General features: G+C 54.5%; 3 protein-coding genes across 4 annotated transcripts; 1 reads left to right on the top strand and 2 right to left on the bottom strand.

Annotated features, from left to right (window-relative positions):
• Positions 1 to 13,146: 13,146 nt before the first annotated feature.
• On the top strand, positions 13,147 to 23,176 carry GSS (glutathione synthetase). The gene is made up of 12 exons (XM_083873286.1): positions 13,147 to 13,282; positions 14,411 to 14,556; positions 15,786 to 15,861; positions 16,635 to 16,774; positions 16,890 to 17,006; positions 17,132 to 17,212; positions 17,490 to 17,567; positions 19,120 to 19,186; positions 19,791 to 19,985; positions 20,362 to 20,443; positions 20,785 to 20,974; positions 21,609 to 23,176. The coding sequence occupies exons 1-12, from the start codon at positions 13,154 to 13,156 to the stop codon at positions 21,730 to 21,732; spliced, it is 1,425 nt and encodes a 474-aa protein (XP_083729412.1). The 5' UTR covers positions 13,147 to 13,153; the 3' UTR covers positions 21,733 to 23,176.
• A 366-nt stretch (positions 23,177 to 23,542) lies between these two features.
• On the bottom strand, positions 23,543 to 55,016 carry ACSS2 (acyl-CoA synthetase short chain family member 2). Of its 2 annotated transcripts, XM_083873284.1 has the most exons (19): positions 54,708 to 55,016; positions 54,258 to 54,453; positions 37,484 to 37,575; positions 36,860 to 36,963; positions 36,515 to 36,587; positions 35,651 to 35,726; positions 34,657 to 34,771; positions 33,122 to 33,160; positions 31,295 to 31,432; positions 30,883 to 31,053; positions 29,962 to 30,095; positions 29,594 to 29,726; positions 29,102 to 29,158; positions 28,757 to 28,837; positions 28,103 to 28,211; positions 27,893 to 27,961; positions 26,602 to 26,778; positions 25,817 to 25,891; positions 23,543 to 25,323 (listed from the first exon to the last, which is right to left on the bottom strand). In XM_083873284.1, exons 1-19 carry the CDS (start codon positions 54,829 to 54,831, stop codon positions 25,196 to 25,198), a joined length of 2,091 nt encoding a protein of 696 aa, XP_083729410.1. In that variant the 5' UTR covers positions 54,832 to 55,016; the 3' UTR covers positions 23,543 to 25,195. The 2 variants fall into 2 exon arrangements, with proteins under 2 accessions (XP_083729410.1, XP_083729411.1); XM_083873285.1 differs by lacking the exon at positions 33,122 to 33,160 and having other exon boundaries at positions 54,708 to 54,840.
• Positions 55,017 to 65,971: 10,955 nt separating this feature from the next.
• Positions 65,972 to 90,294, bottom strand: MTCL2 (microtubule crosslinking factor 2). The gene is made up of 16 exons (XM_083873340.1): positions 90,222 to 90,294; positions 82,192 to 82,416; positions 80,515 to 80,673; positions 77,974 to 78,036; positions 74,077 to 75,309; positions 72,987 to 73,106; positions 72,687 to 72,812; positions 72,100 to 72,330; positions 71,845 to 71,952; positions 71,394 to 71,561; positions 70,158 to 70,409; positions 69,962 to 70,033; positions 69,526 to 69,596; positions 67,814 to 69,260; positions 67,577 to 67,718; positions 65,972 to 66,396 (listed from the first exon to the last, which is right to left on the bottom strand). Exons 2-16 carry the CDS (start codon positions 82,387 to 82,389, stop codon positions 66,368 to 66,370), a joined length of 4,419 nt encoding a protein of 1,472 aa, XP_083729466.1. The 5' UTR covers positions 82,390 to 82,416; positions 90,222 to 90,294; the 3' UTR covers positions 65,972 to 66,367.
• Positions 90,295 to 107,062: the final 16,768 nt, after the last annotated feature.

Below are 107,062 nucleotides of genomic sequence, written 5' to 3'. Positions count from 1 at the left end.
AATGGAAGGACCCTGGGGCTTGATCCTCCAGGTTCTGCTGCCTAAACCCCTCACCTTGGCATGGGAGCTTGTTTTGTGGCTAGCCAAGTTCATACTGTCTCAAGAGAGGGATTGCTGGGTTTCCTGCACACCATTTTACCTAGACAGCACCCAAAGGTGCTGTCACAGCCTGATCACAGCCTGGGGCACACCTGGAGCACAGCCTGTGTACACCTGATCACAGCCTGGGGCACACTTCCATCCTGGCAGCACCACCATGGGCTGCCTGAGATGGGAACAGGACACCCTGGTGCCATGCCAGCTCAAGGAAAAGCCATTTAGCTGCTGGCACCCAAAGTGCAATGAGGTTTCTACCCTGGAGAACCAGGGCCCTTGGCTGCAGGGTGTGATATTCCCCATTCAGCACCTCTCACACCCCAAAGTAACTTGGGGCTGCTCTACCCTCCTGAGAGTGGGGTAAACTGAAGCAGGAGTGGTTCAGGATCAGCTGTGCAGTGCTGTGCCCAGGCTGGATGTGGCACAGGCTCTGTCACAGCCAGAATAGCAGCACTGGAGGCTGCTTTGGGTGTGTGGCTTCAGCCTGGGCACACAGCCGAGGCTGCAGAGAGATTTTTGCAGCCCCAGCACCTGCCCTGAACCTGAGACAGCCATGATCAGTCTTTCCATCCAGCACACAGGTTTCCTGCTACACCCCCCCCAGTCTGGGTTCCCAGTGCCATCATCTCTGCACCCTGTAGCAGAAAGGTTCCTGCCCTCCCACCTGCTCTGGAGAGAAGTCTGGGAGATTCATGGGTGTAGGAGGACTCCCGAGCCATCCCCTGTGGGCTGAGCCCCAGCAGGGAGGATGCCTGGGCTCGGGGATGGGTTGATGTTGTCTTCACTGGCAGCACAGTGCTTTGCATGGTGCCAAACTCCCCCAAGAACTGAAATGCTCGCATGGAGGGGAACCTGTAGCATGAACAAGGACTTTGGGTACATCAGGATAAAATGGGGTGCAGGGCCCCATGTCCCATGTGGGCACTCCTCAGCAGGTTAGTGTTCAGGAGTGCAGGTCCTCATCTGGATTTGTGAGCAGCTGGTGCAGAGCTGGACTCCACCAAAGTATCTGCTGCAAGCCCCCAGAGGAGACCACAGGGACACCATTCTTCTTGACCACAGCATGCTCAATCTTGCCAAGATGGCTGAGTTCCAGTGTCTTGAAGAGCCACAGGCTCTGGGGCACCACAGGTTCCTCTGAGGTTACCCTGGTGGTCTTCTGCCTCTCTGTCCTGGGCTCAGAGTCAGGTTTCCACCCACGCCCTGGAGGGACCCGAGGCTTTGGTGGGTCCTGTGCCAAGTACCTTTGCCACAAGCACCCCGGCAGTGGGATGAGCCCTTGGCCCAGACCCACCAGCTGGCCCAGCCTCACACATTCTTCTCAGGGCATGTACTCGCCCCGCACTCTGCTCACCCCCTCCCCTGCCTTATCTTTAAAGCGATTTTATTTTCGGAGATTCCTCCTGCAGTTCCTTCTGTTCGTCCCGGTTTCTCTCCCTCTTTGAAGAGGTTCCAGCAGGGTCCATCAAAGGCCAAGCAGATCTGTGGAAGGGGAAATGGGGATTGGTCACTCCAGCAGCTGCTGAAGGGTTCTTCCGCCAGGTTTGGGTGTTTTTGGCGCTGATGTTTGTGATGTGGTTTTTCTGGATGGTGGGAAGCTCATCCCTGTATGGCTGTGCCCTGCTCAGACAGGTGGGACAGGGCAGTAGGATCCTATGGACCTCCCACAAAATCCCATGGGCACAATGAGGAGCTCAGGGCTTCAGCCTGAGCAGAGGGAGTTTTCTTTAGGTGGCTCTTGCCCAGAGTGAACAGCCTGCCCAAACAATCCTCCAGCCCTGCATGGCCACTCTCAGCAGTGAAATATCTCCCCTGACCACTGAGACACCCCTGTTCTCCTCCCTGGGCTCTGTGCTTGGTTTTGGTGTCCCATGATATGATGAAAAAGGATGGGGCTCCTCAGCCAAGCCCCCGAGGCTGGACAAGCCTCTCCCTGTGGGACAGGGCACCACCAGCACCAGACAGCAGAGCTGCCCCTTCAGTGAACATTTTGTGGTCAGACCAGCTCCTACCCAGCCCTGGAGAGCCAGGAGGGTGCCAGGGGCTCAGCCACCCTCTCCAGAGAAATCCCCTGGCTGCTCCCTGACCCCCAGGAGGAATGTTTCCCATTAGCAGGCTCTGATAAGTGGCCGGAAGGAGAATTACACTCCGTGTCGGGCAGCTCGCTAGAGGTTTCCACACTTAACATATCCCCACTATCAGCTCCCTGAAATGCACTGGAGGGGGGTGCAAAGGCGGCTGATTAGATAAAGACAATCTGCAGAGGGGCTATTTCAGGCATATTTCCATGGAGTGGGAATGTCTGCCTGCAGGGAGGCAGGAGGTGACAGGCCAGTGCTGCCAGACCACTCACATCCCTCCAGCTCAGCCTGGCCCTGCAAGGCCCCCTCCAGGGCAAACCCCCCAGCCCTGTCACCAGGGTGACAGAGACAGCAGCCACCAGCCCAGCACAGCCCCTCTAAGTGAGCAGGAGATGGGGGCAGCAGCAGTGCTGGCATCCCACAGTTGAGGTGCTCCTGTGGGGTTTAGGATGGGGTTAGCACTGGATCCCCTCATCTCACTGCTCCCTGGGAACTTCCCACCATGGGTGCTGCCTGGATGTCCCACGCTGGGGACAGTGCTGTCCTTTGGCTGGCAGTGCTGCCTCTCTAGCCCTCTGTGAACACACACAAAGCTGCTGCTGCCATGAGCACCTTCCTGCAGTGGTTCCTGCTTCACCATGCATGAGCCCTGGGCAGCACAGGCATGTTGGGGGCTGACCCTGCACATAGGGAGCCTCCAAAATGAATATCAGGAATGAGAAAGTTCCTGGAAGAGACATGGCATGAGAAATTAGTGTATAGAGTTAACAAGCAAGGTCATCCGCAGGCATGGAGAGAGTGAGGTCACTGGAGACTGGGAAAATTAGAGAGGTTCTGTTTGTTCTCCTTGAATTTTCCAGCTTTGAGGTTCTGGGGGTTTTCTTCTGGGGGTTGCCATGATAAAGCATCTGTGGAGAAATTAAGGTTGTACTGAACACTGCAAAATTACAGGAGTGTGTGAGCCTTCAGTGGGGTTTTGGCAATGCACTTCAAAACAATGAGTGTAAAGAGAATCTTGCCCTGTTCACCTGAATACTTAATAGCACCTTAATTGCAGCTGGCCTGCCAGGACAGACCCAGGAACACGGTAGCCTTTGGAAATCATGACCAGCAGCTGCCTTGGAGGCTGCAAGAGAGGAGCAGAGGCTGATCAGAACCAGAGCTGGGCTGCAGTTCTCCCACTGTGTGGGCACAGTCTGCCCCTGCAGTGCCCCAGCTGCTCTGGTTTTGCACAAGTTTTCATCTGCTGTGAGATCTGGGAGCAGATTTGGGTGATTTTTGGAGGAGGCTGGGGGGGTGTTGTCCTGCACATACACACCAAGCCCACACAGCCTGTCCCTGGGAAAATCCCAGCCCAGCCCCTTGCCATCTACATCCCTCTTGCACCTTCTTCCTCACTCCTTGGGAAGCCTCCTCACTGCTCTGTGTCATCAACCCTCACAGGAGATCGAGCTCAGTCCATCTCATGGCAGGGGACAATTGTTCAAAGTGAAGTGGACACAGCCATGGGAACTCTTTATGTGATCTGCTCAGCTTGGACCTTTCTCAGGACCCAGGAGGGAGGAATATTCATGCATGTCCTCACATCACAACAGGAGAACTTCTCATCTCACTTTGGCACATCAGCCAAGACAGTCTTTTCTGTGTCAAAACTGCAGTGAATGTCTGGTTCCAGGTATCCAGTCTCTGGTCTGGACTGCAGACAACAGCTTTCCCCTGTAAACCATCCCCTGTCCCTAAACAAGGCTCTGTCCCATGGCTTTTTAGGCTCAAGATTTTCCTGAGCACCCCAGCACAGCAGCTGAGCTGGACACACACACAGAGTCTGTGCTCCCACCTGCTTGGTGGCTGGTGAGTGAAATAACCCCCCTTAGAAGTCTGTAACTCCCTCCTGAGGGGCAGCAGAGGGACAGGCACTGATCTTTGCTCTCTGTGACAGGGACAGGATCTGAGGGAATCGATGGAGCTGAGCCAGGGAGGGTCAGGCTGGATTTCAGGGAAAGGTTCTTCCCCCAGAGGGTGCTGGCACTGCCCAGGCTCCCCAGGGAATGGGCACAGCCCCGAGGCTGCCAGAGCTCCAGGAGCCTTTGGACAGCTCTGCCAGGGATGCCCAGGGTGGGGTTGTTGGGGTGTCTGTGCAGGGACAGGAGCTGGGCTTTGATGAGCCCAGTGTGTCCCAACTCAGGATATTATCAAAGCTCCCTGAGGAGTTTAAGTGCTGCTGTTGGTGGGGATCTGCTGCCAGGCCCAGCTGCTGTGGCCCTGCACATCCAGCACTGGGGACCTGCTCCCTGCCGGCAGAAGGGGATCCTCATCCCTGGCTGGCCCCACCCTGGTGTGCAGAGCTTGGGCACAGCTCAGGGAAGCAAAGGTGCAGCCTGGCAGCTCTGCTCTCCACCCCCGGTCCTGCTGCCCCTCTGGCAGGCTATTTATACCTCACTCCACGGCTACTGCACGGCACAGAAGGGTCTGGTGGAAAAGCCAAGGAAGTGAAATTACTTTGGGGAAGAAATGACACTACCCGCTTTTAATAAACCCGGGTTTCATTGATCTTTTAGATGCTCCCTTGGCAGAGTCCAGTGTCACCGCTCCAGCAATGCAGACAATACTCGGGCATTGTTTTATTCTCAGTTACAGGGAAAAGGACAGCACCAGCTGCCGTTCTATCTTTAGCCCATGAGAGCACCCTTCAATTGTTCTGCACTTCAAACAATAGCCACACGTGGGGGAGAGGAGGATTGCTGGCTCTACCAGAGCGTTTTGCATGGAAATGCAGTCTTAGAGACAATAGATTTCTGTCACCCTGGCTGAGGCTGGTGCTTTTACCGCAGGGAAGCCGGGGTTCCACAGCTGTCTTGTTTTTGCTTGTGGATGATGGGCCAGCAAGAGGTTTGGCTCCCTGAGCAGACCTCTGAACTCTCTTCCATGAAAAGAGCCCTATTGTTCTCTCTTTATGGGTCTGGTGCTGGGCATCACACCATCTCCTCCTGCCGTGGCTTTGGGGCTGCTCTGTGGCAAACACTGCGTTCTGTATTGATGCCCAGATATCCTGAGGTTAAACAGAGCTGCCCAAAACCTCAGACCGGGCTAAACTGGTTTCTCTGCAGCTGGAAATGCAAAGGAGAACCCCAAGAGGCTTTTTTTTCTTTCTTTCTTTCTTTTTTTTTCTTTTTCCCTCATTATAGGAATATCAGGAATGAGAAGGGAAGCGAGTGTGCGAGTGATGAGCAGCTCCTTGGAGGGGCGGGCAGCGCCCAGCTCTGCACCAGCGGCAGCTGCGGGAACTGAGGGCCCCTGCAAGGCTCGGCAGCGCTGTGGGCAAGCGAGCTGCTGCCTCTCGGTGCCCTCGGTGCCCCGTGCCCGGCTGGGGGGCCGGGGATGTGCCCTGGGCATCCCGGGCGGGGATGCGGCTCCCCGGGGGATGTACCTGCCGCAGAGCTCCCCGCTCGTGTCAGGCTGGGCTGAGGGAGGAGAGCAGGGTCACGGCACAAATATTCATTCCCCCCACCCCCTGTGCCTGATGTTGTCTCGAGTTTCAATTGTCTGAGCGCAGGGCAGCCTTTGAAAGGGGATGCGACAGCCCAAAGCCACAAAGCCCATCTTTGAAGGCTCTTTAACAGGGAGAGGAGAGGTTTACAAATACACGACGCTTTTCTTTATACTTTGCGGGACTCTATTTTTAGCAAATAAAGATAATGGCCCAGTTGCTGTTGTTCATCTTTTGTTGCACGGAACATGCCAAATACTTACCATGTCTGCCATATTTTTTTATGATTCAATCTCCTCTGAGCTCATTGCAGCTCTCTGACCCCGTAGCAGAGATTAGGAGCAATCTGCATGTACAAATCCTCCCCAGGCTACTGGATTACTCTGAAAAAAAAATCTCATTCCTGAGTGTGAATTGGGAAAACAGACAGAAAAGGAAAGTCACAGATCTCTATAAAATATTTCTATTTGGAGCAGGGTAAATTCATACCAGGAAATCCCAAGGAAAGGGCAGAGATTTTTTTTTCTCAGTTTTTTGCAATGAACTTGGACTATTTTTGCAATGTTTTGCTTAGGAACCAAAGCTTTTTATGCCCTTTCTCAGAGCAAACATGAGGTAGGGGAGATGCAGGACTCTGAACAGGACTGAGGATTGAGAAGGGAAATGCTTCTGTTTGAGAAAACTTTGTCCTTCTGCATCCTTATGAAAATTCATTCCTCACTTCTGATGGGGTCTGAGCTGGATCCTGGCCCAGGGATAAGACTGGATTACCAGTTGCCAAATTCACAGCCTGGATCCGTATTAATTAAGGTGTGAATCCACAGTTACTGACGGATGGTACAGCAGGGAGAAGAAAGAAAGAGTAGGAGTCCTGTGCCCAGAAAACAAACAGGGTGAGTGTTTATAGGATCACAGAACGGTTTGGATTGGGAGGCACCTTAAAGTTCATGTCATTCCATGTCCCTGTCACTTCCACATCCATGTCCATGTCCCTCCCACTGTCCCAGGTTGCTCCAAGCCCTGTCCAGTCTGGCCTTAGACCCTGCCAGGGATCCAGGGGCAGCCACAGCTTCTCTGGGCACCCTGTGCCAGGGCCTGCCCACCCTCACAGGGGAGAATTTCTTCCCAATATTCCATCTAACCCTGACCTCTGGCAGTGGGAAGCCCATTCCTCTGGTTTTGTCACTCCAGAACCTTGTCCAGAGTCCCTCTCCAGCTCTCCTGGAGCCCCTTTAGGCACTGGAATGGGCTCTGAGCTCTCCCCAGAGCTTCTCCTCTCCAGTCTGAACACCCCCAGCTCTCCCAGCCTGTCTCCAGAGCAGAGGGGCTCCAGCCCTTGGAGATCTTCATGGCTCTGCTCCAACCTCCCAGATGAGCTGCAACTACAGAGCTTCATTTCTTCATAAGAACAGAGCTAAAACCCTCAAAATGACCTGGACAACTCCTGGCACAGGTAGCAGGATAAAGAGCCCGTGATGAACTCTCTGTGGAGAGTGACCAAAGCAAATGTAACAACAGGCACTGTCCGGCTTGCTGGAGGCACATCCCAGGCTCAGGGCTGCCTTTTCATCCTCCTCTTTGTGCATCCCAGGTGCCCTGCTGGGATTTCCCCTTGCTGCCCCAGGGTGTTATCCTTAATCCACCCACAGCCTTTCTGCCGGTCAGGTGGGTCAGGACCCCTCCTGTACAGACAGGTTTGGGGCAAAGGGTTTTCTGTGGGGCTCAGCACTGTGGGGATTGGCACTAGTGCAGTGACAGACTTGGTGCTGCTTTTGCTGCGTCAGAACAGCAACTCTTAGCACAGCTGGGACACTGATGCAAAGGTTAAAGCCACTGGCCCAAGGTCACCAGCAAGTCAGTGGTCAAGTGAGGAAAGGACTCATAGGCAGGCAAGTGACACATCCTATAGCTTTGGGACAGGGTCACCCAGGCCATGGGGAGGTCTCCATTCTGGGAGATTCTCAAGGTGTGGATAAATAAAGCCATGGCTGCTCAGTGCTTGTTCTAGGGATGCTCCTGCTGGGAGCGGGAGGTTGGATTGGAGACCAGACACCTGGAAATGTCTGAGCTAATCCCTGCTGCTAGAGCAGACAGAAAAAAAAAAATATATCCAATGGCAGCACACTAGAGTCAATTAAATAATCTAAAATTTCTCAGTTTTGTGACTGCAGGATCTGAGCATTATACGTGGATTGACTCATCCCACTTCCAAAGCTGCATTGGTAAAAACTGGAGTCCAAAGATGCAGTTGCCAGGCTGGTGTCCAGCTGTTGCTCTGTTGGCTACACACAAGCATCACACACTCATCCCCTCAGCAGCCATCGATGGCTTTGGAATTCCAAAGGCTGTCACGGGCTGAGCACAGTCACTGAGGGTCCTGCTTACACTCTCTCGGTGGGGTACAGGGTGTTTGTGAAGTCTCGTTAACGAAACTGCAGACCCGCTGTGGAAGCTGCGGGCCGAGAGCTCGGCGGGCTGGGAGCGGAGCAGTGGGAGCAGGAGGGTTTTGGTGCTGGAGCAGCCGGGGCTGCAGGGCTGTCCCGGGTGTGGATCCCACGGCAGGGCGGGGCGGAGGCTGCGGAGCGGAGCGGGCAGAGCGCTGGGTGTTCATCCCTGAGCTCTGGCAGCCCAGGAGCGAATGTTGTGCGGGGCTGTTCGGGAGGGGAGCGGGGCAGGGCTGGCGCTGCCGCAGCCCCCGGAGCCTCCAGCGCCGGCCGAGCCGAGCCCCCGCTGCCCCCGGGTGCTGCCGGCCCTGCAGCGCGGCTGCTTCGGGCAGAGGCTGCTCCGTGCCTGCCCCAGGGATGCTCCGGGAGCGCGGGGCATTGGGGGACGCTTGGGAAGGGGCTGAGTTCGGGCACCTGTTGGGCCGTGGGCTTGTTGTGAGTGGCTTCGGCTCCTGTGGCAGCCCCGGCCCCTGCAGCCGGGATCCCGCTGCCCTGCCCCTGCCGGCATCGCGTCCCGCCGGGACTCTGTGCCAGCCCCCAGCGCTCCCACACCGACCCTGCAGCCGCCTGCGGGCACCGGCACCCCCGGGGCCCAAAACCCCTCGGGCCCTGCCCAGCACAGCCAGCGCTGCCCCCTCCAGGAGGCACCGAGTGGACACAGGAGCCGGTGGCGCTGCCAGCAGCAGGAATATGTGCAGGGCAACGATCCCCTCGCTTGGCCTTTGTCTCTTGGACAGGGCAATGCAAAGCAGGGCAGAAAGCAAAGGCTGGAGCCTTTGGGGGCTCCAAGACTTTAACATCGGCCCCTGCAGCTGTAAAAGCTGCTTCTCAGATCCTGGCTACAGCAATTCCCAAGGCTGTCATGGCCTTCAGAGCATGAAGGTGGATTTTATGTCCCTGTGGCCTGATGCTGGCTCTTGGCCCAGGAGTCCCTATGGCTCCAGCAGGATGGGTGGCAGAAGGTTTCCTGCCTGCTTTGGTGGCATCGCTGCAGGGGCTGCTGCTGTCAGAGCTCCCTCTCTGCTGGGGACAGCTTTGCTCTTGGGGACACGGCTCTGCAGCAGCCCAGGAACATGAGCAGTGCCCAGGGCCAGGAGCGGCGTCAGTGGGACCCCCCCGTGCACAGGGACCCCCAGCCCGGGGATGGCCGTGCCAGCACCCCCAGGGACCTCCAGCCCCAGGAGCCCTGAGCGAGTGGAAATGACGACTGTGCCAACACTGTCTCTGCTCAAAGCAAATGCAAAGAGAACTGGGATGTGACAAACAAGAACAATTTATTTACAGAACAGCAGTAAAAACAATAAACTTATTTACATTATAAGAATCATTATAACAACAATCTATAGAATGTATTTACAGAAGGGTCTAAGAAATAACAATCTTCAAAACATATTCACATAAGGCCCAATGAAATAACAACCCTTGAAACATATTAACATAGTACATAATAACACATAATATGTTACATAATAACAATGTTCATAACATATTGACAGAAAACTGTCAAAGAACAACCTATAAAACATATGTATAAAACGAAGATTTCTGCAGCCACCATCTCAGTCAGAAGAGAAGGAAGCAGCATGGCCACTCCAGCCCAGCCCTGAGCGCTGTTCCCTGTGCCCCTAGGCTGGCACACGCTGGCACAGCAGCACTCTGCCACCAGCACTGAGCCCAGCTGGGGCTGGGAGCCGGGCCCAGGTGCTGGGACAGGGCTTGCATGGCCCAAGGCAAGTGCAGGGCAGGCCGGGGGTGGTGCTTGTACCACCACAATCCAGGGCCCCCCTGGGGCACCGTGTACCTGAGCGGGACCACCCAGCCCAGCCCCAGCCTGGCCACAGGGAACTCACTCTGCCTGTGGGCAGGGCATGGCCAGCACCTGTCTGTCCTTCTGGTGGGTTGGTCTTCATCCCAGAATCACGTCTTCCACCTCATCCTCCTCATTCACTTCCATGTCCTCCATCTCTCCCTCCATATCAACCTCCAGATCTTTGACAAACTCTTCAACATCCACCTCCATAATTTCTTTGTTATCTATCACCATATCCACTTCCATCTCCTCCTCAGTGTCTCTGGCTGCCTGAATGAGGCAGCACAACCTCACAGTGCGGTCCCTGTCCCACACCAACCCCCACAGGGCTCCAGCCCGCCCAGGCAGTCGGGGGGTGCCCTGTCCCTGGAATGGCACTGTACCTTCACTGGGACAGGAGTGCACATCCTGCTGGGATTGGTGCTGAGATCCAGGCAGCAGGAACAATCCAGACAGCACGAACATCTCAGAACTGATGGGCATATCAGGGAGCAGGTGACAAGTGACCACTGGTAGCAGGTGAAGGGTGTGCTGTGCTCGTTTCCAGCTCCTGGCAGTGCCATCTGGAACACTCTGGGAGCCCTGATATCACCAGAATTCCAGGGCTGCTCCACAGTGTTGGATACGGATCACAGAATGATCAAATCCTTGAATTGTTTCACTTGGAAAGACCCTAAAGATCATCTCATTCCATCCTGAGCAACCTTCCACCAGACCAGGTTGCTCAAGGCCTCATTGAACCTGTCTTTGAATATTCCCAGGGATGGGGCATCCACAGCCTCCCTGCACAGCCTGTGCCAGGGCCCAACACCCTCACAGGAAACAATTTCCTCCCATCATCAAATCTAAACCTGCTCTCTTTCAGTATGAACCCATTCCCCCTTGTCCTGTCACCACAGTTCCTGACAGAGTCCTCTCCTGCTTCCCTGTAGCCCCTTCATACTCTGGGAAGGTGCTGGGAGGCCTCCACACAACCTTCCCCAGCCTCAAGAGCCCAAATTTCTCAGCCTTTCCCCATAGGGAAGTTTACCTCAGGAACTCTGTGGCCTCCTCTGGAGCTCCAACAGCTCCACGTCCTTCTCCTGTTGGATTCTCAGAGCTGCAGGCAGCCCTGGGTGTGCTAAGAGGGGAGGAGAGGCAGGGTCCCCTCACTGCCCTCACTGCTGTGGGGTGAGCCTGGCACACGAGGGGTTCGTGGGCTGCCAGTGCCCGGGGCTGGCTCCTGTTGGGATGCAGATGTCAGGCTGGAGTCCAGCTCTTACTCTCTTGGCTGCACATGAGCATCACAGCCCATCTCCTCAGCAGCATCCACAGCTTCCAATGTTCCTAGCACAGGTCACAAACCAACTCCAGCCCTGCTGCTTTTGTTGGAGCGTCCCAGTTCTGTCCTAAATGAGCTATGAAAATGCTCAAGTCACTGTTATTTCAGTGGATACACAAATGTTTGCCTTGTGATGACAACAAATCTTGTTTCTTTTTACACTGTTGTGCTGGAGGTACCAACACAGGGTTGTTCCATTTCATTGCACTTATTCAGAGGGCAGACAAAGTTAGGACTGACAGTTTCTTTGTATATTGCAACAAAAAAAGTAGAAAGGACCTGCTTGCGTTTGATTTAATTCTAAATTTTGCTTGTTCCTAATAGAAAATTAACCCTCTCTATTTCCTACCCTGTAATTTGGTGGGAAATGAATGTCCTATAAACACGTGAAAGTGTTTCTGGGAGCTGCTTTTTCCCAGGTGTGCCCAGGTGAGGAGGCCCAGAAGGGCCCCAGTTCTGGGTGTGTGTGACACAAGGGCGGGGAGCAGCCCTGTCCCCTGAGGAGCCGCGGCACAGGCAGCACAGATCCACAGCCACAGGGCTGGAAAAATCCCAGCTTGGGCTGTGCCCCAGGGCACCTGGACACTGCCGAGAGCCTGGGAGCCCCTCCGTGCCCCGGCACACGGCCAGGGCCATGCTAGGGACAGCCGGGAGCGCTGAGGGGACTCAGGGGACTCGGGGCTGGGCCGCACCCCGGTACCCGGGCAGCCCCGCCAGCCCTGCCGGCAGCAGGAAAGGCCGCGGCTGAGGGACAGGGTAAGGAACGGAGAACATAAAGATATTTTAAATTCCTTTCACTTCCTAAAGCAGGTCTGCATTTCCTCTCTCTCCCCCTGCCCGCCAAGGGTGAATTTCAGCTCTGGGGAGGGCGGCAGGTGAGGCAGGTGAGGCAGTCGGCAGGATGAAGGTGCTCGCACGGGCTGACAGGAGCGCTGAGGGCGGAAAGGCCTCTGCGAGCACTGCGCGTCCACTTCCATCGCTGTGAGCCCCGAGCAGCCCCTGCACGCAGCGGTGATTTCAGGAGCTGCAGCCCCACAGGCGGACAAGCAGCCACTGCCCCCGCAGCGGCCTTTGATGTCGCGACATGACGTCACACTCCGTGACACAGCCCGGCGCGTGCGCGCTGCGCGCTCCCGACGCGGCTCCTCCCCCTCCCGCCCCCGGTGCGCGGCATCGCACACGAGGGGCTCTTTCTCCGCGCTGATTGGTTCACTCAACTGCCAATCTGTGCGAGAGGCGGGGCGATGGGCGCGGCTCGTCCAATCACGGGGCGGTCCGCAGCGCCTGCAGCGGGTGGCTGGAGCGGGTCTGGGCGGCGGAACCGGGGGCGCCGGGACCGACCGGGGAACGGGGGTCAGTGAGGGGCCGGGGGCTGGGAGGGAACCGGGGCGCCTGAGGGGACCAGGGCGCCTGAGGGGACGAGTCAGTGGCGGTCTGGTGACAGCAGGGGGACGGGTAGCGTCGGAGAGGGCGAGGGATCTGAGACCGGGAATCGGGGAGGGCCCGGGGGTCGTGGGTCAGTGAGGGCCTGGGGGCCGGAGAGGGGCGGGGGGCTCGGGGGTCAGCGGACAGCGAGTGCCGAGGGCTGGGGCTCAGGAAGCGGGGAGCGGGAATTGGGAAGGGGGGTCGTGGAGCAGGGTTGGGAGTCGCAGAGCAGCGTCAGGGGTCGCGGAGCAGGGTCGGGGATCAGGGCGCACTGGCGGTCTGGGGACCGGGACCGGCGAGGGGACAGGGAGCGGGGATCAGGACACAGGGGCTGGTGCACAGCCCGGGGCTGGGGCTGAGGGCACAGGGGCTGAGGACAGCCGGGGAATGGGGGTCAGGACACAGGGTCCGGGCACAGCGGGGGCCGGGGCTGAGGGTGAGGGCCGTGCGGTGACCCTTGCCGTGCCGTGCCGTGCCCGCAGCGCTGCCATGGCCGCGGCCTGGCGGGACGTGGTGCGGGACGCGGCGGCCGTGCGGGAGGCGGCGGCGGTGGCGGTGGACGCGGCGCTGCTGGCGGGGGTGCTGATGCGGACCGGGGAGCAGCCGAACGCCTCGGAGGTGAGTGCTCAGCGTGGGGAGGAGCCGCCGCCGTGCCGGGGGTCCTTGAGCCTTGCCAAGGAGCGGCTCCCCAAGGGGCAGCCTTCGCTGTCCCTTCGCTGGGGCTGCAGCTCACAGCCCGTCCCGTGATGAGCGCAGCTCCCCAAGGGACAGCCCTGCCGTACTGATTCCCTTTTCCTAGGAGAGGGATAGACCCGGGAAGGCTTAGGAAGTTGTGAGTTGTGGTGCTGGGGGTTAATCCCTTTCCCAGCCTCTCACCACCCATATGAACCTTTGAACCAGAGGAGAGTCTCACGGAGGGGCCTCTGCTTTTGGCACATTCCCAGATACAGTCAGCCTTTGGCCCATACCTGGGTTGAGGTGACAGGGATAGAGGTGGCTCATATGTGGGATTTGCCTCTGGGCAGTCCTGGCAGGTGGCTGCGGTGAGAAGCTCAGCCTGTTGGAGCAGAATGCCATGAGGGGGTTCAGAGGAAGAAGTGTCCCTGTACAGGAGGGCTGGGGCACCGTTGGGGAAGGGTCCCTGAGGAGCCTGGGGGCAAGCAGGCAGCTGGCAGGGGTACAGGGAGGGAGGTCTTCACCACAGCACTGCTCCTTGAGGTCAGGTCAGGGCTCTGAGTGGTCTCAAAAGGTGAGAGGAAGAGGGAGCCTGGGAGGAGAGGCCAAACACACTGCCAGTGTCCCTTGTTTCATGTAAAAACCCAGGTGAATTGGAAAATTCTCTGTGGTGTAATATATAGACTTGGAGTAATATATGGACCCCCATTCCTGAGATGGGGGATGAGCCAGGATTCTGGAGTCACTGAGCAGGGATCAAGGGAAGTAACTGACAGCCAGAACCCAGGATTGGCAAATTAACCTTTTCTTTGCCCCTGAGAGGCTCTGGAGACAGTGCTGTGGTGGAGACAGGGGGAGGCAGTCAGCCCAGCCCAGGCAGTGGAGCAGCAGTGCCCTGGGGGTGGTTCACAAAGCAGAACCCTCAAAAGTTAGGAATCAGCAGGGTCAAGGCTGTGTGTCTGCCCAGCAGGGCTGGGCGTGGCTTCGGCCTTCAGACAAGCAAAGGTAGCACTTCCTTGGCTCCTCTTCAGCTGCCCAGACCTGACTGCTGTGCTGCATCCCTGCTTGCAGGTGGTGAATTACGCTCCCTTCACGCTGCTCCCCTCGGCAGTGCCACGGGCCTTGTTTGAACAGGCCTACGCTGTGCAGCAGGATTTCAACCTGCTGGTGGATGCCATCAGTCAAAACAAAGAATTCCTGGAGAAAACTCTGGCCAGGTAATGTTTTTGCCTGTTGATTTTTAATGAAATATTTTAAATGTAGAGCCTTTATCACCCTTCTGGCATCCCTACCTTTCTGAGGTCTTTTTGGGCCCCAGAAAATGGGACATCTGGCCAAGACCTGGTTCCCTGCTATGATCTTCAACTTTGTCACTTTTTCTGGCTTGTGAATTCATATTTGTGAGCTTTTTGACCCCTGGGCCTTAAATACAAGTAACTGGAATCTTTGAGTCCTGGGTTTAGGAGTCTCTTTTAGTCTTACTCTGGGTCTGCCTGTGTCTGTCCAGTAACCACCAGCTCTGCTGCAGCAGTGATGAAAAGGAGGTATCTATTCTGTTTCTACACCCTCCCTCAGCCACCCCCATCCCCTCTTTCCCCGCAAGCTCTGGGTGCAGGAGGACTGTCCAGCTCTGGGTTCTGCTGAGTTTATCTTTGGCTGTTTTCCTGGGCTGGGGTGACCATCCCTGACTTTGTTGCTCATAATTGTGGGGCTGATGCCTCCACAAATCCCTCTTCCCACTGCCTGTGCACGTGTTGCTGCCTCTGGCACTGGATCAGAGCAGAGGAAGCTGTTTTCCAGCATCCTTTTGTTTTGTTAAAGCCTGACCCCTTGGAGCTGTTCCAATGCTTGTGTCTGTTCCAGAGCTGGCTGCAGCCAGAGCTTGTGGGGACATGTTTGTACCTGTGCTTAAAGAATACAGCACCTGGGGCTTGTGTGTGCTCAGGTGCCTGCTCTGTGCCAGGGCAGCTCCCTGGAGGTGCTGCTCAGGGATTTGGGGCCCTGAGGAAAAGCCAGATCTACTCTAGCAGGGCCATAGTGTCTGGGGTTTGGAGCCTGACAGAACAGGGGGATTGGATGGAGCTTGTGAAGCTTCTCTGAACTGTGTGTGCAGGCACAGGAAGACCTGTGGTTTCTTCCCTGAACCTGCAGAATTCTGCTGCATTTCTTTGCCTTTACTTGTCCCATCTCTGCCCTGCCCGTGAGTCACCTCTGCACAGGAGGGCCTTTTGTGGAGTGGCTGTGCTTGGCAAACTGAGTTTGTGTTGTGATTTTGCACTGAGCATTCATGGGGAGGTGTTTCACAGTGTTACAGCATTTGGTTGAACCCCAGCCCTGCTCTTTGTGCTGGAGAATGCCCCTGCTCAGGGCTTTTTCTGCAGGAGAATTAATTTTCTTGTTCCTCTGTGCCACAGCAGGGGATGATGTGGTCTGTATTTCTCTCTAGCACCATCAAGGTAGACGACTTCACAGCTCGACTCTTCAGAATCTACATGCAGGTGTTGGAGGAAGGCTTGGCTCAGGTACCTGGGCAGGGGATCCCCGTGTTCTGTGCCCCTTGGATTGTGGTGGGGCTGCCTGGGCTCTGGCAGGAAGCTTTGGCACTGTGGACTCTGAGCTGTCCCAGGCTGGTCACTCCCTGCTCTGCAATGTCTTGTCACAGCCCGTGAGCTCAGGACCTTGCCCTCTTGAACAGCTGAGCTCTTTGGTTGGTGCTGCTGGAAACAGCCCAGCCTGGAGAGGGAGGATTTCATGTGGTTTGTCATCTGGGAGCCTCAGAGTGTGCAGGGACATGTGTCCTGTTGGGACCTGCACCAGCCAGGCCATCCTTCCAGAAGCTCCTTTACTCTCAGGAGTGTTTGGAACTCCTCTGGAGCCCTGGGCAGGGGGCGGAATGAGCAGGTGTGTGACCTGCAGTGGTTTGTATCAAACTGAGGGTGACAGGACAAGAGGGAATGGCTTCAAACTGACACTGAATAGGTTTAGATGAGCTATTAGGAAATTTACTGTGCAGGTGGTGAGGTGCTGGTAGAGGTTACCCAGAGAAGCTGTGGCTGTCCCATCCCTGAAAATATTCAAGGCCGTGTTGGACAGGGCTTGGAGCAACTTGGTCTAGTGGAAGGTGTCCCTGCCTACTGCAGAGGCTAGCATGAGGTGGTCTTTAAAGTCCCTTCCAACCCAAACCATTCTGGGATTCTCTGACTGGATCTGTCCCGGGAGGATTTTAAAGCAAGCTCATCAAAGGATTTGCAGTTAAAGCCAAGAGCAGACCCCAGCTCCCCTCCCTGTGTTGCAGACTGTGTTTTTGGGCATCAACCGCTCGGATTACATGTTTGACTGTGGGGTGGATGGCACAGCAGCTCTGAGGCAGATAGAAATAAATACCATTGCTGCCAGCTTTGGGGGCCTCACCTCCCGCACCGCCGACGTCCACAGGTAAGGAGCACCCCTGGCACTGCAGCAGCTGCACTGCATGGCCCCTGTGCTCTCCCTGTGCTCTCTTGGTCCAGCTGGGCATGGACATGGCATTTGCAGGATTTCTGTTCCACAGGTTGGTGTTGAAAGTGCTGGGAAAGACTGAGGAGGCGTCACGCCTGCTGCCCAACAACCCAGCGAAGGGGCTGGCCTTGGGAATCGCCAAAGCCTGGGAGCTCTACGGGTCCCAGAGGTAAGGACAGAGGAGGAGAACATGAACAGGAGCAGTGCAGAGAGCCTGAATCACAGAGATGGTGATCCAGCTAGGAGCATGTGGAGTGTTTATGGGTTTAATGATGTCTTTGGTATCTCTTCCAGGGCTGTGGTGATGTTTCTGGTGGAGGATGTCCAGAGGAACATTTTTGATCAGCGTTGTGTAGAAATTGAGCTTTGGAACAGGTAAAGTTTGAATTTTCCTGGGGTGGGAAAGGAGGGAGATGGTTCAGTTTCTGGTATGGAAAGCTGAGCAAACTGCTGACAGATCATAGGAAACATAGGATGGGTTCCTAAATGGGATTTTTTGGTCTGTAGGGTTTCTCTGGCTGCATAGCACAAAGCCTGAGGCTATTTGTGAAGGAACCTACAGTTCCTCTTTGCTGCAGGCACTGTTTCCACCCATGATTTACAGCTGAGGTAGCTGTGGGCAGCCTGGTGACTCTTGCACTGCTCTTGGCAGGAATATCCGTGTGGTGAGGAAGCGGTTCCGGGATGTGTTTGAGCAGGGCTCCCTGGATGCCAGCAGGAGGCTGTTCATGTGAGTATGAGCCAAGGTGTGCATCCCTGCCGCCCCTCAGGCACATGGGGCTGCCACTGGCAGCTTGCAGCCAAAGCTGAGTGTAAGGAGTGATGGAGAAAGCAGTTCTCTTCCATGCTCCAGGCTGCTGCTTTCCTTGGAGCTGAGATGGTTTTGTGTTCACAGTGGTGAGGTTTTGCAGGCACACATCAGTCCCTTACAGCTGCAATCATAATCTCCCTCCTTCAGCCTTCATTGCTCTGTGGGATCTTTACCTCCTCCACAAAGGTCTGCTCTGAACAGCCCTGGCTGTTTGAGAGGCTTCCAGAGCCATTTCCTGTTTACTGTTCACGTGCTGCTCTGCCCATGGGAGCTGGGCTGGGTTGTTAGTACTGCAGGAGGAAGCATTCCATGTCCCTTGGGGATCTCTTGGGTTTGAACTCACTCAGTGCCTTCCCGGCTCCCTGTGGAGACCAGGACGGGAGGATCACAGCCTCCCAGTTGGTCCCAAGTGTGACGTTTGTCCTATTTCCAGGTAATGTGCTGGGAGCTGTATGAACCACCTAAGGGAAGACGTGCTCTCAGGACTGTGATTTTTCTGTAGTGAGGCTGATTTTTCCATGATCCGACCTTTGGGGTCAGTGCTATGTTTAATTAATGAATGTGTTTGTCATGGCTGGATAGTTGAGGGGAAAGTGTATTCCTTGTGCTTCCTCCTGAGCATCCTCCCCTGTTGGATGCCTCCTGTCTGCCTGCCAGCACTCCCAGACCAAGTGCACAGTTTTGAGGCCAAAGTTTGGGTGTGTGGTGCTACAGCTGTGCTGCCAGCCCAGCCCTGGCAGAGTGGTTTGAGCCCAGCCCTCTCAGGTTGTTGAGTTGATGTCCGACCTTGAATTGCCACAGGAGAAGAGCCCTGTTCCCTCCAGCTTCAAGAATTGCAGAGTCACAGAGTTGTTAAGGTTGGAAAAGTCCTCCAAGACGAAGTCCAACCTGTAACCCAGCACCACTGAACATGTCCCCAAGTGCCACAGCCTCACATCTTCAAGTCCCTCTACTGCCGTCTGCCACCTGTCCTAGTGCTTGACCACCCTTTCAGTGAAGAGATTTTCCCTCTTCTCCAGTCTAAACCTCCTGTGGTGCTGTTTGAAGCCATTTCCTCTTTTCCTGTCCCTGTTCCCTGGGAGCAGAGCCTGACCCCTCCGGCTGTCCCCTCCTGGCAGGGACTTGTGCAGAGCCACAGGGTCCCTCCTGAGCTCCTTTTCTCCAGGCTCAGCCCCCCAGGCCAGCATGGCTTACAAGCTGTTAAAATGAGGTGTTTACCTCTCTGCTGAGCTGGATGTCAGAATTATTGAGCCTTTGGTTAGAGCAGAGGCCAGGTGTCAGCTCCCAGTGTTTTGGGACTGGCCAGGCTATGGTTCAGGGGAGAGGAGCCAGGCTTGCAGTGTTCAGCTTGCTCTGGCAGAGCCAGGCAGGAAGAGGAAGGCCAAGGGGAAGGGGCAGGGGGCTGTGAGCCCCCCTTGGTGCTGGGATGGGCCTGGGCTGGCTCTGTGAGCACTTCTGGTTTCCATTCCAGGGACGGCCAGGAGGTTGCAGTGGTGTATTACAGAGAGGGCTACGTGCCCCAGGTCTACGACCAGCAGGTCAGTACCCACCTCCCTGCCCCAGAAACCACCAGCTGGCCACTGCCCAGGGAGCTCCAAATAATCCCAGGGGCAGCTACCTTGGCTGGGGTGGGGTCAGTCCTGCCCGGTGTGACTGAGAGCATTGGGAAACTGTGACTCCAGAGAGCAGGTGGGTGGCCCTGCAGTAAGAAAAATGGGTGGCTTTCTTCTCCAGGGGTTGATCCCTTAGTGCAGCACTGAATTGCTTCTGTACAAGAGGGGTTAACACAGGTAAGCACCTGCTGAAAGGTTTCAGACTTGGTCTACAGATCACTCCGTGCTCTCTCAGCACGATCAGGGTGCAGGTAGTAGTAGCACAGAGCAGATCTTGCTGATGTCTCGAGGTGGCAGCACCGGACAAGCTGGAGAAGGAGCACACAGTGGAATAGTGTGACTGTGCTGCTCCCAGAGGTGGCGGGAAATTCATGCCTGCTTTTCTCCGGAGTGCTACTCCCACCCCCTGTCCCTGCCAGCAGGCAGGGAGGAGACAAACCATATGTCGATAACTGCACAGAAAAGAGCAGAGCAAACCTTTGGTGTGTTTTTTTTCCCTCCCGGGGTGGTTGCTCCTTTGCTGCCTCAGAACTGGGAGGCGCGGCTGCTGCTGGAGAGGTCCCGGGCAGTGAAGTGCCCCGACATTGCCACGCAGCTGGCAGGCACCAAGAAGGTGCAGCAGGAGCTCAGCAGGCCGGGGACACTGGAGAAGCTGCTGCCAGGACACCCCGAGGCCAGTGCTCGGATCAGAGCCACCTTTGCGGGACTCTACTCCCTGGATGAGGTGAGTGGGAGCGGGGCTGGAGCAGGGGTGGACATGCACACCTGTGGTCTTTGGTTGAGAAGAGAGAGCTTTGTTGTGGTCTCTGGGGAATTTGTTGTGCCTCTGCTCAGAGGGATCTGGTGAGGAGCTCCTGCTGCTCCCTGGTGCTTTGCTGTTCGCAGAATTATTTTGGTTGGAAAAGCCCTCCACGATCACCGAGTCCAGCCTTTGACCAAACACTGCATTATCAATTAGACCATGGCACTGAGTGCCACGTCCCATCATTCCTTGAAAACCTCCAGGGGTGGTGACTCCATCCAGCTCATTCTAGTGTGAGACCACCCTCTCCATGAAGAAATTATTCCTGATGTCCACCTGTTTCATCCTTTCCTGCCAGGGTGAAGAGGGTGACAGAATAGCTGCCACAGCCATTGCTGACCCCGACCGCTTTGTGCTGAAGCCTCAGCGTGAGGGTGGAGGTATGAGCTGGGCTGTGGAGGTGTGAGCTGGGCTGGGCCCCTGGGGATTCCCATTGTGGTTTGTGCTGTGTTTGGGACAGCCAGTAGCCCTGTGCCACCTCCTGGTCCTGTGTTGAGGGATAAAGGGTGCCTTGTGGCTACTCATAGCCATGGGGACTAGTCCTGCCACTAAGGCAGTGCTGCTGCTGGAGGAGCTCCCAAGGGCCTGGTGCTGGGTGTGGAGAGCCCAGGCAGCACCTGGGGAGACAAAGGCTGGGTTATTCATCTGCCAGGGCCACATAGTTGGGACCAGGGACTTCTGCTGTCCTGGAAGGGCTTGATGTGCTGGTTTTGTTTGCCAGGGAACAACCTCTATGGTGAAGAGCTCAAGGAGGTTCTGGAGAAGATCAAAGATAGCCCTGAGAGAACCTCCTACATCTTGATGGATAAGATCAAACCCCAGCCAGCACTGAATTACTTGCTGAGGGCTCACAGTCCCCTCCAAATGTCTGAATGCATCTCCGAGCTTGGGATCTTTGGTGTCTATGTCAGGTGAGGAATGTGCTTTTGTTCCAGGGCAGTTCCCTGCTCCTGACATGGAGCAGGAGCATTTTGCCCTCTGTGCTGCCCAGGCACAGCCACAGGACAGATGTCTGGGGATGTGCAGGGGACAGATGTGACCATTCAGTCTGTGCCCCTGGCAGCAGCTCTGAGCACGTGTGCACACACTGAGCTGCTGCTCTGAACCTGTTGGAAAACCACAGGGCTCGTGCTGGCAGTTACTGGTGTAATGGGATCTTGGGATTGATGTGTCTCATCCCGGCTTTCTGGGAGCACTTCTTGGGTTCTGGATGCAGTCACTGTGTGGCTTTTCTGAAGCCCTGGTGATCTCTGAAATACCTGAAAGGCTAATGCCAGTTCAACCCTGATAGGAGCTGCTTTTGTTTAAAACACTCCTAGGCCACATTTCCATAGGGTATAAATGAAAGTCCTTGTTACACAGCTTTGGGAACAAAGGTGCTCTGGCAGGTTCAGCCCCTGGCACTGCCCATTTGCAGAAGGCCCAGCGTTAGCCCTGGGGCTGTGCCCTGCCCTGTGTGCTGACAGGGAAGGTGCATCCTGCTGCCCTGCAGGAAATGCCATGAGGTCTGTGCTCTGCAGGGCTGAGTTTCCCTCTCCTCTGCAGGCAGGGCCGGGAGCTGGTGCTGAACCAGGCCGCGGGTCACCTCCTGCGCACCAAGGCCATCGAGCACGCGGATGGCGGCGTGGCCGCAGGGGTGGCCGTGCTGGACACGCCGTACCTGGTGTGAGGAGCCACAGCCCCACCTCCTCCTCTGCTGCCTGAAGAGCTGATCTGCGCCAGGGATTTCTCCTTAGGGGGTGCTTGCCAAGATCCGGTGTGCTGGAGGCTGTGAGGAGGGACAGTGTGATGCAGCTGCCCAAAGGTCCTGGGTGCCAGCTCCAGCTTCTTCTGATTTCCCCTCCAGGAAGGAGGGTTCCCTTGCTCTGCCTGCTCAGAGGCCCCTGCCCTGGGCACGGCCCAGCTGTGACTCCCAGGACTGCAGGGTTCTGGTTCCCTTGGGCCCTGGCCTGGGGGCAGGGGGACATAGAGCAAATGGTCAATGTGCCACAACAGGCCTTTGTGCTGCTCCCACTTCTGAGCTCCTTGATGCTGCATGATTTCTGGAGACATACACAGCCTAAGGAAGGAGAGGAGAAAGGTGGATGGGCAAGTACCAGCCTTTATCTTCATCCAGTGCCTCAGTGCTCTCCAGCTTAGAGGAGAGCCCAGATCCACTGCCCATGGCCCCTCAGCCCTCCTTCCCGTGCTGCTGCTGTCCCATTTTCTGTTTTCCCCTGTGCCTGAGGATCCTCAGGGTTCCTGCACCAGGCACAGCTGCCCTGGGTAATTTGCCCAAGGGCCTCTTGCTTGCTTTTGCTTTGCCCAACTCCTGTTTTATAGGACTGGGTGCAGATCCCAAACAGTGCCTCTGCTACACAGGGCAGGCTCCTGCTGCAGCCCAGTTGAACAGATCTCCACAGGCTGGTTAAGAGTCCCTCAGAGATGAAGGCAGCTCCCCAGGCAGCAGTAAACTGGAGTCTTGTGTGTGTTGATAAATTCCAAATCACCCTGGGTTTGTGCCAGTGCATCCCACTGCAAATCAACCACTGAGCATCTTCCTGTCAGGGAGCCCCAGCCTTGGGACTGGTCCTGCTGAGACTGGGAGCTCTGTGGTGAGGAAAAAAAGGAATTGCAGGGGAGGCTGGGCAGCACAGCCCCAGCTCCACCTTACTGTGGGACCAGCACCAGCAGGTGGGGAGACATGGCTCTCTCCAGCTTTTATGGATCAGTGGGAACAGCACAGCAGTGGAGTGTGGGCTCTCCTGCTCAAGGTCTTCTGCCTCTTCCTTCAGCCCCCTTTCCTCCTCAGCCCTAAAAGCTGCACCTTTCTGGCAGTGAAGAGCCCAGGCAGCCTCAGCCCAGCCCTGTCAGTTACACAGAACCAGCACAGAGGCAGAATTCCTGCACAATGGTTGTGCTGAGTGGCAGAAGCAGCACAAAGGCAGAATTCCTGCAGAATGGATGTGCTGAGTGACAGCCCTGCTGGCTCTTGGTTGCTGCAGCATCAATCACCAATCGGTCACTTGGGAAACTGCTCCATCCTTCAAGTGTGACTGAAACTGGGATTCCTGGGTGTTTTGTTGGGGGATTGATTACCCCAAGCCAGAGATTAAAAGGAATGTGCAATCTGACTGCTGTTTGTGCCAGGTTTGTCTGAGAGATCCATGGCAGGCCCAGGGTGGAGGTGAGGCAGCCCTGAGCCTCCTCCCAGCTCCCTGGCACTGGTGCTGCATGAGGGGGTTGGTGTCACAGGGGTGTCACACCATCCTGTGCTTTCCACGAGCCTTGAAGCAGCACTGGCTGGAGACCAGGGAGAAACTGAGACACGGGCTGAAGCCCTGGAGCCAGCAAAAACAGGCACAGTCCATGGAAAAACATGCTGGCAGGAACCTGCCCCATCCCAAAAGCCAATCCTAGTTTCTGGCACAGCCACTCCAACTGCACTGAGCATCGTGGACTCAACAGCACATGAGCACCTACCACCCACACACACCTTGAGCCTGTTTTCATTTTGTTTTGAATTTTATTCCACTTTGCATTAAATTCTTGCTGTTTTCCAGCCAAAATTACATAGCTGACAAAGAGTAACAGGAGGAAGGATGATGCAGGAATCCTTGTCACCAAGGTGGCACAATCCAGTGGTACAGAGCTGTGGGGGCACATGGGACACAGGCAGGCACCGAGGTTACAGGTGACACAGGTGCTGTGCCAGTGAGAGCAGCAGGTAACAAGTGAGATTTGGGACTTGGCCAACAGCCTGGCAGAGCACCCCAACATCTGCCCTGAGCATCCCAACCCAGAGGCAGCTGCTCCTCCTTTCCAGCCCCAAGTCAGCTCAGGTTGCAGGTAATCCCTGTCCTCTGGCACTCCCCAAAACAGCTGTTGCAGTAAGTTTTAAAGCCCATTTCTCCTTTGGTTTAAGTGCAAAATCAAACAGTTCACATGCAGGTTTCATAGAGACATTGCAAAGGAGGTATCAGCCCCAGCTCAGCCCTGGCTGGAGGTAAATGTCCTTCACTGGAGGAAGGATGGCTTTGGCAGGACCCTGGTGGTGGTCAGGCTCTTGGGGAAGAAGTTTGGGGACCTTTAGCTCTCATCATCCTTAAGCCATGTCGGATTTAAGCAAACACTGACTTTAAACATCTCCCACCCTTTTTTCCTGATGAGGAAATGTGTAGGACTCCCACAGCCCTGCCTGCCTTGCTTTCTCTGCTGTAGCAGTGGTCGTGGTGCCTTGGGAGAGGTGCCCCTGCCTGGCTCCATTTCCCCTCCATCCTTTGGTGTAACAACTCCCAGTCCTCCCCCAGGACACAAAAGGAGCATCTAGCTGCTCCAGCTCTGGTTCAGCTGGGAGCTGGTGGCAGCAGGGCTGGAGGAACTGGGGCTCCATGGAAAATGTCACACCAAGGCTTTTCCCTTCCTGGCTCCCCGTAGTGCCCATGGCCAGTGAAGGACCCTGGACTGGGGACAAGGAGTAGCTGGCACAGCACACTGAGGAAGCAGCAGATCTTGGTCTCAGATTGCCCCAAAAAACCTGTTTAAAGCCCAGAGCTCCGTAGAGCCTTGCCCCACTCTACTGGAGGCTCTGGGAAGCTGTGCTAGCAGCAGGACAGTGGATGCAGGATGAGCACAGCTGTGCAGTGATGATGTGGCTGCTGCAGTGCTCCTGCAGCTTGCAGCACTTTGAGAACAAAAGGAAGCTCAGCTGCTCTGTGGGCAGTGGTGGATGCACCTCCCAGGCCTGCCTGCATTGAGTAACTCCAGCATCACTTCCCCTCCAACCCCCAAAGCTCCTTCCCCCTGTGCACAAGATGCCAGGGCCCCTCCAGGACATAAAGTAAATTAACACCCTCTCCCCCACCCCCCCAATTAAATTAAAATCAAGAACGAGGTGCTGAAAAGGGAGGAGGATGAGTCCCTCTGTGCACCAGGCTGACCCTCAGATGTGTGACATCCATCCAGAGCAGGACAGACACCTCATCCAGGGCATGGACACGGCCTCTCCAGAGCCAGACTCTCCTCGTTCCTACGATTGGTACATTCAATTCAACAGGTGAAGGTTTCCTTCCCGGGTAGGCAGCAGCTGTTGGAGGGACCTGCTCATCAGGGTCCACTGCCACTGTTCTGCTCAGCAGGGGCAGGTCCTGCTGCTACTGCTTAGTTTCACATCTGCTGTTGAAAAGTTGTTGGATGATGCCCGGGTCTGCCAAGGTGGAGATGTCCCCCAGATCCTGGTCATTTTTGGCAATTTTCCTTAATATCCGTCTGGTGATCTTTCCTGCAATGACAGCCAAGAGAGGGCAGCAGGAGTCAGAATCCCAGAATGGTCTGGGTTCAAAGGGACCTTAAAGCTCATCTCTTTCCACCTTCCTGCCATGGGCAGGGACACCTTCCACTGTCCCAGGCTGCTCCAAGCCTTGTCCAACCTGGCCTTGGACACTGCCAGGGATCCAAGGGCAGCCACAGCTTCTCTGGGCGCCCTGTGCCATGACCTCATATCCCTCACAGGGAACACTTCCTTCCTTATGTCTGTTTAATCTACACCTGCCCTCCACCAGTTTAAAACCATCACCCCATGTCCTTCATTATCTGTCCATACAAAGGAGTCAGGATCTCTTAGCAGAAGTGGGAAGTACCAGACCCGCACATCCTGCTCACCCTGAGCTTGCACCTCCCCTGATCTGAGCAGCCCTGGACAAGCAGTGCAGGGCTGATCAACTTCCACTGGCAGGAAGTGTCCAGTTCTCCCCAGCACCATCTCTGGAACTCACCTGAGCGGGTTTTGGGCAGGCTGGGGGCGTACTGGATATAATCAGGTGTTGCTATGGGCCCGATTTTTTCTCTGACTGCAAAAAAGAGATTATCATTGTAGGGATGAGGAGAAGCCTCACATCCTTTCCAGTCAGGATAGAAGGTTAAGACCCAGTGCCCAGCTCCTGGGACACCTGGCAGGGCAGTGCCTGGGGCTGCTGCACCTGAACCTCCACAAGGTGGGAGGGGACAGCAAGACCTGCAATGCCAACAGAGCCATAAGCACATCTCCCCAGCAGTGAGAGCACTCATTCTTTCATTCCCTCTATCTTCCGGAGAGCTCCCTAATGGCTACAACCAACACCATGACCATTTTGATAGAGCAAGGATTGATTCACACTTTAGCTCTTCCAGAGAAGAAGCTGCCATAGGTCTGTTTCATGTATTCAATGCTGCAGTTTGCAGTGAAACTTGGCAGTGGAGCACAAACACACACCACACCACCCTAAAGAAACCCCGTGATCCTCCCAGGATGTCCCAGTCTGCCAGGGAGAGCCCTGCTGCAAACAAAAGCCCAGACCCTCCCAGGGCTGTCAGCTCCCACGAGGCAGACATGGCACCACATGAGCAGCCAAAGGCCAGGAGAACTAATTTTAGTCTTTGTCAGCCGTGCTCTGTAATCAAGAGGCACCTTGTGGCAGTTGTCCATGCTGCATTCCCCAGACCACAGGCAAGCACCCAAGCCCTTAACCCCTCCAGCACCTGTCCTCCCCCTGCCAGCTCCCCAATATTTGGCTGTTGCTACCTTGTTTTTTGAGCTCATCTGTGAGGTTCTTGGTGAACTCGTGTCCCTCTCTCAGGGTCACAAAGCAGTAGAGGCACTCGCCCTTCAGGGGGTGGGGGTGGCTGACCACTGCGGCCTCAGCCACCGCCCCATGCTCCACCAGGGCCGACTCCACCTCCGCTGTGCTCAGCAAGTGGCCTGGAAACAAGGGGGAGGAAGAGATTTACAGACCTGCAGGAACAGGCCTGAGACTGTAAAAGGCCCTGAACTACAGATTTGAGAGCATCAGTTTGATGTGCTTGGGAAAGAACAACAGCTGCAGAGTGAAACTCATTTCTGCAGTGCTCTGGAAGCTGCGAAGTGTCTCTCCTCTGGCTGTTTCCCTCCCACCTTTGGCTTCTTTCTGGAACAGATCATGAACAGTTCACAGTGATGCCCTTCCAAAGCACAGGCTGAGAGGAGCTGGATTTGGTAAGAGGAGACCTGCCCACAGGGTCAGCTGGAAGGTGCAGAAGAAGAGGTTGGATCTGCAGAGTCCAGGCTCCAGCCCAGTGCTGTGGGGAGGGGCAGTGACATTCCTCCTCTTGGGGCAGGGGCACAGCTCAGTCCTGCACACCTCTGCTCCTCTACCTGTGCTCTGATATTCCACCCCAGCACTGCTGTCACAGAAAGCCACAGGAAGGTGGTCAGCTCCCAGAATGATCAGTTGGTGGAGGATCAGGCACTGCTGGTCAGGTGAAAGGATCTAGTTTCATCCAGGGACAAATAAAGCAGCACCTCAGAGCCAGCAGGACATACCTGGAGGATACAGGCTCCAGGAAAGGAGAGAGGGAACTATTAAATAGAGTATATGGAAGATGATGGGCTGAGAAGCAGCTGAATCTCAAAGACTCAGTCAAGAGAGGTGGGAGAACCTTCAGAGCTCGGAGCAGCCTGATTCAGCTTTGAGGTGAGGCCTCCATGGAACACCAAGTTGGATTAGCAATCCCATGGTGCTGCCCAGACTGTGATGCCCTGTGGCCCTATATCCTTCAGCAGAGATGCCCTGGCTGGTTACAGAAGGTTCCTTCCCTCCAAGGCTTTGTCTTCAAGGAAAATGGTGCAGGAAGTTGCCAAGTCACAGGCTTGTGTGTCTCTGAAATAACCCTGACCCAGCAACTGGATCCACTTTGAGAACAGGTTGCTGGGCAGAATGACAGGTGCAGAACCATCCCCATAAAAGCACGTGGCTTTTGAAATGGATGCAGAAGTGTCACAAAGCAAGGTGTCAGAAAGCACATTGGTCCCGACTGAAGACAAAACTCCTTCTTACCAGAAACATTCAACATGTCATCAATTCTCCCTGTGATCCAGTAATAACCATCTTTATCTCTTCTGCAACCTAAAAATAGCCAGAAATGAGTGTGAGGCAACAGTACCAGCCTTCAGAGCAACTGATAAGGGATTCTGAGGGCAGGACAGGGCAAGATTCCCACTGCAGTCCCCAGGCCCCTGTGACCACAGCAGCCTGGACCCCACTTACCATCTCCTGTCACGTAGTACCCAGGGAACTTCTTGAAGTAAATGGTTTCAAACTGCTGGTGCTTTCCGTAGAGCGTGCGCATGATCCCTGGCCAGGGCTGCTTAAACACCTGGGGGGGACAAACACACAGCTGGGGCAGTGAGAGCCAAGCCAATAACCCAGGTCTGCACCACAGTGAGAGATGGCAGGGATAGCCAGGAGTAGCACTCAGACACTCGCTGCGAGCGCTGATCCACTAGGAACATCTCACCAGCTCTGGCCAGGGGGAAGGAGCTTGGCTGAGCACTTGTTCTCATCCTCCTGCTTTGCTCACATGTGCAAGTGCATTCAGTGATCAGCTGTGAAAGCTCCCACAAAGTTATGGCCTTGGAGGGAGTTCCCATCACCCAAGGGGGTTCCTTGTGTGGACCAGAGTTAGTGGAGGTAGAATCACAAATTTTTTAAGGTTGGAAAAGACCTTTAAGATCATCAAGTCCAACCATCAACCACTAAACCACGTCCTCAAGTGCCACCTCCACACATTTTTTGAACACTTCCAGGGATGGTGACTCTACCCCTGCCCTGGGCCAAAAAATGTGAGTATTCTACTAGGGATGTCCCAGAACACATAGGGAATAGACAAAGGGAAGATGGGGAAGATCAGCCCTTCCTTACCAGGTAACCTTCTGCTTCTCCTTCCAGTTCTTCCCCCGACTCACTCAGGATGGCAGGGGCCACACCAAAAAAGGGGAATGTCTGCCATGAGGAGCAGGGAGAAAGGAGAGATGGAGGTGAATCCCTGCATTAGACCCCCATTAACCAGAAAGAGTGGGAGGCAGGGCAAGGGCAGCTTTGGAGAGCTGTGGTACATGGCACCCATGAGCATGGCTGCACAGGGCCTGGGATTTTGGGTGGTGGTCACCTCCCCATGTGCATCAATGTCCCCCCAGCCTCTGGCAGGCTGCAACCCCCCAGCCATGGCACAGGCAGGGCCCTGGGGAGGAGAATACAAGTACTCACAGCAGAGCCTGGCTTCATGGGGGTGGCAGCAGGAAGGGGTGTCAGCATGTGGCCTCCCTGCAAAGAGAGGCAAAAACCAGTGAGTTTGGGCCACACCAGCCCATGCCACAGCTGTGCCATCAGCTCTGGGAACAGCACATTCCAGTCAGGGCTACCCAGGGCAGGTGTGGAGATGGGCCCTGGGAAGGATACAGCAGTGGATGGGGAATCTGGGCACAAAGCTTTGGAGCTGCTGGGGGAGAGCAATGTCCAGAGCAGAGTTTGGAAGAAGATTTCCTTTGGAGAAGAAGATTTCCTTTGGAGAAGAAGATTTCCCCTTGCAGCCTGTTTTGAGTTCCAGGATAGGTAGAGAAGGGACACATCAGAGTTTCCTGGGCAGGCCAAACAAGCAGCCCCCACAGCCCCCAAACCCCACTATGGGAACCCTGCAAAGAGGCCCTGCAGGGAGCACAAGGGACAGAGAGGTGCCAGGGCCACCCAGTGAGGACTCACCGTCTCAGTCTGCCAGAAAGTGTCCACAATGGGACACCTCTCCTCCCCCACCACACGGTAGTACCACAGCCAGGCCTCAGGGTTGATGGGCTCACCCACAGTCCCCATCACCTTCAGTGTCTTCCTGCTGTGCCTGCAGAGAGGAGGGGGCTGGCAGGGGCTCAGCACGCTATGGAGCTGTGAGCCTGCTGCACAGCAGAGCCTGCAGGAACCCCTGGGCTACCCAAAATTGGCTTTCCAGGTACAGTTCACAGCTTTCTCCACACTCTTCCACAGGGGAAGAGAGGAGTCTTGGGTCATTTTGGCACCTCCCACCCAACCCTGCTGTGCACAGCAAACATCTTCAAGGCACTGGGACTGGCACCTACTTTTTGACAGGCTCCTCGCCGTACTTCATCAGCAGCCGGATGGCCGTGGGTGCTGTGTAGAACTTGGTCACCTTGTACTTATCAATGACACTCCACATTCTGCCAACATCTGGGTAGGTGGGGACACCTTCAAACTGAGCAGGAGACAGAGCAGTGACACAGCTATTCCTCACTGCTCCCCACCTGCAGCACCTGCCCAAGCAGCAGGAGCCAAACAGCAGCTGGACCTCAGCATGCCCTTAGAGGGGTACCACACAGTGAAACCAGCCCAGGTCAAGGACCCCTCACTGGGCAGATGTCACCCCCCTCATCCTAGCAGATGTCCCCTGACACCCCCTGGCAGCACAGACACTTGAGTGGCCACCACAGTGATACAGTCCCATCAGCCCAAATGACCCTGCCCAGGTGGCAAAGGACAAGAAGTCCAAACACTGTGACAGAATCACAACCCAAAGTACCAAGAACTCCCTAAAGGCCTCCCCCAACATAACAGTGATTTTCCTGCTTGCATTTCCCTGGGGATTCCTGGGCACAGGAATCAGGCTGAGATCAGGCTCCCTGATCTGTTACACTGCCAAGGGAGATACAGGCACAGGAGTTAAACAAGTTGTCAAATCAGAATCAGCAGGGAAAGCATCACTCCCTGATTGAGTTTTTCCATTAAGTCAGAGCAGCCCTGACTTCACTGGTACACAAGGCTTGTACTTTTATGGGAAAGAAACAGGGGAGCATTTAAAAAAATTAACCAGCTGAAAGCCACACACAAACTTCTCCCCTAAGCAGTCACTGTGCCCTCCCTGGAGAAAACCACCCTTCCTCACAGAGCCCTGCACACCATCATGGAGCAATGCAGGGATGCAGCTCAGAACCACCATCTCCCTTTTCCTGGAATGAAAGGGCCCACAGGCACAGAGCACTCACCAACACACTGGTGGCCCCGTTTGCCAGGGGGCCGTAGGTGATGTAGGAATGGCCCGTTATCCACCCGATGTCGGCCGTGCACCAGTACACATCCTCAGGTTGATAATCAAACACGTATTTAAAGGAGGTGGCAGCAAAAATCATGTATCCACCCACAGTGTGCAGCACACCCTACAAGGAGAAGGCACAGGAATGTCAGGGTGAGCTCCCACCACCACCCTCATCCTGCCAGACCCAGCTGTGCATCACCGAGCTCCAACAGCAGCTGAGCAGGAACAACCAGCACAGCCCCTTTCTAAGACCTCTGTGGCTCCTCTTCCTGCTGGGGCCTCCCAACTCCCCCCTCACCAGTTCCTCCAGCTGAGGGGTTCCTGTGGCTCAGTCTGTCCTGTGCAGGGAGCTGGGAGCACACCTTGGGTTTTCCTGTGGAACCGCTGGTGTAGAGGATGAAGAGCTCGTCCTCGGCGTCGCACCACTCAGGCTCACACTCTGTGCTGGCACCGTGCACCAGCTCGTGCCACCACATGTCCATGGCTGGGTCCCAGGGGGTCTGAGGAAAGCACAAGTTTCAAAATAGACTTGTTCAAAAACAAGAGAGGGGGATGAGGAGCACAGCCCAAACCTCGCCCCCATCACGGGCCATTGAGGGGGATGTTCACAGCATAGCCTGCTGCAAACCATGCACCAGAGTTCAGCTCCCACTCCCAAAGCTCCTTTTCACAGCCCACAGCCACAAGGAAAACCTTTAAACACAGTCTGGCTGCAAGACCTGAAGCAGAGTGTCCAGACCACAGGTAACAGTGATTAATCCCATCATCAGGCTGGCAGCAGCTGCTCTGGGCTGTTCCCACAATCAGGCTCCTCCTGCCCTGTGGGGCTGCCCCGAGCTGCTGTCCCACAGCAAAGCAGCAAGCACAGCCACACACCCACAGCCACCTGTCCCACAGACCTTGTGGGGACACTGACTGCAGCACGGCCCAAGACAAACAGCAGCACTGTGGGCTCACACTGCTTGGCCTTGCAGCTGCCCCCCCGCCCCCGGCAAAATCTGTTCTCTGAGTTTTTAGGTTATAACTGCCCTGGTAAGAAGCGACCACACCACTGCAGAGCCATCCACCACTGGCTGACTGAAGATGCCAGCACTATGATAGAGCTACCAAGCCTGTGGCTGTTGGGCAGAGGTCACCCTGAGGGTTGTTCTGGCTGCCCACCTCTCCAGGGGGATGGCACAGTGCAGAACAAGACTTAACTTCGCCTGACCTTCTCACCTTTCCTCAGAGAAGCTTTGGGGAAGCTGGGCAGGGAACACGCCCCAGCCTCAGCTCAGACCTCCACTTCCCACATCTCTGTGAGGACAGGCACCCGACCCGGAGCCCTGCATTTCCTTCTCACAAAGCCAGAGTCTCCACAGCTCCCTCAGCTGGGGTGCACAGAGAGCAGCCACATGGTGACTCTGCTGCCCTAAAGATGTTCATGGGACATCTGGAGGCATCAGGACCCCACAGGCCAGCACACAGCTCCCTCACATGTGGTGCAGGGGACACCAGCTGCTTGACAGTTTGGCACAACTGAGCCCACTTGGAAAGCTTCCATGGACCCCCAGGGCTCCTGGTTTTACCTGGCAATTTCCACAATTCTGTCCCACCAGCAAGCTCCCAGCAAGGCACCAGGTAAACAAGTCCAAAGCTATCCAGCTGTTTCCTCTTGCATCCCTCCTTGAAGGATCCCTGATGTAGCACCCAGCCTCCAGTGCCCCAGGGAGGAGGTCAGACCCATGGCACTGTGTGTCTCGGGGGGTCCAGAGGCCACAGCTCCTTGGATGAGGCAGGCAGAGTCCACATGCTGGGTCTGGAGATCCAGGATTGCTGCAGGTGAGCCTTGCCAGCCTCCCCACAAAGGGAGGTGTATTGTGAGAGCTGCTTTTGAAAGGCAGAGAGCCAGAGCCTGACCTGGATGCTGACACTGCATGCCAGTGTCTCTGCACTGCCCCACAGCAGGCTGGCCTGTGCCCAGGGCTCACCAGGGTCTGTTTCTGGAAGCACTGGTGGCACTGCATTCACCCCACGCCGTGGGCAGCTCTGCCAAGCTGGGTGGGCTCTGCCACTGACATGCAGCTGCTGGCACCAGGTTAGGAGGACACGTGTGGCTGGGCAGCCAGAGCAGTTAAGGGAGGTGGGGAGCTGCATGGGAAGCACAGGGGAGGTGCCAAAAAGAGGAAGGCATTGCTGTGCGTAAATACCTTGGGATGGAGTCTCTGTGAGCTTTCAGTCTTTTTTTCCTGTTAAAAGTCCACAAAGAGGGTGTGAAATCTGGGAAGCAGAGGATGCACACCGGGCTTTGCAGGCTGGGAGCTGGAAACCCACAGGCCCAGATGCTGGGCAATCACCCTGACAGGTTGGAAAATGCTCAGGTCCAGGGCCAGGCCAGGAGATGCCCTCTGAGCAGAAGCCTGCCCATGTTGATCACCTTCCCTGGGTACCAGCTGCCTCCAGGGCAGGTCCCCAAGGCCACCCCCTGCACATGGCTGGCTGGGAACAGAGGCACAGAGCCAGCCCACAGACCATCCAACAGCTTCACACAAACCAATGGGACAGTAAAATGCATCCAAGAGGGAAAGAATTCTCAATAATGTCTCCAAACAAGTAGAGCAGAGAGAACCAAAGGGTAAGAGACACCCTCCAGCCTCCCCGCAGGACATTCTGCACAAAAACCTCTCCTCACCCACTGGAACCAGCACAGGGACAGGCTGCCCTGCAATCACCCTGCCAGGGAAACCTCACACAGGAGGGCTGGTCTGCTCCAGTTTTCCCAATCCTCTGCATCTACCCTGCCCTCACAAGAAAAGGGGCAGAGTAGGCCAGGCTGTCAAACAAAGAGCAACACCCCAATAAAATTAACACAGTTGAACAAAGGAAAATAACTCAAAGGTAGAGAATCTGCTGGACTTCTTGCTCCAGGGATGTGCACAGACCATTCTTCCTGAAAGCAGAGTCTAAAGCTCAAATACTCCCCAAACACAACCCATTCCTGAGCCAGCAGCAGTCTGGGGGTAATTCAGTGCAAATAATCACCCAACACAGAGGGACAGAAGACAATGTGGCAAGATTTGGAGCTATGGGGTAGCTGACAGTGGAGCAGGTAAGGGCTGGGCACAGCAGGGCTGCTCAGCAGCCTCAGGAGCTCAGCAGGCAGCCACAGCTTCATGACACTTTCTCCTCCTTCCACCCCATCTCACCACATGGCCCACATCCTTTCATCTGCTTTCAGTTGCGAAGGACAGCCCCACCCTGAGAGCTGAGAGTCCCTGTGCCAGCTGCACAGACCCTGCACTGCTCTCAGCAGAGGATTGCTGCCCTGTCACGGGGCTGCACTGAGCTCATGCCATGAGCACAAATCTCCTGGGTTTCCTCTCCTGCTGCCACTGTCACAGTTACAGAGCAGTTCAGCATTGGTGTTTGCAAAAAACGGGAGAGAGACAAAGGAAAAGCCTTGTACAGGGTGGAGGAAAATGGGTATCTTGTCCTTAGTGGCTTAGGAAGATGTACCCAGGGGTCCTGTGGGCTTGAAGGAAGCAGCAGGGAGAGGATCTTGGTAAGGAAAAGGAACCATTTTTCAGACCACTCGGATGGCAGCATCAGCAAGGAGGGGTGAAAACAGAAACAGGAGTCAGAACAGGAGCGTCCAGGGAATCACTGCAGTGGTTTTGCACTGATCAATTTGCTGGTCTCAGGCCCATGGTAATAAACCCCCTCCTCTTATCTCACCAGAACACACCTGCACTTCCTGGCACAGCCTTTTCAGAGGAGGAGACTTGCTGCAGGTCCCATCCACTGCTATCTCTTCCCTGCCCAGGTGCTTCACCACGATGCACTTTTTCAAAGAGGATCCCCTGTAAAAGGCAGGAGCTGTCATACTGGGCTGCTCAGGGGCTGGACCAGCCCTTCCTGGGATTCACAGGCAGCACTGGAGGCAGGGCAGGGGCCTGGAGCTACTTTTGTTGAGCTGGAGCATTTGCTGCCATGCAAACCACAGGTACACCATGAACCTCCAAGGACACAGGAACAGGAACAGCTCAGAGAGCAGCAACAGTCTGTGCACAGCTTACTGGGGATTTATCAGGTGTGATTCCTGGGGAGAAAGTGGGCGTCCCACTTGTGGACATTCCTTACAAATCCCAAATTTGCCTGCCTGTGACCAGGAACAAGCCCTCCTCCTACCAGGAGATGTTAGTGGCTGCTCCAACCCCTAGGCATGACTGACTGTCTCAGGAGGAGGAAAGGCTTCTGAAGGCTGATTATACATCAAGGAAAGGTGTAAGTGTTTGCCCCCTCATGAAGGCAAAGACAGCCTACAAAACACTGACAGAATGATCTTATTTCCCTTCAACCTTATTCAGGGTATCAACACAGTCTTCACCAGTTAATTCCCAGCTCCAGGATCACTTCTGTCCTCCCAGGTACCCATTTTTACAGACATAAAGACTTATGTTTTCTTAAAGAGTGTGAATTTCTAATGTGCAGACTATCTGCCCTGAATTTCCATGTTTGATCTAACACACAAACCCACATTCAGTCTCACACAAGCTACACAGATGCTGTGTCTGTAAGCTTGGCAAAGTCGTTTCACCAGGAATATCTCCCTCTCTGTAACATCTGATGACTGTTTGTGTCAGACCTGCTGCAGAGTCTGCCCACCTATGACAACTCCCATTTGTGCAGGAGCAGATTCTGGCAGCGATGCCCTTTCCTACAAGGGAATCCAAACTTACTTGTCTTTACATTTCCGGATGGCTTCGTCTGCAATCTGCTTCAAGTTGACCAGTTTGTCCCCTCGATAAAAAGCATCTGCAGAACAGTGAGGGAAACATCAGAGGGGCTTCCCACAGCCAAGGCAGCCTGGGACAGCTGGAGCAATAGGCAGCTTCAGGAGGGCAGAGCAGAGCTCATGCACTGGAGTGAGGGGAAGCAGACAAGCAGCTGATGGGAAAGCTTTCCTAACTTTCCTTTTACCCTAGAGAAACAGATGCCAAAAGACCTAGTAGAATTCCTTCTCTGGGAGAGGTCCCAGTTTGACCTGACAAATCTCTTGAGAATATTCTGAGAGAAATAATCCAATGCATCCAGGACATACATTGCAGTTAAGTCAGTCCTTTTCATGCCATGGGAATTGATAAAAACCCTATTTCTTGCACTTTTGGAAAAAACAGCTGGGGAAATGCAGTGGGCTTACATGCAACTACTGCCACATGTTTGATCCTTTCCTTTACAAGGCTGGGAGCTGCAGCAGAAATGTCCTTAAAACTGGAAGGGGTGGGAATTCTTACATTAGGCCTGCCTCATGATACATCTTGCAAACATCTGGCTGATTTTGAGGAGGAACATGGATGAGAAGTGTTTGGAAACATGCTATTAGCAGCTGGTGACATCAAGCTTTACAGGACAAACTGGAGGGCTGCTTGGAGGTTTCACCACATGTTTGGAGTGGGAAGAACATTTGGGCACAGCTACAGCCCTGTTCCTGCTTTGGGAGGCTCAGCTGAGGCACTGCCCCTCCCTGTGCCCCTTCCAGGCTTTTCAAACAAAGAGCTCTCAGGTAGGCAGCAGGGTGAGAGCTGCTCAGACGTGTGTCTTACCTGCCGTGATGAGGAGAGAGCAGCCGCAGTCCAGGATCCGCTCACAAAGGGAGTCTGCAGAGAAACCTGCAAACTGCCAGAGAGCACACAGCACAGTCAGCAAGGGCACACAGAAACCCAGCCCCAAACCCCCACAGCTGCTGTGCTGTTCCCCCAAGGCAAATGATTCACCACCAGGCACTGATGGAGAGAGCTACAGGAGCTCATTGCACAGTTAATGCAGGGAAACAGCAGCATCTTAATTGAGCTTTCATCCATCTCATGGTCAGCACTCATCTTTCCAGCTCCTCTCCCAAACCCAAGAGCTTCTCCCCTCAGAGCTCAGCACAAAGAGCTTGTTCCTACCACAATAGAGTGCAGAGCTCCAATCCTGGCACAGGCCAGCATGGCTATGACCAGCTCCAGGATCATGGGCAAGTAGATGGAAACCCGGTCTCCTTTTTTCACCCCTATGGAGGGAAAGCGAACATGGCATTTGTCAAAATGAACATGTTACGTGGCAAAAGAACAAGACATAGATATAAATAAATAATATAAAAAGATATAGAAATAAATCAATTATTTTAATTCCACATTTATATGCACACAATAAAGCCTCAGCTGGAGTTGAAGCTGAAGCAGCCTTGGGTTTTCCATTTCAAGCTCTGTGGCTCTTGAGAGATGATGACAATGAACAATCCACATTCTCATCTGCCTCCCTGAATGAAGCAGGAAAGTAACCAGAGCCCATTGCTTGCTGGAAAACCCCAGAGCATGAAGTTTTGAACACTGATTTCTTCCTTGTACAGCTGATATGACCAGCACTGATCAGTTTTCACAAACAGAGCCAGGAATAAATCTGTGCACTGCAGAGCAAATTGATGAGAATTACTCAACAGACTGGCAACCACACAAGCAATGACCCCAATCTCCAAACCCCTGGCCAAATGCCTCCCAGTATCCAGTGCTCCTGCTGCCCCAGCTGTGTACCTTGGCTGCGGAGGACATTGGCAAACTGGCAGACTTTGTGCAGCAGCTCACGGTAGGTGATTTTCATGGAATCCCCAGGTTCATTCCCTTCCCTGGAAAAGCAAGATAATTTTGTTACTGTGCAGCAAGTCCACGGTAAGAGTGACACTGAAAACTGCTCTAGCCAACAAATATGTCCTCACATGCTCTTCTGAGCATAGAGTAACCAAACCCCAGAAATCCAGTTCTGGACTAAAGTTCTCCAATAGTAGGAAAATTGAGTCCAAAGGGCCCACCCCTTGTGTAGATTACTACTGAAAGCAATTGAATGTGCAAAATGGAAATACTGGCAGAGAGGCAAGAAGAGTCCAACAGAACCAAAGCTAAGGGTGCACAGGCTCAGGAGCACTCTGGGATTTGTGGCATGGCTCCCTCACTCCTGGGTGCCTGCAGATATCTTCACATGAAACATGGGCCAACGTGCAGCAACATCCAGCCCCAAATACCTGACATCTGATGGGCTGCAATGGGATGCCAAGGCCTGTCTTGTTTTCCAAGGTCATATATAAATACACCCATGTATATTTGTTCAGTGTCATGCCTGCTCTGCCTCATTCTCCCTGTGCTCCTCTGTGAACCAACCCCAGGCTCCTGCAGCCCAGGCTCTGACAGGAAGAAGAGCCATGGGCTGCACCTGGAGAAGGGACAGGAATGTCACATCCCCAGGGAAATGGCTTGCTACTGAAGTAATAAACAGCTAATTTTAATGTGACTAAACACTTCAGCCATGCAAATGAGGTGGCACTCCCAAAATATCAGGAGATGTGACTTCACAGTGGAGAAACAGCAATCCCCTACACTCTGGAAGGACAAAGCCACTTTTCCAGGTCTCTCTGAAGCAGCCAGCACAGAAACTCCAGTGATCCATAGATGAAAAGGGGTATCACATCACACTCAGCTGGAAAAGTGTCCCCTTGGTGTGTGCAGCCAAATGAAAAGTACCACTGGTGCTGGGAAGAGGCCAGGAAGCACCTCCATGCCATGTGCTCCCTCAGGATCACAGCCAGGCTCTGCCTAGCTCTGAAACAGAAACTTCACCTCTTCAACACGTCAAACAAAGCACTCCAAAACTAAGTACAGAATTCTAGCTAAAATCAACCACTTCACTTCCCCCAGCAACACAAACAGCAGGAAGGCTTCTGGGATGCAGAAATTCATAAAGCAACACCCTAATTTCCCAAGTAATTCTGTAAATCATGCCATTCTGTGCCAGCATAACAGTGACCACATGCTCCAATGGCAGACATGGTCCTGGTGGAGAAACCACAAGAGCTGGGAGAGCCCCACTGATACAAGCTCTGCTCCTGCCACAGGTAGAACAAGGGTTCCAAAACTGGTGGATACACCTGGATCATCATTTGTGGATCTGCTGCTTGCACACTTGCCTTATCCCTCTTGATACCCAGTCACACTCCTGGCTTCCACAGTGCTCTGCAGCAACTGGGATCATGGATACCTGCACTGACACAGGACAGGGAATCTTCCCACCACTGGCTGCTGGAAGGGTGATCCCCTGCTTGATATTTTATGCAAGTTTGTCCCCCTCTAAGTGCAAAGGGAAGAGAGACAAGAATACAAAGTTAAAGCAAAGCGTGGGAACATGAGCCAGTGCCCAAGGCAGGTGGCTCAGCCTTGACATCCCAGCATTTTCCTCTCATTTTCCCATCACAGCCAGAAGCATCACTTTGAGCTAAATGACATATGAAACTATTAGTCAAGGTCCCTTACAGCATGACTCTCAGCTAGGAAAGGAAAACCAGGAAATCAGTTTCCTTTTTCATTCTGTTACTTGAGGTCAAAGATGCAAGAGCTGATTCCAGTGCTGGGATGAGCAGCTGTAACTGATCTGGCTGACAAGAACAGCATCTGCTTCTGCTGTGTCTCCCTGCACATTGTGTGCCTTCCCTTGCCATCCAGGTTTTCTTTGGTGCACCTACATCAAGGCTGGTGCTGTGCAAAGCTGCTTGTGCCCAGACGCACAGGATCACTGTGTGCAGCTCTCCTTGGCCACGAGCCTTGCTATGGAATAGCTCTGAAAAGACAATTATAATGCTTCCAAATGCAACCTGAAGTATTCCAGCCTACTAATCCCTCACCTGAAGGTCACTGGGGTCTGCTGGGCACCACAGGCTGGCCCTGTGCAAGCCAGCCCCCAGCACAGCACACAGGGCAGCAAGGAAGGATATTCCTTTGTCTGTGCTCTGGCCCAGCAAAGGATCTAATTACAGCCTTTACTAACAGAGGAACACATTGGGAGGAAAGTCCAGCACAGGCTGCCCAGGGCCCTGTGTGCTATTTGGGGGCTGAGCAGCCAAGGGGAGAGGCAGCCACGTCACCTAAGCTGTGGGTTCCCAAGGGAGCAGCCATGCACACAGTGCCCATGAGGGACACAGAGCTGCCCTGAGCCGCCTGGCACGAGGCACCGCTCAGACATTCCTGCTCTCCCTGCACGAGAGGCACACCTCAAACACTCCAGGTCCTCCTCCTTGGCAGGATTTTGGAGGGACATTCAGGCCAAGGAATGTACCCAGGCTCGTCCTGAAGGTCACAACTAAGGCACCTTGCATAAGGCACTGTAGGAAAAGCACAGAACAGAGTCAAAGAGAAGTTAAAAGTTTTGTGAGGATTTTCAGGAGGCTTTCAAAGTCCTTCCCATCCATTTGCGTGACTGCAAAACAGCTCCCCTACCACCAGCAGGGCAAACCTCAGGCTTCAGATTTTAAGAAGACCTTTTGTTCAATGGGAAACAAATAATATCCTTGTTTCTACAGGACAAGATGCCTCCTTTCAATGCATCTCCAGCCAACGCCTCGAGCAGTCTCCCACGAGCAGGCAATTGCTTTATGTCTCCCTGCCTCTGAAAATAGTCTGGAGTGCCCACAGCTGTACTCAGTGGGCTACAGCAGCACTCAGACTGCTCAGGCCTCTGCTCTGGCACAAAAGCTCAATTAATGATGGATTTTTAGACAGGGCACTTAAAGGAATGCCCACTTGCATGCCATTGAGTACTCTCTGCATCAAAACCGAGCCTGTAAACTCGTGGCATCCAAGTTCTGTCAGCAGCATCTTCCCAACAGCGCCCATCTGATATAAGCAAGAGCTGTCAGCCCTGAGCATCTCACATGGGCTCCCTTGTCCAGATTCAACTGAAAAAGAAATAAAACTGCAAAAAGAAACTTCACTCTTCTGAAAACAGCACTACAGAATTCACCTCTGCAGTTCTAACCCCACCAAATCCAGCACTCCCTAAATACGTATTTTTTTAACATCTATTGGTGAAAATAGTTGGCAGCAGCACTGCTGTGATTGTTCATGCGCAATCTGTGCTCTAACAGCAAGGCTTCTTCTGAAAGGAAAATCCAATTCTCAGCTCCCCAAACATCCCAGATACATAATTACATGAAATTCATGGTGAAGCACAGTGACTCTGACTTTTTTTCATCTTCAAACCAAGTCCTACATTTAGCAACTGTAATCCAAAATTTCACAGTATCATCTGGCTCATGGCAGGAATGCATTTCAGATTTTTAGCACTTGAGAAGCCTGTGTTTTACATATTACATGTTGTGTGAATGCTCAGCTGGAGAAAGGGAAATTTGGCCATATGGAATACATACAGAAAAAATTGTTCCCTGTGAGGTGCTGAGGCCCTGGCACAGGGTGCCCAGAGAAGCTGTGGCTGCCCCATCCCTGGAAATGTCTGAGGCCAAGCTGGACAGGGCTTGGAGCAACCTGGGATAGTGGAAGGTGTCCCTGCCCATGGCAGGGAGTAGAACTAGATGACCTCTAAGGTCCCTTCTAACCCAACCAGTTCTAAGACCCCCACTGAACCACCCACTGTCTCAGTAAATGCAAGTTCATCAACAAAACACACAGATGCACAATTGGAAGTTCTCTGAGGCAGGTCTTCTCCTAGAAATTGTGATTTGTTGAAGAAGTCAGGTTTCCTGCAAAGAGGAGAGTTTTGTACCTGCCTGCAGCCAACCCTTGCCAGGGCCAGACACCCCAAGGGCATGGGGGACCATCACCATTGCAGTGTGCAGGATGGCACTGCCCAGCCTGGCACAAAACAGACCCCTGTCAACATATGAAATCCAGCCCAGGCTCTGCAGAGCTCTTACCCTCCTGATCCCTTCTGCCAGCAGTTAAAACAAGGGGCTCCCCACTTCAGAGCAGAGGCTGTGACACACACAAAGCCCTGTGGCACAGACCCTGCCGGCATCCGAGCAAGGAACAATTACATGGAGAAGTCACACAGGCAGGAGAGGAAGAAAACATCAGGTGAGAAAGCCAAACACTTGTCACCTCTGTGGTACTGCCACACTTGACAGGGGGCTCACAGACTGCCTTCCCAGCTGGGAGTTTGACCTTGGAGCTGCAGAGGCACAGAGCTGTTTCACCTGATGCCCAGCTAATAGATCAAGGTTAAGCTCCCCGTTAGAGCCACCACACAGGTGAGCAAGTGATTTAGTGCTGTACATACACAGTGTAGTAGGGAAGGTGGTTTGTAGGAGCAGGAAAGCATTTCTGCAGAGCCCCATCAGCTCAAGCACTGACCCAGTGGAGCAGTCAGGGATGAGGAGCAGCAGGGTGGGAGGGGGATGCTGTGCTCAGATGCTCTCCTGGATATTTGCACCAAAGCAGGTTAAGAAGTTAACTGTGCTCTGCCAAGCTGACTACAGGACTTTCCAAAGCATGGTCTGCTTCACCTGACCAAGTGAGCTGAGCCTGTCTCAGCTGTGGGGTGACAAACACAAAGGAGGGACAGGAAACCAACTGCCACGGCAACACACTCTTCCCAGAGCACCCGAACACACCAAGCAAAGCTGACCTGAAAACTAATCACCAACACTGTTTGGTTCTTCTCTTTCACCACATTTCTAAAGAAAAGTTATTTGCATCACTTGTTTGAGTAACAGATGACTGTGACTTCCTAGACAAAGCAGCCCCAGCATTGGCAGAGAGCAGCAGGAAGTGCGGGTTGCATCAGCGGCAGTTACAGTTTTCAAAGGAATTATAATTGTGGTTTACAAGGGCTACAAAACCACTGAGAAGGTGATGTGCAGGAGGAGGAATTGAAGCCAAGCGAGTGAAGTGTTAGAAGTCTTCAAGATCTGCCAGACCATCTGCAGATCCACACAGTCAGAAACAGAAAATCACAGACCAAACCAAGTTAGGGACAATGCCAAAGCCTTTCTGATCCCTGAAATTGCTCCCACTGAGGACCAAAGGGGCTGCAGATCACTTAAATTTCTCCTCTAAGCTCCTGTGAACACATCACTCACTCCCTTTTTGCAAACAACAATGGCTTTAAACTGAAAGAGAGTGGGTTTAGATTGGATATTAGGAAGAAATTCTTCCCTGTGAGGTGCTGAGGCCCTGGCACAGGGTGCCCAGAGCAGCTGTGGCTGCCCCATCCCTGGGAGTGTCCAAAGCCAGGTTGGAGGGGGCTTGGAGCAACCTGGGACAGTGGAAGGTGTCCCTGCCCATGGCAGGGGGCTGGAATGAGATGAGCTTTAATGTCCCTCCCAACGCAAACCATCCTGTGATTAAGTAAAAGCAGTAACCCAAAGTTACCAAGCACAGGTGCAGGGGGCACTCGAAAGGTAAATTTTCAGAGCACAGCAAACCATCTCAAAGCTACCAGGTCTCATTTTCTGACTGGCAGAGATGTGATGGCAGCCCACAGAGCAATTTTCCTTAATGCAGGACAAAGGCTATGCATTTTACCTTCTGGAACTCACCCTTAAGAAAACATGGATTCCCAGTTTGGAAAAGGTCTTGTAAGAGGGAAAGAAGCCTTTACCAGATGATGCCATGTCACAGGAACAATGTGCACAGTGGGGAACCACAGAGTGACTCAATGATCTCAAAGATCTTTTCCAGACAAGTTAATTCTGTGATTCTGTAACTCCAGCAGAGCAGAGATGGGGACTGTGGGAATGTCTACCCTAGAACATCTCTGCTGCTATCTAAACTAAAACATGCTCAGAGCCCAAAATCCCTCCTAAACATGGAACCAAATGCAGCATGAGAGATCTCCAGCTCCTGCTTCACCAGCAGCCTGTCCCCAGAGCAGGGTACAAGGTAAAGGAAGGAATTCTCCTGCTGTGGTGACAGCTCTTCACGTGCAAGGTCACGGGGGGTGGCCAGGAGGGCTCCTGGATCCCTGATCCGTTCCACATCCAGAATTAGAGCAGCCAAAATGCCAGGCAGAGCTGGGCCAGGCAGGCTCCTGCCATGTGGGGAATGTGCTCATGTGTGAGCCGCATGGGCAGCGAGAGCCCCGGGCGTGCTCGGCCACCGTGGTGTCAGCTGCTCACACACCTCCTGCCACAACCTGGCCTCGCCTGTTCTTAGGACAGCCCCAAAAACTGCTGCCTGAAAAGGGTCTGCCTGCACACACCTTGGTTTCTCAGGAATAACAGCAGCTAAAATTGAAAAAAAATAGGATTTCTCCCTATGCCACAGCCTTGCTTATGCCATTGGAGAGAGGAACGGCACACAAGTAAAGACAGCCTTTTAAATCTGTTTTTGAAGAAAATAGATTACATTGAAATATGAAATTTGGGGAGAGCAGCTGTGCAAGATAATCAGAAAAAGACACCCTTTCATCAGAAAAAAAAAATAATCTGGTATTTGCACGGATTGTTCAATATGGAAATGCTCCTAAATGCACAAACAGATGGGTCTGCAGCAAGTCTGCAAAAAACCTCCATGAGAACATTTCATAATAACGGGGCAGACTGCCCAACCCTGACCATGCTGAATGTCATCACCTCCCACCACAGTAATGTAAAATTCCCAAAGGAGTTCTGGGAAGACTGAGGTTTCCTCAGCAACAGGTTTACCAGAAAGCTCAACCCCACCATCACCACGCTTACGTCCCCTTGCATCACAACACGGACCAAAAAAGAAGAAGTTGTGTAATCACAGAGCTCAGCTTGGGAGGGGCTGGGGAAAAGGTTTTCCCAGTGTGCTCAGAGATATTTGGCAGCACTGAGAGAACATCATTGAGAAAACCTGGGAACAGAAAGCCCAGGGAAAAGAAGAATCTTACCAGTTTAATACCATCACTTCCTAAATCCACACAGTTGACTCTGACAACTGCATTAAAACCATCCATCAGTTTTCCCCTCAGGTGTCCCCCATACACTTAGGTAGGGCCTAACAAAGCTCTGCTCCCAAATCCATCTCTGAGCCAAACCATCCCAACTTAAAGTTGATGTATCTAGCATGAATGGGCTCCTGTTGCTGTTAAGAAACCCAAAGCAGCTGTGTGAAAGCAGGAGCCCTGTGCTCTGCAAGGCACAATGTTCTGTGTCCAGGCCCATCCCCTCCAGCCCGACTGACTCCAATACAAATACTTTGTATTTTACAGAACAGTCAAAATGGAGCTTATTTCTACAGGGACACTGGATCACCATTGGTTCTTTGATCAAGGAATCAATCCTCTACTCACCTTTAGAAACAGCTATATGGACACTCGGCCTACAGAGCAAACAGCCAACACCCTGCATAGTTGTCACTGTCTCATAGGAAAACCACATCCATCTTTCTGTCCCTCCTTCTCATTAAATACATTCCCAGCTACTCTTTGTATCTGCAGCCTTTCAGAAGCTGAACAAACACCAGAGGCATCTAAAGAAATAATATTTATCTTATGCAGCCCAACAACTCTGCCATACCCTGAGCGATCTTACACCACAGAGCCCAGCTGGAGGTGGACACCGCTCCAAAACCAGTCTTTATTTATCAACCTACCAAAATTCCCTCCAGTTACCCCACTCACACCAGGCCATGCCCTAAAATCTACTTCAAGCCCTCTTCTTAAGGCAGTGGGATGCTCAGACATCCCTAAAGGATCAACAGCTCCCACAGCTGCTGGTTCATCAGCCAACATGGGCAAGTGAACTCAGTGCCATGGGATTTGTACACTGTGCTCACACCTGAGAGCCACAACACTCCAGGGGAACAGTTTGAGGGAATATAGGATCGACACCAGCCAGCAAATCCCCCCTCAAGGGAAATGTACCCTCACCCTGGCACATTTGACAAGATAAGTCATTTTACGAGTCATACAGACCACATGTAAATACCCTGGTGACGGTGTCAGCAGCCACTCTGTGCTGACGGGCTCAGCAAGGAGAATTTGCTCTCTGTGGCTTCACGATTTTCCTACTTGCTTGATACTGAGTAACCACCAAGTCAAGAGGAAAAGCACCAACTCTAACTCTTACTTTCTGAAGTACTTTAGAACATGAGAGAACAACCAGAGAGAGAGCTTTTTGCATATTTTATTTAGGGGAGAGGTTTTTAAAAGCAAATTTTAATTACTTTTTTTAAAAACAAAATATTCATACAGTGTTGCAACAGAGGTCACAGGCAAGACTCACCCAGCACGTCACAGAGTTTGGCTGCTCTCAGCCAGCACTTGTAGCCCCAGCAGCCAAACCCACTGAATGCTGCAGAAGACTGTGCCAGCTTGACATGAGAGGAAACATTTTAGATGTTTACCATCAGTGAGGTTTTCAAAGGAGCACGGACTATTTTTACCAGTCCAGTGGGAGCAGGGCTTATACTCAGTAAAAAACAGCTGATTGTTTGTTCAAACAATTTACAGTTGGGCTGTTGAACAGACCCTGGATGAAGCTTCTGTAAGTAAAATAATCAACGAGCTGCCTGCAGCTGGGAAATGCCCCATTTTGGGAAATAGCTGCGTCTCTGGCAGCAGCATTCTGCCAAATTTTGGAGAGCTTCTAGAAACACAGAAAGCCAGGCAAGGCAATTTCAATGGAAGCTCAAACAACATCCATAAAGGGCATGGCAGGAAATTAGGCTTTTAATCAGATTTTTGATGGACATTTCAATTTCATGCATCATAAACCTCCAGAGGTGAAGGCCAGGTGACACCTGCTGGAATGTCATTTAGGGAACATCTCTTAGAAGATGGTCAGTGGCAACAGGAGTGGAAAACATGCTTCACTATCACTGAGTGAATCATAAAACAAATGGTGTGGGTTGGAAGAGACCTTAAGACAATCTAGTTCCATGGGCAGGGACACTTTCCACTAGACCAGGTTGCTACAAGCTCCGTCCAACCTGGCCTTGACCATTCCCAGGGATGGGACAGCCACAGCTGCTCTGGGCACTATGAGGTAGCCAGGTGTGACAAAGCAACCAGGAAGGCCTCCAACTTCCTTGAGGAATTCCCCTGAAGAAGGGAGGTGACATCTATGAAAATGAATTAATGGCAAACTGCCAGGGCTCACGATTTCCTACCGCACCTCATTTCGACATTTCCAAGTGATGTGCAGAAATGCAAACAGAGAACTGAAACCCTGCACCAAAAGGGGGGAGGTGAGAGCTCTTGTGAAACCACTGGCCATTGACACCTCAGCCCAAGAGCTCTGGGCATCCAGAGTCCACCAGGCACAGCAAGTGCAGCAACCCACCAGAAAAATGCCACGCTTCCATCGAGCACCCACTCACACCTCTTTTGGCAAAGCCTGAGCACTTTGTCCCCTACTTGGAGCAAGTCTCACCCACGTGTAGCTGGAGTCCTTGTCCACTGCTGCTCCATTCACACCAGGGTGCCAAGTGAGAACACACAAGCCATTCACACAGCTAAAATAATCAGGTTTTCTAGTCCAATGAGCAAAATGAAGGCTCTGATCTTCCGTGTCCTGAATCCACACAGAAGTTCACCATCCTCTCTCTCCATGAGCTCCATTTATCCACCCCAAGTTTCAAATCTCCAGCCAATATTTGCAATATGCCATCACTGCACAACCATGGTGCCTCTCCCTAAGGCAATTGAGTATTCTTAAAACATATCCAGGTGCCTGCAATAGCTGCCAGCAGAACAAGACAAGAGTTTCACAGACATGAGAAAATCCAGACGCCCATGTCTGTGCACACCCACCTCCCACACTGCCCCAGGTAGTTATTGTAACAACCACACCCTCAGAACCATGCAGAAAGGCAGCACTGCACAGGGTATAAACCAACATTTTCAGGTAGGGGTGTAAGCAGAAATTTATAAACAGTTGTTAAATCCCTTGTGCTAAATCTAGAGAGCTATCAGAGCAATGAGGAGGATGATGAAAAAGTACCAAATAAGAACATAAAAACTGTCACTGGTGTCATTTACACAGCAGCATTGCACTTGTGCTCACGGTAGCTCAGCCAAGAGCCTCTTAGATAAACCAAAGTACCATGCTGGGTCAGAACCATGGCTGATGTTTGTGCTCCAGGAGCAACAGCAGCAGGAGATGCTGTTTCTGGAGCAGGTGAGCCTGGTCACCATCAGCAGTTCTGTTTCAATATTGCCCTTGGCAGTCCTGCTGATGACCCTGAAAAGTGTCCACTGAAAGTGAGGAAGCAAAGGCCAAGGCTAAACCAGCTCCATAAAACACTGCTCCTCTAGGCACACTTGAATCACTTCCTTGAACAACTTTCTGTGAGAAATCTCCCAAAGGTGGTCTGAAAAGAGCCATCTCTGTGGGCTCAGTGCCACCGGCCTCGTGCTCCGGCAGCTCTGCCAGCAGCTTCACCACCCCTCCCAGCTCCACTGCACCCCTGGGGACACAAATCATTTTTACTGGTTCCCAGGACCCTCTCCATTGCCCTCTCTGGGCAAAGGGGCACTGGCAACCTCCCAGCCCTTGGCACCGCAGCCTTTTGCAAATACCACCAGTGTACTCTGGCCAGGAGCTCTGCAATTCCCCATTCAATTTCCTGCCCCTATCTGGGGCACATGCCATCTAATCCTGGGCACTTACAGACATCCCACTTGTTTACCTGGTCCAATACTTCCTGGATATTCCCTTGTATTTATAGGGATGGATGCTGTATCCCTGCCAGTAGCAGCTACCAAAGGTTTCTGAGCAAAGGCTGGAAACAAACAGTTCCAACAAAACTCAAATAAAAGCTGCTCCCCTGATTTAAGGCAGCTGAGCTGCTCTGCCAGGCAGGAGAGGTCTAAATAACCCCTGTCCTCACTGCTCTGCCACAGAGCAACAACCCAAGTGCTACCAGAGTGCCTTCCCTCTTAACAGATTTGACTTAACAGAGAAGAAAAATCCCACTCTGTCTCCAGGAGCAAGATTACGTGTTATTTGAGCTCAGTAAAAACTACTCCCAGAGAAAATCTTCAATAATGTGGAGGCACAAGTCCAAGGGTGCTTCTGAATGGGCAAAACCACAGGAGACCACAGGCACCAGGTAACCAAGGAGTCACCAACCTTTAATACCTGTCCCTCTCCTTCCTCATGCTGCAGAGCAGAGAGAGCACTTGCCAGCTCCCTGCTCCTGCCCTGCCTGGCATCCTGGGATGAAAGAGGCTCTGCAGAGCAGGAATGCGGCTTGAGATCTCCAAAACATCAAACTAATCACCCTTCCCAGTAAACCAGCAAGTGTACCTGACAGGGATGAGTCAAGTTCTGCTTTCAAGTCAGTCCTTGGAATGGAATAACAACTTCCAGTGACTCTGAGCACACCAAGTGCATGAATACCACCGTGTTCAATCTGCTGACTCACAGCATCCAGGAAAGCACACCCTACATATGCCTGAAGGAGAGTTTGCCGTTCTCAGATATTTATTTCATCCCTTTGGCACAACTGCTCACCTGGGAACTACCTTGGAGATTTCACTAGTAGTGAACAGGATGGAGGATACAGCACAGGAGTACAACAGAAACACTTGGGGCAGAAGAACCTCAAGACATGACAGGAGAAAAATCCATCTCAGCACACACACACACAGAGCCCTTGGTAATAAGTTTTAGACCATGATCCCTGTTTTTTCCAGCCCCTCAGGCCAAACTGACAACCTCAAACCCTTTAAGCAGGCATCACCATGCTGCCCTGGAGCAGCAGCATCTTTGTATCTTATCTGCAACCTCAGCAGGGAATTCAGAGCAGTTACATGAAATCAGTTAATTTTAAACCCACCATGACCTTGCTCCAAACAGCCCACAGCCAAAGCTAGAGACTCCATCCACCTATGGAGAAAAGTCAGGGAGGACTCAGTTACACCTGAGGAGAAGCTATGGGTGCCTCCTGTCCCGGCCTGTACTCAATAGATGAGTGCCCAAACACAGTGGCTGCATGCACTACCACACAGCACTAACCACACTGCTTGGTGACTGCCCAGAACTGGGAGAGGAAAAATTCCAAGAAGCCAGGAAAGCACATGACTTGGACATGCCTGAGCTACTACACTACTCCCTGTAGTCCCTGTTTTAATACCATGTTGCTATTGATGCTCCCCCCACGCAGCTCAGTCATCCCCATGATGCAGGGATATTCCCCTGTGGAGGAATGACAAATGCTGTCTGAAGCTCCTAGTTTTGTCACCTTCTCCCACACTGGCAGATTTCACAAAGCCCACCAGAAAAGAGCTACACTTTCTATGATGGAATCTACAACTGTCATTGCCCTTGAAGAAGGTACAAGATTTACAACTTCATAAAACACTAATACATTCCATGTAATTCATTACCTATTTTAGGTGCACATAATGTGCCTGACTTCCAGAAGCAGAGCCTTGTGCTGTTCAGCAGTGCTTCCAAAATAATTAGTATCTGCCAAAACCAGTAATCTATCCCGCTGCACATACAACAGGGAGATGACACGGATTGCTGGGGAGGTGCCTCAGAAAGGGCTGAGGGGGCCATCCCTTTTCCCACAGAGAATCCCCATCAGGAAAGGAGCTGTGCTGAGCTGGGTGGTGCTGTGGGCATCAACCAAACCATGCACACACCTGCTAATGTGGGTCGGTAAAAGGAACCTTCCCGGGGTGAATTTTGTTCTTCAAACAAACTGTGATTTAGGGATGTGCTCTCATCACCAGAAGAGCACTGAAAGAGGCTGCATCACTGGAAGGATAAAGTCATCCAGGAAGTTACCAAAGAATTGAATGGTCATTTTGACACAGGATGCTCCAAAGTCCTGAAGTCAGTGGGAGCAGCAGAGCCAACTGTATCATGTAGAAGCTGGCTCCAATTAAGCACTTGGAAAGGCTGGATGTTAACAGCATCCTCTGCCACAGCATCTCTGCATATGACGGATGTGTGAGGCTGGTTTGTTATCTTTTATTTTTTTTAAACATGCTCTTATAGTTGTTCATTTTTTTCTTAAATAAAGTTTTATTGGAAGAAACCTCAAGGCTACGAGGTCCTAAATCCATAATTACATTCTAAAGTCAAATCATATAAAGAAACCCAAACCAAACAAACCACACCTTCAAAGCTTATATTTGCATGTCTTGTTTGTTCTAGGCCTGGAAGAGGAACCATAGGCACTCATTATTTTGTTAAACAAAGTTCCAATAAGCTCTGGCAGCCTTCACTATCTTTATTGCTCCTTTCTAGATGTGTATTATTATATTCAGAAAATGAATACAGTCTCCCAGAGATGGCAAAAGCCAGGAGCACCTGCTACAGGGGCTCTAAAAACAAAGCTTTACCTCCTGCTCCTGTCCCTGTCTTACCAGGCACCACCAGCACTCAGCTGGGGTAACTGGTTTGAGAAACAGAGGCACAGCTTACACACAGAACAGGCCTCATGCAAATACTTTCACGCCCCAGGGTCTAATTAGAGAGTTTTGCAATAGGTTGTGGGGTTTTCTTAATTCCCACATGGTTATATTTTTATCTCCACAGGCTGCCCAGGCTGAAGTTTATATGAGATTATTAACAAACACTTCAGCACAGAAATAAGGGCTGTCCAAGTGACTTAGGCATGTCTACAGCAGGGTGAGGGAATACAGTGCTCCTGCCCTAATTAACCACCCCTCACAAAGTCCTCAGCACTGCTGCAAGGCCCCTTAATGTCCCAGCAGCTGGTCCAGTCTGTTTCCCCTGCAAAACCCACAAGAGTTACCACAGGTACCCACCCACCTGCACAGCAACCACTGTTACTGATCTCAGCCCTTACACATCATTTTGAAAGAGATTCAACTTCTGAGAGCAACAGTTTATCAGAAGCATTTCCTGGAGCTTCTGTTCTGTTTTTTAGGCTACATCAGCAATACCAAGCAGAGAAAGAGGAATCAGAAGCAGTGAAACCAGAAATATTTGTAACGGTCACAAGCAGCCTGAGATGTCCTAGCGAAGCAGGAAACAGGGACAAATCCATGTTTCCTACACACTCAGGATGGTAATTTTGAACTACACAGCCCTAACAGCACCGTGAGGACATCACCACGACAGCAAACGTCACCTATGTACAAGTTGTGCAGCATTAGGCAATCCCAAGTACTGCCCTTTGTGCTGAAAATACAATTCCATGTGGCTTGGGATTATACCCTCTGAGTGGAGCCAATCTGGGCAGTGCTGGACTGCTGCTGGTGCAGGAACCTTTAGTGCAGCTTGGCCCTAACAAACCCAGACGAGCTGCTCGCTCCTTCCCATCCATGCAAGACTGGAGACAGCCACAGCCAGCAGTTCTGAGTTTTGTAAGGACATGTTGCTTCTCAGAGACTCAGCAATGCCTCAAAATATTGGTCAACTTTTCTCTAATTTCCTTCTCTCTGAAAGCAAAGACCATGGTCCTGTATCTTTTCAGAGCTGGGCAGTCAACCAAACCTTGGTGGAAGTTCAGCACCTTTCCCATCTAGCAGGCTACAGACTTTCTTAGACACAATCTAGTGGCTCAGGTGTTTAAAAATAAAAAAAGCCTCTTCACCTTTCAGAGGCTTTAATTTCTTTTTTGACCTTTCATACAATGTGACAAGTCTCAAGTGTTTTAGGGAGTCAGGTTCATTCCAGAGTGTTAAACACAAGATGTGAGAGGACAAGATGAGAGCAATTAATTATTGGTTTGTTTTGAAGAAAAACACGTGCCCAGAGAGGAGTTAATTTTATGAGTTGCAAACCTCAGCCCTAAGTCCTCAGTGCCACAGGTCTGTCACAGTGTGTCTTCCATCACTCCCACTGGCATTCCTAGCTGACAGCTGCACACTACAGTGCCTGGTCACCTGTGACAGAGCCATGTTATGAGAGTTTATCCCAAAACAGTCAGGGGAAACTCTCTAAGGAGGAAGAGAGATGTTATCTTTTAGCACTGTGAACACCACGACTGACAGCCACCCACTGTCTTCATATCCGCCCCAAGCTTTTCTCAGCATCACAAATACCCCCACAAAGGCTGCCAGAAAAACCAACAAGAAAAACCTTCACCAAGCCCAAATTAAAACTGTGGGTGGCTGCCTCACTGTCACACCAAGATTTACGTGCAGGAAGAACCCAGTCCCTCAACAAACCCCAGCACTGGCTGCCAAATGGTTCTGACTGCTGGCACACCTTCACCTGCAGGGTTTACAAAGGAGGTTTTCATCCAGAAGTTGCAGTCATTTTACATCAGAGTGAGATAGAGAACCTATTTAACTAGCAGGGAAGTAAACACTTTCTAGCATTTCACCTGTGCCTTATCAATATGATTATCAACTAGTGTGTGTAATTTTTTCACTGAAGCAGAAGGGCTATGGATAGAAACTAGTAACTCTGTGAAGCCAATTTTACAGCCACAGCCAGAGCCACACTGGTATAACCATGTTCCTTTCAGCAGCAGAGTGACTCCCCAGTCAACTTTACACCAGGTGACCCAGGGGGACCTTCAGCTGCACTATAAATCACGTGGAGCATCCGATATTTTTATTGCAATGACAGTAAGATTTCTCCATCTGCTCTGCTCAAGGGACTCACCATATCCCCACGAGTTACTGCATGCCTAACACCATGGGGGTACATTTAATTGTGCTTCTGCCCTGCCACACACAGTCATAGCCAGGCTACATGAATACAAGCTCAAGGGAAACAGCAAGATGCACAGGAAAGCCAGGCAGAGCTCTGTCTGAGGACACAGCTGTGCTGCCAGCTCAGTTAGTTCAGCAGGAGCACATTACTTCTGGAGCTTGGACATGACAAGTGAAACGTACTTTGCATAAACACAAAAATTAAGTTTTACATGGATTTTAACACTAGTAACTACTCCAGTAAAAAAAACAAAAAACAAAAAAAAAAACCAAAAAAAAACCAAAAAAAAAAACAAAAAAAAAAAAAAAAAAAAAAAAAAAAAAAAAAAAAAAAAAAAAAAAAAAAAAAAAAAAAAAAAAAAAAAAAAAAACAAAAAAAACAACACCAGAAACATAGTTCAAATAGGGTTAGAAGAAACTTTTCTTCCCAAAGGCAGAGAAGCCAGTCTTTCTGAAAGCACCTCACTCTCGAGTGCAAGGAATCCACATAATAAACTCAGGTATTAAGAGAACCTTTCTACCACAGGAGTGGAAACCTGCCAGACCCACAAAACATAAACGGGAGATAATGGAGCTTATTAGCTTTTAGCTGTCGGATGTTGGCTGCTCCTCATCCTGTGCCTCTGTCCACATCTACCTCCTTCACCGGGGAGTTGTGGCACCTGCCTCACTCCTGTCTGACCGCTCGGAGCTCCCAGCAGGTACAACTGCAGAGCAGGGGGAGCTCCCCACTGCTATGCCGGGCACTTCAGGGCATCCCAGGAAGGGCAGAGAAGCTTCCCGAGAAGGGCAGAGGAGCTTCCCGGCACAGCTCTTCCCAAGGACACTGCAAGCAAACACACGCTGAACCCATCTGAGGATCAGCCCCCTCTCAGGTTTTATGTTTTCATTCACCTCAATAGAAACTGGCACTGTTTGTACACTTTAGGCTGCTATTTACGCATCTCCTCTACCACAATAAAAATAGAAACTGACCAGTAAAAAGCAACTTTGTCCCCGAGCTTCTTCTCATTGACATTTCTGTCCAGGAGGTTGTAGCAGATGTTGGTGGTCGCTCCTTTCATCCACTCGATGAAGATCTTCCCCTTGGTCACATCGAAGTTGTACTTCAGGAAGGGTCCCGTGTGCTGACGCTTCCAGTAGAACTCTTTAGCGATGTCCCCCCAAAATTCTGCAAAGGTAACGGGCGCCGGAGCCCCGTGAGCGGGAAACGGGGATGAGGGGAACGGGGATGGGCGAAACAGGGATGAGGGCAAGGGGATGAGGGGAACGGGGACAGGGCAGGTGACAGCCGCGGGGCCAGGAGGGGCACCCCGGGCACCCCAGACCCGGGGCTCGGCCGAGGGCTCCCCGCGCCCCCCACAGCGCCGCGGGCACCCCCGGCGGGCCCGGGAGCCGCCGCCCCGCCGCGCCCGCCCCGCTCACCGTGCGGCTCCTCCAGGGAGCGCTGGTACAGGCGCTGGTAGTGCGGCAGCGAGGGGACGTGGGCCCCGGGCAGCAGCTCGGGCCGCGGGCGGTAGAGCCGGGCCTGCTCCCCCGGCAGCACCATGGCGAGGCCCCGGCACTGTGCGCGGGCGGGGGCCGCCCTATCCAGCCCCGCTCCCTCCGCTCCGCTCCCTCCGCCGCGCCAGGCGGGGGCGGGCACGGCGGGCACGGCCCGCCCTCACGGCGGAGCGGCCGGCGGCCATGTTCCAGCGGGCCCACGCCCGCGGGCGGGGCGGCCCGGGTTGGTGTTGTGTCTCTGCTGTCCCCGTGTCGGTGATGTCCCCCTCACAGCAGTGTGCCTGTGTCAGTGGTGTCCCCTTGTTTGCCTTGTCCCATCTGTCAGCGGTGTCCCCCTGTCAGCCGTGTCCTTGTTCTAGCGCTGTCCCGTGTCAGTGGCGGCGCCCTGTCTGTCAGCCGTGTCCCCTGTCTGTCAGCCGTGTCCCCTGTGTTAGCGGTGTCCCCGGTGTCTGTGGTGACCCCTACCAGCCAGGTCACCCTGCAGCCATGTACCCTGCCCTCCATGTCCCCCCTGTCAGCGGTGTGTCCCTCACCAGTGGTGTTACACTATATCATCAGTCATGGCCTTCTGTCAGTGCTGCCCCCCTGCCGGCCACGACCCGCGGTCAGCGGTGTCCCCTGTCAGCGGTGTCCCCTGCCATCAGCGGTGTCCCCCTGCTATCAGCAATGTCCCCTGCCATCAGTGGTGCCCCCTGCCATCAGTAGTGTCCCCCTGCCATCAGCGGTGTCCCCCGTCAGCAGTGCCCCGTCAGTGGTGTTTCCTGTTAGTGGTGTCCCCTGTCCCCCGCCATCAGCCCTGTCCCCCATGCCAGCAGTGTCCCCGTTTAACAGTGCTGCCCTGTCAGCCACCTCTCCCTCGTCAGCAGGAGCCGTGTCCCCTCCGTGCCAGGCCCTGCCACTTTGTCGGGCGGAGGGACCAGCCCAGGGCACTCACTGTCTGTGAGATCCCCCTTCACCAGCCCCAGCACAAGCCAGCAGGTGTGGCCACACTCTGTGCCTTATCCCCCTGCAGAAAACATCTTTCCTTTGGATCCATGACCCTCCACTTGCCCTCCACTGAGCTGTGTTCACACAGTGAGCTGTGGTAGTTCACTGAGCACCTTCCTCCTGCAAAAAACGTTATACAGATCTTTTGAGGTAGTAAGAAATTAAGCATTTTTTCACCAAGAAGGTAGTCAAATGCTGGAACAGGAGCCCAGAGTAGGAGCAGGGTCACAGTCCTTAGACACAGACAGAATTCATGAAGACAAGCCCATAGTAGCCATGCCCATTGGAGCAGGAGGCTGGAGCTGGGGTGTCCCCAGGACCAATGTGATTCCAAGAGTCTGTTCTCAGAGCAGGAGTTCCCTATGGAACTGTTGTACCTGTTGTACCTCCTGCAGCAGGTCCCTTGTCATCCCAATCCTTAACATTCCCTGCATTAGCCCAGCTGCCCCAACAGCATTGCCTGCCCCTATGACATTGCCTGCCAAGGAGGTATTTCTTAGGCAGGCTGCCAAAACCTCAAATTCCTTTTGTCCACTGGGGAATAGCACCCCTTGGAGCAAAGCACTGCTCTGCCCAGGCAGCCACCTGCCCTGGGAATTTTGTGCTGGTTTGGGCCAGGGCCAAGGAGCACTCAAAAGATTAAAGTCCATAAACTTGAAGTTGGCACAGTGTCAGTGAGCAGGTACAGCCTCCTCTGGTATCCTTGGGTTTTCCCTGCTTTTGTGCACTCCCTGAGAGTGTTGCCCTGCTGTAGCCTGGAGGAGACACAAAACTGTGGGCTGGTGAGCATTGTCTGCCACTCCAAGCAATGTTCTCATCAGCAAAGAGGCCAGAAGTTCTACAGACAAAAGGAGCAGCGCTGGTGTGCATTTTGCATTAAGGATGTTCCCTAGTTTGGAAGGGCACAGCTGTGCTGCAGCTCCCTGCCCTGGTGTCAGTTTGCTGCCTGCCCACATTGCTTCAGGGCAAAGATTCTTCTGTGACCCCATTTAGGAGGACACAGCTGGTTTACTCCAGGGTGAAACCCAAGAGTAGTTCAGGTGATACCTCCCTCCATGGGCTGTGTCCTATGGACAGTATCACTCCAGAGATATTCTTTACAGACCTCAAACATGAGTTTAGCAGGATTTACATCCCAAATCTGTCAGCCACCCTCACACCATGCTGCAGCCTGTGTAACAAAGCTTCCTCAGCTACGTGCTATAAAATCCCTGTCCTGAAAAGCTACTGTGTGGCCTCATATTATTTATTTCATTGTTTAAAAAAAAAAAAATCACAGGAAGATCAGTGTGCAGGGTCTCAGTCTCTATCACATGGATGAAGGTGAAGTCTCCAACATAAGTCCCATCCATCCAGATGCCCAGTTTTAGACTATTCCTTTTGGGACTTTCAGCCTGGGATCACCAGTTTCTGAACCCAGGCTTTCTCTGTGGGTAGACCAGCATGGCCAAATCCTGCAAGAAATTTCCCTTGACCAGCCAGCAGTATGAGTACATCCAAGTTCCCTATTACAAAAGGTGAGAGTTTTTTAAGAGGAAGTCCATTTGGCTCTGCAGCCTGGGCTCTCAGACAGGTGTATTTTGAAGCTCCTCAGGAGTTATGGGAATTGCACTCCAGCACTTCCCTTGCATCAATGATCTGGGCACAGCTCCATGAGTTTCTGAGTACACTTGGCACATCCTTTAACCCCAGCTGGAGACCACGCTGATCCTCTCCTGAGAAGTGGGGCAAACCCAGCACTTCTAATGTCCTTCACAAACCACCTCAAGCCGTTAATTTTCTATTACGAGTCGCCAACCTTCAGTTCCAGCAGCCTGTATCCAAGGATTTTGCATTTACCAGCAGGTAACAAAACCTCTGTCCCCCTAAGTGCCGGGAAGAGGGCTGTCATTCACCCCATTGCTGGGAAAGGGCTTTGTCACTCTCCTTGTCACAGGACAGTGTCCCATAGCCCATAGTGAAGAGGTGGTTTGCAGATCTGGGAGGTGCCCTCTGCTTCCATTCTCATTGGCTTTTTGCTTTCAGTGATTTGGCCAGCTGAAATTCCCCACCAGCCTCAGTGACAGCATGATTTCTGTCCAGCAACTGTTGCCTCTGTGTGTGTAGGACATTCCGAGCCATGAGGCTGGGGCAGCACCATGTCCCACGAACCCCACAGCTGTCCTTCATCCAACATTGTCCAGCTTTGGCTGCTGCAGACAGGGAGTTATGTTCTTGTGCTGCAGCTGTCCACAGCTGTGGCCCAGGAAGCTGCCTGATGGGAACAGGGTGCATCTCCTCTCAGAAAGCACCTGCAAAGCAGAAATAGCCTCCTTCTCTTTTCCCCAGCTCTCTCCTCTTCCAGTAACTCTCCAAGCTGCTGTGTACAGGATTGTGAACCACACGGGTGGTACCATCAGTCAGACCCCCATGGCACAAACACAGCCCTCCTCACATTTTCATTTCAATGTCTCACAGCTAAAAAAACACAGAATCACGGAATGATTTGGGTTGGAAGGGAACGTAAAGCTCATCTCATTCCAACTCCTTGCCATGTGCAGGGATACTTTCCACAAGGCCAGGTTGTTCCAAGCCCTGTCCAACCTGGCCTTGAACACTTTGTTGATGTGTCCAGGCTTCTCTTGGTGATTTTACAGGATCTAGGAAAGGGACTCCTGCTGTGTGGTCATGTTTTGCTGCTCCAGCTCCTCCACTCCAGGGCAGTTTGCATCCAGCTGGGCTCCTGCCCTGGGAGCTGGTGGGGCTGGATGCTGCAGGGCTTGCTCCCAGCTTGGCTCCCAGCTCTCCTAACTCACCAGCCAGTCCTGAAAAATCAGCTCATTATAGGCCCTTTATGTCCCTCTTCCTGTAAAGGAATAAAAGTACTTGAAGTGGATACATTAATGTATATTAAAGACTCTTGAAGTGACTCAGAGGATACAAAAAACAAAACAAAACAAAAAAAAAAAAAAAAAAAAAAAAAAAAAAAGATACTGGCCAAGATATGTGGTGTCTTGCTCACACTCTGCTTGGGATACTCTGGAAACTTGGGATACTCTGGAAACAGCCTCTTTAGTGCAGCACCCACAGCAGTACAGCAGCTGTGGTGGGACCCTTCACTGCATCTTCCCTGACATGAAAGATCTCAGTCCTGGAGGTGCTGGGGGTGGGGGTAGGAAACTGGAAAGTGTGAACTGGTTTGTACATCTTAGACCTTCTGATCGTGGTGGGGTGAGCAGGAGGCAGCCTCACATGGGAAACTTGTGCTAATTTGGGCAAAGCACTGCTCCAGGTGAGCAGGTGACTTACCTGGAGGTCCAAATGGGGTCACAAGGCATTGTTTTCTGACTGGCCTTATTGCCAATAAATGTAGGACTCATGTCCCCATTCATGCAAATCACTGAGAGTATCAGGCAGGAAGGATGCACCCCACAGCAGTGGAGGAAGGAGCCCAGGAAGGCACAGAGGTGTCTGAGCTACACCAAGGCACCAGTGTGATGGCTGAGGCTCATGGGCTTGTCTGCAGAAGGACAGCAAGCCACCTCCTCTCCCACTGCCTGTCTACTCCTCCCAGAGCTTCTCCTGGGCAGGGCAGCCTGGACCAGGCCCTGGTGAGGCAGATTCAGCAGCTTGGTGATGCAGCTCTCAGTGATGCTAATCAGAGAAGGTATCTTCTTATCATGGACCTTGCTCTTGGTGAACTTAGCACAGGAAAACAAGTTTGTGCCTTGCATGGCTGTGCCAGAGGCAGTGGGAGCCTTTATCAGAATACCCTGAAGTGGGGAGGGAAAGATTTCTTTAACCACAGGCAAGGGCACAGAATTGAGGGGCAGAACAAAAGAACAAAGGATCTGGAAGGAATCACAAGTGGCACCAGCAAAAACTCCTGGGACCTGCAGAGCAGGGGTGAGATGGAGTGGGAGGCACAGGAGATGGAGTGAGGGGATGTGACCAGGCTGTGGATCTTCCTGCTGGGCCTTTCTGAGCTAATTTTCAGCACATGGCCAGACTGGACAGCCCTTCACTTGTGCTGAATGAATCAGCACTCAGCAGCAACAGGGTTAAACACCGGGTTGTACTGTCTCCTCACTGAGGACACTCCCCCTCGTCGCTGGCTGCAGAGGAAATTTTAATCAGCACCGTGATAAGAGCCCTTCAGTCCTGCTGGGAGTTATCAGCTCCTTTGTTTGTAAATGTAACTGCTCAATACCAATACACTTGGCTCTGGGTTCTGGCACTTCCCTGCTCTATAGCCCTTTGGCTCAGGCTGCTCCCTCCCTCCAGCCACCCGCTTAATCAGGGTGTTAAAACAGGCCAGGTTGTGCTGAAAACAAGGAGCAACCCTGAGCTGTTTCCTTTCTACCCCTGCTGTCACTGGGAGAGAGAGATCTGAATTTGAGGGGGTTTTAAGCTTCAAGGAGTAGCTGATGAATATCAGAGTCTGGTAATTTAGCCCTCTGCAGAGTACAGACAATATATTCATAATCATTCTATATGGAGATGAGCTAGTAATGCAATCAGGCTTATAAATCAAACCCAGGAGACATATTAGTGCTGTTTGCCTGAGCTTCTTGAGCGATCTATCCACAGGAAAATGTCTGTCTGACTTTTAGATGGGGCCAATTAACTTACAAAGATGCTCTCTCCTCTCACAGCGGCTCATTTGTTTACTTGGGCTCTGCCAGCTGGTGCTATTTCCATTCTGGGAGAGGGGGCCAGGTCGGTAAGAGATTTGTTGGAAGCCTGGGCTGCAGAGGAAGGGAAACCGAGCTCAGGAGAGGCAGCGCCTTCATCAGCAGCACAGCGAGGAGATTGGGTTTGAATAAACAGCTTCCTTGTGTGAGCTGTCCCCAGGCTTCAGAGCGTGTCCTTTCACACCATAAATGTGGCTGCCTTCTTTTGTCCCTGTTTTATTGAGCAGGGAGGGATAGCTGGAGCTCTGGGTCAGGCTCAGTCATGCCCAGGGCGAGGCTGTGTGGACACAGGAGCACATCCCACACTCTGGCAGCTTGGGAAGCAGCACCAGTGCATGGTGGGGCTTTGAGGGTGATGCCAGCACCCAACAAAGCAGCTCTGCTCTTGCTTTGCTTCCTTCTGGCTTGGCCATATCCTGCCCCACGCCATGCGGGGATGTCCGTGTGCTGGGGGCAGGATGGGATGTGCTTTGACTGAGAGGGATTTAAGGAGATGCAAGGATGCACTGGCAGCCAGGCAGAGCTGGGAGCAAAGGGACACGGCTGGAGCAGGGCCAGCGCTGAGCTGAGGTCGGTGCTGACACCAGAGGGTGGTGTGGTCTCACGCTGGAAAGTCTCCGCTGGAGACACATCCCTGCTCTGGCACGTTTGTAAGGAGAGGACTTGGAGACAAGCTCACGTTTATTTTTTTCATAGAGATTTTTAATGTTTATTTTTTAACAGACTTGGTTTAAATTTTTGTTTTCTACAATAATTCAATGTAAAAATCCCAGTACAATATACAACAGTTTGAACATTTGGAATAAGAAATCCAGCTTGGGGAGACATGTAAGTTCAGCTAGTTCCTAACACAGGTAGCAAATTCCCTCCACCCTCCCCTAGATTTACCAGCCAGGAAGGCATATGGGCAGGAATGCTTTATAAATGTCACCCCCACCCTACAGACACTGTCCCTGTCCCTGCAGCCCCTCAGGCATATCCCTGTCCCCTCCATGGGATGGTTGGGAGCCCCCAACATGGCAAGGCAGAGTTTTGGGTGAAGCAAGGCTGGCTGGCCCTTGTGCGTGAGTGACATGGGATGCTCTGCAAGACCCTGCATGCAAGTCCTGCAGGGTTTGGTGCTCCCTTGGGATGGAGAGGACACCTGGCCTCCCCTTGGCAGCAGTGCCAGCAGCCTTGAGCCCTACTGCAGCCATGAGGCTGTTGGAAGGGGATGGCTGTGGTCCTGCAGGGCCCAGCCTGAGGGGAGGAAAACAAGGATCTGTTGGGTCTGAGGGGACATCTCAAGGATCACTCATTGGCCTGGGAGCTCTTTGGGATGGCCCATGGTACTCAAGCAGCCTGGGAATAGTTCTGCTGGAACAGCCTGGAGTGATCCTGCTCAAGCGACATGGAGTGGTCCTCCTTGGGCAACATGGGAAGGTTCTGCTCCAGCTATGTGGGATGATCCTGCCCAAACAGCCTGGAGAGGTCCTGCTTGGGCACTTTGGGGTCCTGCTGATCAACCAGGGTGGGATGGTCCTGCTCAATCAGCATGGGGTAGTCCTGCTGGTGTGGTCCTGCTCAGGCAGCATGGGATGGCCCTGCTTGAGCACAGTGGGATGGTCCTTGTGAGCGTGGGATGGTCCCTGTGGAGCATGGGATGGTCCTGCTGGAGCAGTGTGGATGGGTCTGCTTGAGCACCATGGAGCAGCTGCAAGTGGCAGGGATATAGTTCTTCCTGTCCTGCAGCATCCCAAGCAATGCATTCAAAGCCATTCCTGGCCTTTCTCGCCTCTCTTGGAAATCCTTCACTGCTTGAAGTGATCCAGGGGAATCTAGTCAAGCTCCATGTTGCACATTAGTTATTGCTAATGTTAGGTCAGGACATTGGTGACTTTATCTGGCTGAATTACTGAAACCTTCCAAGGGCAGAGGTCATCCCCTTTTCCCCCATGACCAGTTCCAGCTGCACTAGCCCTAGGGAGAAGTGTTTTCTGATGTCAGGAAGGGCCCTTCCTGTGTGCATTGGGGTGGCTGAGCCAAAGTGGCTTTCCTGGGTCAGTAATGGATGGGATATAAGGCAGGAGAAGTGGGAAGAGAAGCAGAAAATTGCAGCTGGAGTCAGATGTGCTGGGAGTAAAAGAGTGCAGGGACGAATGGGAGAGGTCAGGCTGGGGAAAGACTGGAAGTCAGCACAGGGGTAGGAGATGAAGGAGAGAGGGAGCTGTGAGGTAAGAAAGGATGGCTGGAGGTCAGAGAGGGCTGGAGAGAGAAATCTGAGAGGTTGGTGGGACACTAAAAGGAGGGATAGGAAAATGAGGAGAAGTGGAGGAGCATAAGGAGAAACAGGAAAATTGTGTGAGGCAAATAGGATGGTGAGATAGCCAGAAGTTGAGTGTGAGAGGGACAGGCAAGAGGTGAAACTGCAGGAAAAAGTATGGGGAACAATGGGAAGTGAAGGTTCATAGGAAGGACTGAGATGGAGGAAGAAGTATCAGATGGAGGGTGAAGGAGATGGAAGGTGGTGGAAAGGACAGTGAAGGCAAAAAGTGAGGTTGGGGAGGATGACATGACTGGGCAGATGGTAGGAAGTGGAGGGTGAGGAAGGACAGGCAAATAGTGGGTGGTGAGGGGCATGGGGAAGGATGGAGGACAGTGGGAAGTGGAGGATGAAGAAGGTGGACAAAATGGAAGAGGAAAACAAGGAGAGATTAGATGGCAGGTGGTGGAGGAAGGGACAGAGGGGAGATGAAGAGGAGGGATGAGGAAACAGCAGGAGATGGACATGGATGACAGGAGGAACAGAGAGACACTAAGGGGACAGAAGAGAACTGGAGGGAGTGGAGGAGGATGGATGAGGAGATGGGAAGTGGATAAGCACAAAGAGGGGATTGGAAATGTGGAGGTGGAGAAGGTAAATTTGGATGACAACAGCAGTTGAAAGGATGGTGAGATGGTGGGAAGTGAGGGTGGATTTTGGGATGGAGAAGTGAAGGAGGTTGAGAGAGGAGATAGGAAGAGAGAAGAGGATGAAAATGTGGAGAAGACGAGGAATGGAGGAGGTTGGGGTGAAGGTAGGAGCTAATGGAGGATAAGCAGGGATACACAGATGATAAGATGTAGAGGACAGTGGTGGAGCTGAAGAAGACCATGAGACGTTGATGTGAATATGAAGGGAAAAGCTGGAGGCAAAGCAAGGCAAGGATGGATGGGGCATAGTGAGGGTGAAGAAGGAAAAAACGTGAGAAGAAGGTGGTGAATGAAGGAGCAGGTTAGAGGGATGGGGTGAAAGTGTGGCTAGAAGACTGGAGGGTGGGAAGTGGAGAGCACAGGAGGGAGGGATGGGAGGTGGTGGGTAACAGGAGAACAAGGAGGGATAGGATGCAGTGTAGGATGCAGGAGCACAAGAGGGTGGGAGGGGACATAGTGGGTAATGGAGGAGCACAGCATGGCAGGGAGGGAGGGGACACAGCTGATGACAGCACACTGGAAGGAGAGTGGAAGGAGGGATGGGATGTGAAGGGTGTGGGGAGAACAGGGAGGGATTGGAGGTGGTGAGTGACAGTGGAGCACAAGAAAGGATAGGACATGATGGAGGACTCAGGAGGACAGGAAGGAGGGACAGGACATGTGGCTGATGGAGGAGCACAGAAAGGAAGGATGGGACCTGGTGGGTGTTGGAGGAGGGTGGCAGGGAAGGATGGAACACAGTAGATAACTGCAAGGGATGGATCAACAACAGAGGAGCAGTGGAAGGAGGGTTGGGACATAAAAGAAAATACAATAGGGTATGGTGGATGATGGAACATGGGAAGGAGGAATCGGATGAAAGAGCACAGTTAAGAGGGATGGAACATGGTGGATCAACGAGCAGGGATGAAAGGGATGGGACATGAAGGATGATGGAAGAGCAGAAGAAGGAAGGTGGATTTTGGTGGGTGATGGAGGACCTCAGGGTGGGAGAGTTTAATGGAGTGAACCTTAGGGGAGGCTGGGACCAGCAGGTGACCAGGGAATCACAGAATCATTAAAGTTGGAAATGATCTGTGGGATCATCAAGTCCAACTGAGGGGCACAAGGGCAGGAAGCCATGGGCAGCAGAGGAAGGGGGATGTGGGTGTGTGTGCAGGCTGGGATGGGACAGGGCAGCTGTGACAAACACCAGCATCACAAGGACAGTGCAGAGCTGAGGGGAACCTGGTGGGGGGTGACAGTGCTGGCAATCAGGACCCTTAAAAAGGAGCCCTGGTGGTGTGGCACAGCTGGGGTCAGCACATGGGGATGGTGTCAGGGACAGACAGGTGGGTGAGGAGAAGATGGGACACCATGTGTGGGCTGGGCAGCAGACAGGATGGCAGGAACAGAGGGACAGGATCGTGTCACCCCACACCTCCCTCTGCAGCAGCACTGCCCCAGACAGGACAGGCAGCAAAGTCCCCCCACCACAGCATGGGAAGGCAGCACCAAGGGTGGGGGTGAGGGGTTGCAGGGCCTTTATTCATCACACAACAAGCAGGCATGACACAGGGGTGCAGGATGGGGCGGGCAGAGAGCCTGTCATCAGGGCAGGAGGTGCCCTTCATGCGACCTTGGCATGGGCTGGTGAGAGGAAGCAGGAGGACAGGGCAGGGGCAAGCGTGGCTTTGCCCAGAACACCTTGGGTTTCACCCCAGGCTGGGCACTGGCATGTGGACAGGGGCAGAATCCACGGAGGGGCTGGAGTAGAATCAGCCACCTCCACACCTTAAGCAAATTTTCCCCACAATTTCCTTGCCAGCCTCATCTCAGCCCCCCTGGGAAATGCCCAGCACCATTATTTACAGAGTAAGACAGAACTGACCAATATTACAAATAATTAAAAGGCAGTTGTAAAAATGAGAAACCACATTCCAAAAAGTAGAGAGTTTTTTAAAAAAAACACAAACCAAACCAAAACCCCAATTATCCATGAAAATGCTAGAAACCACCCCAAAAGGATCTATGTACAGCAGGAGATTGCCCGTGGCAGTGCTGGACCCGACTCCTCCATGGCAGGCAGGGACACAGCCCGGCCCCAGCTGCTGGTGAGGGTGAGCAGCACCTGCCCTGAGTGTCCCCCACCCGGGTGACAAGGGGCCCCCAGGGGCCGGCCAGGCGCCGCAGGAGCAAAAGGCCATCGGTGCTGGGCCTGCTGGGCCCTGGCTGATGCTGGTGTGTCCGGAGACACAGGCAGTGAGTGGCTGTCGTGGAGATGCTGATGGAGGCTGCGACGTGGCAGTGATGCTGTGGGCAGCGAGCGGCTGGACAGGAGAGGGCAGCAGCCTCGGCAGCACCAGCAGTTCTTAAGAGAAACTTCGAGATGACAATGTGCAGAGGCCCTGGAAGCGGTGTACAAAGCTCCAGAGCAACGCACAGAGCCCTCAGAGTGTTGTACAGAGCTCCAGAGCAGTGCACATAGCCCTTGGAACTGTGTACGGAGCCCCTGGTGCACTGCACAGAGCCCCAGAGCAATGCAGAGCCCTTGGAGCAGTGGATGGAGCCCCTGGAGCAATGCAGAGCCCTTGGAGCAGTGTACGGAGCCCCAGAACAAGGCACACAGCCCCAGAGCAATGTGTTGAGCCCCAGGCACCTGCAGGCAGCTCCATCTGGGTGAATCCCTGCCTGGCCCCTGGCAGGCAGCTCGAAAATAGGTCAGGCAGCTGCCTCAGAAATCTCTGTTCCCTCCTGGAGCTGCACAGAGGCACCAAGGCCGCTCTGTGTGGGGTGGGTCACAGTCCCCCAGCCCCAGGAGCTCTGCAGTGCCGTGGGGCTGTGGCTGCTGCTCCCTCTCTCCCTGGGTAAGGCTTTTTCTGGTGGTGACAGAGGGACGGGCGGCGCAGACCGCGGGCCACGCTGCAGCCTCCCAACCCACAATCTCTTAATCCAATTGGTGCCTCTCCAATGTAGCTCATTTCGGTTTTTTTAAAATGCACTTGGTTTTACATTGCAGGCTGTCCGGAGTTGGGCAGAGCCAGAAGAGGAGGGAAAAAAAAAAAAAAAAAAGAAAAAAAAAAGAGAAATATGTATATTCAGCACTTGGAGGAGAAATAACTACAAGTGGCCCCAAGCAGGGAGGTGGGTGCGAGGCAGGGGCACCACAGCCCCTTGGGAGCAGGGTATGTGCACACACACACACAGAGGCACAGGCCACCTCTCCCCACGCTGTGCACCCAGCGATCCCAGCTCTGCAGCCGGAGGAGCCTGGGGACCACCTGCACCCTTCCCAGCAGCCAAGGGCCTCAGCAGCACCCCCAGAGCAGCAGGGTGGCCGGGGAGGGCCCCGCAGGCAACGCAGCCTGGGTGACCACAGGGAGCCTCCCGCCTCCTTCCTGCGGAGGGAAGCACACGCGGCCCGCGGCTGATGCAACCGCGCTGCAATGGGCCCGCGGGGAGATGCCGGCAGGATGTGCCCGAGCCCCGCAATGGGCCCGCGGGGAGATGCCGGCAGGATGTGCCCGAGCCCCGCAATGGGCCCGCGGGGAGATGCCGGCAGGATGTGCCCGAGCCCCGCAATGGGCCCGCGGGATGCTGCTGGCAGGATGTGCCCGAGCCCCGCAATGGGCCCGCGGGATGCTGCTGGCAGGATGCACCCGAGCCCCGCAATGGGCCCGCGGGATGCTGCTGGCAGGATGTGCCCGAGCCCCGGCAGGCGGGCAGCGCTGGCAGCAGCCAGAGCCGGCACTCTCCGTGCGCGGGGCCGGAGCGGCATCACCCCTCGGCCAGTCCTTCCCTAGAGCCGCCCCGCTGCGCCTCAGCCCAGCCCTCCCTGTCGACACCAGCAGCCTCCCCTGGCTGCTGTCCCTGTCTCAGCGCCCGCCAGCCCTGGGCACAGCGGGGTCTCGGCTGACATTCCCGGCGCGGTGGCACCGGCCGGGACCCCCCGGTGCCGGCTCTGCGTGGGCGGGAGGTGATGCAGCCACCCTGGCAGGGGGTCCCCACATCCCGGGGCTACCGGCAGCCTCCGGCTCCACATCTGCTTCGTAAGCGTCCCCGGGGCCGGGGGGACGTTTAGGAGACAGATGAGCCCGCGCCACCTCCGAGAGGGGCCCCGCGGGCTCAGCGCGGGCGCTCTTCCGGCAGGACAGTGGATGGCAGGCACGCTGCGTCCCCCGGCCCCCCGTCCTCACTCACTCGAGGCCCCCGGCTTCTCCTCCGCCCTGGGGGCGTCCGCGGGGTGCAGTTTGCACTTGGAGGGGGAGTGGCGGACCGCGGAGCGGGAAGGCCGGGCAAAGCACGAGGTGAGGGACTGGGAGCTGCAGTCACACGCCGTGTCCTGCAAAGATAGACAGGGCACAGCGGGGTTAGAGGGGTCAGGCACCGTGCCCGCCGCCACGGCGGGACACCCCGGGGGGCTCCGTGCCTCGTTACCTCGCTGGCTATGGCCGAGATGAGGTCGGGGTCCCGCAGGGCTGCGTCCTTACTGCCCTGGCCAGGGGACGAGGGCTTGGGGTCCTCGCAGCTGCCCTGCTTGAGGACCTTCTTGTTCAAGACGCGGGAGATGTTTTCGGCTGGGTGGTGGGTGGCGGGGCTGGGGTGCTCAGCTCTCTTGCTCTCCTCCCCAGTGGCCTCCTTCTTCTCCTGGGGGGCAGTGGGGCTCTGTGCCCGCCCGCAGACGTTCCTGAAGAACTCCTGCACGAGGCCATACTTGGGTGCTTCGGGCTTGGCACGGCTGCTCTCGGGGCAGCCCGGCTTCCAGATGGACTCAGTGCTGCCCGCGTGCTCCACCACACTGAACAGGCTGGACAGGCCATCGTTGATGTTGCTGAGGACGGGGCTGTCGCGGGTGGTGGTGGAGCGGGCCCAGGCAGAGCCATTCTGCTTGCTCTGGTGCAAGTTCCACAGGCTCCTGTCCTTGGAGGCGTCCAGCTTGGAGGAAGACCTCCTCTGGAGCTTTGGAGAGCCGTATTTTGGGGAGCAGCACGGCCGCTCGATCCTGGAGTGGACCTTATCCAGGGAGGAGGAGATCTGCTTGCTGCGCACGGACACGAGGGAGGAGCTGCGCGGGGACCAGCTCTTGCCGTGCACGCCGGCGCCGCGGGGCAGGTCGGTCTGGAGGCCCACGCTCACCGTCTGGATGGTCTGTGTGCCCACGTGGGCCAGCCCCACCGTCTGGCTGGAGGTGCTTTTCACCTTCCTCTCGAGCGAGCTGGAGCGGATGGCCTGGCGCACACAGTTGGTGATCTCCTTCATGTCGTCGCTCATGTTGCCGGAGATCTCCAGGTCGTGCAGCGAGGAGGGGAAGCGAGGCACCGGCGGCACCGCGCTCTCCCCGGCCCCGCCGTCCAGCAGCTCCTGCTGCTGCTTGGAGAAGTTGCACAGCCACTGGCTGTAGGTGCCCTCGGCGCTGGCCGACTCCTCCGGCTCCTTTGGCTTGGCCATGGTGAACAAGAACCCGGGCTCGATCATGATCTTGCCCTCCTTGTTGTGCACCAGAGGCGCCTCCAGCCGCCGCACCACGGGCGGGCTGTAGTAGATGCGGATCCCCGTCTTGTCGGGCGCCGTGTAGCTCCTCTGGATTTGTTTCTGAGCTGGGTCGTGCCCGGAGAGGCTGCTTGCCCGTGAGTAGTCCCAGGAGGAGATGCCCAGCTTCTCCTTGGCCAGGCTGTCAGGGGCAGGTTGTTCAATATTCACATATGTACAGTTTGAGGGAGGAAGGCTGGCGCTGTCCCGGATCCCATTGGGCAGCATCTGGGTGGTTGAGGATGCCTTTTTGCCCCGAGCATGGTCACCCAGCCCTGGCACGGTCTTTCCAGGGAGGTAGGGAGAACAGTCGAGCAAGCTTTCAAACTCTGACATGGAGGAAACAGACTTGGTCCTGCAGGAGATGAGAGGATGAGGATCAAAAGGAGGCAGGGCAGGGGGCTGGGGAACAGCTGAGGCACTCTGCTCCCACCCCAGTGGGACCTTCCTGGGCACCCAGTCCTGCTCCTCACAGGGAGCCCTTTGCTTCCAGGACTGTCCTGGAACATGGTTGCATCTCCCCATGACTCTCAGGGATGTCAAGCCCAGGGGCCCCTTCTGTGTTCCAGGGACCCCTTCTGTGTTCCAGGGACCGTGGAGATACCAGCACACTCACTCACCTTTTGAGGTTGGTTCCCTTGGCTTCTGCTTCAGAGATTGTCTCCTTGTCTGTGATTTTCTCATTGAGAGCCTAGGAGGGCACAGGAGAAAGCTCCAGGGTCAGCAAGCACAGGACCAGAGCACAGAGATGGGCTGGACCTCAGGGGCTGCATCCCGCTCCCCTCTGGCACCACCAGCTTCCCCACACACTGAGGCACAGCAGTCCCAGGGCTGCACAGGGCTGGCTGCAACCACATCTATTTTAAATCAGCTTTTTATAACCCCACAGAAGCTCCAGGGGTTCAGCCATGTCCTCTCATTCTCCTGGTGCTCTCCCTTGCAGCCTCATTGCTGTTTAAGGGGGTGTTAATTGGGGTTCACATATCCTCTCATCTAACCTTTAGCACAGACTTTAGCCCTAAGAGCATCCTGAGAGTTGCACCCTCTCTTACCCACCTCTTTCCAGTTGTTGCCATGCTTCTCCATTTCAGAGTGCTTCAATGCCCATGGACTGGATCCTTTCTGCAACTGGAGAATGTACTGGTCACTCAACAGGTGCAACATGAGCCATGCTGGGCAAGCAAAAGCATGAAACATTCTCGGGGCAAGCAGCAGAGGCTGGAGGACACATGCAGGATGGGGGACACCATACCTGGTTAAGTTTGTTCTGCAAGTCCTTCGCTCGCTGCTCTGCCTGCTGCTGCTCCTCCTTGAAGCGAGCCAGCAGCTCCACCTTCTCCTGGTTCCAGTTCTTCTCGCTGATCTGCAGCTGCTTGGTGAGGTCCATGACAGCACCGTAGGACTCGGCCAGGAGGTGCTGGTGTTCCTCACGCTCCCTCTTCAGTGCCACCTTCCAGTCTGGCAGCGCACGCTCCGCGATCCCTTTGCCTGCCTTTGACTCCAGCTGTGGGGACATGGTGGTGGCTGTGAGGGACCATGGCTCCAGTGTGGTGCTGGACACCTCCAGCAAACAGGCAAGGCATCCTGCTGACCAGTGCCAGTCCTACGCTGCCAGGCTGGGCAATAATCATGTCCCCAAGGATGTGACACACACAACATGGCTTGCCCATGGCACAGCCAAGCCATGGCCAGCCCTGGCTTGCAGCCACGTCATGCCAGCCGGCCCAGCAGATGGTCACTCAGCAGGACACAGGCTGAATGTCCTGCCTGCCCGGCTGTGCTCCTTGTTCTCCATGTCTCCTTGCAGGACATGGCTCCTGGAGAGGGGCACATCACCTGTAGTGCTGCCAGAGTGGATGGCACTGGGGTGCTTCCCCACAGCTGCTCTGCTTGCTTTTGAGAGGAGATATGGGAACTGGGGACTCAGGCTGTGCCAGGAGAAATCCTGCCTGGAAAGTGCTGGTGCCTGTGTTGGGGAGCAGAGCTGATGTACAGCCATGGGCTGCTGCCAACAGCATGAGTGCAAACCTCTCAGCACTGGGAGGACAGGGCTGAGGAACTTATGGGACTCATCTTACAGGCAGGAGCTTCCCCCAGTGCCCAGACTGCCTTCCCTCCACCTCCTGCCTTCCCTGCAGCCCTGAATCCCTTTTGCAGCATCCACAGGGATCCTGTGCTGTGACCCAGGCTGGGGGAGAGGTGGGCTCTGATGCTGCTCTCAGCTGCCTGGCCTCAGGGATGCTGAGCCCCTGTCCCATCCCACCCTCCCCACAGAGGAATAAAGAGCATCCTCTGCTGCTCCACAGTCAGATTTCCATGCCAGCCCCGTTGCCATGGAAACCCCCCTGCCTGAGTGGCTGCTAATTAAGATTCCCACAGTGCCACCCTGCTCCCAGCCCAGCACTTGGCACAGGGCACAGGCAGGCCCCCAGCCCCCCAGCAGGCATGGGGAAGCTCTGCCAGCCCACAGGGTGCCCAGGGCTCCCACCTGGGCGATGTGGCACTTGAGCTCAGCACGCTCCATCTCCCAGGCAGCCTTGGCCTTGGTGAACTGCTGCTGCAGCTCGCTGGCACCGCGCCGCTCCTCCCGCAGCTCCGTGCACAGCTCCTTCAGGGTCACCTTCATGTCTGCCAGAGTCTTGATGCACTCGTTGGGCTGCAGGAGAACAGGGGTGAGCACAGGCAGCAGGAGGGGACCCAGCAGGGTGGGACTCTGGGGGAGCTGCTCTCTCTGAATCCCAGCCCTGCAGGCTGCTGCCAAGGTGAGGGATGGGGGAAGCCATCAGAGCAGGGGACCATCCCCAGGGGTGATATGCTGGGGAGGAGCATCTCCACCCAGCCGCGCACTCTGAGAGGAGCCATCACCCTGTGCCACACAGCCACAGCAGGGGCTGATCCTACGCTGATCCACCCCCTGGGCTGGTGGGGACCCTGCTCACCGTGTTGGGGGTCCAGGTGTCCCCGGCACACATCTTGTTGTCTGCCTGTTGCTGCGGGGCTAGCTCCTCCTCTTCCAGCAGCAGGTACAGCTCCTTCATGCTGTTCACCTGTGGATGACATCATGGCTGGGGTGATATGGGCACCCACAGCCCCTGGGCAGGGATGGGGGACACCCAAACAGCTCTGGGCAGGGTAGAGGGCCATGAGGGACACACCAAACAGTGTGGTCTCCCCTCCATGGCAGCCCACTGTACCTCTAAAAAGTCCTCGCCCTCACTGTGCACCACCTTGCCCTGGCGCCAGCGCTTGAGGAACCACTTGAGCTTCATGAAGAGCAGGAGAAAGCTCTGCCTGAACTGCTGTGATTCCTTCACCAGCAGGTTCTTTTCCTGGCTCCAGAACTTCTGCTCCAGCCGCCTCTGCAGGTTCAGGCTCTGCAGCTCAAACTCCCGTCGCAGCAGTGCTTTCTGGTGGTCCTCCTTCAGCTGTGGAGAGACGAGTGGCTCCAGGACAGGCACTGGTGGCAGCCTGTGATGCCTCCCCACCAGGGTCTGGGCTGAGCCTAGTGCCAGCCCCATATCCCCATCTGGGGGACCTGCACAACCCTGGGAGCATGCTGGGGACAGCAGGGCCATTGAGGCAGTCCTGTGAGGGAAGCCCTGCATGGCTCCATGCCCATGTGCAAGGAGGAGTGTGCTCAGCTCTTGAAAACGGGACATGCTGTGTGTGCTCCCAGGTGACATCCAGGTCCCCAGGTGGGTCATAGGGCTCAGGCTGGAGGTGGCACTGCCATGGGCTGAGGACAGCTGTCTCCCAGGGGCAGAAGCTGTTACTTACTCACCTGGCAGATCTTCTGTGAGAAGTTGTCCACCTCGTCCTTCCTCAGCTGTCTCTCCTGTGAGAGCTGCTCCTGCAGCCCCCGCAGGCTCTCGTTGGCCTCTGACAGCACCAGCTGCAGCTCCTTCATCTGTAACAGCCCAGGAAGGGTATGGGAAAGCTGGGCTGCACTTCCCTGTGTCCCTCCCTGACCAAACTCTGCAGCTTCCCTTGTCTCCCCAGCTCTCAAAAGGGTCAACCCCGTCCCACAGCCCTGTCCCCAACCCCGCTGGCCAAGGGGACCTGGCTCCCAGCCTTGTCATACCTCGGTGGCGTAGGAATCGTTCTCCTCAGCCCGGCAGGTTTTGTAGCTCCGGGGATGGGCGGGGTCCGTGTCCTTGGTGAGGGGGATGCGGAAAGGGTCGGCGTCCCTAAAATCAGGCTGCTGCATGCGTGGGCAAGTTAATGAGAACAAACCAAAAGAGCGGGAAGAAAAAAAAGCCAGAAAACAAAACAATGGGTCTCTGAAACAGTAAAGGACTACAAGACAACAAAAAGGATGAGGAGGAGAAGGAGCTTCATCACCATGGCGGGAGACAATGCGGAAACCAAAAGGAAACACAGGATGAGGAGACACGTGGCCTGGATTGTTTGGGTAAAGGGGGAGAAAAGAGAGAAAGAGGGAAAAAATGTGCAAACACCAGTTACGGTGCCATGCAGTGGCTGGGGAGACTGGGACCTTGGGCTGGGGGGACCACATGCAGAACAATAGGACTCTGAACAAGGGAGTGTGCTCCAGAAAGGGGCTTGTGCCTGCAGCCCCGACCACCACTGACATCCCTGGACCCGGGCACGAACTGGAACCCCTGAGAACAGCAAGACAGCAGGGCATGAGCTGCTCTGCTCCAAAGGTGTTCTCCCTTGGATGCTGATCTGCCCTGAAGCCTTTGCTCTCCAAATTACCCTGCCTGGGTACCTCTGGGGATGGAGGATTCCTGCAAGTGGGGTCCCTGAAATTTGGGCTGCTTTTGGGGGCTGCAGGCTGCTCTCCTCCCACCCAGCTCATCCCCATCATGCAAAGAGCTTCTGAAACACAATGTTGGACTAAGCCAGGGAGAGCAGCCAAAACATTAGCCCCTGCTAAGGTGGGATTGCACCTGAGAGCCCCTGGCCACGGGCAGGGCAGCCTGTGCCAGGATGCCCACTGCCTCCTGCCCTGGGCACACTCTGTTGGAGCAGAGTCCTACCTCGTCCCCGGTGCCACTGGCATGCAGTGAGGTGTTAGTTTGGATTTTGCTCTGGAGAGGCAGGAGGGAGGTTACATTGGGGATCAGGGTTTGCTCCATTAAAGCAGGAGGAAACGTGGTGGCAAATAAAGCGGCAGCTGTTGAGAGGGATGTGGGAAGAAGCCGTACCTGGAAGTCAGAGGAATGCTCCTTCTGCAGCCCCTCTTTGGTGACGTCGTGGCTGCTGGGGCTGGAGAAGGGGAACGAGTCCATGTGCTCCTTGAAGCCGCTGGTGAGGTGGTCCACCTTCCTCACGAAGCAGCCCAGGTCCTGCTGGAGCACACCCAGCCGCATCAGCAGCACGTTCATCAGCTTGGCATCGCTGGGGCCATCACCACTGCTGCCCACCGCCTCGCCCAGCAGCACCCCTGCACACTCGTTGTCCAGGCAGGCCTTCAGCCCCAAGGTGAACCCGTTGGCATCCGAAATCAAGACATCGATCGCTTTACTGACCAGCGTTGCCTGGTCCCGGATGCCCAGCAAGGTCTCCAGGTCCTTGGGCTTGAGCAGTTTGGCAGGGCTATCGGGCACCTTCCCACTGCCCAGCCCCCTGTCCTGCCCGTCAGCCTCGCTGCCGCCCATGCTGTCCCTCCAGCCGGCGGTGGGGATGCACTGTGCCGAGTCCCCGGCCTCGGCGTCCGTCTCCAGCATGGGCCGGGTGGTCTGGCAGGAGGCCAGGTCGCAGCGCTGGAGGTTGGAGAGCAGCACCCTGTTCTCGTACTGCAGCTTCTTCACCTTGCCGCTGAGCTCGCTGATCTGCACCTTGGCTGTGGCCAGCTCCTCCTGCGAGGGCTCGCTGACCACCGAGCAGCTGTCCTCCGACAGTGTCACGTCCAGCTCGTGGTCCGACTTGTACTTGGTCAGCTCGTTGAGGAGCAGCTTGTTCTGGTCCTCCAGCTCCAGCAGCGAGCGCCTCAGCAGCTCGGCCTCCTCCTCCACGAACTGCAGGTGCCGGCGCAGCTCGGCCACCGTGTCCCCCGCGTCCCCACAGCTGGAGATGCCCGCCAGGAACCGCGTGTCCTGCCCCGGCAGGTCTCTGTCCCCCTGGCCCTTCATGTCATCCATCTCCGCCCGCAGCCCGCGGTTCTCCACCTCCAGCTCCACTATTCTCCGGCTGAGGATGTTGGCTTCCTCCTCCACCAGCTTGAGGTGGACCTTCAGCTCGGCCTCCCGGGAATGGGGAGAGTCAGCCAGCTCCTCCACGGAGAGGGAGCTGTCGAGGTCCCCATACAGGGACCTGTACTTCAGCAGCTCCTCCTTCATGCCATCGTTCTCCTTGGCCAGCTTGGTCAGCTTCTTGCACATCAGGGCTGACTCCTCCTTGGCAAAATGCAGCTGGCACTTCAGGTCTGCGCTGTCCTCCTGGGGACCCAGAGAGGATGGGTATCAGAAAAATGCTCCCAGGGGCCTTGGTGATTCCCAGAGAGCCCTGGGGACATGTCATCCTCCCACCCCAGTCATCCCAGGGAAGCTGCTGGCTCTGCTCCTGGAGGGGGAAGAGCTTTGAGATCCATCCTGGAAGCTTTCAGGGTGAACATGGAGACAGGACAGGAGGCCCTGGATGAGGGTGGGTCTTGCCCAAGGACACTGAGCCACCACCAGGGATGTGTGGACCAAGTCCAGCCTGATCCACAACAGGGCAGAGGGGAAGGGAAAGCTCTCAAGACTCCACAGGGTTATTGAGGTTTCCTCCCCAAAAATAGCACTGCAATGCCTTCGTTAAGGCTCTGCTCCTCTCACTCAGTCCCCCATTCTCATCACAGAGCAGAGAAGCAGCTGAAAACCTCTCAAAGTCCCAACCCCCAGTTTGCCAGGGCATTGAAAACCCAGGCAAAGCCTCAGCATCAGCTCAGTAGTCCCTTCCCAAGCTCCTCTGCTTCTCAGGACCGTTTTTCCATGTGTTCCTTTTTTATTTAGCAGTTAGGATCTTGGCTGTTTGCCCAGACAGACCGTTTCTCTGCTCTGTGAGCTTTTTGGATGGAGGACCAGGATTTCCTGACGTCCAGCTCACAGCTTCCCGTGCCCTGGGGTCACTCGAGTGCTCTGAGCTCTGGTGTGGTCAGTGCCAGGAAGGGACCTGCTGGTCCCTCTGTGACCCTCACCTCACTGCACCCACTGGAGCTGGGCACTGCTGGAGGTGGCCAAGCCCTTTGGCTGGGTGGCTGCTGACCCTGGCAGCTCTTTGCCTGGCTGAACTGACCCCCTTTTCCCTTACCTTGGCCGGAGAAAACAAACTGTCCCCTTCTATGGGTGCTCTGGACCCCCAGACCCCCCAGCCATGCCCATGCTCACCCCAAAGCCTGCAGCACTATTTACTCTGCAGGCTTCCTGGACTGCTCATAACAAGGCCAGGGGTGATGGAAAGGGGGTTCCCATGAATTTGGGATGCCATTTTATTCCCTAAATGTCCTGCTGTGACCACAGGAACCACCCTGCTGCACTTCCATGCTTGTGCACTGGGACACGACCTCACTAAGACGCATTAAAGCTGTGCCCCCTAATTAGGTGAGGAGATTAGGGGAGGGCCAGTGCGGGCAGGGCAGACATGACCTCAGTTCCTGTTTTTCCAGGGGGAGAAAAAAAAGAAAGCAGCAACCCAGTGTGTCCCTCTAGGCCTTGGCATCAGCAAAGAGACACACATGGTCCCCAAGCCCACCTGGAGTGCTCCTGGGGCCTGGGCAGACCTCAGTGTTGAGTCTGTCCCCCCCAGCTCCATTTTTGGGGAGTGCTGATGCTCACCCAGCACGGCCAGGCAGGAAAGGGGCCCAGGAAGCCACTGATGAGTCACAGCATCTGTGCCCACAGGGCCACCAGCCACAGCTGCGTGGGGACAGGGAGCTGAGGGGGGCACAGCCAGGGGCATCTGCACCTGGGGAAGCCCAGGGTTCCTGCAGCATTTGTCCCACCACACAACTGGGACCACCCTGCAAGCCCAAACTGAAGGGTCTTGGCTCCATGGGGGTGTGGGAAGTAGAGGGGGTTGGGGTTGTTTTCTCCTGCCTAGGAGGAGACAGATGAGGAGCTTTGGCCTCAGGAAGGGGGTGATGGGGGAGCCCCCTCAGCTCAGGGCAGAGCTGGCTGTAAGTGCTCTCTGGGGAAATGAGGGGAAGGATGCTGGAACCATCAGCTGGCCAGAAAGGACTCTCAAGAATGGAGTTAAAGGGAGGTGATAAATAAACACTGAAGGGGAAAGTGTTTGAGGGCCTGGGGGGTCTCTATCCTGTGGCTGCACAGAAGGGTCTGTGCCAAGAAGGACACAGGTCACCCAAACCCCTTGGGCTGCTCAGGGCTCCTGCCATGAGACACTCAGCAGCATGTCAGGAGTGTGTTTACTATATGATCTGCCTCTGTGTCCCAGCTTTGGGGGTGCAGATCCGTTCCCAAAAATAAACCCTTCAGGTCTTTTGCCTTTGAAAGAGGATTTTTCCTCTTGCCTTTCTATCCCTGCAACAGCAGCTCTTCCTCTCCGAGCCCTGGTAACAGCATTAGCGAGTCACAGCAGCTCAGCTCAACAGCAAGTGACAGCTGAAATCCTGCTGCCACCGGCAAATCCCCCTTCCCTGTGCAGCCTGGGAGGGGCAGGAGTGGTGTGGCCTCCAGCCACCCCTACAGGGACTCTCTGCTCCCCCAGACCCTGTGAAGCTCCCACACCACCCTCAAGCACAGCTGGTGGCACTGGCAGGAGGGGCACGGGCTGCAAGAGCCACAAGAGCAGAAGCAGCTTTGCAATGTAAAAGCCAAACTCCTTCAGCTCCTTACACAGGGAAAGGGTTAAAGCCGCTGCAGGCCACTGCTGCTCCATTGATAAATGAGACAAGGGAGCGGCTGAGGACAAAGAGGATGGCCCAGCACATCAATCCCTCTCTTATGCAGGGGCTCTGAGGGGCAGGAAAGCTCTGTAAAGCCCTGCAAGGAGGGGATGGCGCTGCCATGCCCGGATTTACTGCTGGTCTGGGCTCAGTCTCCAGCTGGCACTGTGACCTGGGGTTTTTGTGCTCACTGTGGTGTGTCCCCAGGTGCTGATACCTGCACTGACGGCTTCTTCTCAGTCTTGCCCAAGGAGCGAGAGCTTCGCTTCTTCAGGGAGTTCTGCAGGAGGAACAGAGTTATGAGTTATGGCACTGCACCCCAGCAGTGACAGACAGACAGACAGTCAGTGTGGATAGACATCAGTGCTGATGCTCATGGACCCCAGGAAAACACTCAAGCCCGGGTGGCTGAAGGAGCCCTTTGCTCTGAGGGAGCTGGAATGGCAAGTAACACATCATGAGGTTTGGCCAGAAATTCCCCCTGCAGGCAAATGAGCAGTGAAAGAGCAGGAGTGAGCAGGAAATGAGCCATGGAGAGCAGAGAGGCTGAGTCACTGTCCCTGTCAGGGCTGGATGGAGCAGGGAATCCAACCCCCAGGCCAAGGGACAGCTCTCAGGACATTTCAGTGTGAGAGCAGGAGATGATGACACTCCCCATCGCCTTTTCCCCAAGCAAGGGACATGTCCTGGTCCCTCAGCAGCATAGTGCTGACGCTGCTGTCAAGGTCACAGGGGGACACAAGGGACAATGTCCAGGCTAGCTGGGAGGTGGGGAAGGCAGACACAGCAATAAGGCAGACAAAAAGCACTGTAAAAATGCAGGTGCCCAGAGCACAGGCAGTTATCTGGGGAAGGGAGCAGGGGCAAGACCCTCAAGAACATCCATACAGCCTCCCATGAGTGCTGGCTGATCCATGCAGCTGCCCTGGACCTATTTCCAAGCTGGTGCTGAGGCCCAGCAGCCAAAGAAAGCAGCTGTGAAATGTAAGCTGCTGCCTGTGCCAAGGTGCCGGGCTCCAGGCTTTCCTATTAAGGCCACGACCATCCCTGGAGCTGCTGGAGCTGCAGAGCCTCTCCCAGGGGCTGGTTGTGCCACATCACATCCCACACCCCCACTGTGCTGGGGACTCTGGCTGGCAAAGGGCAGCCCCAGCCCCAAAGAGCCCCAGGCACAGGACCCTGGGGCACATGTGGCTGTCACTGCCCTACCCTGGCAGCAGCCTTGGGGTGGCCATGCCTGAGGGTCCCCATCAGGGCCAAGCTCAGTGTGGCAGGCTTGGAATGAGGCACCCAGACTGATCCCACTTTTTCCTACCCCTTTAGGAGAGAGAAGAGGGGAAAATGCCTGCGCCTTTGGGAATGATCCCCAGACAATTATCCAATTATGGGAGAAACCTCTTGGAAGGGAGGATAATCAGCCCCGAGGGGTGAGTGCAGCCCTGCACAGTCCCTGGCTCTGGCTGCTAACAAGCTCTGCCAGGCTCTGTGCCCTGCAGCAGCAGGGAGGGAGGAGGGCTTTTAGCTCACTTTGTCTAATGTTTGCCTAATTAGCACTCTGCAATCAGTGAGTAACTCCAACGCCCTTGCTAGCCTGGGGATGAGCCATCCTGAGCCCGGGGACCATCTCTGAGCCTATGCCAGGCAGCAGTGTCCCCAGAGCCCAGGCAGCTGCAGCCAGGAGCCACCCCATGCTCCTCAGCCAGGGCAAGGCAGTGCTGAGCTGACCACACAGCCATTTTCCCTGCCTGTTTTCCAAGCGGGAGAGCTCCAGCCCAGCTCCCACTGCTGCCATTTGTTATTCAGCCCGTGTTCCCGGCTGCAGGGAAACCCATTTCACGGCTGTTAACGGGGCTGCACAGCCCGGGGACAAGACACCCGTGTGGGGGACGCTGCTCCTGTCACCTGAGAGGGGATGGGAACAGCTGGGTCCTGCAGCTTCCCAGCAGCTGGGCTCAGCTTTAAGCAGGGATGGCCCCAGAGATCCCAAGCCTTGCACAGGAAGCACGGTGGGGGAAGTGAGAGCCTTCTCCTGGTCGTGTCTCCTCCCCCACACTGCCTTGATGGCTCAGCAGAGATGCATCCCGAGGCTCCCCCGGGACCAAAGGCATCCCGGGCAGTAGGGAAGTGGGTTACAAGGGCTGCAACGGATCTCAAGTCCATGCTGTCACCAGGATGCCTTTCCTGTCACCGAGGCTGACACAGATCCCAGCCAGAAGCTGGTCCCAAACACAGCATGACACGGAATGCCCTGACTTGTGCATATGGGTACATTTGTGGCTGCCCAGGACACAGAGGGGATTGTGCACCCACCCAGCTCCACAGCACTACTGGGACACCATTGGGACACTGCTGGGACATCTCAGTCCAGTTTGAAGCTGCAGGATGTGGTCAGGATACAGCCAGCACCAGGCTCTCTGCCAGGGACAGGGACCCCCCACATTATGTGGAGCTTTGGAGATGGAATTGGGCATGGCCCAGGGGGCTGGGCCGAGCAAGCGGCCAGGGACATATAAAGTGTCCCCAGTGCAGTGGGGAAGTCCTGTAGCCCCCCTGGGTGGGGCAGAGGCAGCCTGACCCTGCAGACTGGGATGAAGCGTGCCGAGGGCAGGAACTGCTCGGGTTTCACAAGCATCTGTAGCACGGTTTGTGTTTCAGTGACTCAGGCAGGGCTGGGGGATCCCATGATGCAGGGCCAGGACACCTGCTCTGAGCAGAGCCTTGGGGACACCTCCCAGTCCCCCTCCCATGTCCCCCTCACCTCTCGGAGCTTGTCCATCTCGTTCTGCACCACCTGCTTGGCCAGCTCGGTCTCGATGAGCCGCTGGCGCAGGTCCTCGTTCTCCTCCTCCAGCCTGATCCTCTTCTTCTCCACCACCTCCAGCTCATTGTGGAGCCGCACAGAGACGTCCTTGGCCACCTGGGGACACAGCAGGGCCCTCATCAGACTGGGCACAATGTGCAGGGGGCTGAGACTACAGCTCCTGGGCACCCACAGTCCTCATGCAGAGACCACCAGGTGGTTACTGAGACCCCCTGGTCCTTGTGTCTGTCCCCTCAGTCATGTGCTGTGACTGCTCTTGTTCCTTCACCAGCTGCAAGGCTGCCCAGCATCCCCATCCCCTGGCCAAATCCTGCCTTCCTCATCCCTAGCATGATGTTGGTAGATGTTCATCACCTTTTTCCCATAGTACAAAGCTGGCAAAGCCCCCAGAAGGCTGGAAGGGCTGGTAGGCAGCAGCAGAGCAGGCAGCCTGTCGCTGCAGGCAGCAGCTGTGCCAGTCAGGAGAAAGGCGAGCTGCTGCATCACATTACAGAAAAAACAGCAGCTGCCCAGGGATGAAGGGTGCCTACATCTACCCCAGAGCTCCCCCTCTTCAGACCCCTGCAGGGGAGCAATCCTCAGCATAAAGGGAGCTTAATAACACAAAACATTCTCTCCTGCATTTGCAGGACAGCAAAAATTGTCCTAAATGCCACTGGTCTCCTGCACAGCCTGGGATATCAGCACTGTGGAGGCAGCAGCAAACCCTGCTGCAGGGCTGGGGGATCTCAGGCCATTGGGTCGGGCTCCTGTTCCCCCGAGGATGGGCTGTGCTTTCTTTCCCAGAAAGGGAGAAGCTGGAGGGGGTGTTTTTTGGCAGCAGGCACCCAAGCTGGGGAGGGGACTGACGGGTGGTTTGGGGAGGGGATTGGGGCCCCAGCAGGGATGGGCAGCGAGGCAAGTTCACAGCCCCACACTTGTGGCATGTCTTGGCTCCAGGACTGGCTGTTTTCTGCTCAAAAAACAAAGTTAGTCCTTGAGCTGTTGCACATCCATCCTGAGCTGTCTCCGACTGCCACCGCACCCGCTCTTGGCAGCAGCCTCGTTGGTGAGAGCCCTCAGCAAACACTCACCAGGCTCCTTGAGGGTGAAGCAACGTCACCCCGCAGAAATCCTCTTGTCCCTGCCCCAGCCCCGCGTGCCACCATGCCTGGGGCTCTGCAAGGTTTTCCCGATGGCCGAGAGAAGCAGCTCCCAAGCCTGCAGGGTCCTGGTCCCCACACTCCCTCTCTGCACACTCCATCCTGCAGTGGTGGCCCCATCACATCCCCATAGGAGTAGGATAAGGGAGCTCAGCCAGGGGCACAGGGCTGGGCTGGGTTCCAGCCTGAACAGGATGAGCCTCACATATGGCACAGTCAGGCAGTGCTGTCCCTCTCCACCACCAGGACCTCCTCAGATCACCTGTGAGCTGAAAGCACTGCTCCCCACTTCCCACATCAACACTGCTAGCAGGGAATTATGATGTCTCCAACAAAACCGCACATCCCCACAAACTGCACATCCTCACAGAGCTCCCTGCACTCCGACACTCCCTGCCACCTCCATGCCCACAACTCATCAGAAACCCCCTCTGGGGGCTGCCTGGGTGGGGAGGTGCCATCCTGGGCTGACCTTGACGTCCTGCTCCAGGCTGTGGATGAGCTCTCCGTCCACCTGTCCGGTCTGTGCCACGCGCAGGCTGCGGCGCTCGGCCTTGCGCAGCCGGTACTGCAGGATGCGGCACGTCTTGCTGGCCTGGTCCAGCTGCTGCCTCAGCTCCTGCAGCTGGTACATGTCCTCCTCCATGTAGACATCCCGCATCTCCAGCATCTCGGCACGCAGCTCCTCGATCTCATCCTGTGGAGAGGTGTTGTGTTAGAGCCCACAGCTTGCTCTGCCTGCTTTTCCCCTCTGACACCTCCCCACCACTGCCATCCATCCATCCCTGCATCCATCCATCCATCATCATCCATCCATCCCTCCATCCCATGAGCCATTTTCACATTTTCACTTGGCCCTTGGGCCAAGCCCAGTCCTTGCAGGAAAAGGCTCAGAGCCAGCTGGGTGCTGTCAGACAGGGGTGAGCCAGTCACCCGGTGTGGGGGAACAGCAACAAAAGCGCCTGAGAGTATTTCTGGTAAAAGAAAGAGGAAGGTGGGGGAGGGAGAGGAGCTGCAGGAGCAGCTCAGGCAGCAGCCACGGGGAGAAAAATTAGGTTATCTTTGGAAAAGATGTGTCAGGGAGGCAGGCGAGGGAAGGAGGAGATGGCAGGCGAGGACAGCTGTTAGGAGAGGCAATGTGGGGACATGAACCACATGCCACCAGTGCTGGGGACCAGCAGTTGCCCCTTGTTTTGCCACCAAGCAGCAGTCTTTGGGCTGGGTCCTCTGTTCCACCTCTTCCAGTCTCATCAGCTCTCCCAATGACCTCCTCCAGCACAGCAGAGCCTCTGGCACAGTGCAATTGCATCACTGTCACAGCAGGCCAAGGGTGACATCCTGCTGGCACCAGCACTGACCCAAAGCCTCCTCCAGGGCTGTGGCACATGACTACTGTGGGGTCCCCAGGGCCACCTCCTCATGCAGAACAGGACTATGGTCACTGGGCATGGTCAAGGACTGTCCCCTCTGGTCCCTGGGGACTGACCAGGCTCTGTCCACGTCACCATGAATATGGTGTCAACCCAAACCTCCCAAGCAAACACTGCAGCCACCACACCAGCTGTTCTTCACAAGACCCAGTGGGACCAGTGATCCCTCCTGGGAAGGGATCAAGCATCTGCTTTCCTGCCAAAACCCCTGCCACTAAAGACCTCCTGACACTACCAAATGTGACTGCCACTGGAGAAGTGAGTGGCTCACCCTGCCAGCCTGCACCATGGCATGGTCAGGGAAGGAACAAAAGGATCTGGCACAGGCATTGGGGATGCTCAGCCCCGATTCACTCTGGGCAGAGGGGACAGGGGACTGCTCCCCACATTGCTATGACAGTGACCTAGAGCCTGAGATGGCAGCTCTGTGCTGGCTCTGCCAGGCTGGCACAGTGGCTGCCACACTCACCCGGCCTGACAAAGCCCCAGCTGCAAGAACTCCCCGAAAGGAGAAGCCAAGCCTGAGGAAAGGGCTGGCAGCTGCAGGGACAAGTCACAGTCGCTCACTGTTGGCTTTAAACACTTTGTGACAAAGAAGGAACATCAATTAGACAATCCCAGATTATCTCCTGGCCTGGGCTGCCAGCTCCATGGCCACCAGCGTCCTGTCACCCTCCACTGCTCTGCTTCTCCACAGGGGGTCCTGAGAACAGATCTGCTTCTGTTTTGTCTCACAACAGAAACAGCCCCGAGGCTTTGAGATGAGCACGGGGGTCCTGGGAACACTGGGCCAGGCTGTTCCAGGGACAGCCAGAGACTGTCCAGTGAAGGGGCATCACTGCAGACATGCTTGATAAAACCTCCTGGACATGTCAGGTGTGAAACCTCCCAGGGACAAACCACATGTCCTGGCAGACAGCCCAGCAAGGGCTGGGATGCACCCTGGGGTGACAAACTCAGCTGGAACCCCCCACCAGCACTGCCACCTCCCACCCAGTAGGGCCACAGCTTTGGGGTCACCAGGAAAACCCCCATAAACCAAAGCAGCCTGGAGAGCTGGTTTATGGCATCTATTCCTTGGGAGCTTTGATAGGAAAAAGAGGCATTATGGATTGCAGGTGAGCAGGTGCACTGCAGCAGGTGGGGGAGAACAGCCTTTCACCACCAAAGTCAGGCCAATCGTGGCTTGAATACAACTGCAATCCTCCTTCAGTGCTGACCAGCCCAGCTCTCACTTGCCATGCGGCTTTCCCAGGCAGCAGCTGAGCAGGGCAGGGAGCAGGGACCTTGGAAAAAACCCAACCACATCTTGAATTTGCTGGAAGGAAGCCTGGGCTTGCCCTGCTAAGAGCTCCTGCTTGTTTATGCTTTGGGTTGTAGCAACCGTTATTTTAGGGGGAGGCCGTGTCCAGCCTGGGCAAAGCCTGGATGTACAGCCATGGAGTGGGGCTGGGGGGATCTGCAGCACTGGGGGCTGGGAAAGCAGTGCCTGTCTTCATTCCAGCTGCAGGAATTCACCCACATCCCGTAACACAGATAAATCCTCTGAGTGGATGCAGCCTGGCAGGCGCACAGCCTGCCCCAGTTTGCCCCACGGAGGCAAGCCATGGTGCTAAACCACAGTAAAGGGATTAGGATTGGAGAGAGGAAAAATGTCAGCAAACTGGAAGAGAGCTTAGAGGACAGAACTGATCTGCAAAGGCAGCACATGGGGTGCACTGGGGTCACAGCTTCAGGGGTCTGCAATAGCCATGGAGGCTCACCCTTTGCACCTGCACATTTTCTGGAGTTGATGCCCAACTCAGCAAAAAATCCATTTGGATTTAGGTGAGAGCAGAACCAGGAGAGGGGAGGAACCCCACAGAAACACCCCAAATTCAGAGGTGGCATTGAGCATGGAGCACTGTAAGTGATGTTAAATGAAGTGTGGAACACCGGTGAACACAAGTGACCACCAGTGACACCAGTTACCACAAATAACACGAGTGAGACCAGTAACACTGGTGACCACCAGTGACACCAGTAACACCAGTGACAGGAGTGCAACACTGAGAAGGAGATAAATTACTTCTCTCCAACACAAATGCCCCTGGGGGCTGCCCTGCTGGGCCACTTGCCCTGTAAACAACAAGGTGCCCATCTCTGTGGAGTCACAGCCTCCCAGCCCCATGGGCTGCTCCCCTGCTTGTCCTCCAGGATCACCCACCACTGCATCCCGCTCATCCCATCTCTGCAGCAGCCAAGATTTCACAGTGTTTTTACACCAGAAATCCCCTGTCTCGGAAAGAACGCTGGGAATCTGCAGTCCAGAGAGACTCATTTGAATGCCCCAGGGATCGTGTGCAGAAGCAAACACCCCATTTCGTGGCTGCAGGAGCCAGGTTATGCTCAGTGGAGCAGCTCAAGAGACAACCTCCCTTCAACCTCCTCTGCACAAACCTCGGAGACACTGTCTCTCCCCGGGGAGATTATTAAGGAAACTAAGAAGCGGAAAGGTGGGATGCAAACTGCCTGTCTCCAGCTCAGGAAAAAGAAACCATGCGTTTTTACAGCAGGAGGAGGCAACAGCTGTGTCCACACATGCACTTGAAGGACATCAGCTCTTTCAGGAAGGGCTGAGCTTTAGGGTGATGACCCTGAGCAGTGACAGGGCAGCAGAGGTACCAGTGGAGACGGCAGAGCACACCTCAGAGTGCAGCCCAGCCCTGTTACAGGTGCAGAAGCCGAATTAAATCCTCGGATCCCCTGCCCAAAGGGAGTACATGCTGACTTTGGCACCTGCAAGAATGCAGCAAGCTCTGAGCAGAGTACACACACTGTGCAACCCCAGCAGGACCTGCTATCTCCAAGAGGCAGAAAACAGCAAGGGACACAAAACAGGCTCATGCAGTGCAGCAATGGCTGGCTGTGGTGCTGCAGGCAGCACAATCCCTTTGGGGCACAGCCAAGCAGCAGCAGCCTGCCTGTGGCGGGTGTGGGCATTATTTTGGGGGGCACAGCCCTGCCTGCACCCTCCAGCTTTCCCCCCAAAGCTCAGCAGAGGAGGAGGAAGGGTGGGGGCTGCCTGGATGTTTGGCAGAGGCGCCTTTGTGCGGCGCTGGCAGCGGGTGTGCCTGCGGCTCGCCGCGGTCCCCGTGCAGAGAGGGGATTACCGTGCAGGAGAGCAACAAGCACGCCTTCCTCCCAGATCACAGCACAAAAGCAGCAGCTTTCAATTAACTCTGAGCGCCCGTCAGGCAGCACGGGGAATTATGCCTGAATTTGCTAGGGGAAAAAAAAATGAAATCAGAGGGGATTTTTAAAGGAAACTGCCCAGGGTGCTCAGGCATGTCCCCTGCCAGCAAGGGGAACCCAGAAAACGTGATGCAGCACACCACAAGGCCATGCCAGGGTGCAGTGGGTGGAAGGATGGGCAAGGCACAGCCATGTCACACACAAGGGTTTCTCTGCGTGCATTAACAGCAGCCCTGGCCCAGCTCTGGCAGCAAACACCGGCCACACTGGAGCTCAGTGCAGCAGCCTGTGCGCTGATCCCTGCCCCTGGCTGGCATGGCAGCTCCCCCTTGGCAATGGGAGTGAGGGAAAAATCAACATTTCTCAGCTTTACACCTGCCCCCATAAATTACCAGGCAAACAGCTGGGGGCTCTCTGCAGCCCAACCCATGTTGTGCACAATCTGAAAAGGCAGGAGGCTTCAAAACCCCTTCAGGGTGGCTGCTTGACAGAGCTCTGTTCCCCAGCTCTGCAGGTGGTTTACTGGGACTCCCAGGCAGGGTCCCTGCCCCTGTGGCCAGGCAGGATCTGGGCAGCAGCAGAGCAGGGACTCGGTGCCAACCAGGCTGCCCAGACACAGCCCCCAATACCCCTGTGGGATGTTCTGAGAGCTCTTGCTGGTGGCATGACTACCTTGGGGGAAACAAGGCACCCAGCCACTCTGAATGTTTCTCCACAGAGCTGGGAAATGCATGTGAGCCCCAGGGGATGTGGGACACCTCAGGGCAGGCAGCAGGAGGGGGACAGGCAGCAGGAAAGGGCAGGCAGCACTGCTCTTGCCTCAAGCCCTTCCATCGGAGAGCAGAGAAAAGGGTTTGCAGGCATCCCCTCCCCTTGCTCCAAACCCTCCCGTGCCCACTCTTTGTCTGCCTGTCCCTCTGCAGCTGCTGCCGTATCACATCTCACATTTTCCAGCCTGCTGAGCAGGGCTGGGAGCTGCTCTCCATCGCACGGCTCAGCAACAGCCAGCCAGGGCAAGGACACCAAGCCACCTCCTCCCTCACCAGCCTGCCAGCCTGCCTGTGAAAACAGCCCTTTTTGGGGAAAGGCTTGGAATAGCCCCCTCAGGGGGATCACAGCAGGTGCACAGGCCTGAGAGCAGGGACAAGAGGAGATCCCAGCCCGCCCAGTGCACCCAGAGTGGGAGGAGAGCGGGGCCTTGCACAAATCTGGGCTGCAAAGAGAAATGGGTGAAGTGTGCCTAGAGAAGTCGGTTTTATTATGGCAGCCGAGGGAAGATGGGACGTGAGCTGGCACTGCTGGAGCTCTGCTGGGAAGCTCCCAAGCCCAGCGTGCATCACACGGGCGTAGTAGCACCACACACGCCTGGCTCGTGCCAGAACGTCACCAAAGCCCTCCCACCCCCAAAAATCCTCATCCCGCTCGAAATACGCACTAGGTTTTAGCTGGTGCTGATGAATACGTGAAAAAAATACTCATTTGCAGCTTTTTGGGTGAGTCCTAGGAAATAAGTCACCTGGGATCAGTCTGATTCATCCACACCCGAGCAGAGGAGAACTGCATGGCAAAATGGGCAGTGCCAATCCCTCAGGTTAGGGCTTTATTTTTGTTTTAAGTCCTGAAATGCCTGAATTTTTAGCACAGATGGCACAAGCCAGCACTCTGCTGCAGCCCAGCCCAGTTTCCTGCTCCTTGCTGGAGAATCTAGGGAAAATCTTCCAACATTTTTTGGAACACAAGAGGTGTGTGCTCTGGGCTTCTGCCCAGCTGGAGCCAGGGCAGCACCCCAACCACCTCCTGCTCCAGAGTGAGGAGAAGCCAGCTACAACACGGAAACACGGATATAAGCAGGATGCATATGTCAGGGAGGAGACACAAGTGCTGGCAAAGAAGGGACCATGCCACCAGCGTCCCCATGGCCGTTCTTGGTGCATGCCTCCAGCTGCTCTCCCCTCTCCCACTGCTCCTGGCCAGGGGATTTGAGCTGCCACCCCTCAGGGCAGGTAAATCACTGCCACCCTGCTGGCCTGCAGCTTGTCAGGAAGGAATTCACGGAAATGGAGGAAGCTCTGCTCTGTCTGCAGGAATGGCAGCACTCACACCGTGTTCTTGGAAACCCAGGGGCCTCATCTGTGTTTTTCCAGCTCCCAGTAAATCAAAGCCCTTAAGCTGTTGCTGCTAATTCTGGCAGGAGTTGGGACACCAGCTGTGAACTGGGGCTTTGCTAATGGACAAAGGGCCTGATTGAGCATCTTCCAGCGCATCACCCAGTGCCTACCTCGGGGCTGGAATCCTGACACTTTCACAAACTTGGGCAGCAGCAGAGGAGAGCTGGCCTGACTTCCCATCTGTAGGACCCAAAGAGCAGCTGGGGAGACTTGGTACCCAGCCCCGAGCTCACCAGGAGGTGACTGCCCAAGCAGCTCAGCCACAGCTCCACCCTGAAGGAGAGCAGAGGGCACAAAATCCCTGCAGCCCCCCAGGATGTGGCACCTGGTGGGTGCTGGTGCCCATCAGGCTGATGTGTGACCAGAGGTGGGACTGCTCTGTGTCCCTGTCCCCTCACAGCACATCTGCCCTGGCTCAACCACGCCTCTATGAACCAGTCAGACCCAGAAAAAGGCCCCAGGGAGCAGAGGAACCATTGGGAAGAAGAGAGCTGGAAAATGTCCCCAGGGTCTGGCAGCAGCAGCAGGCAGGGAGAGCAGCAGGGAGCCATGCCCAACTGCCAGGCCATGCCCAGCTACACGGGGTCAGGTTATGCCATAGTGTGTCCCAGGATACCCAGTAGGGCTGAGCACATCCACACCATGCTGAGCTGTGCCTTGCTAGGCTGTGCCAGCCCAGGCTGTGCCAAGCCTTGCCATGCCAAGCTGGGTCCATGCAAGGCTTGGTTGTGCTGCACCCAATGTGCTGTGCCAGGGCAAGCCATGCCCAGCCGGGTCATGCCTGGCTAACCTGGCCCATGCTGTGCCAAGCCATGAACACTGAGCTGAGCAGTGCCCAGCCACACCACACTGGACCATGCCCAGCTGGGCCATGCTGTGCCAAGCTGAGCTCTGCCCTAAGTTCAGCGTGGCCATGCCAGGCTTAGACAAACCAGGCCTTACATCAGCCATGCTGTGCTGTGCCAAGTCCAGCCCAGCCACGGCACTCCAGGCCGGCCCTGGCTGTGCCACGCTCAGGGATGCCATGCTGGGCTGAGCCAGGCCAAGCCCTTCACCCAGCCATGCTGTGCTGTGCTGTGCTGTGCTGCTCAACTGAGTCAGGCCAGGCTGAGCCAGGCCATCCTGAGCTGAGCTGTGCCCCGTGCCTTGCCCTGGGATGCTGAACTGCACCAGGCTGGACCTGAGGATGCTGTGCCCCACTGAGCTACACCTTGGGAGGCAGTGCCATGCCACGTCATGCCATTCCCAGGGATGCTGTGTCATGCTGAGCCATGCTTTGGCATGCCATGCCATGCTGTGCCATGCCATTGTGATGGCAGGGGTGCTGTGCCATGCTGCCCTGTGCACGGGGATGCCACACTGCGATGACAAGGGATTCTCTGTTGTGCCCAGGGATGCTAAGCCAGGCTGACCCCTGCCCTGGGATTCCACACCATGCCATGCTAAGGCCAGGGATGCTGCACCTCGCTGAGCCATGCCCTCAGATACCCTGCAAAGCTCTGGGACGTTAAACCACGCTAGAGCCAGGGATGCCGACCCTGACTGACCCACGCCCCGGGATGCCATGCGGTACCACTGCTGCCCAGGGACACCGTGCCACACCGAGCCGTGCCAGGGATGCCACTCCACACCGAGCCGTGCCAGGGATGCCACGCCACAACCGTGCCCACCTTGAGATAGTCGTTCTCGGAGCGCAGGTCCTCCAGCTCGCGGAGCAGCCCGTCCGTGCCGGCGTCCAGCAGCTCCTCGGTGAGGTCGGAGAAGGCGAGCGAGGTGCTGAGCTGCAGGCGGCTGCTGCCCACCGAGGCGGCCGAGGGCTCCTCGGGCAGCGGCGACGCCTCTCCGGCCGAGGGCGGCGGCGGCGGGGCGCTGCCCGGGGACTCGCCATCGCTGCCGCTCAGCCCCAGCTCCAGCGACAGCAGCTTCGCCTCCTCCGAGGCGCTGCAGTCCGACACCTCCGAGCTGCTGTCGGTCAGCCCGGCCCCCGGCCCGGGCCCGGGCACCGAGCGGGGTCCCGACGCCGCTCTCCTGGCCCCGGGGGCCGCCGTGTCGGCTCCGTGCCGCCGGCCCTTGGGCCGCACCGCCCCGCGCCCCGCCGGCCCCTTGCCGCCGGCCCGGGCCCCCGGCGGGCCCCGCTTGTCGGGCCGCCCGTCCTTGCCCCCGCCGGGCCGCCGCGGATGCGGGTGCGCGCCGCTCGCCGCCAGCCGCGGGGCCGCGCCCGGGTGTCCCCCGCCGCCCCCGCGCCGGCCCTTGGCCAGCGACCAGCCGGGCACCTCCTTGGGCCGGGCGGGCGACGGCGCCCGCTGCGCCTTCTTCTTCCTCTCCGGGAGCGGCGGCGGCGGCGGCGCGGGGGGCCCCGGCTCGGCCTCCATCTCCCGCTGCGCTGCGCTGGGCTCGGCCCCGGCCCCGGCCCCGGCTGCGGCTCCGGCCCGGCCCGGCCCCGGCTCCGCCCGCCGCCGCCGCCGGGCGGGGACGAGCGCGGGCGGCGAACAAAAGGCGGCGGAGGGAGAGTGGGGGGAGGCGGGGGGCGGCCGCGCTGGCGGCAACAGCGACCCCTCCGCCCGCCCGGAGCCGCACCAGCCCGCCCTGCCGCCGGGCCCCGCTATCCCCCACGGAGGGGAGCATTCCCGGTGGATGGAGCATCCCCGGGGTGAGGGGTCCCCTCCGGGTGTCTCCAGCAACGCGTGTCCTTTGGGAGCCGTGACACGGCAGCTCCCCCGCAGAGGGTCCCTGGAGCATCCCTGGGGACAGGGTCCCCTCGGGTGTCCCCGCAGACAGGTCTCTGGGGTGCTCCTGCGGAGGGGGGTTACACCGGGACATTTCAGTTCCTGGGACACCCCTGGGGTAAGTGTCCCTCAGGACAGGGCTGGGGAAGGAGGTCCCCTGGGTGTCCCTGTACGCGCCGGTCCTCCGGGGCAGCCTCAGGGGTGCCGGTCCCCGACGGGCGCTGGGGGTGACTGTCCCCGGGGCCACCACTGTCACTGCAGCGCATCCTCGGAGCTGGAGGTCCCCCATGTGCCCCGTGGGTGGCAGCTCCCTGGGGCCCCTCTTGGTGACTGACGGTCCCCCGAGACACCTCTGCTCCCCGCGGGGCCGCCCAGGGCCAGCCCCAGCCCCAGGGCCAGCCCCAGCCCCAGGGCCAGCCCCAGCCGCCTCCGCGGCCGCGGGACGCGCACAGTGCCTCTCCAGGGGAAGGCTGGAGCAGCGAGTGCCTGTTCAAGTCTGCTCCCACCCACCCGCCGCGTCTGTCGTACGTTACCAGCCGGCCCCAAACCCACTGCGGAGCATCCAAAGGCAGTTTGAAAAATGCTCTGGGCTGTATTTGTAAAATGCTCCTCTGTGCTTTCCCGCGCGGCAGCACGGCCTCGGCACGGGCAGCGATGCTCTGCTGCATCACACACCCCCGGGAGCCCCTCGCTGCCCGGATTCCATTTTTAATGCTGGGCACCGCAGCCCCAAGGCAGCGCCTTCCTTTGCCCGGGGCAAACCCCAGCCTGGCAGAGGGGCAGAGCCTCGGTCCTAGTCTGCCCAAAATAAACACAAGTGGGGTTTATTAGGACATTGCTCCATACCCCTCTCTGTTCAGCTCACAGCCCCCTGCCCTCCTCCCCAGCACTCTCTGGACACAGGCTGGGATTGCACTCCTGCTCTGCCCTAAGCCAGCCGTGCATCCAGCACGGAAAATCAGGATTGTACAACAAAGCCGGGATTTTGTTGCAGGCATCGCTCCTGCGGCTCGTGGCCTGAGCAAGCGCTACAAACCCGTGTGCGCCTCTGGCCACGGCCTGCTGACCCCCCGGGGCTCCGTGAATGCCAAGATGAGGTCTCCAGCCTGTCAGCAGCTTATGGGCCTGACAAGGGGGGTGTGGGTGGAACAAGAGACCCCAGGAACACTAGAGGGGCTCTGTGCCACAGCCCCACCCTGCAGCACAGCCCCGCACCGGGAAAGGAAGGTCCCCGGGCATCCTGCCCTTTCCAGGATGAACCGCAGCCACAGGTGCCGTTTCCCAGCCCCTGGCACGCTGCCCGGCACCACACCTGGCAGGGGAGCAGCCTGAGCTGTGCCACCTCCTGTCCCACAGCACGGGGGACGGGCGGAGGGTGGCCCTGCCCTTCTGTACGTGCCGCAGAGCAGCCCGTGCCCGGGGCTAGCGGGAAGGGCTCCCCACGGGGCTCGCAGCATCATTAGAGCGCCGTGACTCAGTCCTGCCGCATGACTGCACATGGCCCGAGCGGGCCGGCAGGCGCTGACCCACCAGTGCTGCGCTCGTTAGTGATCATCATTAGTTTTGCTCCGAGCGGTGGCTAATTGCGTAACGCCGGGCACACGGGGGGCTGAGCCGCACAGCTGCAGGGCAGCCAGGGATGAGGGCAGCATGTCGGCAGCCTGGCCCTTGGGAACAGCCCCCAGGGTGCCATGAGGAGGGACACGATGTGCCCCAAGCTCAGCACAGAGTGAAAAGGCTTTCCCGGAGAGCAGCCTCCCCCAGGGAAGGCCACCTCCCAGGCTCTGTCAGATCTCCTCAGTCACACCCGCTCGCTGGGACTCATCCCTGCCCTCCCAGCCTGGCTCTGGCTGTCCCCACTCCTGTCCAGGTGGTCTCAGATTGTTGTACCTCTCTTGAGTTCGTGGGAGGAGGGCTACGGGGGTGGCTTCTGTGAGAAGGTGCCAGAGCCTTCCCCCATGTCCAGCAGAGCCAACCCCTGGTGGCCCCAAGATGGATGTAGAGCCTGGCTGTAAACCCTGGCTGTAAACCTGGCCATACAAACCCCATGCAGCACCCAAAAGAGGATGTGAATCCCATCACAGCAGGATGTGCATGCAGTGGTACCTGTGCATCCCCACAGGCAGGTTGTGTCTCACCACCCTTGCAGAGCTGGCAACAGGCTTTGGAGGGCTGAGCCCCGTTCTGAGACTGCTGCCCGAGGGAAAAGGGATCAAAGGCAGGAGCAGGTTTGGGGTGGAAGTGGGAGGGATAGTAACAAACCTCAGAACACCCCCTGGGGCTGGAGGCAATGCAGGCAGCCAGGTTTAGAGCTGAGCCAGGCTGTCCCGGGCCAGGTGCCTGGCCCTGTGCTCACCATTCTCACCCTGGCACTGCCACGGGGCTGTGCTGGAGGGGACAGAGCCCTCCACGGCCAGGGCTGTGCCAACTGATCTCACTGATGGTCTGCTCTAGTGGTTGGTCCTGAACTAGTTGTTCCCAGGGGAATTATTCAATGAATTTGAATTAAATGTGGGCAGGCGGCTTTCTGAAGCCTCTGAAAGGAAAGCAATGAGCTTAAGCAGCCCCCTGGGCCCTCAGGAGGTCTGGCTGGCAGCCAGGCAGAGACAGGATCCGGCACATCCCTGAGCAGTGCAGAGGGAAAGGCCTCCTCAGCAGCATCGGGCAGTGCAGATGGGGCTGGGGCTGAGCAGGGCTTTCCCAGATACCCAGCCCATCCTCAGGCTCACCAGGGCCCAAAAAGGGGACACAGGAGAGGTGGCCACAGGCAACATCACCCCGTGCTGGCTCCTGGCAGAGACACCAGCCCTGCAGATCCCAGCTGTCACCTCCAGAGCCTCCAGCTCGGGGATTGCACTGGAGTCAATGGCACCACTGGAGACAAGGGCAGGAGCACCCCAGGGATTTGAGGGGACATCCAAAAACCTGTGTCCCCGGTGCAAAGGGCAGGGCCCAGGGGAGAGCCAGGAGCCAGCAGCAGGTGTCCACACCTGAACAACTTTCTGGATCAGGCCCTGGGCTCTGCACACTCCCTGCTCCTCTGGCTCGCAGTGGCAGTGCTGGCCCCTCTCCAGCCCTCTGGTGAGGCTGCCAGGTGCATTCCAGGTTAGGGTGCTAAAAGCCTTGTAGCAAAGTGCAGCAAGCCTTGAGGAGTGGCAGGAGGCAGGGCCTGAGCCCTCAGTCTCCAAGGGTGCAGATGGACCCTGTGAACCTGGCCCAGGCTGTGTGGAACAAAGCCAAACCCCCTCCTTTAAACTGATGACTCTACAGTTTCTTAGGGAAAAAGATGTAGAAATGGTTGTCATGCTCAGCCAACATCCCCTTTGTTCAATCAGCCTTTGCACCTGCTCTCCAGCACTTTGTATAGACACTCACACACTGAATGACAAATATCCCAAGTGCATTATTTTTAAACATCTACATGCATTGTTTACTGGCAGAGCTGTGCTCCTCCCTCCCCTGTGCTGCTTCCCCTGAGAGGGTTTTCCTGCCAGGGAGGGTCCTGAATAGGGACATGAAGCCAAGCACCCCAGGGGAGGCTGTGGGAGCACAGGGGACTCTGTGTGGCCTGCCATGCCATGCTCACAGCTGGGGAATCACTTTGCTTTCCAGCTGTGGCACATCTGCTTGCAGAGCTGCTTAACATGATGCTGCATCAGGATGGTCTGTGGCAACCATAGCAACGGGGCTGCCTTGGATTCCCACCTTCCCCAGCAGAAATGATACTGATTTCTCCCAAATTTGCTGTTGCCTGAGAGACACCAGCAAAAACCTCTGGCCAGGCAGGAGAGGAGTTCTGGGAAGGTGCCCAGGTTGAGGCTCTGCTGTGCCCTGTCAGGTGAGGACTCTGGAGCTGGGCCCAGCGAGCAGCTCCAGACCCTCCACAGAACCTGAGCTGCATCCCAAGCCCTGGCTCTCTCCTGCAGCATCAGCAGGGTGGGAAGCACTGCTTCTCTGCCCCTACAGCCTGGATTCCACAGGAGGAAGAACCAGACATCCCAACACCTCTGGGCTCAGCAGCAGCCTGTGGACAGACAATGCCAGCACAGTGCTGGACAACAGAGCACGAGGGCACTGCCCACTGAAATGGCTGCTGGGGTTTGGAGATGGAGGCTCTGGGCCCAGGAATGGTCATGGGGATTTAGGGAGTCAGAGAAGCCCTCCCAGATGCTGAGGAAAGCCTGGGATAAGGGCAGCACCCAGTTTCCACAGCACAAACTTCTCATTGACGAGGAGTAAAGGATTAAAAACCTGCAGGTGCAGGGAAAAAGCCACTCTGGGCTCCCCTCCCCTGGCCCTGAGCTGCACCCACTCCTGGGCCAGCCAGGCTGAGGCTGCTGCAGCACCCACAGCTGTGTCACCAGCCTCTCCCTGAGCCAATCCCACCTCCAGCACTTTGCACTTTGCAGCTCACACTTTCCTGTCATCACAACTCCCTCCACCTGCCCACAGAGCAAGCCCAAGGGCTTCACAGAGCCCCCCAGCCTGCTCTGCCCTCCCCTCCAGACATAGTCCAGGGGGGCTCTGGGCTGTTTTGCTGCTGCTCAGTGCTCCTGGGCCTGCTTTGGGGAGGAAGTGGGGGAGCTCTTTTTTTTGGGGTACAGGAGCACCACACTGAGGTTCATCCTGCCCTCCTCTGCTCTCCCCCACCCTGGGCAATGTGGCTCTGCAGGGACAGCAGTGCAGGACCCCTGGGCTGGCTGTCCCCAACGCCAGTGACACTGCAGTGTGACAGGATGAGGATGTTCATTCTGCTCCAGAAACTCAGCACAGCACTCAACACATCCCACTCGTGCGGGACCAGGGAAGTGCTGCCCTTCCAGGACCTTGGCAGGCAGCCTGGCTCTCCCGGGCTGGAGGTGGCTGCCCTGCTCCGGGAATGGCAGTGGGAATTTAGGGCATCAGGGTGATCCTAGAAATGCTGAGAGCTCCCCCAGCTCAGCATTCAGGGGCTGCTGCTTGGGACAAGGACAATGGCCATGGGCCAGGTGGGTCCTCTCACCCAGGAGTCCTCTCCTGACCCAAAACCCCAAAGCAAACTGAGGCCCGTAACAACAAAGTTCTGCAAAAACCCTCAAAATTTGCTTTTTCTGCCCCATTTCTGCCGGGCGGGAGCTGCGGGGCTGCAGCGCCACCTGGCGCCCACAGGGAATAGCGCAGCCTCCTGTGCGCTGCTGTCGGGAATGGGGGGAAAAAAAAAAAAAAAAAAAAAAAAAAAAAAAAAAAAAAAAAAAAAAAAAAAAAAGGTGAAAACAGTTTTCAACACGCCGCAGACACAGCAGCGTTGTAGAAGCACGCTGAGAAATCATTATACATATAAATGTTATTATGTTTGCCTTTATAGTAAAACTGATACAAAGTTCCTTCAGATTTTATCCAGTGTTTAATTTGAATTTTGTATCCCTGTGCCAGATACCTTCAGTGCTTTTGTGCCTTTCCCTTGAAACGGGGAGGGGCAGAGACCGCAGCTGTGCTCCAGCCCTGCCCAGAGCACTCCAGCCTGTTTTAGGCACTACCAGCAACATTAGCAGGGCAAAAAGCCTTCCCTTGGCTCCCATCACACTGGTGGGTTTGTGCAAGGATTGGCTCATAGTTAAAGGATACAAATTATTATTTTTTTTTTCTGGATATCCAGTAGAACGTTTTAACAACACTAGAAATGTAAAGCCCAGTCAGAGCTGAGAGCACAGGTGTCCATCTCCCCTACAGCCACCAGGGACACCTGAGGATGCTCAGCCGGGGGGCCAAGCCAGGGAGGGAGGAAGGGAGGACAGAGACTCAACCAAAACCTGGAGAATACATAAAGAAAATCCCAAATAAACTCTTCCCTTTTGTTAACCTGGCCACTGAGAAATTACAGCCTCCTGCTATGTGAAAATTTCCAAGGCTGGACACTTTCATTGAGGTACTGACCACAAACTGGCTTTTAAGAAGTCTCCAGTGTGTATAAGAAGCTTTAAAAAAAATCTATCTGTCAGAAATGAAAGAAAGAAACAACCAAAGCCTGAAGTTTTAGCAATATTCTGAAGCCACTGCAGTGTTCTGCAGCTATAGCAGTGCCCAGGAGCTCTGCCCCCAGTGCCAGCCCAGCTCTGCTTGCACTCACCCTTCAGAAAAGATTTTGTGATCAGAAACCCAGGGCAGGACCTGAGCAGTGATAAAGAAGGGAGCTCCTGAAACCATCAGTGCTGTTCATCAGAGGTCTCCTAAGAAAAGCAAGAACTGCACTTTGTAGCTTTAAAATAAACTGTCAACATTTACTAATTGGATAGAGATAGCGAGTGATCACAGAGGAGAAGAAAATAACCCACTCATTTTAATCTTTGTGGTGATTCTGTGTGTGTAATTTGTCTTTCTCTATCAGCTGTACTGACCATTATGGGGGCTCAACTCATCCAGGCAGGATCTCTGCTTATCCAGCTGCCCCCAGGTTCCCCTGAGAGCTCTGAGGAGCCTGAACTCCCAAAAAGCCTCACCTGGGACCCCATCCCACCCTCCACATGTAATGTTGGAGTTCTATTTAAGCGCAAACCCTCTTAGTTCTTGCCCGTGGCACTTTCTGGGCTGGTTTTTCTCTTGTACCTGTTCAGGGATGATGCTTGTTGGGAAAGACTGGACAGGAAGGACTTATGAATATGATTGCATGATAAAAAATACTGCAGATACAAAACCTGTAAGTGAAATAGAAATGGAAGCCAGTTTTGAGATGTGTGCCTGGCAGGCAGGAAGACGGTGATTAAGCTCACAAAAGGACAAGAATGTTGCCTTTCCACCTTGGCAAAAGACATCCAGGAACAAATGCATAAGAAAGAAGTCTGTAGAGAGTAAAATGACATGGTAATGCAGTCGTTCTTATAGGCTGCATGCAAAGTTTGTAGGTTTTGTATCTCATGCTGGTTGGTCAATGTGAATTAGAATATTCAACAGAAAAAAGGATATATTGTATTGTAAAAAGAGGATCGCTCTCTTACTCTCTGGCCCTCTTGCCCTCTTCTCCTCTCTCTTGTCCTCTTGTCTTGTCCACTCTTGTCCCCTCTTCCCCGCTCTTGCCTTGTCCTCTCCTCCCCGCTCTTGTCCACTCATCTCCTCTCCTCTCTCTCACCTCCCTTGCTCCTGTTTTCTCCCCACGTTTTTCCCCTGCTCCTGCCCCGTTTTTACCCCTTAGCTCTCTTCTATCTCTCTCTCTCCCCATTCTCCCTTTAGGGCTTTGCTCCAGCTAAGGCTGGTGGCTGGAAGCAGAGCCCGCTTTACCCACGACCCTTGTAATAATAAAGCCACGTGTTTCTAGAACATCTCAGGTGTGCAGAGTTCCTTGTCCCTGCCATCCACGGAGAAAAATCACTACAATGCTGTGAGGGAATTCTTCTGCCTGTGCTGTTTTCCTAGCAGATAGTGAGTGTTGCAATGACTTTGCTGTTTGCTGACTGGTTTGTGAGCAGCCACCTTTACATACAAAGGAATTGTTTGCAGCTGCCAAGTGCAGTTTCCAGCCCTGACAGAGCTGTGAGCCAGTGCTATTCCTGTGTTCCTGTAAAGCCCTGGGGAATTCAGGGTATTCCTATAAAGCCATAGAGAATACAGGGTATTCCTGTGTTCCTGTAAAGCCCTGGGGAACTCAGGGTATTCCTGTGTTCCTGTAAAGCCCTAGGGAATAGAGGGTGTTCCTATATTCCTGTAAAGCCCTAGGGAATATAGGGTGTTCCTTGTTCCTGTAAAGCCCTGGGGAATACAGGGTATTCCTCTTTTAGGGAATACAGGGGATTCCTGTGTACCTGTAAAGCCCTGGGGAAGAGTTGTGTTGCAAGGAGCATTTTCCCTACTAAGAGACACAGCCCTTGAGGGGAAAATTCCTGTGGTTGCTGTGCTGCTGCTCCTCTGTTTGGTGAGCCCAGGGCCAGGCTGGCTCTGTCCCCTGTGGCTGTGATGCACATCCTTGGGCAGCTCGTCCTGGTGTTGATTTGGGTGAGCAGAGACCTTGCTCAGCCTGGCCTTCCCCTAGGGAAAATCTGGGTACAAACTCGAAGGGCTCAGAAGAAGCAGTGAAGGGTTCTCCCATTGCTGTGGGTGAAGCTCTTTGTGCTGATCAGACTCAGAGAAGATTTCTGTCACCTTGTGGGAAGGGAAAAGGGCTGAGACTGAAGGCTGGGCCAGCAACTTCCTGCAAGGAAGAAGAGGAGTGAGGGTGTCCATATGTGAGGGGAAGGACTGGCTGGATGTGAAAAGCAAGCCAAAAAAGCTGTAAATTTAAATATGGCAAGGAGGTCTCTTTGATCAAGCGAGGGGACCTTGCACTGCTCCATTCCCTGTGCCCTGGATGTATCATGTATCCTTGTGCCCTCCTCATCTTTCAAATCTGGTTCATGTGTTGTTTGAAGGCTGCTCCTAATTAGCAGAGCTCAGACAGCAAAATCCAGAGGAGAGCCAGTGCAAAGACCAAACCCGCAGAGTTCAAGGGGATTTAGTCCAGCCAAAAATGAATGGCACACTCAGAAAATTCTCCTGAATTCAAGTTCTGATCAGTCCATGTCCCAAAGTGCTTGAATTTGGAGTATGAGGAAGGCTCTGTCTTTGGCAATTTGAGCTGTGGCTTCACCTCTGTAGCAGCTGGGTCAAGATCCCTGGAGGAGCAGTACTGGAAATGTGGCTGCAGCACTCTGGACTGTGCTCTCAGCTCCTCATACTCGAGCTCAGCAGCTTTGTGTCAGCTCACTGGTAACTAGGAGAGCTGGGATTTCTTGGGATGAGTGCCTCTTCAGAAATAAAACTTACACAGGCTTCGCTTTTTCCTGAGAGCTTGAGCAAAATGGGATTTTTACAAGTTTCAGTCATTGTCGAGCCTTCAGAGCACGTAATATCAGTAAAGGCAACGTTTAAGCACTGGAACAGGTCCATGCTGAATAAGAAACAGGTAGTTAATATAAGGTAGATTCTCAGAGTTTTTACAGCTTAACCCCTGGGCTGCCTGTCTCAGCTCTGTTATTCCATCTGTGCAGGGTGGGGAAGGCCACGTTGGTGCTGGTGACAGGGGACTGTCCAGGTGAGGTGCCTGCAGTGTTGTCTGCCCTGAAGGTGGCAAATGCAGCCCCTGTAATGAGCTGGCTGGGGCACAAGGGCACAGCCACCGGCCCCGGATGGGCTGGGAATTGCTTGGCTCTGAGCAGCAGCCCTAATTACTGCTCATTAATGGAAAACCCATTTCAGTTTAATTGCTGAGAGTTTGTGTGTCTGATATAGAGGGTCTGGTCTCTGATCCCCTGCTCCAAGCAGGTGCTGCAGTCTAGGGAGTAACTTCAGTCTCCATCTGAACACAGGAGACTTTGAAATGCAACTGAAGCGTTTCCATGTTGGGCTTTAATTCCCAAAGATCCGGATGCCAACAGAAATCCTTTCCATCTTTTCCTCTTAGCCACTTTTCCAGAGAACAAATCACCAGCCAGGCTTGATTACAGTGAGTTTGAGGGCTGGAAGCTCTGGAGAGCTGATGGGCTGGTGGTGTGATAAATGGGTTAATAAGTGTTGGAGAAAGCCCACGGGAGTGGACCCTTGGAATGTTTTGGGAGGTTTCAGCTTGCAACGTGTGGGCAGAATCTGTGCAAAACAGGCTGCAGGACATGAACTAAACAAACTTCCCTGCATGGGCTGGCTCCTTCAGGGGATGGGGAAAGCTGTGGGTGAACCCTGGGCTCGCCCTGCTCTGAGTCCCAGAGCAAAGAGCATCTGGTGCAGAAGGGGAGGAAGCACTGCAGAATGCTCTGTCTGCTGGCTCCCTCAGCCAGGCCTGGAGGGGCAGACAGAGGTGTTGGCTCTGCTCCCTGTGCCTGGGCTTGGTGTGTACAGTGCTTTCCCCACCACCAGCTCACTCTCTCTGTTTGCAAAAATAAATCATCCTGGAGATTGGCTCAGCAGGACACCTGGCTGCCTGACACACCACGTGTCCAGTGTGCTGGTATGAATGGAGAACATTAACAACCCTCCAGGGCCGGGGTCTGGAGGAACTGGAGGCTCCTACAGCTCCGAGCTGGAGGCTGAGCTCTACTTTTGGGTATGGAGGTGGGAGGTGCAGCCAAATGTCTGGGGCTCCTGCCTTTGTGTGCAGGCTGCTGCTCCCAAAAGGGACTCCCAGAGCTGTGGGATGTGGAGGGAAGAGGTATTAACTGCTAATTTGATGTGCTTGATGTCAAATGTTTGCAGCAGAGAACAGCTGTTTGCTACTCCCACTCTTCTCTCACTGCAGCGTTGGCTAAAAAGGGTGAGAGTTTCTAAAAAGAATGATAATTTTATTAAAGATGCAGCAGAAGATGTTTTTATGGGATATCTGTGTGGAGGCCCATCAGGGAAAGCAGTGCCATTGAAACAGGTTCTGATGAAGCTTTTCTGGCAGGTGGAAGTTCTGGGTGTCTCCATGGCCCATGGTGGGACTCAGCTGATGTCCTGCAGCACCAAGGTTGGGAGGACTCTCTCTGTTTTTCCTGATATCCTGCAAATCTGCAGTTGCAGGCAGGCTGCTGAGATAGAAATCATGCTTTTTCCATGCAGAAAATGAGTAAAATTTAATTACACAATGGGTTTTAACATGGTAATTCCACCTTCCAATGTGCTCTCCGGGAAACCTCAGGAGAAAGAACAGGCTCTGAGTCTCAGCCTGGCACATTCTCTGGGCAGGAGCCTTGCCCATACCCAGGGTCTGGACCCCTTCTTCCCCTTCTTCCTGGACTACCATGGGAAATCTTGTAAATATTGGGAAAATCATCCCAGCAATAGCTTCAGTCATGGCCTCCAAAAGATGGAACTACAAATACAAACATGTTCTTGAGATGATGAAAACTTTCTCTGTTCTAAGCTTCTCTTACATATCCTCCAAGCACATGGTTTTGGGCCCACTGAAAGATATCTCCTTGACTAGTAAAGGAGAGATTTTATTAAACTATTTTCTGGCTTTGGGGGTTCTTTTCGGGGATATTTGAGGTTTCAGCTTAGGAGTGGAGGCTCTGCCATCTCTTGGACATGAGTACAGATCAGGGGCTTGTGTGGATTCTTCTCTCACTGCTCCTGTTGTGAGAGCTGAGCAGGCAGCACTGGAGGATCCCCTGTGAAGGATGGAATTGCAGAAGGGCACTTCACAGTGGACTAAATAGTTCAAATAATTCAATAACTCAATAATAATTAATGCAATTCAATAGTTCAGTAGTTCAGTTTGGAAAAACCATTTAAGATTAAGTTCCAACCATTAACCCAGCACTGCCAAAGCTACCACTAAACCATGTCCCTAAGCACCACATCTACACCTTAAAAAAAACCAACAACAACAAAAAAAAAACAAACAAAAAAACCAAAACAAAACAAAAAAAACCCCCAAACATTTCCAGGGCTGATGTTTCTATCACTAACCTGAGCAGCTCTAACAATGCCTGGCAACCCTTTCAGTGAAGATTTTTTTCTTTAATATCTAATCTAAACCCCACTGGTTCAACTTGAGGTCATCCCCTCTTGTCCTGATATTTGTTACCTGGGAGAAAAGACCCAGGTGAATTTCTGGACTTCTGATCCTAGAAAGATAAATTGGGGGTGAGGCTGTGCCATAGAGGTGCTTCCCTGTCACTTCTGGATGTTTTAGGGAAAACACTGCAAGCCCTGCCAAGATGCAGCGTTTATCCTGCTGTGCAGAGGTTTGGAGCTGAGGGAAGAGCAGTGGCACTCTTGGAAGTGGATTTATTCCAAGTTGGTGGTTTTACTGGTGGGTTTTTCCAAGCTGCAGTCTCCCACGAGATGGTGCTGTGGGATAAAGGGACACTGTCACCGAGCCACACCGCGGGGCCTCCGCGGCAGCTTCTGGGTACAACAGAAAATTAATTTGTGGCTTTGTCAGAAACTGAGGATCCTCTTTGCAAAGTCTCCTCGGGGAGAAAAATGGGGTGTGAGTAACATCAGCTGCAGCTGGGGAGAGTCCCTTCCATAGGAAAACCCAATCAGAGGGAAAGGAGTCACCAAATCCCACTATTCACAAGTGGTGCCTTGTACTGGGCCACTTTTCACTCAGAAATTAATGCTGCTGATGTTCTGCTTAATCACAGCATCACTGAGGGGTTTGGGCTGGGAAGGGACCTTTCAGACCATCCTGTTCCACCACTCCTCTGGGCAGGGACACCTTCCACTGTCCCAGGCTGCTCCAAGCCCTGTCCAGCCTGGCCTTGGACACTTCCAGGGATCCAGGGCTTCCCCACCCTCACAGGGAACAATTCCATCCCAATAGCTCTGTCAGTTTAAAACCATTTCTCCTATTACTGCAGGTGAAAAGGAAGCACATCCAATGTGTGAGGAAAGCCCAGGACACATTACTGGTATATGCAATATCTCAGTAGCTTAATTAAATAAGGTTTTACAGAGAAATAATTAAATTAAAGTATTTATACATGCCCTTGGCTTTTACCCCTCTCTTGTGGGAAGGGGTTTATGTTCATCCCTGCCTTGTTCCCCTGGCTCTTGGTTGGTGGTCTCATCCTGGGAGAAGTGAGGGATGTTGCAGCAATTTGCCAGTGCCTGAATCCTTTCTAAGGATATGATGTTCTCAGTGGTGATTTTGGTTTTCTTGCCCCAGGTCACTTCTTTGTTTGCTGACACACCTTTACACTTTTGCTCTTTCTTTGTTGACTGAAGAAGCCTTCAGAGCACTGTTGCTTCCTTCATGGTCTGCAGCTGAATTATGTCTAAATTGATCCCATGCACTTTTGATGTATCAGCTGCTGATTCTGCCTTCTCTGCTGCTCCTAAAGCCAACCCTGCCCAGCTCTGCCTCTGCATTTCTCCATCTGACCATTACTGAGGTGTTTGCAATCCCCAGTGCCAGCCTATGTCCCAGCTCCTGTCACCCCTCTGTGCTGCAGCCCATGGCTCTGTTGCACTCCTGGGCTTTTCTTAGCTTTGTACAAAGCTTTTGACCTGCTGTTGGTGATGGCAGTGCTGGGTTCCAGCGGGTGTTCTTATTACCCTGTGGGATTTCTGTCCCACAGCCCTTTCAGTGCCTTTTTCCTCCACTCACTTTGTGCATCTGGAAGATTTTTGGGGCTTTTTGAATGCTGAGCTGCTGATCTGAGAGTCTTGTTAGGGGAAAATGATTCTTTTTGAACATGCCCTGTCCAGTGATGCTCCTCATTAATAATGATACCTGTGATCAGTGCCATGGAAAATGTGGACAGTGCCTAGAAGATTTGGTATTTTGCAGAGAAACTGCAAGAAAGTGAATGAATGGAGAAATATTTGCCACAGGGATCCAGCTTTCTTTTCAAGCAAACATCTGAGTTATTCCAATAAAAAAAAAAAAGGTACTGTGGCAATTACAAAAAAAAAAAAAAATCCAGGAATATAGTATCAACCTGTCTTTTTATTTTTTAATTTCAGAGCCTCTCCATCTAGAAATAAAAGTATTACTGGGGTTTGATCTGGAGTCCTCTGAAGTCAAAGGAAGATTTCCCCTCTGAGTGCTTCAGTAACAGTAAATACTGGATTGAGAGAGGCTGAATAATTTCAGCAGCAATTCCCAGTGCTGTGTGTTTGCTGTCCAAATGCACTGTGAGCCAAAGGTGCCCTGAGATGTCCATGAATACACAGATCCCCTCACTTCCAGTGCCCTGGCTGCTTCCAGCTCAGCCCCTGCCAGCCTGCCTGGCTCCTTAAATCCTCCCTTTGTGGCAGCTCCTGGGTTTTATCCGTGTTCCCACCATGGGGATGGGGTGGGATTTGTCCCTCCTGGGTGTAGACTGATGATGGGCAGAGCTCTGTGCTCTCACCAGGTGATGTTTGTGTCTCTGTACCCCAGGGGAGCTGGGGGTGACTGCCAGAGGCAATGGGGTCGCACTGGTGCAATTAATTCAGTTAGTTGAATTTGCCTTTTTCTGTTTGTTTTTATTCTGAGGAATAAGCTGGCCAGCTAACAAGTAAAACACAAGTTGCACCCTAATCCTGTAACGTGCCAAAAGGAAAATAATCCTAGTTTGGGGTTTTTCTCTTGTTCATGTTGATTGGCAGGGCCCTTCATTACTGTCCACACAGTTATTTTAAACTGTGCTTCTACAGCAGTAAAAATGATGATCAGTTGTATTTTTCACCCACGAATGGGATTAATTTATCTCACCCAGTCACTCAGGGGTGACCTTTCCCCAGTCTTTCTTTAATGAACTGTTTTGTGATTTAATGCACCTCTGCTCTAAGGCTACAGTGAAATGTTACCTGCTGCAAAGGTGGTCACAGTGGATGGGGCTTAGAGCAACCCTGTCCATGGCAGGGGGTGAAATGAGGTGAACTTTACATCCCTTCCAACCCAGACCATTCTGTGGTTCTAAGAAGTGCTCAGCTCCTGATTTTGTGCAGATGAATTCTATCTCTGCCTGGTTGTTGGAGTCCAGGACACCCCTCTGGGCACCCTGGAAGGTCACAGACCTCAGTAGAGAGGCCTGGGACCCGAGAAAGAGGGTCTGGGGTCTGTGCAGGGGGATTTGCCTGGCACAGAGCCCAGGAAGACACAGGCTTTGATTTCAGTCCATGAGAAAAACTTCCAACACAGAGAGGAATTACAAGTCACAAATGTGTGACAGACAGTAGTGTAGTTTTTCAAGATGTGAAAAGTTTTGTAGTTTTGGGATTTTTAGAATATAGATGCAGGGGAACATGATGGAGGATTTAGGGTGGTACCCTGAATCCTTCTCCTTCTCTCTTGGCATCAATCTTCTGCAGTGATTTGGGCACAAGGTAGTTTGAGGGGATTGGGTCAAAGTAGAAATGACCCTTTTAGTATTGTCCAAGTGGATGGGCCATCTTTACTTAACTTGGAAAAGGAACAGATATTATTTATATGAGTTCAAAAAGTAAGTACTAGGCATTGGCACAGAATTGTAAATAGGTAAGTATGTAGTTATCTGTATAAAAGCAAAGCGACCTCCCATGGTGGGGGGGAGTCCCCTCGTGTCCGAGCAGCTGTGAACACCTTGGCCAGACACAGAGAATTGTAAGTTAAGAATTAATAAACACACAAGAAACCAGAGAAAACCAAGACTTTGAGACTCTGCTTCATTCTCACAGCAAGCACAGACTCAAAGCCTTCAGAGCGCAAAAAAGACCCACTCAAAGCACCATTTGAATCTCGGTGAGAGAGAACCAAACCTGAGACCTGGTCACTCCACTTGTGTTTCCTCTGTCCATACAAAAATCTCAGCCTGTGTCTGCAGTGTCCTCTGGAGTTACAGCCATCAGCCCAATCTCCACATGGCAGAGTCCTCAGCCTCTTTCCCATGCCCTTCCCTCCTTGTCTGCTGCCAGTATTGTGATTATCATTCAGGTCAGTTCCCTTTTGCTTCCTTAGACTCTAGTTTCCCTCTGGGTTAGGCAGAGTTTCTGCCTAACATTTCTATAATCCAACCCTTCTGGTCTGTTGCAATGTGCATTTTGGGTGCATTTCTAAAGTTCTGTATGATTTTTTTATTGAGTTTCTGTAATAGTTTGTTCCTACCCTTTCCCTAATCCCTGTCGTTACCTCCTCAATAGGCCTCGCCCTGTCCATTGTATGTCTCCTCTATAGCCCTCTCCCAGTGTATTGTAACTTCTATTGTACCTTATAGACACACCCTGGTACTTGAGTACTCTGGCAAAGCCAGGTGGTTCAGCCAAGGCTTCAGGTATCCCCACACCCCTTTAGCCCCAAAATGGCCATGTCAATGCCCCTGTACCTAAATAACTCCTCCTCATTTCCATCAGTAACACCCCTGTACTTAAGGGGAGGTAAGAGCCAAAATCCT

Source organism: Zosterops lateralis (genome assembly GCF_965231275.1).
Source record: "Zosterops lateralis genome assembly, chromosome: 16".
NCBI lineage: Eukaryota > Metazoa > Chordata > Aves > Passeriformes > Zosteropidae > Zosterops > Zosterops lateralis.
This window is presented reverse-complemented; position numbering and strand designations above follow the sequence as displayed.

Excerpts from the sequence above, each read along its gene's own strand:
- MTCL2 (XM_083873340.1), bottom strand. The coding sequence starts at position 82,389 with ATGCTGGAGATGCGGGATGTCTACATGGAGGAGGACATGTACCAGCTG. Across the intron at positions 72,331-72,686 it reads TCTCACAGAAGATCTGCCAG|CTGAAGGAGGACCACCAGAA; the intron begins GTGAGTAAGTAA and ends GTCTCTCCACAG. Across the intron at positions 70,410-71,393 it reads TCAAGTGCCACATCGCCCAG|CTGGAGTCAAAGGCAGGCAA; the intron begins GTGGGAGCCCTG and ends ATGTCCCCACAG.
- ACSS2 (XM_083873284.1), bottom strand. The coding sequence starts at position 54,831 with ATGGTGCTGCCGGGGGAGCAGGCCCGGCTCTACCGCCCGCGGCCCGAG. Across the intron at positions 28,212-28,756 it reads GAGAAGCAGAAGGTTACCTG|GTGTTTAAGCAGCCCTGGCC; the intron begins GTAAGGAAGGGC and ends TGTCCCCCCCAG. Across the intron at positions 25,892-26,601 it reads AGATGAGCTCAAAAAACAAG|TCAGAGAAAAAATCGGGCCC; the intron begins GTAGCAACAGCC and ends TCTTTTTTGCAG.
- GSS (XM_083873286.1), top strand. The coding sequence starts at position 13,154 with ATGGCCGCGGCCTGGCGGGACGTGGTGCGGGACGCGGCGGCCGTGCGG. Across the intron at positions 19,986-20,361 it reads GACTCTACTCCCTGGATGAG|GGTGAAGAGGGTGACAGAAT; the intron begins GTGAGTGGGAGC and ends CTTTCCTGCCAG. Across the intron at positions 20,975-21,608 it reads ATCTTTGGTGTCTATGTCAG|GCAGGGCCGGGAGCTGGTGC; the intron begins GTGAGGAATGTG and ends TCTCCTCTGCAG.